The sequence below is a fragment of the Bufo bufo genome, chromosome 1 (assembly GCF_905171765.1).
Source record: "Bufo bufo chromosome 1, aBufBuf1.1, whole genome shotgun sequence".
NCBI lineage: Eukaryota > Metazoa > Chordata > Amphibia > Anura > Bufonidae > Bufo > Bufo bufo.
In genome coordinates, this window is record NC_053389.1 from 194458901 (window position 1) to 194603079 (window position 144179).

The window sequence follows — 144179 nt, forward strand, 5'->3', positions numbered from 1 at the left end:
TACAACAGAGGATTTCTAAAGATTTAGGCCCCTGTCAGCAATGCAGAGCAGGGGTTCATTCACGGCAAAAGGGGGTTCATGTCACCCAGCAATAGAACAGAGGATTTTGAGAGATTTAGGCCCCAGTCACCCAGGCATAGCAGGGGTTCATTCATGGCAAAAGGGGGCTCATGTCACCCAGCAATAGAACAGAGGATTTTGAGAGATTTAGGCCCGTATCAGCAATGCAGAGCAGGGGTTCATTCACGGCAAAAAGGGGGTTCATGTCACCCAGCAATAGAACAGAGTATTTTGAGAGATTTAGGCCCCTGTCAGCAATGCAGAGCAGCGGTTCATTCACAGCAAAAGGGGGTTCATGTCACCCAGCAATACAACAGAGGATTTTGAGAGATTTAGGCCCCTGTCAGCAATGCAGAGCAGGGGTTCATTTCACGGAAAAAGGGGGATCATGTCACCCAGCAATACAACAGAGGATTTTGAGAGATTTAGGCCCCTGTCAGCAATGCAGAGCAGGGGGTTCATTCACGGCAAAAAGGGGGATCATGTCACCCAGCAATACAACAGAGGATTTTGAGAGATTTAGGCCCTAGTCACCCAGGCACAGCAGGAGTTTCATTCACGGCAAAAGGGGGTTTCATGTCACCCAGCAATACAACAGAGGATTTGAGAGATTTAGGCCCCTGTCACTCAGGCACAGCAGGGGTTCATTCACGGCAAAAGGGGGTTCATGTCAACCAGCAATAGAACAGACGATTTTGAGAGATTTAGGCCCATGTCAACCAGGCACAGCAGGGGTTCATTCACAGCAAAAGGGGGTTCATGTCACCCAGCAATACAACAGAGGATTTTGAGAGATTTAGGCCCCTGTCACCCAGGCACAGCAGGGGTTCATTCACGGCAAAAGGGGGTTCATGTCACCCAGCAATACAACAGAGGATTTTGAGAGATTTAGGCCCCTGTCACCCAGGCACAGCAGGGGTTCATTCACGGCAAAAGGGGGTTCATGTCACCCAGCAATAGAACAGAGGATTTTGAGAGATTTAGGCCCCTGTCAGCAAAGCAGAGCAGGGGTTCATTCACGGCAAAAGGGGGTTCATGTCACCCAGCAATAGAACAGAGGATTTTGAGAGATTTAGGCCCCTGTCAGCAATGCAGAGCAGGGGTTCATTCACGGCAAAAGGGGGGATCATGTCACCCAGCAATACAACAGAGGATTTTGAGAGATTTAGGCCCCTGTCAGCAATGCAGAGCAGGGGTTCATTCACGGAAAAAGGGGGTTCATGTCACCCAGCAATAGAACAGAGGATTTTGAGAGATTTAGGCCCCAGTCAGCAATGCAGAGCAGCGGTTCATTCACGGCAAAAGGGGGTTCATGTCACCCAGCAATACAACAGAGGATTTTGAGAGATTTAGGCCCCTGTCAGCAATGCAGAGCAGGGGTTCATTCACGGCAAAAGGGGGGATCATGTCACCCAGCAATTCAACAGAGGATTTTGAGAGATTTAGGCCCCTGTCAGCAATGCAGAGCAGGGGTTCATTCACGGCAAAAGGGGGATCATGTCACCCAGCAATAGAACAGAGGATTTTGAGAGATTTAGGCCCCTGTCAGCAATGCAGAGCAGGGGTTCATTCACGGAAAAAGGGGGGTTCATGTCACCCAGCAATACAACAGAGGATTTTGAGAGATTTAGGCCCCTGTCACCCAGGCACAGCAGGGGTTCATTCACGGCAAAAGGGGGTTCATGTCACCCAGCAATAGAACAGAGGATTTTGAGAGATTTAGGGCCATGTCAGCAATGCAGAGCAGGGGTTCATTCACGGCAAAAGGGGCTTCATGTCACCCAGCAATAGAACAGAGGATTTTGAGAGATTTAGGCCCCTGTCAGCAATGTAGAGCAGGGGTTCATTCACGGCAAAAGGGGGTTCATGTCACCCAGCAATAGAACAGAGGATTTTGAGAGATTTAGGCCCCTGTCAGCAATGCAGAGCAGGGGTTCATTCACGGCAAAAGGGGGGATCATGTCACCCAGCAATACAACAGAGGATTTTGAGAGATTTAGGCCCTTGTCAGCAATGCAGAGCAGGGGTTCATTCACGGCAAAAGGGGGATCATGTCACCCAGCAATTAAACAGAGGATTTTGAGAGATTTAGGCCCCTGTCAGCAATGCAGAGCAGGGGTTCATTCACGGAAAAAGGGGGTTCATGTCACCCAGCAATAGAACAGAGGATTTTGAGAGATTTAGGCCCCAGTCAGCAATGCAGAGCAGCGGTTCCTTCACGGCAAAAGGGGGTTCATGTCACCCAGCAATACAACAGAGGATTTTGAGAGATTTAGGCCCCTGTCAGCAATGCAGAGCAGGGGTTCATTCACGGCAAAAGGGGGGATCATGTCACCCAGCAATTCAACAGAGGATTTTGAGAGATTTAGGCCCCTGTCAGCAATGCAGAGCAGGGGTTCATTCACGGCAAAAGGGGGATCATGTCACCCAGCAATTGAACAGAGGATTTTGAGAGATTTAGGCCCCTGTCAGCAATGCAGAGCAGGGGTTCATTCACGGAAAAAGGGGGTTCATGTCACCCAGCAATACAACAGAGGATTTTGAGAGATTTAGGCCCCTGTCACCCAGGCACAGCAGGAGTTTGTATACGCCAAAAATGGTAAAATGTCACCCGACAATTGAAAATAAGATTTTCTTCAATTTAGGGCACTAAAATTGGCATATTTTTTTTATTAAAATGGCTCTAAAATAGTCCTTGAAAAGGCTAGAGGGATATAAAAGGCAGTAAAATGTGCTTACGAGCATGGCAACTGCTCTGCAAACAAATGTGGATAGGGAAATAACTTAAAATGAAATAAAATAACTAAAAATTACAAATTATTAACCTGCAACCTCCAAAGAGAAGGAGTCGGAGGATGTAAATGTGGTGTTGTAGGTGGACGCAGCAATGGAGGAGGAACAGGTAGCCGCCAACAATGTTTTTTTTTGTTTTTTTTGGGGTAGGTAGCCCCCATATTGGAAAAAAAAAAAAAAAGAAAACAAAGAATCATTGCACTTGACTTGAGTACAAGAATGCATGTTTGATGGTGGTATAAATATCTATTCTGCACAAGGTACAGACAAGTCTTGTGGGATCCAAGCCTGGTTCATTTTAATGAACGTGAGCTTGTCCACGTTGGCTGTGGACAGGCGGCTGCGTCTGTCTGTAATGACGTCTCATGCCGTGCTAAATACACGTTCAGAGAGTACACTGGCTGCAGGGCAGGCCAGCACCTCAAAGGCATACAGGGCAAGCTCTGGCCATGTGGACAATTTGGAGACCCAGAAGTTGAATGGGGCAGAACCATCAGTCAGTACGTGTAGTCGTGTGAACAGGTACTTTTCCACCATGTTGTTCAAATGCTGCCTCCTGCTAACACGCTCCATATCAGCAGTTGGGGCCGGTTGTTGCGGCGAGGTGACAAAGCTTTTCCACATGTCGGCCATGCTAACCCTGCCTTCTGAGGTGCTGGCACTGACACAGCTGCGTTGGCAACCTCTTCCTCCTCCCCTGCCTTAGCCTTGTGCTTCCACTTGTCGCCCGACGTCAGTCGGGAATGCTCTCAGGAGCGCGTCTACCAGCGTGCGCCTGTAGTCGCGCATCTTCGGATCACGCTCCAGTGAGGGAATTAAGGATGGCACATTGTCTTTGTAACGGGGATCCAGCAGGGTGGCCACCCAGTAGTCAGCACATGTTAAAATGTGGGCAACTCTGCAGTCGTTGCGCAGGCACTGCAGCATGTAGTCGCTCATGTGTGCCAGGCTGCCCGGAGGTAAGGACAAGCTGTCCTCTGTGGGAGGCGTATCGTCTGCGTCCTCCGTATCCCCCCAGCCACGCACCAGTGATGGGCCCGAACTGCGTTGGATACCACCCCGCTGTGAACATGCTTCATCCCCATCCTCCTCCTCATCCTCCTCCTCCTCCAGTAGTGGGCCCTGGCTGGCCAAGTTTGTACCTGGCCTCTGCTGTTGCAAAAATCCTCTTTCTGAGCCACTTCTAAAAGACTGGCCTGAAAGTTTTAGAGATGACCCCTCTTCCTCCTCCTCGTCCTGGGCCACATCCTCTTCCATCATTGCCCTAAGCGTTTTCTCAAGGACACATAGAAGTGGTATTGTAAGGCTGATAACGGCGTCATCACCACTGGCCATGTTGGTGGAGTACTCTAAACAGTGCAACAGGGCACATAGGTCTCGCATGGAGGCCCAGTCATTGGAGGTGAAGTGGTGCTGTTCCGCAGTGCGACTCACCCGTGCGTGCTGCAGCTGAAACTCCACTATGGCCTGCTGCTGCTCGCACAGTCTCTCCAGCATGTGCAAGGTGGAGTTCCACCTGGTGGGCACGTCGCATATGAGGCGGTGAGCGGGAAGGCCGAAGTTACGCTGTAGAGCAGACAGCCGAGCGGCGGCAGGATAAGAACGCCGGAAGCGCGCACAGACAGCCCGCACTTTACGCAGCACTTTACTGCTGCATGACTTGAGGCTCAGACAGGTTCCCCAATATGCACGGGGGTGATGTGACAGACTGATGGGCATGGGTTTCAGGCGCCACCTGTGTGCTTTCTGCTGAAGACTGGGTGGGAGATAATGTGAACGTGCTGGATCCACTGTCGGCCACCCAATTGACTAGCGCCTGTACTTGCTCAGGCCTTACCATCCTTAGAACGGCATTAGGCCCGACCAAATATCGCTGTAGATTCTGGCGGCTACTGGGATCTGAGGTAGTAGGTTCAGTAGGACGTGTAGCTGTGGCAGAACGGCCACGTCCTCTCCCTGCACCAGAGGCTCCACCAACACCACCACTGCGACCATGACCGCGTCCCTTATTAGATGTTTGCCTCATAGTTAGCGTTCACAAAGCAAAGTAAAATGCACGTGTAATCAAAGATGACCAGTATATGAAAAAAAATATATAATTTTAAACGCAGTAACCTAATGGCCGTATTTGTGGCCTAAATGTGACAGTCACTTATGCACGTGTAATCAAAGATGACCAGTATATGAAAAAAAAATTTAAGCACAGTCATCAAAAAAGATGTATTTCTGGACTAGCAGACATGCAGATAGATAGTGCTGCACCAGCATGTCTGCATAAAATGGCTTCCGATTAGGTATTCATAGTGGCAAACTGAAGTAAAAAAAAAAAATCGTTTTCAACAGAAGTTGGCTCAGTGCAGGCTTAAAAAAACTGTGCACTGCACCCACAAAACACATTGGATTGAGATCGCTAAGTTATAAGGCAGTTCTTCTTAGTATTTATCCCTGATCTGTCCCTGACAGCAGCAGCATCCTCTCCCTACACTAAGAATAGCAGAGTGACAGTGCAGCGCTACGTGACTCAGCCTTATATAGAGGCTGGGTCACATGCTGCAGTTGGCCAATCACAGCCATGCCAATAGTAGGCATGGCTGTGATGGCTTCTAAGGGCACACAGTTAAACGCTTGTTGATTGGCTGCTTTGCAGCCTTTCAAAAAGCGCCATAAAAATCGCCGAACACCAAACACGAACCCGAACTTTTACATAAATGTTCGGGTTCGGGTTCGGGTCCAGGTCCAAAAAAAGCTAAAGTTCGGTACGAACCCGAACTTTACAGTTCGGGTTCGCTCAACTCTACTTATAACTTGTTTGGCCTCTCTCTGCCTAATCTTATAAATTTGCCTGTCACCCTCGTTTTTTTTTATTTTTTATAATTAATAAATGCTATCTTTTTGTTTTTTAAGATTTTGGCCACTTCTTCTGAGTACCACAGTGGTCTCTTCCTTTTTTTGCTTTTACTGACAAGCCTAATGAAATTATCCTTTGCCTTCAATAGTGCCATTTTTAAGTAGTCCCATTTCTCCTGGACTCCATTGAGTCCAATCTGATAGGGATTCGTATACCACTAATCTAATTTTTTCTAAAATCTAAAACTTTTGTTTTTGTGTGGTGTGACTCAGTCACTGTACTTATAGTAAACCACACTAACTGGTAATTACTAGATCCCAAGATTTCCCCTACAGTAATATCAGATACCAAATTCCCATTTATGAATACTAAATCTAAAATGGCTACCTTCCGGGTCGGCTCATCCACTACTTGCTGTAGAGATAATCCCAGTAGGGAATTTAGAATATCTGTACTCCTGGCAGAACTAGCTATTTTGGTTTTCCAGTTTACATCAGGAAGATTAAAGTCTCCCATAATGTTAACTTCCCCTTTCAATGTCATTTTAGCTATTTCCTCAACTAGTATATCCTCTAATTCTTTGACTTGCCTAGGTGGTCTATATATCACACCTACACGAGTTACCTTATGATTATCAAGCTGCAAGGTAACCCAAACTGACTCTAAATTGGTCTTGCTAACTTGTATTAAATTCGATTTTATGCTATCTTTCACATACAGGGCCACCCCTCCCCCTTTCTTGCCTTCTCTGTCTTTCCTATATCGAGAGAACCCTGGTATTGTTATATCCCAGTCATTACTCCCATTGAACCATGTCTCAGTAACAGCCACTAAATCTATATTCTCAGATGCCATTATAGACTCAAGTTCATTGATCTTATTCTCTAAACTGCGAGCATTTGTAGACAAGGCTCTGAGCTTGTCATTTCTTAACCTATGTGCTACTGGCATCTTCTGGCATTGTTCCGGGGGGCAGTCAGACTGCTGGATTATCACTCTTTTGCCCCCCTTTCCTAGTTTAAATGCTCCTTATCAAATACTTTGAACTGTTCAGTGAGGACATTCGTTCCCTTGAGAGAAAGATGCAAACCATCTTTCTTGTACAGTTCTTTTCTATTCCAACGAGAGCTAACATGAGACACAAAGCCAAACCCTTGGTTCAGACACCATTTACCAAGCCATACATTGAATTCCTTAATGCGCATCTTCCTGTCATGCTGAAGGTTATGCACAGGCAAGTAATGTGTGATCTTCATGAGTTAAGTTACAGCGCTGGAGCCTCATCTTTTTTTTTTTTATTAAATATATTTTATTTTGAAAGTAGTAGATCTACAGTATTCCATTTTGGTGTCACAAAACATTAATACATGTAATTATACAATAATACTGAGTGTCATCATATACCAGATCTTTTAACCCCCCCTTCCCTCCCTCCAACCCCCCCTTTTTTTCCGCGGAGCTACTGTCTTTACGCCTAGTTTGGTCATTTCAGGTTACCCCATATCCGCATCCAAGTTGCCTTTTTTCCTGCTGTTTGGGCAAGGATGCATTCATATTGCTTAACCCTGTTCATCCGTTCCATCCACTCCTGAAAATTAGGGTATTCCGAAGTGCCCCAATACTTTACAATTAATATTTTGGCCAACGCAATACCCCGGAGCCAGAGTGTCTGCTCAGTTTTATTTTGATCTATCTCTGGGAATACACCCAGGATAGCATAGTTAATGCAAGCCTCATATTTCATGGGGGAACTGTCCCGCAATTTCCAAAATATTTTAGTCCAGTACTCTTTTATCCCTGGGCATTCCCAAAGTACATGTATATAGTCTCCTCTATCTTTATTACATTTATAACAGTTCTGTTTCCTATCGTTGTAGATGGTGTGTAAAAAGGCTGGTGTATAATAGAGACGGAGTGTAATTTTCAAAAGGATCCATGCATGGGCCGCGGAGACCGTCGATCTTTTAATATTTCTATACACCGCGTTCCACGGGATAGGTTCCTCATTCTGCAGGTCCTTTTCCCATTTAGCCTCACTTCTAAATATAATTGTTTTAGTGTATTCATATTTTAATTTTGCATAAATGTGTGATATAGAAGTGTTAGAGGTCATATCATAACAGAAATCTAAAAAGGTGTTCCTTACAATATTTAAGTAATTCTTATTCTCCGTGTAGTGAATAGCGTGTCGTAATTGTTCATATCTGAATTTATCAATAAATCCTAATTTAATATCGGGTAGGATTTTATTTAAAGGCTTAAGCTGTCCTTTATGAAAAACTTGTGCAATAAAGCATATCCCATATTTTTCCCAATATTCAACATCACCCATTAACATAACTTGTGATAAATGTGCATTCCCCCACAGTGGGGTGTAATGAACTGCCTGGGTTACTCCAACCATATATCTAAGTTGTTGCCAAATGTACCCGAGCATCCTACCGAACGGGTTCATTATAATTTTCTTCTCCATGGTGCCCGTTTCGAGAATGTGAAAGAGATCCTCCCAGGGTCTACAATGCTCCCCATAAATAAGCCGAATGCATTTATTCTTTCGATTCCTCACACACCATCTCAATTGGGCGGCTATATAATATCCCTTTAGAAAAGGGACAGACATTCCACCATCTTCTTTGTATAGATAATGTATCTTAATTCTGACTCGTTTGCGCCCCCATATTAGTTCATTGAAGAGGGCCTCATCTTTAAACAACAGTGAGATTAACCTGGAAATCTCAGACTGCTTATCTAGCACAAGTAACCTGCTGTCCCTCCTGAGGAGCATCGAGGGCATGATGCACTGAGAATAGAGAATTCACCACTTCTGTGCATCTTTCATTTTAAAGTATAATGTGACATAAGACTAAATAAAAAGGAATAAAACCCGGGGGTGAGGAAGCTGTTCGTGCCATCTCATGTCACATGGGGGCAACTCATTTAGGGGATATTCATACACAAATCTGCTGCATGTGAATATAGCCGTCTGACTTGCTATCCCCAGACGACTGGTACACAAGTCATACTGCAATTCTTATTAGCGGGCAACACAATGGCCCAGATTTACTAACGTGACTGCGGCAAAAAATCTGTATAAAAAAAGGGGCACAAGTTGGCACATCTCGGGTATCTACACTTTTTTCCGACATGCCTGACAAGAAAAGGGGCTTAACGGAAAGCGGGTGGAGCTTCACCGGAACTAATATTCACCATTTTCCGCTGAATTTTGCAATTCTGCTGTAAAAATCTGTCTCAAAGTAAGCCAACCAATAGCTGGTATAAAAAGTCAGAAAACAGTGTCTATACCCACACATTTATTAACCCGGCCTGAGCCACTGTGATTAACCTTAGGAGGCCTAAGTTTACACCATGTTTGGATTAGTAAATCTGGGCCTAAAGGTCCTTGCTTGTTTGAAAAAGGCTGTTTAGCCAAAACGCGTCACATCTACCTGTATTTAGTTTATGGCAATAAAGATTTATCATCAAAAAGAGAGTGCTGATCCACTTCTGCTACACGTACAGATGATCTGGAAGATTATTGGGGAAGAAGACATTCCCGGTTGCCAGATCATCAGCAGAGATGAGGGCTGCATTTGCATGCAGCAATTACTTCTGCTGTATAGGAACAAGCAGTCGATATAACACAAAAATCATTCTCTCAGGGCAGCAGATCATTTATGCCTCATTCACACGTCAGTGTTCAGTCAGTGATTTCCATCAGAGATTTTGAGCCAAAACCAGAAGCAGGTCTAAACACAGAACAGGCGCAGATCTTTTCCTTATACCTTATGTCTGTGAAGGCTCCAATCCTGGTTTTGGCTCAGAATCACTGACCAAAACACTGACGTGTGAACAAGGCATTAGACAGCAGGACCTACTGCACAGGAATGATGATTTTTGGTGTCCGCAAAACAACACGATCACCCAATGTTTGTTATTTCTGCAATAATTTTCCTGATAATCAGTTCATGTAAAAGAACCTTCCAGAAATTACATATTCATGGCCTATGGGAGTTAAAGGGGTTTTCCAGTAAAGTAAATAAATTTTTGAAAAACTGCAAGCTGTGACCCAACCAGAACCCATACCCAGGGCTGGCGTTAGGGGACGACGACCCATGCCTACATAGGGCCCCCTGTTCACTCCACACAGCCACACAACTTTGCCAGTCAGCTGCAGCCCGGCATCAGCTATGGAAGAGAACACACGGGGCGCAGCTGAGCAGGACAAATTAACAGTCTACGAGTGTGGCAGTGGCAGAGTACGGAGCCTGTGCCTTGCTCAAGTCCTGGAAGTTCGCAGCTCAGCCTCAACGCTCTGTCAGAGAAGCAAGGAGGTGGAGCAGAGGCGATGCATGCAGGACTTGTGCACCAGGTCCCTGGCTCCGCCTCCACATCCTGTATGTAGGACTGAGCTGACAGTATAAGAGGTAGAGGCTAGTGCCAGCTAAGGCTACTTTCACACTAGCGTTGTTTTAATCTGGCGTTCAATTCCGACACCGGAACTGCCTGCCGGATCCGGAAAAACGCGTGAAAACGGATTACATTTGAATCCTGATCAGGATTTTGATCACAATGAAAAAATGCATTGGAAAAAACGGATCCGCCATTTATGGACTTTAACTTTTTTTTCACATTTTTCGGGTTTAACATGCAAAAGCCGGATCCGGTTTGACGGAACACACGGCGCCGGATCCGGCGTTAATGCAAGTCAATGGGAAAAAGACCGGATCCGGCGTTCAGTCAAAGTGTTCAGGATTTTTGGCCGGAGGTAAAAATACAGCATGCTACGTTTTTCTGAAAAGCCTGATCAGTCAAAAAGACTGAACTGAAGACATCCTGATGCATCCTGAACGGATTACTCTCCATTCAGAATGCATTAGGATAAAACTGATCAGTTCTTTTCCGGATTTGAGCCCCTAGGACGGAACTCAGCGCCGGAAAAGAAAAACGCTAGTGTGAAAGTACCCTAAACTACACACCTGACCAGACCTGCAGCTCCAGGTCAGGCACTGTCAGAAGTTGAGGACCACAAATAAGAAGCCAAGCAGCAGTGACCACTTATAACTTAGCGGTAAGAAGTGCAGCAATCTGGGACAGGGGCCAATTGTTTTTAAAATATATATATATATATAATCTCTATCACCGTTCACTAACTTTCACCCCAGTTGCTCTGGTCAATTGTGACCACAGCATCTAAGGGTACTTACACACTTGCGTTTTTCTTTTCCGGCATAGAGTTCCGTCACAGGGGCTCTATACCGGAAAAGAACTGATCAGTTTTATCCCCATGCATTCTGAATGGAGAGTAATCCGTTCAGGATGCATCAGGATGTCTTCAGTTCAGTCGTTTTGACTGATCAGGCAAAAGAGAAAACCGCAGCATGCTACGGTTTTATCTCCGGCGAAAAAAACGGAAGACTTGCCTGAATGCCGGATCCGGCATTTTTTCCCATAGGAATGTATTAGTGCCGGATCCGGCATTCAGAATACCGGAATGCCGGATCCGTCCTTCCGGTCTGCGCATTCGCAGATCGAAAAAAAGGTGAAAAAAATAAATGCCGGATCCGTTTTGCCGGAGGACACCGGAAAGACGGATCCGTCATTTCAATGCATTTTTTCGACTGATCAGTCTTACTAATGCCATCAGTTTGCATACATTTTGCCTGATCCGGCAGGCAGTTCCGGCGACGGAACTGCTTGCTGGATCTCTCTGCCGCAAGTGTGAAAGTAGCCTTAGCATCTAATTACCAGGAGCACTGCACTCCTGGTGACCAAATGGCTCCCTCACAACATGATCGCAGGAACCAATTGGTTGCTATGGCAACCTTACTCCTTCTGAAGAATACGAGGCTTTTCATATTGCAGCGTCCCACTACCCTCGGGGGTACTGCAAAATTGTTGTACTGTACTTTAAATGCCTTTTATATAGCCTGTTGTTAAGCTGCAATATGTCCTTAAAGAGGACCTTTCACTACAATAAAAAATCTAAACTAAGCATACAGACATGGAGAGCGGCACCCAGGGATCTCCCTGCACTTACTTTTATCCCTGGGCACCGCTCTGTTTTCCCGGTATAGGCTCCGGTATCTTAATATTTTCGGCTCAACTGGGTGGAGCCTGCCGGCGTCTCCTTCTCCCAGGCTGGAGTGCTGGCCAATCGCAGCGCTCAGCTCATAGCCTGAGAGGAAAAAAAACCTCTCAGGCTATGAGCTGAGCGCTGCGATTGGCCAGCGCTACAGCCTGGGAGAAGGAGATGCCGGCAGGCTCCACCCAGTTGAGCCGAAAATCTGAAGATACCGGAGCCTATACCGGGAGAACGGAGCGGCGCCCAGGGATAATAGTAAAAGCAGGGAGATCCCTGGGCGCCGCTTTCCATGTCTGTATGCTTAGTTTCGATTTTTTATTGTAGTGAAAGGTCCTCTTTAAAGGGCTTCTGTCACCCCACAAAAGTCTTTTTTTTTTTTTTTGGATAGTTACATTCCTTATAGCGCGATATAGGAGAATATAATCTTGTCACTTACTTTCATGCGGCCGTTTCTTTAGAAAACGAAGTTTTATAATATGTAAATCCGGTCTCTACCAGCAAGTAGGGCGTCTACTTGCTGGTAGCCGCAGCAGAAAACCGCCCCCTCGCCGTGTTGATTGACAGGGCCAGCCGTGATCCCCTCCTCCGGCCGGCCCTGTCAGTATTTCAAAAATTGCGCGCCTCTGTTCATTCGGCGCAGGCGCTCTGAGATGAGGAGGCTCGTCTCCTCAGAACTCCCTCAGTGCACCTGCGCCGATGACATCACCGAAAGAGAAGACGTCATCGGCGCAGGCGCACTGAGGGAGTTCTGAGGAGACGAGCCTCCTCATCTCAGAGCGCCTGCGCCGAATGAACAGAGGCGCACGATTTTTGAAATACTGACAGGGCTGGCCGGAGGAGGAGATCACGGCTGGCCCTGTCAATCAACACGGCGAGGGGGCGGATTTCTGCTGCGGCTACCAGCAAGTAGACGCCCTACTTGCTGGTAGAGACTGGATTTACATATTATAAAACTTCGTTTTCTAAAGAAACGGCCGCATTAAAGTAAGTGACAAGATTATATTCTCCTATATCGCGCTATAAGGAATGTAGCTATCCAAAAAAAAAAAAAAAAACTTTTGTGGGGTGACAGAAGCCCTTTAAGCATCATCCCTGCTAACAGGTGTATTAGCATGCATTTACACTGAGCTCACCACTAGGGGGAGATAACACCTCCCATATATATAGTTCAGCTCAGGCCTAGCCAGTTAGGTCTAGTTCTACTTCCTGTTGAGACTAGAGTGGCAGTTGAACACAGACTAGCAGTATATGCAGCCTGTTATCCTCATTTCTCAGCCATATCTCAGCCCTAAGCCGAAGTGCTTGATTCAATCAGAATACTACCGAAAGGAGACCCCCAAAGGGTTATTGGACACCTCTTCTGAGTGCCTCAGGACCTTTGGACTCCACCGTGAAGGATATCTTAGCCTTTGGCTACGTCACAAGCCTGAATAAGGAAAACCAGGACCATTCCTGAGCTCTACTAACAGTAAGGCTACCATCTCCTTATCTCATATCTAGAGAGGGACCTACACCTGTCAGCAGAGGACTAGCAGCAGGTTTATCTCTGTACTGACACTGTTAAATGCATTGGATGAACTGTTATCAAAAGTAATCTTCAGTAAAGTTCAACTTCGAGTTTCACCCTGCTTGCCTCAGACTCAGTTCCTCTATTAACACTATAGTAAATGGTTGTACCTCCATCCAAAAGGTACTGGCGTCACGATTACAAGGGACATTGCCACTGGCACATTAATACAGACCACCAAAGGCACCTCAAACCCACATCTGGCCAGTGTCCCTTGCACCAGAGTGTGCCCCAGAGAATCCTTGTGCCGTTCTCCTTTTCACTTATGCGAGCCTGCCCAGAGACGACGTAACCGTGAGTAACCAGAACTGTATTTACCTCGGCCCACCTATTGCTCACACCGTGACCTCACACATAATTCCCCTGCAAGGTCTGGCATACCGCACATATAATATCCCGCATAATTAAAATTGGCGTCACTACAAACAGGATCAATATCCTCTGTGCCTTTATAGAACAAGATTTCTGATCAATATCCTCTGTGCCTTTAATAACTGGACTTGTGCATTGTTGTATTGTTGTGCACTACAATAATTGAAATTGGCGCTGTGCGTGAACAGGACTTGCAAAACCCTGCTTTATTGTGGATTGCCGATTGTGAATAAGCCCCAACTGTTTATTGCTTCTATTGGGCCAAGGAACTGTTAAAACTGCTTAAATACCGCATTGTTAAAACTGCAAAATTGTGGATTTTTGAAAAGTCAGTAGCGCTGCTTGCTGTATTTGACTGGACTGTTTTGCATTCAAAATTGCTGCCTAACGGACTTGTAGAGCAGCTTGGTGGGAAAATTAAAATTGTACACCCTTTCAGTGCTGTGAACATTAGTGCACCGTCCCTTATACAAAGTGATTATACAAAGTGCCGCCTACCACTTCAGTAACGGTCCGGGAAGGCCGGGTTCTATGCAAATTGTGTTACCACCCCTCTGCTGTGTCATCGCGCTGAAGAGACGCCGCGCACGGGACTTGCGTGACGTACTCTCGCGCATCGCGAGATTTGGTGCGGTGAAGGGAAAAGGAGGATCGGAACTGCCAGCCAGCCTCCACGGAGAGACAAAAGCAAGTACAAACCCCAATTTAAGCCCGTAACTTACAAGAGCCTATTATTAGTCAAGAAAAGAAAAAAAGGGACATTTAACCACCGCTTTACTCCGCAATAATCTCTGGCCTGCACTGGTTGATTGCTTCTTAAAGGGCCATACACCCGCAACGGTTGCCCATAGCAACCCCATCTAAAAAGTGTACCAAGTTAAGTTTAGCCTGCAGCATTGAAATAAACTATCTTTACCATGTCTGTTCAGGAGGAAACCGCGCAGTTTGCCCTCAGCAGATCCCCTACAGCAGCCGCAGCTGTCCCCAGTTCACCACCAGCCGCTGCAGCAGCCAGCATGATGCCACTAACCATGCCCTACTACTTTGGGGCCCCTTGGTTCCCCCGATACTCTGGAGAAACTCACACCCTAAGAGACTTTAAAGAGAAAATGTGTGCCTTGTTCAGATTGTACCCTCTTTCCACAGAGCACAAAATGGAAATTCTTCTAGCCCAATTAGAAGGAGCCGCACTCCGGGAAGTGAAGTCCTGGCCTAGCTCTGAAAGAAGAACCCTGGGACAGATCTTTGAGAGACTCTACACCACCTTTGAACCCAAGACCGTGTCAGAAGTCAAAATGAGGTTCTTCAGCACAAAACAACAAACCGGGGAATCACTCAGAGACTTTGCATTGTCATTACAAGAAGCCCTTAGAGCTGAGGTTCAAGTAGACCCCCGTGAGGCAGAGAACCAAGACAAAACTTTAAGGCTCAGTTCACACCTGAGCGTTTTACAGCGCGTTCGAACGCGCTGTAAAACGCATAACCGATGCAAAACAATGCTTCCCTATGGGACTGGTTCACATTTTCGCGTTTTACAGCGCGTTTGAACGCATACACAAGTTCGGGAGCGTTTTTATGGGCGTTTGTCGCGCGTTTTGGCCCAATAGACTTCAATGGGAACGCGCAACGCTTGTATTTTGCGCGTTTTTTACACAGAAAAAAACGCGCGTTCGAACGCGCGTTTATGATTTTGCAACATGCTGGAAAAGGCACAACACCAGGTGCAAAGCACAGTTTTGGAGAGAAGCCAGCATGGAGGAGTCTGTATGTGACACTGAGACCCTGATCAGGCTGGTGCAAGCCAAACGCTGCCTATATGACACACAGGATGGCAACTATAAAATTAGGAGCAGCAGGCAGCAGGCCTGGGAGGATATTGGTAAAAGAATCTGGCCAGATTGGGCAACTTTCACAAAGACAGTGAAAAAGGGAAAAGGTATTTCCATGTGTGTTGTAATGTGAAAAGTAAACTCCTTGTGTGCAGTGGTGTACCAACTATATGTAATAGCCCTGGCCAGCTCTACCTGCAGCCCTCCAGCTGTTGTCAAACGCCACCTCCACAAATGCTGGGCTGTATTTTACTTACTGGAGCCTGTGCAGGCATGCATGGAGTGGGATTTTAGCAACAGCTAGAGGGACGCAGCATCACCATCCCTGTTCTTGTATATGGGCACTCAGTGACCTTAGTTTACAAAGAATGATGTGCACATTACATGTTGTATAGTGTCCCCTCAGCCCTTTAGTTTTTAGTACTGTCCTGGTTCACCCTCCCCACATTCTGGTACAATGCAATGGCCCAGTATGTTCAATTTGCAGTGGTTCCACTGTCTTGTGGCAGACTGCGCTCTTTCAATCCGCAAATGTAGTGGCATTTTGAAATGTAGGCCTAATTTTGGGTTGAGGGATTGGAATCCTAAGTTGTTATTGATATTGTGTACATTTTCAAAATCCACAGATTGTGGGCTATGGGTGGGCTGGCATATTTTAGGTGCTTCTGTTTATAACGTGGCAGTATTGGGCACCTTGATGGAATCCGTTCTTTCGCCCACATGGGCTTATATTCTACTGGCCGAGTATGGGGCACTTAAATAGGACACATGTTTTCGCCCACATTTTTTACCAGTGTTAACAGACGACTATTGATGGCCACTATAGGGGCATCCACAAGGGGCACTATATAGGTGAAAAAACACAAATGCACAAAAGTGCATTTCAAATTTGGTCATTTAGGCATAGTAATAAACCACCAAAATGCAAAATAAAATACAATTGAAACACTCTTTTCAGACGAAAAATATAAATTAACATAAACTTAGATGGCTTCCAATTGCCAGGGTAACGCCCCATGTGGTAATAAAAAATATTCGGTGAAGTGGTCCCGGACAGCCACACCGTGTCTGCTCCCACGCACACCGCTCGGAATAGGACTCTCCAAGGAATGGCTGAGGGAATCTTCAAAATTAAAGCCATCCCGTACACGTACAAAATTATGCAGAGCACACGCTGCCTTCACGGCCGAGATGGCGGTGTCCAATTTTAAATTAATCGGAGAATGGAGAAAGCGCCATTTGTTTGCTAAAATGCCGAAGGCGCACTCCACCACCCTGCGTGCCCTTGTCAGCCGGTAATTAAATACCCGCCTATCAATGGAGAGTCCCCGGCTGGAGTACGGCCTCATCACATGCTCCCCCAGCGCAAATGCCTCGTCCCCCACAAAAACAAAGGCATAGCCGGATAAGTGGTCCCAGGCAGTGTGGTGTTCCCCGGGAGGTCCATCTCATTATTATTGAGCATTTGGCCAAAGGCAGAATGCCCGAAAACAGCTGAGTCTGAGCTGCTGCCGTAGGACCCCACGTCAATGTACCTGAAGCAATAGTTTGCATCACACACCGCAAAAAGAACAAACGAGAAATATTTTTTTATAATTAAAAAATTGACTCCCGCTCCTGATGGGCTTCTGAACGCGGATGTGTTTGCCGTCTATTGCGCCGACACAGTTTGGGAAATTGCAGGATTCTAAAAAATTATCCGCAATTTGCAGCCAGTCCTCCTTCTGTGGTTGGGCCATCACAGCAGGATGAAGGACGTCCCAAATTGCCACGCAGGTTTCCCGGACGACCATACTGGCTGTGGACTTCCCGATGAGAAAGGCTAAGTGTAGACTGGTCAATGACTGTCCGGTAGCTAAATATCTGAAACAAATGTAAGAAAATAAAGAGACATTATTAATTTGTGTATTTTTTTTTCCTAAGTCACCACTATGAAAGGCAAATGGAAAAGCCTGAAAGACGCCTTTATCCGCCATAGGCGCAAACAAAGGGAGCAGAGGAGCGGATCGTCCCCAAGCGCACGCTCCAGTTACGTGCATGCCCAGCAGCTGTCTTTTTTGATTCCATGCACGGAAATGCGGAGGTGAGTCAAGGCCATACACATTGAGGAGAGGCTGTGGTATGACATGACATACATTCAATTTCATATGGGGAACATACTTACCTAGATTTTCAACTTCACAGCACCGATAGTAGCTGGGAACCCAGCCAGGCGCGAGTTGACGAAGAAGAGGACGAGGGCACAACAATGGACAGTGAGCCCGGACCATCTATGGGGCCAATGAGTCCTCCAGGCCCCCCACCCACTCCGAGTTTGGTGAGCCCCATGCAGCCTGTCCCAGCCGTCCCAGAAGCAAGTCAGCAGCCCAGACATAAAAGGAGGAGAACAGAGAGGCAACAGGACAGGCTAATAGGCTGCCTGGATGCCCTGGCACATCCTGTGCCAAAACTTTCTTCGGATGCCTATTTTCTCCTCAGTCTAGAGGAGAAAATGCTTCATGTGCCCAGAAATATGATCACAAAACTAAGGGATGAGTTGACGAAGACCATAGACAAATATTGCATCCCTTATGAGATCGCAACATCTAGCACTGCCCCACTGCAGGCCCCACTGCAGGCCCCACTGCAGGCCCCACTGCAGGCCCCACTGCAGGCCCCACTGCAGGCCCCACAGCAGGCCCCACAGCAGACAGCACTATATGGGCAACAATATGGGCCACAATATTGCCCCCAATATGGGCCACAATATGGGCCACTACATCCCCAACAAGCACAACAACACCCTCACACATACCCAGCACACACATACACACCAAGTAACATACAACACCCTCTTGACACATGGCAGACACAACACACATCATACCCATATCCCTCTTCAAGCACGGGCCCAAGCACCTCCACCACCACCACCACTGAAATGCCACCCGCCAATCAGTCTCGCGGAGCCAGAGAGACACGGCGGGATCCCGAGGCAGAGTTTTCTGGCCCGCAATATGAAACCCTGTGAAAATGAGAAGAGGGAAATTCTCGGCCTCAAGGGTTTGGGTGACAAAAACGGTCACATATGTAGAAAATGCTTTGTAATATGTTTATGTTGATACCAAAAAAATGCTCCTTTGTTTAATTTTGAAATGTATGATGTTAATACATTCCCTGACGAAAAAAAAATGGAAGGAAATGTTTGGAGTATTTTTGGAAAGTGAGGGGTAAAACATGGGCAAATGTGGATACATGATGCATGTATGGGATATGTATGCCACACGTTGTCAACATACACATCACATACCCCCCGCACAAACACTCATACATCCCAAACAACAAGAGAAACACGGCGAAACTCTGATCCTGGCACAACACACTGCAAATGGTTAAAATGGCCACAATAATAGGCGACTTACCGCAAAGTAATGACCAGTCTTTCCACTGGTGGGATGCAGTCCCGCATGAAGGTGTCCTGACGCTGCAAATGAGGGGATAACAGCACCAGGAGCTCGTCAAAGCTGGGAAACAATAAAATGTTCAGGGTTAACAATACAAAAAGCACAAAACACTTAGCTTAACCATTGAAAAAACATTGCAACAACATATACGTACTAACCTGGGGATGTACATCCTGGTGTAGTCAAAAAACTTGTCCTCATGGCCACGGAGTTTCGCATACAGTGCCCAGAACTGGCCCCTCTCCTGTCTATTGGCAATGACAGGATGGACCCAGAAGCGTCGCCCGCTGTCCCGCCTTCTCCTCAAGCGTTCCAGTTCGATAGCTGCAACAAGTGCCGCAACACGTCGCCGTCTAAAGCATTCCATGACTTCAAACCACACACTCTACCAACACACATGGAATTGCACACCTACAATGTCCTATGATTGGCCAAACTTCATATAGACAGGGATATTTGCTCATTGGACAACACTGCAGTCAATCACACAAACGCGCGTCAAACGCGCGTTTACTATTGCAAAAAACGCGCATAAAAACGCGCGTAAAACGCGCGACAAATATGCGCGTAAAACGCGCGTTTCAGAAACGCTCAAGTGTGAACTGAGCCTAAAGGAACAATTCATTGAAGGTGTTAGCACTGACAAAGCCAGTTGAGAATGTTAGCTGCACAACACCCAAGTGTCGCATTCATAGACTTTAAAGAGCTAGCCATTAGCATTCTAGGAAAGAGTCCGCAGACAGAGCCTACAGAAATTGCTGAAACTCTTGCCCACACACCTGCTACCCCTTCAAAATGTTGTCCGTTAGCCACTCAGGTAGCCCAATCTCCAGACCCTGATGCCGTAGCAGCCTTGACAGAACAAGTAAATAATAACAAGACCCTATCTGGGAAGGGTTTACTATAAACAAACAATTCAAGCCTGTTAAGGCTAATGACCTCTCTTATCCCAGATAATAAAACTTAACTTTTATTAAGTCTACTAAGATTCCTGAGTGAAATAAATGTGAGCACTACTAAGTTAAAACTTTCTGATGTCCTGTCAGTATTTCAGCAGTAATGTCCTAGCTAGCATGTGAGCCTGAGGTGCACATCCCATTCATTTACACACTATATTGCTGTATTCACAGACACATGTAGTATCGTACTATCTATTTTGCCATGGAAGATTCCACATGCAGACACTAAATGTGTTGAAGACTTTCTATAGCAATCTTACTGAAGGCTGACACTGACAAAGATCTCAGAACTTAAAACATGAGACTGTCCCCCAACATGTTTCGCCAGCTAATCTGGCTTCATCAGGGGTAACGGACAGAATTGAATAAAACGCTGTTTGAGGACCTTAAAAAGGCAGTCACATGATTGGAGGTGTGTTACCAAGACCAATCACTTTAGAGTGTACTGGTAGGTGAGTATCAGATAGATGCAAGTAGCCAATGAACGGCCTGTAAGTTGCCTCTAACGCTCCACTGGCATCATCCATGTGGGAGTGTTCAGATACGTCAGATGTGCACACGCCCCCTGCACCAAGCCTTACCTTACCAGACCATTATGTCTGGGCTCTGCAACTGCACTTAGTAGTGCTCACATTTATTTAATCTTAGTAGACTTAATAAAAGTTAAGTTTTATTATCTGGGATAAGAGAGGTCATTAGCCTTAACAGGCTTGAATTGTTTGTTTCTTGACAGAACAAGTTAACTTTTTGACAAAAAGCCTGGAAAAGGTGTGTCAGAATTTAGAACAGTGGGAGAAGCCTATATTATTGGAGGACAAGAGACCTGTACGAAAATAACTTTTCCCTCCTGACTACAAAGATATATATCCCAGAAGTCTTGGCGGGCGCCAAAATGACCGCTCCAACGCCCGCAGACGACCTATTTGCGCTTACTGTCATAAGATAGGACATACAGAACCAATGTGCTGACAGTTAAACGAGAAACCCTCGAGGCTGAGGACCACCCCTCGAGTGGTAAACCAATAGGTCCACAAGATCCCAATTGGATGCCCAGATATGTAGGATCCCGTCCAAAAGTAGCAATCCGAATTAACGGAATTCCCTTTGTCGCCCTACTGGACATCGGATCGCAGGTCACTACCATCCTACAGCCTGCATTTGATAAATACTGGGACCAGAACCAACTTACACAACCACCAGAATCCTGGTTGGAACTTACAGCCAGCAACGGGAAACCCCTACCCATACATGGTTATTGGGAACCCACTCTGCAAGTAGGAAAAACCACCCTACCTAGACAAGGTGGTATTGTTGTACAAGACTGAGACAAAGGTGGTTCTGCAGTGATCATAGGAATGAATGTCCTTAGGAATTGTAACAATGAAATACTTGAGGCATTACACCAATCTATGCCTAATGCTTCACCTGCTTCCAAAAGGAGCATACAACAAACCATCCTTGTGCTGAGAGCACAACAGAAGTTCGCCAATGGTAAAGGAGAAATCTGCTGTGTCCGCATACGAGGTAACCAGCCTGTGATCCTTAAGCCAAATACAGAGACACTCTTATGGTGCCATGCTTCCCAGGGAATTCAAGGTCAAGACTACCAAGCCATGGTAGAGCCCTTAGCGCTAGATGACCATCCTCTAGTCAGAGCCGCAAGGAGCTTAGTGACTGTTTCCCAAGGAAAAGCGCCCGTCCGTGTCATAAACCTGAATGATCACCATGTTACCCTCCATAAACATTATCCTGTTGCTCAGTTATTACAAGTCTCTTTTCAGGATATTATCAACGTGCCTACAACTAAAATAGGACAATCTGTGCAAAGCTCCAGTACTCCGGAACATCATGGTGGAAGACAACACTACGCCCAAAAACCAAATTGAAGGAGTTTTGAACATTGTGAAGGAACATCATCAAGCCTTCAGTAAGCACTCTACGGATTATGGGGAAGTCCGTGGGATCAAAGACACTATCCCTACCGGTTCTCACCCCCCAATAAAAGAAAGGTACCGGCCTATACCACCAACAATGTACCAATCTGTGAAACAAATGATCCGAGAGATTAAGGATTCCAATATTATCCAAGACAGCCATAGTCCATGGGCTGCACCCTTAGTTCTTGTCCGGAAATAGGATGGCAACATCAGATTCTGTGTGGACTACAGAAAACGTAATCAAATCACCCACAAGGATGCCTATCCTTTACCCAGAATTGAAGAATCCCTGACAGCACTGGGATCATCAGCCTATTTCTCCACTCTTGATCTGACCAGTGGATACTGGCAAGTACCCATGGCTCCTGAAGACCGAGAGAAAACAGCTTTTACCACCCCCATGGGCCTATTCAAATTTAATTCCATGCCCTTTGGACTTTGTAATGCACCAGGAACATTTCAACGTCTAATGGAACGCTGTTTAGGCCATATAAACTTTGAAACTGTCCTACTCTATCTGGACGATGTCATTATTTATTCCAAATCCTACGAAGACCACTTGAAACATCTTGCAGAAGTCTTCCAAGTCCTCATCAAACATGGACTTAAGATCAAACTATCTAGGTGCTACCTGCTGAAGCCAGAAGTCAAGTACCTGGGACATGTTGTCAGTGGAGAAGGTGTTAAACCAGATCCTGAAAAGTTAGCTGCAGTCCGGAATTGGCCTACCCCTACTACAGTAAAAGAGGTGAGAAGTTTCCTTAGTTTTGCAGGATACTACAGATGCTTCATCCCTCACTTCGCCCAGATTGCTGAGCCAATTCAGGAACTCCTAAGAGGACACCCAAAGAAGTATCAGAAGACGCAGATACCTGTGGAGTGGAATGAAGACAGGGAAATTGCCTTCCTGCTCTTGAAGAAGAAGAAGCTGACCGAACCACCTGTTTTGGGATATCCAGATTACCAACAGCCCTTCCATCTCTACACTGATGCCAGCCAGAAAGGCCTGGGAGCTGTCCTGTTTCAAGTGCAAGAAGGTAAAGAGAGAGTAATTGCTTATGCTAGCAGATCCCTGAAAGGAGCTGAAAGGAATGACCGGAACTACAGCTCTTTCAAGTTAAATTCCTTGCACTTGTGTGGGCTGTCACCGAAAAATTTAAGGATTACCTTGCAGCAACTCCCTTCATAGCTTTCACCGATAACAACCCACTAGCGCATCTCAATACAGCCAAGCTAGGTGCCTTAGAACAAAGATGGGCCTCACGCCTTGCTAACTACAACTTTACTGTAAAATGCAGAACGGGCAAATCCAACAAGAATGCAGATGCCTTATCTCGCCTGCCTACCAAAGAAGATCCTACTACACACGTAGATGACTGGGAAGAAGTGGAGATGCCTAATTTCTACAAAAACTTCGCCCAACAAGATATCGTCTCCATTAAAAACAAAAGATTCCTAAATCCCCATCTACAGAACAATCCAGAATCCCAAATTGAAAAGGAGAGATGGATCAAACGTGAGTCATAAAGTAGAGTAATCGGAGAACTACATGACTTCCTCACCAGTGGAAGAACACCTGAGAGAATCCGCAGAAGAAATGCAGACCCAGAACTGTTGAAGCTGTGAAGACACCGAAAACAACTTTCTGCAGTAGGGCCTACTATTGAGAAGAAGCCTGGATCCAGTTACCTATGACAGGGTATACCAAATCCTAATCCCCCATCGGGATGCAAGCATCATTCTTGAGATGTACCATGACAAATCGGGACACTTTGGCGTGCAGAAGACAGAAGCTACCGTCCGTAGATGATTAGAATGCGAGAAGACATTGAGAAGTGGTGTCGAGAGTGTTCCGCCTTTGCTATTGGACGAGGTGAAAAGCATGACCAAAAATCACCCTTCCATTCTATTGTAAGCCAAAAACCATTGGAGATCGTTGCAATTGTCCATGTGAAGCTGGAACCAAGTCGCTCAGGTTACACATACGCTATGACCATCATTGACCACTACACCAAATTTGTTGTAGCCGTACCTGTTAAGGACTTGACCGCCAAAACAACTCCAGATGCCTTCTGTAAACATTTCCTGTTACCATACGGATGTCCAGAGAAAATCCTTACAGATCAAGGACCCGCCTTTGAGTCGCAACTCTTCAAAGAACTGTGTTCACTTCACGATTGCTAGAAAATCAGAACAGCTTACCATCCCCAAGGTAATGGACTTTGTGAAAAAATGAACCAGACCCTAATAGGAATGCTTAGAGCTGTGCCACCTGCTACCAGAAATGATTGGCCTACTCTTCTACCTCAAGTGATGTATACCTATAATAATACCATTCACTGTTCCACGGGGTATACACCTTACTATCTCATGTTTGGACGACAAGGTAAACTACCTGCTGACCATACTTTGGACGTACAAGTGCCAGATGCCATCAATCCATTGCCAAAAACTGATTGGGTGAGCGAACACCAAAGACGTCTAGCTGATACACAAGAAATTGTTCACCATCGCATGGAACATGCTCACAAAAAGCAGCAAAAAGACTATGACCAATCTGCCAAAGCAGAGCCTCTTGAAATTGGTGATTATGTATGGCTAAAGAACAACCATCGCACCAGCAAATTGGATAGTAAGTGGGAAAGAGTTCCCTACATCGTTTCAGCTATCCCAAATCCAGCAACTGACACTTATGAGATCACCAGAGAAAACAAATCCCCTCAAATAGTTCATCGCAATCTCTTGAAATTGTGTAACAAGGAGAAAGATACTCCAGGAGGAATTCTTCCAGATGAGATTGTTAGAGAAGGACATCAACCTCCAATTCAAGTGCCTGAACTACCAGTTAAGTCTGTAAAGCCTATACAAACTGTTGAAAGACTAATGAAAGAAACAGATCCACTACAATGGTTCCTTACACCATGGTTGAACATTGCTGTGCCTACACCAGTCAGTACAGTGTCACATCAGCCAGAGGAACCACCTCAAGAAGAAGTTCCGGAAATACCAGAAACTCCAGATGTACCGTTCCCCTGAGCCAAGGTCAGAAGAAGAACCCCTACTTCGCAGATCCAGTCGGATTACTAAGGGACAACCACCTGCTCGTTTTTAATTTAGAATCAATTGAGAGACCTTCCAGACACACCAGTCTAATGTGGATTACAAATTTCACTTTTTGATGAGACTACAGAGCCTGAGTAAGAGACTTCTTGACTCTGATTATTTGCCTTGCTCAAAGGACTCTCTACAGCAGGGTTCTCAAACTCAATTTACCTGGGGGCCGCAGGAGGCAGAGTCTGGGTGAGGCTGGGCCGCATAAGGGATTTGACAAAAAAAAAGTCAATCGCTGGCTTGAGAACCGTATTTTTCGCCCTATAAGACGCAGGTTTTAGAGGAGAACAATAAGAAAAAAATATTTTCCATTACACCTCAGATCAGACCAGCAATCAGACCCCCAATGTTAATCAGACCTCAGATCAGACCCCCAATGCCTCAGATCAGACCCCATGTCAGCCATCAGCCCCCCCATGTCAGCCATCAGCCCCCCCATGTCAGCCACCAGCCCCCCATATCAGCCATCAGCCCCCCATGTCAGCCATCATGCCCCCATGTCAGCCATCAGCCCCCCATGTCAGCCATCAGCCTCCCATGTCAGCAATCATGCCCCATGTCACATTTCTCCCCCGCTGGCTCCCTCCATCCTCAATCTTGTCACATTTCTCCCCCCCATCCATGTTATCATATTTCTCCCCCTCCTTGCCATCCATGTTGTGTTGTCACTCACATCACACTCGCTACCCTAACATAAAACAACCTGACCTGTCCTGACTCTCCTGCCGGCTTCCTGCTACTCTTCAATTCAATCTTTTTCTGACCGCTGTGGCTGTCAGACTGCTCGCCTCTGACAGTCCCTCTGCTCTGGCTGCTTCCTGCCGCCGCGGCGCTGCTCACTCACCCTGTCACACCCCTGTGGCCTGCCCTGAGCCCATGTGACCGTGTCTTGCCATGACGGTACTCGCAGGCTGGGCGGGTGGCGCGGCGCTGCAGCAGTACTACAGTAAGTCAGATTATTTTTTTTTCATTCATTCATTCATTTTTGCGCAGGCTGGCCGTTGGTGCGGGCCACAAAATATTGTACTGAGGGCCGCAAGTTTGAGACCCCTGCTTTACAGTTTGTTTTGTTGATGCAACGTTCAAGACTGTGCCTGGAGATAGACTCTAACGCATCTGAGCCTCTGTGTTTTTCATCATCTTTACATCCCCTATGCTCAGGGAACGGACTCATGCCCTGTGAGCCTCCTGATTTTCGCCCATGTTCATCGTTTCCCCATTATGGATTATCCTGGTATTGTTGTTCCGCTGTGCCAGGTCAGCGCCCCTGCCCATCAGTCTTCAATGAGAAAAAGAAACAACGCCCCTTTTTCACTTGTTTATCAATTGTGCCTAACCATTTTGCTTTTCAGATCTCAAGAAAAAGTATTTATATGGGTTATGGTACTGTTCTTTATGCCTGCAGGATTGTTCTCTTTTGTATTTTTCAGGAGACCTACATCTTCGTGTCGAGGCCGACACAGGTTAAACAAGAGGGGTATGCAGCATCCCACTACCCTTGTGGGTACTGCAAAATTGTTGTACTGTACTTTAAATGCCTTTTATACAGCCTGCTAAGCTGCAATATGTCCTTAACCACCTCAGCCCCCAGTGCTTAAACACCCTGAAAGACCAGGCCACTTTTTACACTTCTGACCTACCCTACTTTCACCGTTTATTGCTCGGTCATGCAACTTACCACCCAAATGAATTTTACCTCCTTTTCTTCTCACTAATAGAGCTTTAATTTGGTGGTATTTCATTGCTGCTGACATTTTTACTTTTTTTGTTATTAATCGAAATTTAACGATTTTTTTGCAAAAAAATGACATTTTTCACTTTCAGTTGTAAAATTTTGCAAAAAAAAACGACATCCATATATAAATTTTGCTCTAAATTTATTGTTCTACATGTCTTTGATTAAAAAAAAATGTTTGGGTAAAAAAAAAATGGTTTGGGTAAAAGTTATAGCGTTTACAAACTATGGTACAAAAATGTGAATTTCCGCTTTTTGAAGCAGCTCTGACTTTCTGAGCACCTGTCATGTTTCCTGAGGTTCTACAATGGCCAGACAGTACAAACACCCCACAAATGACCCCATTTCGGAAAATACACACCCTAAGGTATTCGCTGATGGGCATAGTGAGTTCATAGAACTTTTTATTTTTTGTCACAAGTTAGCGGAAAATGATGATTTTTTTCTTTTTTTTTTTTTTTCTTACAAAGTCTCATATTCCACTAACTTGTGACAAAAAATAAAAACTTCCATGAACTCACTATGCCCATCACGAAATACCTTGGGGTCTCTTCTTTCCAAAATGGGGTCACTTGTGGGGTAGTTATACTGCCCTGGCATTCTAGGGGCCCAAATGTGTGGTAAGGAGTTTGAAATCAAATTCTGTAAAAAATGACGAGTGAAATCCGAAAGGTGCTCTTTGGAATGTGGGCCCCTTTGCCCACCTAGGCTGCAAAAAAGTGTCACACATCTGGTATCTCCGTATTCAGTAGAAGTTGGGGAATGTGTTTTGGGGTGTCTTTTTACATATACCCATGCTGGGTGAGATAAATATCTTGGTCAAATGCCAACTTTGTATAAAAAAATGGGAAAAGTTGTCTTTTGCCAAGATATTTCTCTCACCCAGCATGGGTATATGTAAAATGACACCCCAAAACACATTCTCCACCTTCTCCTGAGTACGGAGATACCAGATGTGTGACACTTTTTTGCAGCCTAGGTGGGCAAAGGGGCCCATATTCCAAAGAGCACCTTTCGGATTTCACTCGTCATTTTTTACAGAATTTGATTTCAAACTCCTTACCACACATTTGGGCACCTAGAATGCCAGGGCAGTATAACTACCCCACAAGTGACCCCATTTTGGAAAGAAGAGACCCCAAGGTATTCGCTGATGGGCATAGTGAGTTCATGGAAGTTTTTATTTTTTGTCACAAGTTAGTGGAATATGAGACTTTGTATGAAAAAAAAAAAAAAAAATCATCATTTTCCACTAACTTGTGACAAAAAATAAAAAATTCTAGGAACTCGCCATGCCCCTCACGGAATACCTTGGGGTGTCTTCTTTCCAAAATGGGGTCACTTGTGGGGTAGTTATACTGCCCTGGCATTTTCCAGGGGCCCTAATGTGTGGTAGGTAGGTAAATGACCTGTGAAATCCTAAAGGTGCTCTTTGGAATGTGGGCCCCTTTGCCCACCTAGGCTGCAAAAAAGTGTCACACATCTGGTATCGCCGTATTCAGGAGACGTTGGGGAATGTGTTTTGGGGTGTCATTTTACATATACCCATGCTGGGTGAGAGAAATATCTTGGCAAAAGACAACTTTTTCCATTTTTTTATACAAAGTTGGCATTTGACCAAGATATTTATCTCACCCAGCATGGGTATATGTAAAATGACACCCCAAAACACATTCCCCAACTTCTCCTGAGTACGGCGATACCAGATGTGTGACACTTTTTTGCAGCCTAGATGCGCAAAGGGGCCCAAATTCCTTTTAGGAGGGCATTTTTAGACATTTGGATACCAGACTTCTTCTCACGCTTTGGGGCCCCTAGAATGCCAGGGCAGTATAAATACCCCACATGTGACCCCATTTTGGAAAGAAGACACCCCAAGGTATTCAATGAGGGGCATGGCGAGTTCATAGAAATTTTTTTTTTTTGGCACAAGTTAGCGGAAATTGATATTTTTTATTTTTTTCTCACAAAGTCTCCCGTTCCGCTAACTTGGGACAAAAATTTCAATCTTTCATGGACTCAATATGCCCCTCACGGAATACCTGGGGGTGTCTTCTTTCCGAAATGGGGTCACATGTGGGGTATTTATACTGCCCTGGCATTCTAGGGGCCCTAAAGCATGAGAAGAAGTCTGGAATATAAATGTCTAAAAAATTTTACGCATTTGGATTCCGTGAGGGGTATGGTGAGTTCATGTGAGATTTTATTTTTTGTCACAAGTTAGTGGAATATGTGACTTTGTAAGAAAAAAAAAAAAATTCCGCTAACTTGGGCCAAAAAAAAGACTGAATGCAGCCTTACAGAGGGGGGGGGGGGGGGATCAATGACAGGGGGGTGATCAATGACAGGGGGGGTGATCAATGACAGGGGGGGGATCAGGGAGTCTATATGGGGTGATCACCCAACTGTCATTGATCACCCCCCTGTAAGGCTGCATTCAGACGTCCGTATGATTTTTACGGATCCGATCAGTCTATCAGTGGATCCGTAAAAATCATGCGGACATCTGAATGGAGCTTTACAGGGGGGTGATCAATGACAGAGGGGTAATCAATGACAGGGGGGTGATCAGGGAGTCTATATGGGGTGATCACCACAGTCATTGATCACTCCCCTGTAAGGCTGCATTCAGACGTCCGTATGATTTTTACGGATCCGATCAGTCTATCAGTGGATCCGTAAAAATCATGCGGACATCTGAATGGAGCTTTACAGGGGGGTGATCAATGACAGAGGGGTAATCAATGACAGGGGGGTGATCAGGGAGTCTATATGGGGTGATCACCACAGTCATTGATCACTCCCCTGTAAGGCTGCATTCAGACGTCCGTATGATTTTTACGGATCCGATCAGTCTATCAGTGGATCCGTAAAAATCATGCGGACATCTGAATGGAGCTTTACAGGGGGGTGATCAATGACAGAGGGGTAATCAATGACAGGGGGGTGATCAGGGAGTCTATATGGGGTGATCACCACAGTCATTGATCACTCCCCTGTAAGGCTGCATTCAGACGTCCGTATGATTTTTACGGATCCGATCAGTCTATCAGTGGATCCGTAAAAATCATGCGGACATCTGAATGGAGCTTTACAGGGGGGTGATCAATGACAGAGGGGTAATCAATGACAGGGGGGTGATCAGGGAGTCTATATGGGGTGATCACCACAGTCATTGATCACTCCCCTGTAAGGCTGCATTCAGACGTCCGTATGATTTTTACGGATCCGATCAGTCTATCAGTGGATCCGTAAAAATCATGCGGACATCTGAATGGAGCTTTACAGGGGGGTGATCAATGACAGGGGGGTGATCAGGGAGTCTATATGGGGTGATCACCTCCGTCATTTATCACTCCCCTGTAAGGCTGCATTCAGACGTCCGTATGATTTTTACGGATCTGATCAGTCTATCAGTGGATCCGTAAAAATCATGCGGACATCTGAATGGAGCTTTACAGGGGGTTGATCAATGACAGGGGGGTAATCAATGACAGGGGGGTGATCAGGGAGTCTATATGGGGTGATCAGGGGTGATCAAGGGCTAATAAGGGGTTAATAAGTGACGGGGGGGGGGGTGTAGTGTAGTGGTGCTTGGTGCAACATATTACTGAGCTGCCTGTGTCCTCTGGTGGTCGATCCAAACAAAGGGGACCACCAGAGGACCAGGTAGCAGGTATATTAGACGCTGTTATCAAAACAGCGTCTAATATACCTGTTAGGGGTTAAAAAAATCACATCTCCAGCCTGCCAGCGAACGATCGCCGCTGGCAGGCTGGAGATCCACTCGCTTACCTTCCGATCCTGTGAACGCGCGCGCCTGTGTGCGCGCGTTCACAGGAAATCTCGCGTCTCGCGAGAGGACGCACCGGCGCGTCCACCCAGAACAACAGGACCGCCGCAAAGACGCAATCCTGCGTACGGCGGTCCTGAGGTGGTTAAGCAACATCCCTGCTAACAGATGTATTAGCATGCATTTACACGGAGCTCACCACTAGGGGGAGATAACACCTCCCATATATATAGTTCAGCTCAGGCCTAGCCAGTTAGGTCTAGTTCTACTTCCTGTTGAGACTAGAGTGGCCGTTGAACACAGACTAGCAGTGTATGCAGCCTGTTATCCTCATTTCTCAGCCCTGAGCTGAAGTGCTTGATTCAATCAGAATACTACCGAAAGGAGACCCCCAAAGGGTTATTGGACACCTCTTCTGAGTGCCTCAGGACCTTTGGACTCCACCGTGAAGGATATCTTAGCCTTTGGCTACTTCACAAGCCTGAATAAGGAAAATCAGGACCATTCCTGAGCTCTACTAACAGTAAGGCTACCATTTCCTTATCTCATATCTAGAGAGGGACCTACACCTGTCAGCAGAGGACTAGCAGCAGGTTTATCTCTGTACTGACACTGTTAAATGCATTGGATGAACTGTTATCAAAAGTCATCTTCAGTAAAGTTTAACTTCGAGTTTCACCCTGCTTGCCTCAGACTCAGTTCCTCTATTAACACTATAGTAAATAGTTGTACCTCCATCCAAAAGGTACTGGCGTCATGATTACAAGGGACATTGCCACTGGCACATTAATACAGAACACCAAGGGCACCTCAAACCAACATCGGGCCAGTGTCCCTTACACCAGAGAATTGAGGATTTTACTAAGTTATGACGTAAAGTCATGATTTTATGAAAGACACGGAGGCGAGTATTTGCTTAACTCTTTCTTTACTGAACATATAGCAGCAAAGATAACTGAAGAAAAGACATCAGCGTAACCATGGCAATAACCCCACCCCCACAGCCCCTATATAAGGCGCATCACCACATGAACACTTCCTCTTTCTTTGTGGACTTCAACTGACGAGAACCTTGAACTTGGAACGGTCAACAAACAGCCCGAACTTCGACTGCGAACAACAACAGTGGGTTGCAGCAAGGAGAACATCTGGAAGCAGCTGACAGGAGGCGATCAACCTGAAGAAAATAAGACATCATGGTAATAAGGACACTAACTATCCGAGTGTGGCAAAACCATACCCGGAAACATTCCCTGCGAAAACAATAATGCATTCAATAAATAAATAAATAACATTTCAAAAAGATCATGAGACCCCACAGACCAGATGGGTGGGCATAAAACAAAGGGTGGGAAATACTCGCCTCCGTGTCTTTCATAAAATCATGACTTTACGTCATAACTTAGTAAAATCCTCAATTTTATATCAAGACACGGAGGCTCATATTTGCAAGTTTAAAGCTGAGCAATGACTGAGGTAAAAACATGCGGATCAGGTCTGAAATAGAATTCCCGAAAGGTAGAGACTCGGGACCAATCTGCCAGCTTCATGACATCTTCTAAACGGGCTCCGGCCACCGACATTGAGGTAGCCGCTGCCCCCCGTACCGAATGTGCGGTAAATATAGAAGTGTCAATCCCAGAGAGAGAAAGAATCCACTTGACCCACCGGGAAAGCGTAACGCTGGTTACCGGAGCAAAAGGGCGCCGAAAAGAAATAAACAATTGAGGGGAATCTCCAGAGCGAAAAGATAGGGTGCGAGACTCGTATTCCTTTAAGCATGCAACGGGGCACAGTTGTAGAGAAGAAGGAAAAGACGGAAAAGTAACCGACTTAATACCCGTTTTCGTGCGACGAGATATGTTGAACATAACGCCATGAGGAGTAAAATAACGCGCGTCAATGTCCAAAGCTCGGACATCCGAGACGCGCTTACAAGCCACCAAACAAAGAAGGGTCACTAACTTGGCTGACAGTTGTCGTAGAGACAGCAAAGAGTTGAGAGGCCAATCCTCCAAGAAACGGAGGACTGTAGCGACATCCCAAGTGGTAGAGAAACGAGGTCTAGGTGGACGCGACAGGCGAGACCCCCGTAACAATCTACAAACCAAAGGGTGTTGGCCGGCGGGGCAACCGTCAAACCCAGAGTGTCTGGAGGAAATAGCGGAGCGGTACACGTTTAACGTACGGTAGGCTTTACCCGCCTCAAAGAGAGAAGTGAGGAATTGAAGGATAGCGGCTACAGGGGCTTGTAGGGAATCCAAGTCCCGTGAAACGCACCAACGAACCCAGACGTCCCACGCAGACTGATAGGCTCGTCTAGTGCCTGGAGCCCAAGCTGACTCCAACAGCTGCCTGGTTGCAGCCGAAAATTGTGAGGAATCCCAGGAACTCCTGAAACTCGGCAAGCTAGAAGTTGTAAGGATCCGTCCAACAAGAGCGGATGGTGGCCACCGTAAGGGTCGAGAAGCAGTTGAGGAAAAAATGGCAGAAGTCGAGGTACCTCCGTGAGAAGACTCAGTAATTGTGGAAACCACGACTGTGTCTGCCAAAAGGGAACTAACAGTACTAACTGCGCTTGTTGGCGACGAACCTGAGCGAGTACACGAGGAATGAGAGCAAACGGGGGAAAAGCATAGTGGAGAGAGTCTCCCCAGTTCTGAAGGAAGGCATCTACGGCTTCCGCATGCGGATCCGGACGCCAACTGAAGTACCTGGGAAGCTGCGCGTTCAGGCGTGACGCAAACAAATCGATGCAAAACGGGCCCCAGAGAGATACAATATCTTGGAAGACCCTCGGATCCAACCTCCAGTCGCTGGAGTCCGAAATGTAACGAGAACTCCAGTCGGCTAAGGTGTTGTGGAGGCCTGGAATGTATTCCGCCACCACTGAAATTCTGTTGGAAAGACAAAATTCCCAAAAGTCTTTGGCCAGACAAGACAAAACTCTGGACCGAGTCCCTCCTAGGCAGTTCACGTATCGGACAGCAGAGACATTGTCCATACGTAGGCGAATACACGCCCGAACTGAACCCTGAGCGAAACTGCGGATCGCAAAGGAACCCGCTAAGAGCTCGAGAGCATTGATGTGAAGATGAGACTCCTCGGGAGACCATGCTCCACCCGTGGAGACTCCCTGACAGTGTGCTCCCCACCCCATCAGACTGGCGTCGGACTCGATAACCATATCTGGATGTGGGCCGAAAATAGCCCGGCCGTTCCATACTGACAGATTGTGAATCCACCAAATTAACTCGTCTCTGGTCTCCGAATCCAAGACCAGAGTATCTGAGTATGAGGCTCCCGCTCTCAGGTGAGCAATTTTCAGTCTCTGAAGAGCACGATAATGGAGGGGAGCCGGAAATATCGCCTGAATGGAAGAAGTGAGAAGACCGATCAGGCGAGCCAGGTGCCGGAGGGATAACTGAGGGAGCAATAACGCATGACGAATCTCTTTGCGGATAGATTTGACTTTGGCTAAAGGAAGACTGAGGGATAGATCCAAAGAGTTTATGGCAAAACCCAGGAACTCCACCGTGGTGGCTGGTATGAGGCATGACTTCTCCATATTGAGAATGAAACCTAGCCCTTGAAGAAGGGATTTGGCCATCTCCAAATGATCTAACAGAAGGGAAGGATTCTGGGCCATGATCAGGATGTCGTCCAAATAGATGATTAGACGCACCCCTCTGGCCCTGAGCCAAGCCACTACCGGTTTCAAGAGTTTCGTAAAACACCACGGAGCGGAGGATAGGCCAAACGGGAGGCAAGTAAACCTCCATGTCTGACCGCTCCATAAAAACTGAAGGAGATTTCGGGATGAAGGAGCTATAGGAACCGTAAGGTACGCATCCTTCAGATCCAACTTGACGAACCAGTCTCTTGGAAGAAGCATATCTCTTAGAAGATGGATGCCCTCCATCTTGAAATGTCTGTAGCGAACGAAGACATTCAAATGTTTGAGATTTATGACCGGTCGGAACTGGCCACCTTTCTTCTGCACCAAAAAGATGCTGCTCAGCACCCCCAAGTGAGGATCGGGGGACAACTCTATAGCCCCTTTGAATAGAAGGGACGAAAGTTCTGCATGTAGAAGCGTTTGGTCTGAGACTGGACCCCATAGAATAGCGGGAAGGTTCGTTGGGGGGGATACTAGTTCGATGGTAAAACCCCGGACCGTAGAGAGAACCCACTGGTCTGAGGTGATCTTTGACCACGCATGGAAAAAGAGACGGATTCTTCCCCCAACCTGTTGGGGAATCAGAGACGACACACAAGGACGACTTACCATAAGGGCGTCTAGACCCGGAAGCGCCTCGGAACCCTCTGAAGCGAGAAGAACCTCCGCGGGATGGGAAGAAGGTAGGTTGGTACTTGGAGTCCTGCAGCGATTGGCGGTAATTGAAGGAGCCACGGCCCGTACCTCTGGGCTGGAAGTTGGATCGGCCGGACAGTCGGCTCCTAGGATTGCCGGCCCTGGAGGAAAAACGCGTCTGGAAAACGCGGCGCATGGAGCTTTGCGCTTTATCAAGGGCCGTGAAAGCTCCAACATATTTTCCTAATTCTTTTATGAATGGGTCCCCAAAGAGGAGACCCTGGGCCTCCTTCCCAGATTCTGATAGGGATAAATTGGCCAATTTCGGCTCAATTTTCATTAATATGGCCTTTCTTCTTTCAATGGCAATTGAAGTATTTATATTGCCAGTCAGACAAATAGCCCTCTGGGCCCAACCACTGAGGGCCTCAGGGTCAACCTGTGTGCCCGCTGCTTTAGCACATTCAGCAAGATCAAAGATTTTTGCTAAAGGCCCGGTCAAATCAAGCAGCTTGTCTTGGCAAGCTTTCAATGCTGAGTCCAACCCCTTGCGTGGGTTGAACCCTGTTTTAGCAAGGAACTGAACCACTTTAGGGTCCACGCTGGGGGTCTCGCATATTTTGTGCGGAATCAGAGGTCGCGGACATTCTGCCCGTAATTTACTGCGAGCCTCTTTAGACAGGGGAGTACGGATCCTTGCTTCCAGATACTGAGCCACATGAGTGGCGGGAAGCCATTCAGAGGACCTTGGATGGTGCAATTGGTCGGGGTCGAATAGAGGGTCCCCCATGGGATCCAGGATAGCATCTTTGTCAGACACTATAGGGTCAATACCTGTCCCCGCTATATAAGACGGGTCATCCTCAATAGCAGGATCAACTGCCACATCAATCAAATCATCTTCCCCGGACTGGTGGGGGTAATCATCATAAGCCTCCTCAACAGACTCTGCGTCTGAGTCAGAAACCGGCTCCGGTTGAGACCGTGCGGTTTTCCAAGATCGCACCCTTTCTGCCGGGCGCGGGTTAGCTCTCTTGCGCGACTTGGACGCGCATTCATTAGATGGGACAGAGCCCACATTCACATTTGTTCTGGAGGCAGGAGGGGGCATATCAGTGATAGGTTGAGCCCTCAGGGCCTGGGAGATCGATTGGGATAAGGACACTGTCACTGAGCCCATAGCGGCTACAATAGCATCAGAGATAGACTGCTGGAGGTTAGCAGCCTGTGACTCCTGAGCAGAGGGTTCATTAACCCTATGGGGAGGGACTGGTGATACATGACCAGAATGTCTCACCTGAATAGAGCTGGCCGGGGACACAGGGACGTTAGACATGTTGGAAGGTACTATCTATAGGAGTAAGTCACCCCAATAGACAGAATAACGGCGCTGAAGGAAGAACAGGACAAGGATAACTGTACTGTAGAATCCGGAGCTGAGAACTGAGAGGGAGGGAGTCGCAGCGATGCAGAGCAGTGACGAGACTCCTCCCCTTCACCCGAAGCCAATGAGGTGAACGGAGACAAATGACTGCGGCCGAGAATCTCGCTCAGTATCGCGAGATCTCGGCACCTGAAGAGAGCTGCGTCGCAAAAGCCCGGGAAGACGGAGCGGGAACAAGGAAAGGTAATGAGGAAGGAGGGGGGGGGAAGAAGGGGGAGTAAAATGGCCGAGGCACCCCTGAGGGAACAACAGCTCAAAACGGGACGTCGGAAATGGGGAATACACCTAACAATGCGCCGACAGCGCAAATAGGCAGAGAAAACAGATAATAACAAAACGATTAACCCCCTGAAGGAAGGTGAAGAATATATATATATATATATATTGGATATGAGGAAAACGGAGGAAGACAAGTCTTCCAGAAAGGGACTAGGATAGAAATAGGGTGTAACTAAGGTACTAATAAAATATAAGTACAAGTGTAGACATATATATGAAAACAGTAAATGACACAGCAAATAAAATCATCCACTTATCTGAGCTGAAGCAGCAAAGAAAGAGGAAGTGTTCATGTGGTGATGCGCCTTATATAGGGGCTGTGGGGGTGGGGTTATTGCCATGGTTACGCTGATGTCTTTTCTTCAGTTATCTTTGCTGCTATATGTTCAGTAAAGAAAGAGTTAAGCAAATATGAGCCTCCGTGTCTTGATATAAAATCCTTGTGCCATTCTCCTTTTCACTTATGCGAGCCTGCCCGCCCATGGATGATGTAACCGTGAGTAACCAGAACTGTATTTACCTCGGCCCACCTATTGCTCACACCGTGACCTCACACATAATTCCCCTGCAAGGTCTGGCATACAGCAATATTGAGGTTCCTATCAAGCCCTGTGGCAGGGCTCCATAAGTACACAGGGGGTCATTTACTATCCAGAAATGTGCCTATATTAGGCATATTTCTGGCGCAGTTTGCAGAGGGTGTGGACAGGGAAGGGGACGGGCCGTCAGGCACTTCTCATTTATCCTTTTATATGCCTGTTTTAGGCGTAGAAAATGGTCTAAAACAGAAAATGGGGCCTCTACATAACTCTGGCGGATCCAATGCCAGCTGAAGGGGTTATTAAGACCAGCATCTAAAACACCGGTCTTAATAAATGACCGCCATTATCCCATAGGCTAAATGTAAAAAAAAAAAAAAAAAAGATTTTCAAAAATATAAGATATACATAAATTCAAATCACTCCCTTCCCTCAAAAAAAACAAACAAAAAAAAAGACCTGGCGTGAGCGTGGAAAAGTCGCAGATTGCGTCACAAAGGACCTTAGCGCCACAATCAACGCCAGAAATACACTTAATTTAGGTGTATTTCCGTTTAATAAATGACCCCCTATATTTGTTATTGAACCTGAAGCTATAGTGCTCCTTCACCTCTTCACATTTGTAGTGACTGTATGATTTAGTTATTTCTGTGCTCCATTTTATATTTTTCTGAATTGACTGAATATGACATTGGTGCAGTACTACAGAATTTTGGGGCCCCAATTTTAATTTTGCCCAGGGCCACATTTTGTATAAAAATCGACCCTGCCCATACCTATACATATAACCAGGGCTTCATTTTACCTTGCAGTCCATTTGTTTAGCTCCTGTGTGAGCCTGCAACACACAGAGTATCAGGGCGCCTGATCTTCCCTCACAAAACTACAATCCCCACAATCCCTAGCTTTCCTGCTGTGAGTTTGTGCTTGTTCATGAGTGTTGATGTTTATAGATTGGGTGCCTGATCACAGTGCAGTCACACCACCTCTACTCACCAGCACACTAACACACCCTTTGTTTCACAAGACATTTAGCTGGAGAACTGATAGCAACACACTGAGCATGCTCGACCTGACAAAGGCTCAGACCTACAGGTCGATGCCATGGTAATTTATGAGGAAACAGTGGGTAGCAGAGGAAGAAAACTACTTTTATAACTACTGAACAGTAAATATGTGAAATTTACATAATATTAGGAAATTATTGATGATGAGTTAGTCTAAAACATAAGTTATATTTATGGTACACTTCATTTTCAAGGAGTTTATTCTCTGTATTTTTTAGGTTCCTGTTTTTTTTTTTATTTCTAGCTTTAAACCAGATTTTGGTCTTTCTGGAGATTATATGAAGATATGTGGGGGTAAATTTAGGCCTAAGTGGTAGCTATGGACTCCGCACATGTTGAACGTTTATTTTTAAGGCTACTTTCACACCACTTTTGGCTTTCCGTTTGTGAGATCCGTTCAGGGCTCTCACAAGCGGTCCAAAATGGATCCGTTTTGACCTAATGTATTCTGAATGGATAAGGATCCGCTCAGAATGCATCAGTTTGCCTCCGTTCAGTCTCCATTCCGCCTTGGAGGCGGACACCAAAACGCTGCTTTCAGCGTTTTTGGTGTCCGTCTGACGAAACTGAGCCAAACGGATCCGTTCTGACATACAATGTAATAGAGTTGTTGCGATACCAAATTTTTGATTCGGTTTCGATACCATGAAAAAGTATTGCGATACTCGATACCATTCGATACCACGCGAAAAAAATAAACAAAAAAAGCCACGTGCATTCCTCATTTTTAAAAATGGCGAATCGCGCAGTTTTTATTTTATTTTTTCTGTTCCGGCATTCACCACCTAGATTTTTTTTTTATATTTTAATAGTTTGGACTTTTCTGACGTGGCGATGTAATATGTTTATTTATATATTTTATATGTGAAATTGGGAAAAGGGGGGTGATTTATACTTCATATTTTAGTGTTTTTTTTTTTTTTCACTTTTTATTTAATAACTATTTCCCCCCTTAGGGGCTAGAACCTGGGATCTTTCATCCCTTTTCCTATTCACCCTGATAGATCTCTATCAGGGTGAATAGGACTCCACACTGTCCCTGCTGCTCTGTGCTTTGTGCACACAGCATCAGGGATGTTACCATGGCAACCAGGGCTTCTGTAGCGTCCTGGCTGCCATGGTAACCGATCGGAGCCCCAGGCTTACACAGCTGGGGCTCCGATCAGAAGCTGCCACTGCACCACCAATGAGGGGGAGTGGAGAGGTCCCTGTGGCCACTGCCACCAATGATTTTAATACTGGAGGGTTGAGAGGGGCCGGCGCACTGTGCCACCAATGATTTTAATGGGATGGGGGGATTGAGGGGGGGGGGGGGCACACTGCACCACCAATGATTTTACCCCTTTATACAGGAGGCGGGTACTAGCAGATCAGCGGCAGTTAACTGCCGCTGATCGCAGCTCCCTGTCAGGGGCAGGGTGCCGGCAATGCGATTCTGCTGCCGGCACCCGCCTCCTGTATGAGTTAAAGACTGACTACTGTATATGAGTCCAGACTTTCACTATTAGGCCACACAGAGCGGCGCCCAGCGATGTCTCAGCACTCACCATTTAGTCCTGGGCGCCGCTCCGTTCGCCCGCAGTGCCCCATTACTGTCTCCTCTCCTGCTCCACATGCTGCTGATTACTATCGGAGCGATGGGAGGAGACATCAGCTTCACTAGTGGGCGTTCCTTCTCCCTGGCTGTAGCGCTGTCCAATCGCAGCGCAGGGAAAAGGAACGCCCACTAGTGAAGCTGATGTCTCCTCCCATCGCTCCGATAGTAATCCTATCATTGGTGGCGCAGTGCGCCCGCCCCTCTCTTCTCATTGCCGCCCCTCCTCCGCCCCTCTCTTCTCATTGCCGCCCCTCCTCCGCCCCTCTCTTCTCATTGGTGGCAGCGGCAGCAGCACAGGGGGAGGGAGGACAGCTTCCTTCTCCCCGTGCTGCTGAGTGAGAACATGAGCGCGCCGATAGCAGCGCGCTCATGTTCAGAGATACTAGACTGCGCAGAAGCGCAGCCCAGTATCGAAAAAACGGAAATCCCGGTATCGTATCGATACCGGGACAAAAGTATCGATTGGGTATCGAAATTTCGATACCCGCAACAACCCTACAATGTAAGTCAATGGGGACGGATCCGTTTTCTGTGACACAATCTGGCACAATAGAAAATGGATCCGTCCTCCATTGACTTTCAATGGTGTTCAAGACTGATCTGTCTTGGCTATGTTAAAGATAATACAAATGGATCAGTTCTTAACGGATGCAGAAAGGTTGTATTATCTGAACGGATCAGTCTGTGCAGATCCATGACGGATCCACATCAAACGCGACTGTGAAAGTAGCCTTAGATGTGTAATCCATATAACTTTCTGATTGGGTTAGGGTACTTTCACACTAGCTTTATTCTTTTCCGGCACAGAGTTCCGTCCTAGGGGGCTCAATACCGGAAAAAAAATGATCAGTTTTATCCTAATGCATTCTGAATGGAGAGTAATCCGTTCATGATGCATCAGGATGTCTTCAGTTCAGTCTTTTTGACTTTTCAGGACGGAGATAATACCGCAGCATGCTATGGTTTTATCTCCGTCCAAAATTCCGGAACACTTGTCGGAAGGCCGGATCCGTCATTTTTTCAGTTGAAATCCCGAGTGCATGCTCAGACCGCAAAAAATGTGAAAAAATAAATAAAATGCCGGATCCGTTTTTCCGGATGACACCAGAGAGACGGATCTGACATTTCAATGCATTTGTCATACGGATCAGGATCCTGATCAGTCTGACGAATGCCTTCAGTTTGCATGCGTTTTGACAGATCCGGCAGGCAGTTCCGGCGACGGAACCCTCTGCCACAAGTGTGATAGTACCCTTAGGCCTCTTTCATAAGACCATATGGCTTTTTCAGTATTTTGCGGTCCGTTTTTTGTTTCAGTTTCGGTTTTCCGTATGTCATATACAGTAATTACATAGAAGAAATTGGGCTGGGCATAAAATTTTTAATGGAGGATTCCACAAAAACTGAACGGATACGGAAGACATATGGAGTACATTCCGTATGTGTTCTCTTTTTTTTTTTTGCCCACCCATTGACTTGAATGGAGCCACGGAACGTGATTTGCGGGCAATAATAGGACATGTTCTATCTTTCAATGGAACGGAAAAACGGAAACGAAATGCTTACGGAGTACATTACGTTCATTGAAATGAACGGGCCGTATACGGAACCACAAAAAAACAACGGTCGTGTGAAAGAGGTCTTACACTTTTACTCACTAATCTTTTTTGCAATTTTGTATGAAAAATTACACTTTGATGCAAAGTTGCATGAAGGTGTGATTTATCAAGTGGTAAGCGACATTTGTAAAATATGCCAGGTGTCTACTTTAAGAAAATATATGGGTATTGGGGAAGGGGGTTAGTAGAATTTTATTTGTACATGTCAAAACTGCAAAAATCATCCTGGATATCAGAGGTGCAAAAGCATCCCTGGCAGTAAAAGGGTTAAAAATTATAATAATAATTAAAATAAAAAAAAGCGCAAATGGCTAAGTGCAAAGTATCATTACATTCAGCTGAGCTAGCCCTACAAGACATTGGGTAACATTTACTAATGGCTCATGCACACGAACGTATTTTCTTTCCATGTCCGTTCTGGGGTTTTTTTGAGGGCCATATGCAGAACCACTCATTTCAATGGGTCTGCTAAAAAATAAAATAAAACCAAGTTACTCCCGTGTGCATTCCGTTTCCGTATGTCCATTCAGCAAAGAAATGGAACATGTCTTATTATTGTCCGCATTACATACAAGAATAGTACCGTTCTATTAGGGGCCAGCTGTTCCGTTCCGCAAAATACGGAATCCACACGAAAGTCATCCGTGTTTTGCAAAATGCATACGGTCATGTGCATGAGCCCTAAGACTAAAGGTCTTTGTTTTTCTCATCCTGTACAACCACCAGAGGTATTCCAACCAAAAAGGACTAACAGCTATGGAGGGCTAAGAGGCGAATTCTGTGCTTCATAATTAGAGATTACATCTATTGCTGCATCCCCCAACTAATATGCATTCGTTTAAATGCACCTACACTTTCAGGTGACTTTTCAGAATAAGCAGTAGTCTACATAAGCAATAACACTATACCTGGCCATTATAATGTCCTGTATGTTTTCCCCTCTCCACATTCCTCTTGGTGTGAATAGACATGCAAATCATGTGTATGCAACCATTTGTATTTTCAGTTGTAAAATAAAGTAGGTCCCCTTCCCCCTCAATCAGAAGAAAAACTAAATTCAGCCCATATATAAGAAGCCTCTTCGTGTATCTTGGTAATTAAGTGTGTAATCCAAAGCACGCCAAAAGGAAGACACAAAGACAATATAAAAAGAAAACAGGCAGAGAGGCTTACAGGATGGCATTTTAATACAGCTATCAGGAAAAGGAGTATATAACAAGAACTTGCTACCCCGGAGATGAAACCGTGGAGATGTGTAAAATCATGCAAAATAATAATAATAGAGGGGCTAGAGGGGATGACAGTGTTCAGAATTAAAATCCGGTAGAGAATATGGATAATAAAGCTGCAAATCTGTGAAGCAAAAATATATTTACAAGAGACGACTATTTAAAACGAGACCGCACAGCAAACAAGTGGCCTGTGCAGGACCATCTAGAAGTTCCCAGCTCTGACAGGTCTGTGACCACAGTACAAGCAAACGGAGGGGACCTGTGAGGAGTCACATATATTTATTTCTAAAGATAGGCATCTCTAAAGTTCAACCAATATTTGCATAAAAGTTTTTTTTCCCATTTTTTTTTCTCTAATTTCTTTTTTTAATTAAATTGACATTATTTGCACAGGTATATTCCATAGTCCTCCTGGGCTCAAATTAATGGTAAAGGGGGTAGTGCTTTTTCCAGGGCCCCCTGATCCTTTCCACTACGGTAACTGCTGCTGCTTTCGTCGTCATCCATTTTCTTGCCGTGTTTCCGGAAGTACTTGTAACGCTGGACGTAGGCTTTCACCAAGTTGTTTACCTTAACAGGGTTAATTTCACCACTTTTGCTATGGCAGATCTGGATGGGGCAAGGGACAATAGGAATCAGTTAGTCACCACAACTTCTACCACACTGAATAATTTCAGTAGCACTCACAAATAGATTACCAGCAAGAAAAATCTCCAAGCAGTGTGGAATAAGCTTGGGTACTTTAGACAATAGGAGGAGGTTTAGGCTCATGCCACATATACAGTCATCATCTGCATAAAGCCTCATGCACACGTCCGTGGAACACGGACCGTGAGATACCGGCCTGGATTCCTGCAGAGTGCACGGCGTCATTGGTTGCTATAACGACGTGCGATCACTGCTGTACAGTAATACAATCGTATTATCTATATCTATATTACTGTACAGCAGCGGCAGCACGAAGCGCACAGCGTCATAGCAACCAATGACGCTGTGCGCTCCTGCACTCAGCAGGAATCCAGGCCAATATCTCACGGTCCGTGTTCCACGGACGTATACATGAGGCTTAATACCACACCCCGTGAAGGAATTTACTGTATTTTTCGCTTTATAAGAAGCACTTTTTTTTTGTTGCAAGAAACAATCGTGCTAAAAGGTGCCTGGCCAGACTCCCTGACTGCTTCTTTCATGGCCCAGCTGAGCGCACATACACTCCTCTCTCCCTGCCGACACCGATCTGAGTGATCCGCAGCAGAGCACATGGGGAGGAAAGTCCTACTGCTCTACTGAAGGGAAATGAGAACGCCAAGTAAAGCTTAAGGACCTTTGATAATGTCAATGGGAGGAGCCAGAGCAGAAAACCTATACAGCTGTCACTAGTGTCTGGAGATGCGAGTTTCTATTAACCCCTTCACACATTTGGACGTTACTGTATGTCCAAATTGCAAGTAATTTACTGCATTTGGACGTACAGTCGCATCCAAACTGCTTACCGGTGCTGTGACACTATAAAGTGTCACAGCCCAGGAGTCTCCGCTCTCCCAGAGAGCAGACACACCGGGGAAACCGACAAGGGACCAATTAGAGTAGTCTCTTGCCGGCAAGCACTCCAATTGGTTAGTCTCTACAGACTAACCAATCGGAGCGCTTTAGTGTAAAAAATGCAGTTTTCAGGCTGTGATCTCCACGCTGGAGATCACAGCCTGAAACCAGGCATGACTGCCACTGTGCCCCCATTGATATAGTGACCCCCAGTAATTTAATCGCCCCCCAGATGCCCCCATTGCCTCCTGCCAGCCGAGGCAGTGTGATGGCAGTGGCTCAGGAACAAAGCCGCTGCCATCAGCAGAGTGTGTTAGCTGTAACTTACAGCTGACACTCTGCTGCTATGGCCGAAATCGGTGCTGGCACCGATCTCAACCATTTAACCTCATAGATGCCATGAGGTTGAGAGGGAGGGAGCTCCCTCTGTCTTCCATTGGGCCGCTGCTGCTGCGATGGCAGTGGCCCGATGGTTGCCATGGTAATCGGACGCCTTACAAAGGTGTCCGGGCTGCCATGTACCTAAGGCTGATCATACCCTGAGGGTCTGATCAGCCTTAGTGTAACTGTAATACACACTATACAGTGCATTGCAATAGATGACTATTGCAATGCACTGTATAACCATTAGGCCCACTGGATCTTCAAGATCCAGATGGGTCTTGATAAATAAAAAAAAGTGTTAAAAAAAAGAAAAAAAAAAACGTTAATAAAAATAGTCTTTTCCCATATCTGTTCAAAAAATGAAAAAAACAAAACAAAAACACATAATTGGTATCGCCGCGTCCGTAACGATCTATAAAAGTATCATATTACTAATCCCGCGTGGTGAACGCCATAAAAAATAATGTAGAAAAAAAAAATGACGGAATTGTTGTTTTTGTCACCTCACGTCCACAAAAATACTGTTACCGGTAATACGTTTTCCATGAGCCCATGACAGCACCTGTGAGAGATCCTCCCCCTTCCGGACAGAAAATATAAACTTCCCAAATCTTTAAAAGGGTCCTCTATATTCCACTGCTCAGTTTGTGACAAGATTCCTAGGACTGCCAAAACACCTATATACAGTGAAACTTAGTACATCATACATAAAGATCTTAAATATATGCTCCTTCAGCATATCTCCTCTTTAAGATAACCTCTATGAAAAAAAAAAAAATATATATATATATATATATATATTATATATAAAAGAAACGTATGGCAGCACCAATTCACACCATAAGAGACGGGTGCTATGTCCAGGGGATTCACTGCTTACCCTTGCATACAGTCGGAAGAGGACAGCAACTCCTTTTCCGACTATATATATATATATATATATATATATATTTTTTTTTGGGGGGGGGGGGGAATAATGTAGGTGCTGTCATGGGCTCAATGTATTTCCATTACGCCCCATGACAGCACCTGTGACAGATTAGACGAGATAATTTTAGGGCGAGACTACCGCCTGTAGCACCTTTCTCCCAAAGGACAGGTCCTGAACGGACAATAAATCCAATCTGCAATGTTTGTAAAACGCGGATGGAGAGCTCCAAGTTGCAGCTCTACAAATTTGGTCAATAGTGGTGCACCCCTTCTCTGCCCAAGATGAAGCTACTGCTCTCGTAGAATGGGCCGAGAATCCCGTAGGAACCTGGAGACTTGCTAGAGAATAGGCTAAGCTTATTGTCTTCATGATCCAGCTAGCTAAAGTGCGGCTTGTGACTTTTAACCCTCTATTTGGACCCTGAAACTGAACAAAAAGTTGAGAGGCTTTCCTACATTCCCTCGTTGACTAAGTATCTACAGACACATCTACTGACATCAAGTGTATGAAACGTCTCCTCCCCTTCATTTTTTGGATTTTGACAAAAAGAGGGGAGAACCATTTCCTGGGATCTATGAAAATCCAAGACAACTTTTGGTAGAAAAGCAGGATCTGGTTTAAACACTATCCTATCTTCTAGTACCAAGGTGTAAGGTGGAGAGGCAGATAAGGCGGAAAGCTCCCCCACTCATCTAGCAGATGTAACCGCTACCAGAAATGCAGTTTTGTAAGACAACATATTCAAGGAAATAGAATCTAGGGGATCAAATTGACTTTTGGTTAACAGACAGTACTACATTAAGATCCCAGGAGGCCGCCTTGGCCTTAACAGAAGGGAATAACCTGGATGACCCCTTAAGAAATATTTTAACCCAGGGATGGGTAGCCAACCTGCAGTCAAATAGCGCAGGGAGGGCAGAGATCTGCACTTTTAGAGTGCTGGGTTTTAATTTATTGTTGAGACCATTCTGTAGAAAATCTAAAATTAATGGAATATTGGGCGAGCCCAGATCTAGGCCTAAACCTGCAAATTGAATAAAGGTCTTCCAAACCCTCAAATAAATGTTAGAGGTAACCTTCTTTCTACTAGCTAGTAGAATTTCTATCACTTGTTCAGATAGACCTCTGGCCTTAAAGAATTGCCTCTCAAAATCCAGGCCGTTAAGTGTAACTTCTTCACTTCTGGATGACGTAGAGGGTCCTGATATAGCAAGTCCTCACTTTCTGACAGTATCCAGGGATCCAAAAGAGATAGCCTCCTTAACAAAGCAAACCATACTCTTCTTGGCCATAATGGGGCTAATACGATCACCGTTGCCCTCTCCCTCCTGATCTTCTGAATTTACTATGGGTAACAGGCCGAGAGGGGGAAAAGCATAAACCAGATCCTTGCCCCAAGGTTGAGACAGAGCATCTATACCCAGGGACTGGGTCATTTCTTGTTTTCTCTGGATGCAAAAAGGTCCAGCGTTGGGGGCCCCACAGAGCTTCTATATGATGAAAGACTTCCTGGTTTAGACACCAGTTCCCTTGGCTGAATTTGTGCCTGCTCAGAAAGTCTGCTTGGCAGTACTCTGGGCCTTTTAGGTGTACTGCTGAGAGGGATAGAATCTTCCCCTCTATTAGTTGGAAAATTAAGGATGTTAGCCTCAATAGTTGAGGAGACCTTGCCTGTTGATATAGGCCACCACCGTCGCGCTGTCTGATAAGTAAGACTCTCCTTCAAGGCACACAGAACTGCCCTCAGTTTTCTGGAGTTTTGGGATTGTAGACTTAGATTCTGACCACTGACCTTGGAAAAACCCCAAAACTGAGCGGGCACCCCACCCCTTGGGGCTGGCGTCTGTCGTAATTATTAAAGGATCTTCTTTCACCCATTCTACTCCTTGATTCAAGTTCCTCTCCTTCATCCACCATATAAGGGAATTCCTCACTGATCTGGGGATTACACATTTGCTGTCTAGGGATGACATTCCCCTGTCCCAATGCAACAGAATGTATGACTGCAGTATTCTGGACCTGAACTAGGCCCACTTCACCACTGGTATACATGCCGTCATTAGACCTAAAATGGACATGGCCTCTCTCAGTGGAGATATTCTGGTTTTGCTGAACTTCCTCATCCTCTTTTGTAATGCCAGTCTCTTTTCTACTGGAAGAAATGATTTTTGGGCTAGTGAATCTAGTTGGATTCTTAGAAAAACACAGCGGTGAGTTGGTGTTAGACATGACTTCACAAATTTATGAGCCAACCTAGTTTTGTCAGAGTCCCCAACACTTCCTGTATTTGGATCGTCAAGACCTCTGGGGACTGCCCTACCATAAGGAGGTCGTCTAGATAAGGGATTATGATAATGTCCGAGCTCCTAACTTGTGCCATCACCTCTGCCATTAGCTTCGTGAATACTCTTGGCGCTTGTGATATTCCAAAAGAGAGTGCTCTGAATTGCAGATAAATTATCGATTCCCCTATTCTTACTGCCACCCTGAGAAATATTTGAGATGAAGGATAAATGAGTACATGGTAATAGGCGTCCTTTATGTCTATAGAGGCCATCACGCAGTTGGGGAACAGATGAAGTACTGTAGATGATATTGATTCCATTCTAAATTTTTCGTATGTTAAATAGGGTTAATTACTCTTACCGGTAATTGGATTTTCAAATAGCCTCCCCAACGGCACTGACAGGAGTGTGATTCCCGCCTCCAGGACAGGAAACAACACATTCTTCTGAGTATAACAAAGAGAGATTGCCTGCTTTATCCATCTTGCAATGGTGGCTTTACTGGCTGCATGACCCTTGTTAGGCTCCTGAAACTAAGGAGGAGGTGATCTGATTTTCTATCTTCCCCCCAGATCTTTAAGTAGCTGAGTACACATCTCACATCGAGTTTATGAAAGTGCCACTTCAGGTCTGTCGAAGGTGATGGACAGAATGATGCTAAATCGATCTCCTGATTACAGTGAAAACTGGATACTACCTTCGGGAGGAAGGAAGGACAATGTTTTAGGATTATCCTGGCGTCTAGGATCCTGAGATAGGGAGGACAGCACGAGAAGGCCAGGAGGAAGGTAATTTTTAAGGTCAGGAGTTTGAGGGAAATATCTTCAATCGGTTCAAATGGAGAACTCCTCAGTACCATAAGGACTCGATTCAAGTCCCAAGGTGGGATGGTGGAGTGTAACCTGGGGGAATCTCTGGTTGCTCCCTTAATGAATCGTCTGATCAAAGGATGGTCAGATAGGTTTGTCTCTAGAAAAACTGTTAATGCAGAGATTTGAACTTTAAGGGTGGATGGTTTTAGCCCCTTGTTCAAACCTGTCTGTAGAAAGTCCAGGATGACAGGGATGTTGACTGAGGAACTTTGCTGGATCTTGTCACCTGAAAACAAAAAGGAAAGCCTTCCACGTTCTGTAATAGATCTTGGAGGTTATAACGTTCCGACTTTTTAGCAGGGTGGAGATTACAGGGTCAGAGAGCCCTTTCTGCCTCAGATTCTGGTGTTCAATCTCCATGCTGTCAACTTTAACTGAGAGACCCCCAGATGGTGCACTGGTCCCTGTTGCAGAAGGCCTGGAAATATTGGAAGAGTCCAGGAAATCCCCTGCGATAGCCTGACCAAGAGGGGAAACCATGCCCTTTTGGGCCTTCCGCCACTTTCTTCAGAGTTCTCGGAATCAGACTGACCGGGGGAGTGCATATAAGAGACCAAGGGCGAAATAGGGCATCCACTATTTCTGGACCATCCAGGGGAGATAGGAGAGTAGAAAGATTTTGTTCTCTGATCATCCGATCTGCGAAGTTCAGATCTGGAACACCCCACATTTCGGTAACTTGAAGGAAGACATTGGGATGTAAAGTCCATTCTCCCTCTTTTAGAGTCTGACGGCTTAGGAAGTCGGCCACCATATTGCTGCTTCCTTTTAAGTGTACTGCCGTTAGAGAGGACAGGTGTTTCTCTGCAAAGAGAAAGATATCCCTCGATGTTGCTGCCAGTGATCTGCTCCGGCTGCCCCCCTGCCTGTTCAAATAAGCGTCTGTTGTCATATTGTCCAACAGGACCTTGACATGATCAAGAGTTTTTGAGTGAAGGGCCAGAAGAACCTTGTAGAATGCTCTGAGTTCTCTTAGGTTTGAGGATGCCTGTTGCATGGAATCCTCCCAGACTCCTTGAACCATAAGGTCTCCCGTATGACCTCCCCAACCTTGTCTGCTGGCAGCTGTAGACACTACTAGAAGATTTTCTTGATGCCAGAACACTCCTCTCTGAATATTTCTTCTTATCTTCCACCAAGTCAGGGAATGTTTCACAAACTGTGGAATTGATAATTTTCTTGTCCAGAGAGTTTCTGCTTCCATTCCAATATGCTAGAAGGAAAGCCTGCAGGATTCTGGTGTGGCTTTGCGCCCACCTGACAGCCGAGATTGAGGATGTTAGAAGTCCCAGGATTGTCATGATGTTTCTTATAGTAGTGGATCTTAGACTGTAAAACTGATTCACTTTTAATTGAAGGGACGATTGCTTTTCTTCTGGAAGAAAGGACATCAGCAAGCAAGAGTCTAGAAGGACCCCTAAAAAGACTTTGTTGAGCCGGGACGAGGTTGGATTTTTTGAAATTTATGATCCATCCCAGATCCGTGAAGTTCCTCGGAACAAGGTCTAGATGTACCAGAAGCCGACTTTCTGATTCTGCTGACAATAGAAAGTCGTCCAAGTACAGTATTATAAAAATGCCCCGTAGAGAAGGATGACTGGGTATTTCTGCCACTACTTTTGTGAAAATTCTGGGAGCTGAAAATAGGCCAAAGGGGAGTGCTTGAATTTGAAAGTGACAGAGGCGACCTCTCAAACACTGCGATCCTGAGAAATTTTTGATGATGTTTGAAGATGGGTATATGGCAATATGCGTCCTGTAAATCTATTGTCGCCATGTAACAATGTTGAGGAAGCATATTGTTGACTTTATGGTCTCCATCTTGAACTTTTTGTAAGATAGGCACTTGTTCAGACTTCTTAGGTTTACAGTAAGCCTGAAGGACCCCCCTGTTTTTTTTTTAATGAGAATAGAATAGAAAACTGGAGAATAGAATCCTTGCTGTTTCTTTGGAACTGGTAGTAGTACGTCGTTTTGAATTAAGTTTTTTATTTCTCTCTCTAGTGAGGACTGTTCCTCTTCTTTTGCCAACGGCTTGTCGACAAAAACGTGATCTTGAGGGTAGGTGCTGAATTCCAGCATGAAGCCTCTTTGAATGGAGGCTAGTATCCAAGGGGAGGTCCCTATCTCTCTCCATTGTGGAACAACATTTTTTAATCTTGCTCCTACCTGGCCCCTGGCGTAATTGAGCGGCTTTTGACTCGTCAGGATTGAAGAAGAATCTTTAGTTTCTTCCTCTTGATGATTGCCATCTTCCTGAGTATTCTCGCTTCTTTTGATAGGGTTTTGGTTTCCTTTAACTATGAAAGGAGCGTCTCTGATGAAAATATTTTGAGTCAGTGGGAAAACCTTTTTTCTTGTCGGAAGCTTGTTCTAATACATCATCCAACACCGACCCAAAAAGCCTGTCCCCCTCACAGGGGATGTAACATAACCGGCTCTTTGAACCCGCATCTCCCGACCAAGAGTGGAGCCATACGGCCCTGCGGGTGGCATTAGAAATAGTCGCTAATCTTGCTGACAGTCTGACTAAATCCACCGAGGCGTCGCTAGAAAATTTGAGGCCCGTTTAAGCATCGTTAATGAAGCAAAAATTTCTTCCCTTGGGGTTCCCGCTGCAAGATGATCCTCTAACTGATTGAGCCATACTGACAGGGATCTGGCGGGACAGGTTGATGCAATGCTTGGTCTAAACATAGCTGTATTTACTTCCCAAGCTTTTTTCAGTAGGTTCTCACACCTATTATCCATTGAATCACGGAGTAACCCCATGTCCTCAAATGGAAGGGAGGATTTTTTGGATATCCGTGCTACTGGAACATCAATCTTTGGAGACTTATCCCAAAGATTTGAGCCAGAGTCTGAAAATGGATAGTTTCTTTTGAAAGTGTTAGAAATTGGGGCTCTCTTTTCGGGATCCTTCCATTCCCTTGAGATTAGGGCCTTGACATCATTATGGATTGGGAAAACACGTCTTTTCCTTTCTCCTAGGCCTTGAAACATCGACTTTCTTTAGATTCCTCCAGGTGCATAGTAGCCCTTATAATTTTAAAGAGACTATGTCAGAAGCAATCTCCCCTTCATCTAAATCTAACCCGAATAACTGGGAGCTCTGGGATTTTTGCGACTTAGAGGCTTGCGGTGAGGAGTGGTGGGGGGGGAGGGGGGCCATAGACTCCACGGTTGCATTCACCTCTTCCCGAATCATACTCCGCATGGAGTCTAAGAAGGAAGGAGATTCTTGAGCCACCACTTTTTCAGCACATCTGGGGCAAAGTGATTTTATTGGAGTTTGACATAAATTACTTCTTGCAGATAGCGCATTTTTTGCGATTAGAATCAGACCCGGGTGCCTTGGAGGTGGAGGTGTCTCTACCCTACAAATTTAAGAAAAAAATAAGAATAGGGTTCAGAAGCTTTTTGGAAAGGGAATAGCACGAGTACTTCACACAGCTCCGCTCCCCATTTAAATTTTCCAGCTCTGAAGGACATTCGTGATGTCACGACGTCCGTACGCGACGCTGTAGCGCTATGACGTCACAACGCCTGTACCACCCGTGATTCAGAGCAACACTTCCATCCTCCGGGAGTCTCTGCCCCCAGCATGCCGCAAGATATCCTGCGCTCCCTACGGAGTCTGCAGGATAAGCTCGGGGCTGCATTGAACAGGACTTACGCCGAAGGTACAGCGAAGGGAGGCCAAGCTTCCCCGGAGCCCCTGTCCACTGCAACGGCTCTCCCGCAAACGGGGGGCAAAGACCAGGCCGTGTGGAATAATCTTCTGCGGACCTGCACACACAGGTAGGAGCTTCCACGCTGTCCGGGACAGGAAACACCACTGATTAGGTAAGGGGAGGAGGCTTCTGTGTTGTTTCCTATCCTGGAGGCGGGGATCACCCTCCTGTCAGTCCCTTTGGGGAGGCGCCGGGGAAAACTGATTGAGTTCTTTTAGATTTATTATCGTCCAATAAGTCCCGTTGGGTTTGGGAACCAGGAAGAGAGTGGAGTAAAATCCTTCTGCGGGAACCGGTACTAGAACAGACTTGTTTAGTAGATTTTTCACTTCTATCAATGCTGCTCATTTTGGTGAGCGTTGATTTAAAGTAGTGATTTTTAATCTTTTTGGTGGAAGCTTTTTGAAATCTAGGCGGTAACCCTCCTTTATAATATTTTTGACCCAGGCACTTGATGTAATATTTTGCCAGCCTTGAGAAAAAAAAGAAAGAGGACCGCCCACCTGAGGCCTGGCGTCATTGCTGAGACACATTTGGGGTCTGAGGCTTGGATTTGAACAATAGACTCTTTGATTTGTTACTTTTCCAATCGTTACCTTTCTTTTCATCCCCAAAGCCCTTTCTTTTCATCCCCAAAGCCCCTTCTTTTGTCTCCACCTTGAAATGGCTATCTTTGTTTGGGAAAGGCTGTTATCGGAAAACCCTTTTTCTTATCCGACGCCTTGTCAAGTAGGTCATCCAGAGCTGACCCGAACAAGAAATTTCCCTGACAAGGGAGGGCGCCCTTCCATCCTTTCAACCATAGGGATCTTCTTGCAGAGTTGGATAATGCGGCTGCTCTGGCAGACAACCTTAGTGCATCCACCGAGGAGTCAGAAACAAAATCTACAGCCTTTAGCATGGTATCGCCTTAAGTAACTGTTCTCTAGGGATTTTATTCGCTATATGTGATTCTAATTCTCCTAACCATACTTTAAGCGATCTGGCTACAGAGGTCGTTGCAATATTAGGCTTAAAGGATGGCAAGGATGGCGTGGATGCCTCCCAATTTTTCCTTAGATAGGTGTCCGCTCGCTTATCCATCGGATCTTTAAGGGACCCTAGATCTTCAAATGGAAGTGCAGATTTTTTATTTACTTTTGCCACTGGGGCGTCTATCCTAGGGACATCCTTCCAGGCAATTTTTTTTATCGGTAAATGGGTATTTTCTTTTAACCGCTCTAGGTATAAAGAACTTTTAATCTTTAATACAATCCTGAATGGGGAATACTCTTGCTTTTCTCGGCCTCAGACTATCAAACATAAGTTCTTGTCTGAATCTAGCCTCTTTCTCTTCCTCTACCTCCATTGTGGATCTTACTGCTTTTAGTAATAAATCTGTGTCCTCCACTTTGAACAGCGGCTTCCCCGTTAGATCTTCAGAGGAAGAATCTGAGCTTGTAACTGCCCCTTCTTCTTATGACTCAGACTCAGTAGTGTCACTTTCAATTACCTGAGCCTTTCTATGTCTGGATGAGCCTGGAAGTGACTTTTTAAAATGTTCCACAGAAGAACGAACATCCATTTTGACTAACTCCTGAATATTTTGGAATAAGAATGAGGATTCCACCGCTATCAATTTATCCAGACAGGGTTGGCAACAAGTTTTGGGGTAAGATGGGCTCAATTTTCTTTTGCAAATTCCACATTCTCTGACCTTAGTCTTGTGGGTAGCTTTTCTTGGGGCTTCCTTAACCTGCATTAACACATAGCCCAAAATTAGTTACCAAAAGGAGAAAAATAATCTCCTGAAAAGGAGATAGTGGGGATAACCCCTCTTACCCCCAGGAGTACCATGCTGGATTCGGAGTGTAGCTCCTGTCTTTCCATGCGCTGTTGCATCTCCCCTTCTTCTTGCATTTTGTATGACTTGAGGGGGTATGAAGGGAAGATCTGGCCATCTGGTCAAAATCTGTTGCTGCGCTGCTGCTCCCTCCATGTTGGCTGGCCGGCATTCCCTCTTGAATAGGCCAAGCACCGCCCCCGCCATGTTTCTTAGCCCCTCCCCTTCCTGTTCAGGTGGAACGTACGCGTCATTTCTGGCGAGTGCGCCCGGAACAGGCCTGCTGATAGCACGGGGAGAGGACGACTCCTCCCCCTGCCGAACTTTGCCGGCCATAGACCGAAGGGTACTTGGTGGCCACCAGGGATCCTCCCATGGCTTATGTGAAGAGTTAACGACCGGGCTTTACGGCGGCTCCTAGTGGAGACTTACGCCGACAGGTACCTCTAACAGGTTTTTAGGCAATTACTAGGAGGTCCTGCAGCCCCCTTATAGACCTGGGAAAGAACCATCCCCCTGTCCTACAGACAGGAAACAGGAAGAAACTGAGCAGTGGAATTCAGAGGACCCTTTTAAAGATCTGGGAAGTTCCTGTTTCCTGTCCGGAAGGGGGAGGATCTCTTACAGGTGCTGTCATGGGGCGTAATGGAAAATTAAATAACAAGTGATCAAAAAGACGTATGTACCCCAAAATAACAATAAAAACGACAGCCCGTCCCGCCAAAAAACAAGCCCCCACACAGCTACATTGGTAAAAAAAAAAAGGAGATTTTTTGTGAAACTCACCTGTAAAATCTTTTTCTCGTCTTTTCCATTGGGGGACACAGACCATGGGTATAGCTTAGGTTATTACTAGGAGGAGACACTATGCAAATAGTAAAAAACAGCTCCTCCTCCACTGGCTATACCCCTATGCTCCAACAGGAGGACCTCAGTGCGTGCAAAAGCAGTAGGAGAAGGAGATCAGAAACCAAATATTAACCAAGAAAAACAGACCCAAGGAACACCGCCTTAGGGCCGTTAACCCTAAGGTCCAACTAGAATAGAACCAACCCCTCCTGCAACAGACAAGAATGGGTGGGAGCTGTGTCCCCCAATGGAAAAGACGAGAAAAAGATTTTACAGGTGAGTTTCACAAAAAATCTCCTTTTCTCGCCCATTCCATTGGGGGACACAGACCAGGGGACGTCCTATGCAGTCCATGGGGTGGGAAGACCAGCCCCTCCAGAGGGAAAACGTCCAACGGTTAAACAGGAACCACAGCCTGCAATACCTTGCGCCCTAGGGCAGCATCAGCAGACTCCAAAGAGTGCATCTGGTAGAACCTTGTAAAAGGTATGTAAGGACACCAGGTGGCCGCCTTACAAAGTTGTGACGTAGAGGCTCGATTGCGCCTCGTCCAGGAGGCCCCCCGCCCTGGTGGAGTGCGCGGTAACCCCCGCTGGGGGAACCCTACCCCCTGGACCGATAGGCCATGGCAATAGTCGACCAAATCCACCGAGCCACAGTGACCTTGGAGGCCGCCAGACCCTTACGAGGCCCCTCCGGAACCACAAAAAGGGAGTCCGAGCGGCGAAATGGGGCAGTCACCGACAGGTACACCCTTAGAGCACGGACAACATCCAGAGAAGGGAGAGCGCGCTCCTTGGAGTTCGCCGGATCAGGGCAAAAGGATGGCAGGACAATGTCCTCATTAAGGTGGAAGGTAGAAACCACCTTGGGCAAAAAGGAAGGGACAGGGCGCAGTACCACCTTGTCCTTGTGGAAGACCAAAAAGGGCTCTTTTGAGGAAAGGGCGGCCAGCTCCGATACCCTCCTGATAGAGGTGATGGCCACCAAAAAGGCCACCTTCCAGGTGAGAAAACTCAGGGAAATGTCCCTCAGGGGCTCAAAAGGAACCGCCTGAAGAGAAGACAGAACCAGGTTCAGATCCCAGGGGGGCAGAGGAGGGACATACAGAGGGACCTAGCAGAACCAGAGAGCGCTGAAAGAAAATGGCCAGAGCGGAGACCTGACCCTTCAGAGAGCTCAGGGACATTCCCATCTCCAGACCCGACTAGAGAAAGGAGAGGACCACCGGAACTAAGAAATGAAGAGGAAAAACGTCTATCTTCTCACAAAAGGCAAGAAAGGCCTTCCAGGTACGATAGTATATCCGGGAGGAAGCTGGCTTCCTGGCTTTGATCATGGTCTTCGCCGTTAAACAAAGTGGTTGTTAATTCTGGTGGAAGAGAGGTCCTTGAGACAGCGGGTCCTCCCTGAGAGGAAGAGGCCACGGAACGTCCGCCAGCATCCGAGCGACCTCCGAGAACCAGGAGCGGCGAGGCCAATCTGGGGTGATGAGGATGGTCGGGATCCCTTCTGCCGCGACCCTGCGAAGAACCTTTGGGAGCAGAGGCAGTGGTGGGAAGACATAGAGGAGTGCGAAGTCTTGCCACGGAGACACCAGAGCGTCCACTCCGTACGCTTCTGGATCCCGATCTCGGGACAGGAACGTGGGAACCTTGTTGTTGAGCCGGGCGGCCCCAACGGCGACAGACGTCCTCGAATACGTCCGGATGCAGAGACCACTCTGTTGCGGCTGAGAAAGTCCGCCGTCCAGTTTTCGGCCCCTGGGATGTACACTGCAGACAATATCGGAACGTGAGTCTCCGCCCACTGGAGGATCCTCTTCACCTCCTGCATCACCGGCCGGATGCGGGTTCCGCCCTGATGATTGATGTAGGCCACGGCTGTGGCATTGTCAGACTGGATCCTTATCGGGAGCCCCGTTAGGAAGGGGGTCCAATGGGACAGAGAGAGGAAAATTGCTCTGAGCTCCAATATGTTGATCGGAAGGCGGGCTTCCACTTCTGACCACACCCCCTGAACAGTCCGAGCCCGGAGAACGCAGCCCCAACCCAGGAGACTGGCATCGGTGGGACCGATAGGCCATGGCAATAGTCGACCGAATCCACCAGGCCACAGTGACCTTGGAGGCCTCCAGAACCTTACGAGGCTCCTCGGGAACCACAAAAAGGGAGTCTGAGCGGCGAAATGGGGAAGTAACCGACAGGTACACCCTAAAGCACGGACAACATCCAGAGAATGGAGAGCGCGCTCCTTGGGGTTCGCCGGAGCGGGGCAAAAGGACCTCATTAAGGTGAAAGGCGGAAGGAGGGGGGTCCAATGAGACAGAGAGAGGAAAATTGCTCTGAGCTCCAATATGTTGATCGGAAGGCGGGCTTCCACTTCTGACCACACCCCCTGAACCGTCTGAGCCCGGAGAAAGCCGCCCCAACCCAGGAGACTGGTATCGGTGGTGACGACTGTCCAGGAGATTGGGAGGAAGAATTTCCCCGAAGTCAGATTCTGAGGGGACAGCCACCACGGGAGGTCCATGCGAACCCGAGGAGGAAGGCAGATCCGAGAGTCCAAACCCCTCGATGTCCTGTCCCAGAAGGACAAGATCACCTGCTGCAGAGGTCGAGTGTGAAACTGGGCAAAGGGGACTGCCTGGAAGGAGGCTACCATAAGCCCCAGAACCTGCATGTACTCCCGGATGGAGAGACACTGGGAATGCAGAAGGCCATAACCATCCCCAGGAAGGTCACCCTCTGGGAAGGTAGGAGAGAGGACTTCAGGAAGTTGATCAGCCAGCCGAACTGTTGCAGAGTCTGAACAGTGATCCTGACGCTGGCGTCGGCCTGGGAACGAGAGGGAGCCTTTATCAGAATGTCGTCCAGGTAAGGCAGCAGAGATATGACCCTGGTACGGAGAAGCGCCATGATTGGTGCCAAGATCTTCGTGAATACCCGCGGGGCCGTCGCTAGCCCAAAAGGGAAGGGCGACGAACTGATAATGGCGGTCGCCAATGGCGAAGCGCAGGAACCTGTGGTGAGATTCTGCGATAGGGACATGCAGATAGGCGTCCTGGACGTCCACTGATGCGAGAAACTCCCCTGGAAGAAGAGAAGCAATAACGGAGCGGAGGGATTCCATCCGGAACCTCCGCACCCGCAGGGACTTGTTTAACAGCTTCAGGTCTAAGACCGGACGTACTGATCACTCATTCTTTGGCACCACAAAGAGATTTGAGTAGAAACCTGCCCCCTGGTCCTCCAGAGGAACTGGGACAACTACTCCCCTGACCAGAAGGGAAGACACCGCTTGTAAAAGGGCTGAGGCTCGGGCTAGATCCCCCGGAACACGAGACGGAAAGAAACGTTCCGGAGGTCTGGAAACAAATTCTATCTTGTAACCAGAACTCACAATTTCCAGGGCCCATGCGTCGTGAACATGAGCTCTCCAGACATGCTGAAAGGAGAGCTGACGGCCCCCCCACCGCAAGCGGTGGGGGCGCCCCTTCAGGCGGAGGACTGCTTGGGAACGGGGCGGGCAGAACTCCCCTGGAACTGTGCTCGTGGGCGCCAGGAAGGTTGAGGCTTAAAGGAAGGCTTCTTGCGGGAGTCCGCAGACCTGGAGGAAGAGAAGCGCTGAAAAGACTGGTTTCTAGAGCCAGCGGGCGAGCTCTGAAGGCGCGCTTGGATCTAGATTGGGGCAGGTGTGTACTCTTGCCCCCCGTAGCGTCAGAGATAATCTCATCCAGCTTAGCACCAAAGTGCCTGGAGCCCGTAAAGGGGAGGTTGGTGAGGGAGCGCTTGGATGAAGCGTCGGCGTCCCAGATCTTCAACCAGACCTCCCCCTGCGCTGTGCGACCGAGAGGGCCGAAATCTGTGCAAAGAGGGTGCTGACGTCCAATGAGGCATCACAGAGGAATGTTGTCGCCTGGGACATCTGGAGGATGAAGCTTAGGGTGTCCGAAGAGGCATCCTGCTTCGCGAGGTCCTGATAATGGCGCTGCAACCACACCGAAAGCGCTCTGGCTACCCAGGCAGAGGCGAACGCGGGCCGCAGACCTGTGCCCGTCAGAGTAAAGATGGCTTTGGAAAGAGAGTCCAAACGCCTGTCAACTGAGTCCTGTAGGGAGGACCCATCCAGGACTGGTATTGCCGTATTCTTAGCCAATCTGGCCACCGGTGGGTCGACCTTAGGAGGAGAAGACCACTGCTGCACTTTATCTGCCGGGAAAGGATAAAAAGTATCCATACGCCTCGCAGCAGAAAAACGGTGATTAGGGCGTTCCCAAGCCTTAAAAAGGACCTTGGCGAACTCACCATGAATGGGAAATGTGACTGCCTCGTGTTTTCTGGAGTGGAAGAGGGGGAATTCCTGGTTACTAGTAGGAGGTTCCCCTGTATGTCAAAGGTGTCACGTACCGCCGTGACCAAGTCTGCCACCATGGTGAGGGTTCCGGCTCTGTGTCCTCATCAGAGCCGGATCTTTCCCCTTCAGACCTGCAATCCCTGCGAGAGGGAGAGGCTGAACACGCCTCCAGGCTAGGGGGGGAGGCAGAGTCATCCGAGGAAGGATGCTGCTGCGTACGCTGCCTCTTAACGGTCGAGCGTCCTCTGTGGGGGACACCGGGAGGTGGAGCGGTGCTAACCACAGGCACTGCGGGCGGCAGATCAGTGGCCGCCATGCGTTCCATAAAGGCCATGGCCGCGCGCGAGACTTGAGCCAAGTCCACGGCCGGTCTAGCTATGGCAGAGGCCCAGGAGGGCTCCGCGAGCTCCGAAGGGGCGGAGGAGGGACTGGGCTGGTTTGGTGGAGGAGGAGGAGGAAGATCCTGTCCAGAGGCAAGGCAAGGGTCACAGGAGCCTGTAACCGACAGTGGCAAGCAGCAGACCTTACAGGATCCCAGTGGGACCAGAGGTGCCGCTTTTGATTTTTGTGGGGCCCCAGGTCGTGGCATGATGGCAGCAATCCTGGAGTCAGGGTCTCCTACAGTTTGCAAACACTATCTGTCCTACCGTGACCAGAGAGGAGCTGGAGCAGAGCCAAGCGTGGAGAAGCGCTGAAGGCAAAGCGGAAGCGCCGGAGATGATGCGATAGGCTCCGCCCCTCGGTCACGTCACAGAAGGTGCAAAAAAATTGCGGGAAAAATCCTGCGAAAATATTGCACAAAAAAAATCGCGGGGAAATCGTGCGAAAAAAACGCGCGAAAGAAATCGCACAAATTAATCACATGAAAATTTGCACACGGGAGACCCCAGCTCCGAAAATTGCGCCCACAGCCAGGATGCAGGGGACAAGAAGGACACCCTCCACTCTCTCAACCAGCCCCTCCAGATTCACAGGTAAGCCCTTAAAGAACCGTGTCACAGTGTGAGCACGGGGGGAGGGGGAGTTTGCAGGAGAACCGATGTTACTTATCTGAATCCTGCAGTCTTCACCCTCCGTTCCGGACCAGCAGGGGTTCACTTCTTCAGTCGTCTGGCACAAGGAGTGGCAGTGCACTGGATAGAGGGCAGGAGTAGGTGACCCCGGATCTGGTAGGCCACTGGCGCTGCAGGTCGAGCCCGGTTCCACTTGTCTTCTGGGGGGAAAGGGAGGTAGCCGGGGACGGCCATTCGACCCCGGCGCTCGCTCCACTGAGAGACCAGGGACGCACCATGCGACCCTGCGTCCTCTATTGAGAAAAAAACAAACAGGAGAAGAGAAAAATTACAGGGACAACCCTGCAGGAGCAGGAGTGTCACCTCCTTATCCGACACTAAGCTAAAACTGAGGTCCTCCTGTTGGAGCATGGGGGTATAGCCAGTGGAGGAGGAGCTGTTTTTTACTATTTGCATAGTGTCTCCTCCTAGTAATAACCTAAGCTATACCCATGGTCTGTGTCCCCCAATGGAATGGGCGAGAAAATAAAAAAAGTTATGGACTTTCGTATATGGTGATACAAAATACACTGCTCAAAAAAATAAAGGGAACACAAAAATAACACATCCTAGATCTGAATTAATTAAATATTCTTCTGAAATACTTTGTTCTTTACATAGTTGAATGTGCTGACAACAAAATCACACAAAAATTTAAAAATGGAAATCTAATTTTTCAACCCATGGAGGTCTGGATTTGGAGTCACACTGAAAATTAAAGTGGAAAGTGACACTACAGCCTGATCCAACTTTGATGTAATGTCCTTAAAACAAGTCAAAATGAGGCTCAGTAGTGTGTGGCCTCCACATGCCTGTATGACCTCCCTACAACGCCTGTGCATTCTCCTAATGAGGTGGCGGACGGTCTCCTGAGGGATCTCCTCCCAGACCTGGACTAAAGCTGCCAACTCCTGGACAGTCTGTGGTTGGTGGATAGAGCGAGACATGATGTCCCAGATGTGCTCAATTGGATTGTCCATAGCGGGCCAGTCCATAGCATCAATGCCTTAGGCTGGGTTCAGACCTAAGCGTATTTGATATGCGCGTTTAACGCTGGTTTTTGTGCGCGTTTTTTGCAGTAGTAAACGCGCGTTTGTGTAATTGACTGCAGTGTCCTATGGCCACAAACGCGCGTCAAAACGCCCCAAAGAAGCTCAAGAACTTGTTTGAGCGTAGGGCGTTTTTCAGCGCGTTCAAACGCGCTGTAAAACGCTCAAGTGAGAGCCAGGGCCATAGGGAAGCATTGGTTTTCATGTGTTGAGCGTTTTACAGCGCGTTTGAACGCGCTGTAAAACGCTCAAGTGTGAACCCAGCCTAAGTCTTGCAGGAACTGCTGACACACTTCAGCCACATGAGGTCTAGCATTGTCTTGCATTAGGAGGAACCCAGGGCCAACCGCTGTGCGGCCCTCCAAAGAAATGCCACCCCACACCATTACTGACCTAATGCCAAACCGGTCATGCTGGAGGATATTGCAGGCAGCAGAACGTTCTCCACGGCGTCTCCAGACTCTGTCACGTCTGTCACATGTGCTTAGTGTGAACCTGCTTTCATCTGTGAAGAGCACAGGGGGCCAGTGGCGAATTTGCCAATCTTGGTGTTCTCTGGCAAATGCCAAACGTACTGCACGGTGTTGGGCTGTAAGCACAACCCCCACCTGTGGACGTCGGGCTCTCATATCACCCTCATGGAGTCTGTTTCTGACCGTTTGAGCAGACACATGCACATTTGTGGCCTGCTGGAGGTCATTTTGCAGGGCTCTGGCAGTGCTCCTGCTGTTCCTCCTTGCACAAAGGCGGAGGTAGCGGTCCTGCTGCTGGGTTGTTGCCCTCCTACGGCCTCCTCCACGTCTCCTGATGTACTGGCCTGTCTCCTGGTAGCGCCTCCATGCTCTGGACACTACGCTGACAGACACAGCAAACCTTCTTGCCACAGCTCGCATTGATGTGCCATCCTGGATAAGCTGCACTACCTGAGCCACTTGTGTGGGTTGTAGACTCCGTCTCATGCTACCACTAGAGTGAAAGCACCGCCAGCATTCAATAGTGACCAAAACATCAGCCAGAAAGCATAGGAACTGAGAAGTGGTCTGTGGTTACCACCTGCAGAACCACTCCTTTATTGGGGGTGTCTTGCTAATTGCCTATAATTTCCACCTGTTGTCTATTCCATTTGCACAACAGCATGTGAAATTGATTGTCACTCAGTGTTGCTTCCTAAGTGGACAGTTTGATTTCACAGAAGTGGGATTGACTTGGAGTTACATTGTGTTGTTTAAGTGTTCCCTTTATTTTTTTGAGCAGTGTATAATTTATTAACACAAAAGTGATTTTATTGCCGAAAAAGTAGTATAGAGAAATAAAAACAAAAAATACATAAAGTTGGTATCGCCATAACCGTATCAACCCACAGAATAAAATAATCATATAATATTTACCACAAGAGGAGCCCCATAAAAATAAAAAAAAACACACTGGCAAAATTGGCATTTTTGCCCACTTCATCTCCACAAAAAATGGTATAAAAAGTGATCAAAAAGACATATGTACCCCAAAATTAAACCAATAAAAACAACAGCCCGATCCCTCAAAAAACATGTCCCCACACAGCTACATTGGTGAATAAATACAAATTTTATGGGCCCTAAACTAATTCCGGCAAATTACATGTTAGAAAATCCCAATGCCGCTGTAACGTTATACTTCCCTACTTCGTGAGATTTCCCTAAACTCGTCACTTCCGGTCGCACCGGACATGACGTGAGGAGGTATGCAGCGCCGCGCAGGAGCACAACGACGGGTTAGGGAAATTTCTGAAATTTCACAGCAGAGTGCGCATGCGCCGGGAGCCTCACCAGCGGTTAGGGAAGGGAAAAATTACATACGTGCCAGTGCTTTTTTCCTACCCTAACCGCTGGTGAGGCTCCCAGCGTATGCGCAGTGTCAGCCGGTGTCCAGCTGAGAACATACATCCGATCACCACGCCCGCGCACTGGCCCATAATTTTTCCATACCCTAACCGCCGGCGAGGCTCCCGGCGCATGTGCACTCTGCTGTGGAATTTCCCTAACCCGTCGGTGTGCGCCTGCGTGGCGCTGCATACCTCCTCACGTCATGTCCGGTGCGACCGGAAGTGACTAGGGTAGGGAAATCTCACGAAGTAGGGAAGTATAACGTTACACCGCTCCTTCCCTTCTGAATGCTGCCGTTCCGCCAAACAGTGGTTTATGACCACGTATGAGGTGTTGCTGTATTCAGGAAAAAATGCATAAATTGTGGGGTGCATTGTCTCCTGTTACCCCTTGAGAAAATGAAAAATTTGGGGCTAGAGCAACTTTATATTGGAAATAAAAGTTAATTTTTCATTTTCACAGCCATCTGTTTCTAAATTCTATGAAACGCTTGTTGGGTCAAAGCATTCACTTCACCACTAAATTTATTCCTTGAGGGGGGTAGTTTCCAAAATGGGGTCACTTTTTGGGGTTTTCTTTTTAGGGGTACCTCAGGGTCTCTTGAAATTTGACATGGCACCCGAAAACCATTCCAGCAAAATCTGCCCTCCATTAATAATATGGTGCTCCTTTCCTTCTCAGCCCTGCCGTGTGCCCATACAGCAGTTTCTGACCACATATGGGGGGTTTCTGTAGACTGCAGAATCAGGGTAATAAATATTGAGGTTTATTTGGCTGTTAACCCTTGATATGTTCCAGGAAAATTGGATTTAAATGGATAATCTGCCCCAATATATGAAGTTTTAAAATTTCCCCTTCATTTTGCTTTAATTCTTGTGGAATACCTAAAGGGTTAATAAAGTTTGTAAAAATCAGTTTTAAAAAACTTGAGGGGTGTAGTTTCTGAAATGTGGTCATTTATGGGTGGTTTCTACTTTGTAAGCCCCACAAAGTGACTTCATAACTGTGAAGTGACACGTCAGATTTGAAAAATGGGGCTCTGGCATTTGGTCCAAACAGGCTGTCGCTTGAAGGGGTTAAAGATAGGTGTGTGTGTACGTGTGTAGCAGAGCTAGAGAACTAGGTACATTCTATGAGGTGACCGCCATTGCTGGCTGTTACAGTGGTCTGCAGATGACACAGTAAGGGTAGCAGGAGCTGACCCAACTATCCCCCACACCCTAAGGTTACTGACGTTGACCCTTCCACTTCAGTAAAACACCATTAAACCACATCCCCTTCTAATTTTCTGTTGTATAAACCTGGGGTGTCTTATAGTCCGTTGAGTCTTCTAAAGCAAAAAATACAGTATACAGGAGTCATGGCCACACAATAGAATTTAAAGATTAGTTCAGTTGAAGATGACCAGCCCTCGTCTTGATATAATTAGATTAAGGGTTTGTACTAAATGAAGGATAAAATCGAGCAGATGAATGGATAAACCCACCTTATGTACAGCCTTCCTCAGAATGTCTTTATAATCATCCTTTGTGATCTCTTTCCTCTGATAATATGGCTTAATGGCCAGTTTCACCTCCTCCACGGCTCTTTCCTGTGTATGCAGCTTCTTCAAGTACTGATTTCAAGGGGGGGGAAACAAAACAAAAAAAAAAACAGAAAAAGTCACCTAAAAGGAACTATGTTCCAACTGATGACGCTCGCTGGTTAGCACTGGGCTTAAATCTGACTGGATGCAACCTCTATGTGGAATCTGTATGTTCTTTCCACACTCCACAACTATAAGGATGGACTAATTGGCCAATCACAACCACCAAGATAGAATATGCTGGTGAAGAAATTCTGATAATGTATAAAATACTGATAAATGGTTGTCTATAAGTTACCTTGTCAGTGTCTCCTCTGCCTTCAGAGCTTGTGCTGCCTTCCCGCTTTCCCCGCTCAGAGATAGCTGTAGTGTTGAAGAATGAGCTGGATGTAGAGCCAGACAATGACTGGGTGTTGAGGCCTGAAATTCCAGTGGGGGTAGGAGGGCTGGAGCTACAACTTAGGGGTAGACTACCAAGAAGATATGGAGGAGCTGAATGACCCAAGGCTGGTAGAGGTGGAGGCTGGTTACCCAATGAGGTAGAAGGCTTGCTGTGACTGAGGATCTGTGGGGGAGGAAAATAAAGAATGCTGTGAGTCATGTAAAGGTGGCCATATACCATTGAAGTTTGTTGATGGTTGAACAGCAGTAGAAGAAACAAACATATGGTGAACGTTCGTTTCACAGACACGGGCATACACCCTTTGTCAATGTTAGGCTGGGTTCACACGGGAGCCACGTTTTGGCTCCGGATGCGTCCCGTGTGCACTGCGGCAAACCCACGCAAGTAGGTACGCAATTTCAGCCAGTTTTGACTGCGATTGCATTCCGTTGTTCAGTTTTTATCACGCGGGTGCAATGCGTTTTGCACACGCGTGATAAAAAACTGAATGTGGTACCCAGACCCGAACTTCCTCACTGAAGTTCAGGTTTGGGTTCAAGGTTGTGTAGATGTAATTATTTTCCCTTATAACATGGTTAGAAGGGAAAATAATAGCAATTCTTTAATACGGAATGCTTAGTAGAAGGTCAATTGAGGGTTAAAAAAATAGAAATTAACTCACCTCCTGCAATTGATCGCGTAGCTGCCGATCTCCTGTTCTTTCTTCAGGGCCTGTCAAAGGACCTGTGGTGACGTCACTGAGCTCATCACATGGTCCATTGACAGGTCCTGAAGAAAGAACAGGAGACCGGCAGCTACGCGATCAATTGGAGGAGGCGAGTTAATTTTTTATTTATTTTTTTTAACCCTCAATTGACCTTCTACTAAGCATTCGGTATTAAAGAAAGCTATTATTTTACCTTATAACCATGTTATAAGGGAAAATAATACAGTGAATAGACTTTCATCTTAGCAACCATGCGTGAAAATCGCACCGCATCCGCACTTGCTTGCGATTTTTTTACGCAGCCCTATTTACTTCTATAGGGCCTGCGTTGCGTGAAAAACGCACAATATAGAGCATGCTGCGATTTTCACACAACGCACAAGTGATGCGTGAAAATCCCCACTCATGTGCACAGCCCCATAGAAATGAATGGGTCCGGATTCAGTGAGGGTGCAATGTGTTCACCTCGCGCATTGCACCCGCGCGGAAATCTCGCCCGTGTGAACCCAGCCTTAGCCGTTGCTCAAACTGCAAATAAAAGTTCAATGAAATTGGGTGATTAAAAAACTTTCCCAGAAAGATCTTTTGTCAAAGAAAGATCTTTTGTCAAAGAAAGATCTTTTGTCTGATCATCAGACAAAAATATAAAAAAACACGGCAAACTTATTTTCAAAACTATAATGCTCCGTCTTTTGTAGGCTAAAATAATCATTCGTTATTAAATTTCAAAAAGATTTTTTGTGAAACTCACCTGTAAAATCTTTTTCTCGTCTTTTCCATTGGGGGACACAGACCATAGGTATAGCCTAGGCCATTACTAGGAGGAGACACTATGCAAATAATAAAAAACAGCTCCTCCTCAACTGGCTATACCCCTATGCTCCAACAGGAGGACCTCAGTGCGTGCAAAAGCAGTAGGAGAAGGAGATCAGAATCCAAATATTAACAAAGAAAAGCAGAACCAAGGAACACCGCCATCGGGCCGTTAACCATAAGGTCCCACTAGAATAGAACCAACCCCTCCTGCAACAGACAAGAATGGGTGGGAGCTGTGTCCCCCAATGGACAAGACGAGAAAAAGATTTTACAGGTGAGTTTCACAAAAAATCTCCTTTTCTCGCCCATTCCATTGGGGGACACAGACCATGGGACGTTCTTGAGCAGTCCATGGGGTGGAAAGACCAGCACCTCCAGAGGGAAAACGTCCAACGGTTAAACAGGAACCACAGCCTGCAATACCTTGCGCCCTAGGGCAGCATCAGCCGACGCCAAAGAGTGCAGCTGGTAGAACTTTGTAAAGGTATGTAAGGACGACCAGCTGGGGGAACCCTACCCCGGGACCGATAGGCCATGGCAATAGTCGACCGAATCCACCGGGCCACAGTGACCTTGGAGGCCTCCAGAACCTTACGAGGCTCCTCGGGAACCACAAAAAGGGAGTCTGAGCGGCGAAATGGGGAAGTAACCGACAGGTACACCCTAAAGCACGGACAACATCCAGAGAATGGAGAGCGCGCTCCTTGGGGTTCGCCGGAGCGGGGCAAAAGGACCTCATTAAGGTGAAAGGCAGAAGGAGGGGGGTCCAATGAGACAGAGAGAGGAAAATTGCTCTGAGCTCCAATATGTTGATCGGAAGGCGGGCTTCCACTTCTGACCACACCCCCTGAACCGTCCGAGCCCGGAGAAAGCCGCCCCAACCCAGGAGACTGGTATCGGTGGTGACGACTGTCCAGGAGATTGGGAGGAAGAATTTCCCCGAAGTCAGATTCTGAGGGGACAGCCACCACGGGAGGTTCATGCGAACCCGAGGAGGAAGGCGGATCCGAGAGTCCAGACCCTTTGATGTCCTGTCCCAGAAAGACAGGATCGTCTGCTGCAGAGGCAGAGTGTGAAACTGGGCAAAGGGGACTGCCTCGAAGGAGGCCACCATAAGCCCCAGAACCTGCATGCACTCCCGGATGGAGAGACACGGGGAATGCAGAAGGCGAGACACCGACTCCCGTATCCGTGAGAACTTGCAATCCGGGAGGCATAATCATCCCCAGGAAGGTCACCCTCTGGGAAGGTTGGAGAGAGGACTTCGGGAAGTTGATCAGCCAGCCGAACTGTTGCAGAGTCTGAACTGTGATCCTGACGCTATCTTCGGCCTGGGGACGAGAGGGAGCCTTTATCAGAATGTCGTCCAGGTAGGGCAGCAGAGATATGCCCCTGGTACAGAGAAGCGCCATGATCGGCGCCAAGATCTTTGTGAATACCCGCGGGGCTGTCGCCAGCCCAAAGGGAAGGGCGACGAACTGATAATGACGGTCGCCAATGGCGAAGCGCAGGAACCTGTGGTGAGATTCTGCGATAGGGACATGCAGATAGGCGTCCCGGATGTCCACCGACGCGAGGAACTCCCCTGGAAGAAGAGAAGCAATAACTGAGCGGAGGGATTCCATCCGGAACCTCCGCACCCGCAGGGACTTGTTTAACAGCTTCAGGTCCAGGACCGGACGCACTGATCCCTCCTTCTTTGAGGAAAGAAACGTTCCGGAGGTCTGGAAACGAATTCTATCTTGTAACCGGGAGTTACATTTTCCAGGGCCCAGGCGTCTTGAACGTGAGCCCTCCAGACATGCTGATAGGAGAGCAGACGGCCCCCCACCGCAAGCGGTGGGGGTGCCCCTTCAGGCGGAGGACTGCTTGGGAACCGCGGGGCGGGCAGAACTCCCCTGGAACTGTGCCCGCGGGCGCCAGGAAGGTTGAGGCTTAAAGGAAGACTTCTTGCGGGAGTCCTGAGAGCCGCCGGTGGAGGGGGCTGTCGCAGACCTGGAGGAGGAGAAGCGCCGAAAGGACTGGTTTCTAGAGCCAGAGGGGCGAGCTCTGAAGGCGCGCTTGGACCTAGATTGGGGCAGGTGTGTACTCTTGCCCCCCGTAGCGTCAGAGATAATCTCATCCAGCTTAGCACCGAAGAGCCTGGAGCCCGCAAAGGGGAGGTTAGTGAGGGAGCGCTTGGAGGAAGCGTCGGCGTCCCAGACCTCCCTGCGCTGCGTGACCGAGAGGGCCGAAATCCGCGCAAAGAGAGTGCTGACGTCCAATGAGGCCTCACAGGGGAATGTTGTCGCCTGAGACATCTGGAGGACGAAGTTCAAGGTGTCCGCAGAGGCATCCTGCTCCGCGAGGTCCTGATGATGGCGCTGCAACCACACCGAAAGCGCTCTGGCTACCCAGGCAGAGGCGAACGTGGGCTGCAGACCTGTGCCCGCCAGAGAGAATCTGGCTTTGGAAAGAGAGTCCAAACGCCTGTCAACGGAGTCCTGTAGGGAGGACCCATCCAGGACTGGTATTGCCGTATTCTTAGCCAATCTGGCCACCGGCGGGTCGACCTTAGGAGGAGAAGACCACTGCTGCACTTTATCTGCCGGGAAAGGATAAAAAGTATCCATACGCCTCGCAGCAGAAAAACGGTGATTAGGGCGTTCCCAAGCCTTAGAAAGGACCTTGGCGAACTCGCCATGAATGGGGAATGTGACTGCCTCCGGTTTTCTGGAATGGAAGAGGGGGAATTCCTGGCTACTAGTAGAAGGAGGTTCCCCCTGGATGTCAAAGGTGTCACGTACCGCCGTGACCAAGTCTGCCACCATGGTGGAGAGCTTAGGTGAGGGTTCCGGCTCTGTGTCCTCGTCCGAGCCGGACCTTTCCCCTTCAGACCTGTAATCCCTGCAAGAGGGAGAGGCTGAACACGCCTCCAGGCGAGGGGGGGAAGCAGAGTCATCCGAGGAGGGATGCTGCTGCATACGCTGCCTCTTAACGGTCGAGGGTCCTCTGTGGGGGGCACCGGGACGTGGAGCGGTGCGAACTACAGGCACCACAGGCGGTGGATCAGTGGACGCCATGCGTTCCATAAAGGCCATGGCCACGCGCGAGACTATAAAGGCCGCGGCCGCCCTAGCTATGGCAGAGGCCCAGGAGGGCTCCGCGGGCTGGTTTGGTGGAGGGGGAGGAGGATCCTGTACCAAGGCAAGGCAAGAGTCACAGGAGCCTGTAACCGATAGTGGCAAGCAGCAGACCTTACAGGATCCCAGTGGGACCTGAGGTGTCGCTTTAGATTTGTGGGGGGCCCCAGGTCTTGGCATGATGGCGGAAATCCCGGAGTCAGGGTCTCCTACAGCTTTGCGGAACACTATCTGTCCTACCGTGACCTGTGAGGAGCTGGAGTAGCATTCAAGCGTAGAGAGGCGCTGAGGCAAAGCGGAAGCTCCGCCCCCCAGTCACGTCACAGAAAAAAATTGCGGTAAAAATGACAAAAGGCAGACCCCGGCTCCGAAAATGGCGCCCACCGCCAGAATGCAGGGAACAAGAAGGAATCCCTCCTCCCTCTCAATCAGCCGGCCCTCCCAGATCCACAGGTAAGCCCTAAAGAACCGTGTCACAGTGTTAGTACAGGGGGGAGGGGGAGCTTGCAGGAGAGCCGATGTACTTATCTGAGTCCTGCAGTCTTCACCCTCTGTACCGGACCAGCAGGGGGGGGTCACCTCTTCAGTCATCTGGCACAAGGAGTGGCAGTGCACTGGATAGAGGGCAGGACTAGGTGACTCCGGATCTGGTAGGCCACCGGAGCTGCAGGTCGAGCCCGGTTCCACTTATCTTCTGGGGGGAAAGGGAGGTAGCCGGGGACGGCCATTCGACCCCGGCGCTCGCTCCACTGAGAGACCAGGGAGGGACGCACCATGCGACCCTGCGTCCTCTGTTTAGAAAAAAACTAACAGGAGAAGAAAAAACTACAGGGACAACCCTGCAGGAGCAGGAGTGTCACCTCCTTATCCGACACTAAGCTAAAACTGAGGTCCTCCTGTTGGAGCATGGGGGTATAGCCAGTGGAGGAGGAGCTGTTTTTTATTGTTTGCATAGTGTCTCCTCCTAGTAATGGCCTAAGCTATACCCATGGTCTGTGTCCCCCAATGGAATGGGCGAGAAATAACTTTTGGTAGAAATCGTGCGTTTTGATCAACTTTAGACTAATGTGCTTTTCAACATGCAACACCTTTCAAGTGCAACTCTTTAAGTGCACATAATGAATTATACCAAAATGTAATATTATGGATATGGAATTCACTTTGTCATCACTGCCTACTGACCATCACCCAATTCTCTCCTCTCCAGGTATGTCTGCATTGAACCTAACTGCTGCACCCAACTTTTCTTTAAGTGCACATACTGAATTTACCAGAATTGACCCAGAAAGGGACAAAATGTAATTACAGACATGGTTAATGCAAACAATGTTTCTATCTTTCGTCTTACTTTTCAAAAACCTCCTGAAACACCCCCACATCCATTCACCCAGCAAGGAACTATTCATCTCTCCCTCCATCTCACCTGGCCGCTTGCACAAACCTTTTTGGTAATGTAAAACACTTCCTTCCCAAACAAACACAGATACCTCCTGCCCTCTCTTATTCTCACCTATTAACACTTTCTCCGCTTCTCCTTATTGCTAGTATATCTCTCCAAATCCAGGCCCCCCTCAGCAAATTCCCACTATTACCTCTACCTCCTACTATAAATCTCCTTCTACAAATTTCTGCAACCCCTTAAACCTAATAACTATTCCTCTGACCCCTGATCATTTGGTTCCTCTTGCAGGAGCATTATGGAACAAACTGTCCTACATTCATGACCTCTTCATCTCTCAAAAACTTTCCTTTCTGGGTCTCACAGAAACAAGACCAACAACTCTTCCCTTGCTGCACTCTCTTATCGCGGTTTCATTTCACTCACTCACCACCACCACCCCATCCGCAAACATGGTAGAGGAGTTGGTCTTCTCCTAAAGCCCAACTGCACTGCCACCCTCCATTATGCTCACTTCATTTGAAGTACACTCTGTTCGCATCTACTCTCCCTCCAACCTCCAAGTAGCTGTCATTTACCGCCCCCCAGACCCAGCCACCATGTTTCTTGACCACTTCAACACTTAGCTCCTACACTTTCTTTCTGGCGACATCCCCACTATCATCATGGGTTACTTCAACATTCATATTGACACCTGCCACTAAGCCGCCTCTAAACTCCCATCACTCTCATCCTCCTTTGGCCTCCGCTCCCACCCACAGAGATGGTCACACTCTGGATCTTATCTTTACCCGCTTCTGCTCCCTATCTAACATTTCTAATTCGCCTCTCCCCCTATTCCCCCTATTCGACCACAACCTACTCACCTTCTCTTCATTGGTCTCTTCTGCTGCTCCCCCGGTCCACACATTAGCACCCCCCCCGCCCCCGCAGGAACCTTAAACATCTTGACTTTCACTTGCTTTCTGACTCTCTTCACCCACACTCTGCCATTTGTTCCCTCCAAGACTCAGATACTGCCACCACCCTGTATTGCCCCCCTCACACACAATAAAACCCGAAAAATCAACAGACAACCCTGGCACACCAACCTGACCAAAAAACTCAGACAAGCTTCCCATTCTAAGGGTCACTTCACCGCATACAACAAATCCCTCCTCATTTTCAAATCCTCACCTGCTGATGCAAAACAGGCCTACTTCTCATCTCTCATATCTTCCCTGTTCCACAACCCTTAACAACTTTTTAACACTTAACTCCCTTCTCCGTTCCCCAGTGCCACCACCCTCTCCTCTCAGCTGAGGACTTTGCCACATACTTCAAACAAAAGATAGTCAACATTAGAGAAAGATTCAGTGCACAGTCCCCCACAGACCCTCTACACAACTGCTCAGTCTTCTTCTCCCAAAACCCGCTTCTCCACCATTACAGAAGAAAAACTCTCCACTCTACTTTCCTCGTCACACATCTCACCACCTGTGCACTTGACCCAATCCGATCCCACCTCATCCCTAACCTCACCACAGTGTTTATCCCAGCCCTAACTCATCTCTTCAGCCTATCACTAACCTCTGGTGTCTTCCCCTCTGCTCTTAAACATGCTACCCATCCTCAAAAAAAAACTTCACTTGACCCATCCGCTTTGTCCAGCTATCGCCCCCATATCACCTCAAAAGCTACTTGAGCAACATGTTCATTCTGTCCTCTCACCTCTCCTGTGCCCTCTTTGATCGCCTACAATCTGGCTTCCGACCCCACCACTCAACTGAGACTGCCCTTACCAAAGTCACCAATGACCTACTAACAGCCAAAACCAGAAAACTTTACTCTGTCCTCCTTCTCCTTGACCTGTCCTCTGCCTTTGACACTGTCGACCACTCCCTTCTGTTACAAACTCTCATCTCTTGGTATCACTGATCTGGCCCTCTCCTGGATCATATCATACCTCACAGAACGGACATTTTGCGTCTCCCACTCTCACACCACCTTCTCGTCTCATTCCCTCTCTGTTGGTGTCCCGCAAGGCTCTGCCTCTGCTCTTCTCCATCTACACTTTTGGCCTGGGACAGCTCATAGAGTCCCATGGCTTTCGGTATCACTTTTATGCTGACAACACACAAATCGACCTCTCTGACCCAGACATCACCACCCTACTATCCAGAATCCCACAATGCCTATCTTCCATATCCTCAGTCTCCTCTTGCTTTCTAAAACTTAACATGGATAAAACCGAATTCATCATCTTTCCCCCCATCTTGCTCAACCCCCCCCCCTCCCCCCCAACAGACCTATCTATCACGATCAATGACTGCAAACTCTCCCCGGTCAACTAAGTCTGCTGCCTTGGAGCGGCCTTGGATTCTGCCCTCTCCTTCTGACCACACATCCAAGCCCTAACCACCACCTGCCGCCTCCCACTCAAAAACATCTCCAGCATCCGCGCTTTCCTCAACTTTGAGTCTGCGAAACGAATTGTACATGCCCTCATCATCTCCCGCCTAGACTACTGAAACATTCTCCTCTGTGGCCTTCCATCTAGCACTCTCGCACCCCTCCAATCTATCCTCAACTCTGCTGCACTACAGATTCACCTCTCACCCTGTTACTCCTCTGCCTCTCCCCTCTGCCAATCCCTTCACTGGCTCCCCATTTCCCAACAAATTCAGTTCAAAATACTTAAATACATACAAGGCCGTCCACAACCTGTCCCCTCCCTACATCTCTGAGCTACTTTTCCAAAACATCCCCACGTGCAATCTCCAAGCCTCACAAGACCTCCTTCTCTCCTCTTATGAACTCTTCCCACAATCTCCTCCAAGATTTCTCCCGTGCATCCCCCACACTCTGGAACTCTCTGCCCCCAACATATTAGACTCTCACCTACAGTGGAATCCTTCAAAAGAAACCTGAAAACCCACCTCTTCAGACAAGCCTACAACCAGTGACCCTGCTGCCTCTATACCGCCATGACCAACTTCACCCTCACCTACTGTATCCTTCTCCTATACCATGTAGATTGTAAGCCCTCATGGGCAGGGCCCTCTCTCCTTCTGTACCAGTTTGTAACTCGTCTTGTTTAAGCTTAGTGCAATTGTCTGTATTATGTATGTATACCCCTTTTCATATGTATAGCGGTATGGAATTATAAATAATAATAATGTGTATGGCCACCTTAAAGAGGGGGGTGTATAACCAGCCCTGAGGAAACCTATATGAAAAAGCTTGCCTCCTCTCCAGAGGTCTAGTGTCAGGGACTTTACGATTCTCGCAGCACAAGTGCACAGGATCTATCTGACCCTGGTTTTCTTACATACCATGGGTTCTCTTCCCATTTCTCATAGCTCTATATCTAAAACAGGCAGGAACATCATTCTCTCTTTATGATGCAGGGATACCCAAATATTCTCTCTTTTTGAATACGTCAATACATTCACTATCCACACATTGTGCCTTGTGGGGGGTTGATTATCTTAGTAGGTTTGGTTGAAGAGGCCCATACACAGTGTGAATTATTGCCCCAATAAATAAAAAAAATGAAGCAACTTTGCAACAGATCTTGCTTCCTAAAATGCTTCCTACTATTTTGAAAAGGAAAATGACTAAAGGATCAGTCTACACAGTTGTTGTTGATCGGTAGTTTATCTGTAGTAACAAAACAGTAGGGAATTTTTAACCAAGAACTACTGCAAAATTGACAGGTCCATGAGTCGATACATAAACTGCTTTAATGTCTGCCTGTCTATCTGCGCACATCTTCAGTTTGTGCCCGTTACAATAATGGTATATGACTTACGTAGATCATAAGTCACATAACGTTTCATAACCTGTGTAGCTGCACCAAACCTTCCACACGCAGCGACCCTCAGTATAAGCCTTCACAGTATCTGTACCTGATTGGTAGCTTGGATTAGCTCCTGCGCCTTGGCTCTGCTCGCCATGTTAGCTTCTTCCATCTTGAACAGCAAAGCAGTCACTGAAAAGAAAATCAAATACAACAATGTTAAATATTTCATATACAAGTTACAACAACCCCTATCATTCACATTTTAATGTATATGAGCATCTCTGACTATCCTTTCAAGGGATATGTTTAGCATTTTTTTTACTCAAAATAAAACCCAGTAAATACAGTCTATAACTTGTTTTACGGGTCCGGATATCGTCTTTATTATATTCCAAGGCTGGATCACAATCTATTTCACTCCTTGTCAACTGAACCTCTGTATAGTTTGCACTCGAGAATTCTGAGAAGTGTCTTCTTTGCACCGGGCATTCTTTTTTAACTCAACATTCATAGAAAATAATTTTTTCTTAGAATTTTTGGCTGTTTGCTTTTTTAATAATAGTATGACTACTCTATTGTTCTCTTGGTAGGCCCGGATAAAGATGTTCACAGAAGAGCATTGCACTAACCAATATAATGTGTGATGCTCTAATAGAGTTAAATTAGCCTATATGCCGTGCTAAAAGTCCAAACAAAGAGGACAGGAAGTAGAATACATGGATAGACCTTATAAATGTATATCCCAAAAAAATAAAAACACTCTCTTTGTAAAAAATAAACATATAGATTAATCACATTGGTTATTAATACATGATAAATTTGATGGAAGTGTCCCTTTAAGAAACATTAATATTAGGATTGCGTATGTGAGGGTTTATTAGCTTTTTGACGGTTTGCAATGAAAACTAGCCTACATCACAAAATCCACTACAGTGCTTCTGATAAAGAGAACTCGGGCTGACCCTTTGGTGCAAATTAAAATTTTTGGGAGGTATACCCCAGGCAAAATAACTAAAAAAACTGTAAATACTATTGCCCAGATTTACTAATGTGCCTGTGTCTACAATGTGTATAAACAGTGGCACAAATTGGTGCAACACTGTGTCTACACTTTCTCTTCCCCCCCCCCCCAAGTTGTTAAAAGTGAGGTGGGGCTGAGCTTCATGGAAAATGTGGTGTGGCCTAAGATGCAAATTTCAACGCCAAAATTGCACCCCAATTCTGCCTCCAAGTAAATCAACCAGTGGTATATAGTAGTAGAGGAGAGTTAGACAAGTGTTTATCCCTGCACCAGATTCCTTATCCAGCCTGATTCACTGTGATAAATCTGATGGTGGTCTAGACAGCCGGTCTGAGCTTACACCATCTATAGGATTAGTAAATCTGTGCTGCAGTGTGTCGTTTCTAGTGCAGGACCTGAGGGGTGGTGTCCTTCAGGTCCTGTACTGGATACACCACAGAATCAGTTACTCCCTATATTGTTCCTTTAAAGGAACACTAAACCTATTAAATTTGCAAAAATGTATTCCTCCCTTAATCTCCTGCTTTCAATTTGATTTATCTCATATTAGAGTTAAAACTTAGAAATATTTAAAGAAATCTGCGTCCAAAGAGACTTCACTATTCTGTACCTCGCTCTGGCTGCAGCAGGAGCCTCCCCCGTGCCCTGTTTGGACAAAAAGACTGTGACACCAAACTCCTATCCTAAGTCCACTCCTCAGCCATTCACCGCCAAACAGGAACTGATCTGGAGGAGAATAGCTTACATTCTCTGCAAGGTTTCTATAAGAGGCAAGATTATCTCCTATTTATGTACATCATTTATTTTGAGAATGGGCCAGAGAGAAAAATAAAGTGCAGTCATTCCTGAGGCCAATTGCCTTGAAATAGCTCATTAGAAGAAGAAGAAGAAAAAAAAATAGCGGTTTTGTAATACTAAAGGGCAGCTTTACAAAGCCTGTGTGCCATACTGTGCGTTTGGCGGTTAAAAGTGATATAAGGCTTCATGCAGACAAGCATATGTTTTCATCCATGTGCGGTCTGCATTTTTTCTGGATAGCACACGGACCCATTAATTTCTATGGGGCCATGTGGATACGTGTGGTCATTCCACAAATTGTAGAATATGCATTGCAGACAAGAATAGCCCCTTCTATTGATTAGAGAGCGGAAAATACATAACGCACACGGAAGATATCCGTATTTTGGTGAAACTTTCTTTGTAGCCCAATATACAGACCGTGTGCATGAAGCCTAACAAGCAAAAGATGACACGTCAGTTTAAAGAAGCACTCCCACAAAAATCTTTACATCATTTACCTGTCTAACAGGTCAGAGAATTAAAAAAAATTGTGGGAGTGCTTCTTTAAGACTGCATATTGTCTTGTGTGTATGAAGCGGCAGATACAGGTGAATGAACCTATAAATACAATATAATGTATAAACTGATAGCCCAGCTACTTCCTAGTTACCCGATTCTGCCAAAACGGCATATATTACAGTTTCCACAGGAGGTTATTACCGGCCTTACCGAGAGCCATGGATGGCAAAGATATGCAGCGATAAAAGATAAAGCGGGCTGGAAAACCCGGCAGAATCAGGAGACTAGGAAAAGCAACCAAAAACCCCCATGGGAAGAGTTAGGCCCCTTTCACACGGGCGAGTATTCCACGCGGATGCGATGCGTGAGTTGAACGCATTGCACCCGCACTGAATCCTGACCCATTCATTTCTATGGGGCTGTGCACACGAGCGGTGATTTTCACGCATCACTTGTCCGTTGCGTGAAAATCGCAGCATGCTCCTCTTTGTGCATTTTTCACGTAACGCAGGCCCCATAGAAGTGAATGGGGTTGCGCGAAAAATCGCAAGCATCCGCAAGCAAGTGCGGATGCGGTGCGATTTTCACGCACGGTTGCTAGGTGATGATCGGGATGGGGACCCGATCATTATTATTTCCCCTCATAACATGGTTATAAGGGAAAATAATAGCATTCTGAATACAGAATGCATAGTACAATAGGGCTGGAGGGGCTAAAAAAAAAAATTTAACTCCCCTTAATCCACTTGTTCGCGCAGCCGGCATCTCTTCTGTCTTCATCTGTGAGCAATAGGACCTTTGATGGTGTCACTGCATTCATCACATGATCCATCACCATGGTGATGGATCATGTGATGGACCATGTAATGAACGCAGTGACGTCCTCAAAGGTCCTATTGCTCACAGATGAAGACAGAAGAGATGCCGGCTGCGCGAACAAGTGGATTAAGGCGAGTTAAATATTTTTTTTTTAACCCCTTAACCATGTTATAAGGGGAAATAATACAATCTACACTACAACTAACCCAAACTTAAACTTCTGTAAAGAAGTTCGGGTCTGGGTACCACAGTCGGTTTTTTATCACGCGCGTGCAAAACACATTGCACCCGCGCGATAAAAACTGAACATCGGAACGCAATCGCAATTGCGTTCCTACTCGTGCGGATTTGTCGCAATGACCTAATCCGGACAGGCCCGTGTGAAAGAGGCCTTATGGAATCAATACTGATATGTGTGTGTGTGTGTGTGTGTGTGTGTGTGTGTGTGTATATATATATACACATACATACACACACATCTAATACGCATAGCTTTGTGTGTGTGTGTGTGTGTGTGTGTATACACATACATACACACACATCTAATACGCATAGCTTTGTGTGAATAAGCCCTAAAATAGTATGGCCTGCAAACAATAAACCAGCAGTAGAAGGTATCTTATAGCAGCCAAAGTAGAACCTGTGCTATCCAGTAGTAATTTACAGGGGAAATCCACCCAGAATTTATTTTCTATTATCATGAAAGAAGAGATCCTCCTTACAGTCAGATCATCACATATTTCCAGAATGAAGGGGCTGTATTGCTCCTTGGGAGCCATGAAACTGATTCAGCCAGTCAATTATGTCTACGATACGTCTTTATGGCAATTTCTTTTTTGTGTGTTCACCTTTAAAAGACAAAGGACATTAAAGGGGTATTCCCATCTTAGACAATGGGGGCATATCGCTAGGATATGCCCCCATTGTCTGATAGGTGGGACGGACCCACACCTATATCGAGAACGGAGCGGGGAGCGCTGTGGCTGGAGGACCCCCGATTTGCCGGGGTCCGCCCACCACCAAGCGCTAATCCCCACCTCTCCCATAGAAGTGAATTGGGAGCGTGCTGCGCATGCGCGGCCCATGCTCCCATTCATTTCTATAGGGCAGACGGCAATAGCCAGCACTCGGCTATTTTCGGCGGCCCCATAAAAATGAATGGAGAGTGGCTGCGCATGCGCAGTGCGCTCTCCTTCACTTTCGGGGCTCCGTCCTCGAAATAGGTGCGGGTCCCCGCGGTGGGACCCGCACCTATAAGACAATGATATGTCTCCATTGTCTAAGATGAGAAAACCCCTTTAAACATGGTTTTTGAGCTGTAGGCAGCTTGTTCTAGAGCAGGAGGAGCTGAGTAGATTGATATATAGTTAGATATATAGATATAGATATATAAAGTCAAGGAGGCGGTCCTATCAGTGACTGACAGCTATCTGAGTATACCCAGTCAGAGAGAGCAGGCTGTCAATCACTGATAGGACCGCCTCCTGGACTTCAAAGCCCAGAAGGAGCAGGATTAGTAAATGAAATATAAGTTTAACAGAATCTTTAATCACAAAACTATATATCGTTCTGCTCAGCTGCTCCTGCTCTATTATATGTTGCCTGCAGATTATACTGCACTTTCAAGGTGACAGGTTCCCTTTAAACAATGTAAATGTTGCCTACAGCAACCCAGTTTTCACAGTTCCAACGGTTTCGGAAGTGACCTTATTGGCTGTCACTGACAACAATCCCTCATTATAAGGGTTCATGCACACGACCGAAGGCTGTTTTGCAGTCTGCAAATTACGGATCCACAAAACAGATACCGACCTTGTGCATTCCGCACCATAATGCGGACAAAAATAGAACCTATAATTTTGCAGGTGGCACAAAACCACTGTCCGCATCTTCTGGGGCACCATTAAAGTAAATTAGTCTGTATCCGACCAACAAAAAATGTGTACTGAATGCGGACCCAAACCACAGTCATGTGCAACAGCCCTAAAGGTTCAAGTGTAATTATCATCCATCAGCTGAAACACAGAAGCAAATGGCTTGTGCATGAAATTTGGCCATAAGAGCATAACGAATACATAAAATGCATTGGCTATGCAACTCTTTTGCCAACACCAACAATGAACTTTGCCGTACTAGCAATCCTCTAGAAATAAATCATTTACACAAGTCTGATGGATGGGTGGTGAATTAACAGACAAATATACTCACATGCCAGAACACCACTCGTGGCACAATCTACTCCTGACTGCAGGTTCCAAGACATTGGCGCAGGAGGTGGCGGAGGAGGATGGGCTGGACGGGGACCCTCTTCTTTAGGTTCTGAAATACTATCAACCTCCAAGTCAATACTTCTCTCTGGGTCTGGAGGGAGTTCCTCTGGCATAAATGACACATCTGGAGTCTTACAGCTACTGTCTACAGTTTGTGAATCAGGAGTGAGCTCCTGCTCATTGGCTGGCTTGGGCGGACTTGGTGGTTTCACTTTAATCTCAGACTTCTCCGTATCTGACCAAATTGGTTCATCTTTGGTTTCAATTGGGCTTAGGACCTCCTGACTACAGCTATCTGCCTTAGACTTTTTGAGTGAGGCCTTTGTCTTTAGCTTCTTTTTCTTCTTCTCTAGAGTTCCCTTGGTTTTAACAAGAACCCCTCCACCTCCTGCACTCTTTACCTTCTTAACACCAGTCTTCGTTTTTAAGCCTTTTAATTTTTTAGGCCTTAAAAGAGGCTCTTTTATATCTTCAGTTTCAGGTTTGGGCCGACCACCCTTTATATCTGCCATCTTTTCTTCCGATTTAAGGAATGGAGAACGGCTCTCTCTATCACGACTAAATTTAACCCCAATGGAACCCGCTTCTTTCACAGAGGTTGTGCTGCTTACTCCTTCACGAATCAAAACAGCCACTTTAGACTGAAGTTTTACCTTTCTGGTTGAACTTCCTTTGCCGTCTTTATGACTCGTTTTAATTTTTTTTGGAGTCTTATCCTTTTCCACACGAACCTTTTCTCTGTCTAACTTCAAAGGCTCTGGTTCAGGAACATCTTTGAACCGCTTCTTGTATCGTTCACGGCTATCATCTGTGTAGGATCTATCACGCTTTCTATCTCGCTCTTTAGAGATTTTCTGCCTACTCTCTCTGTCTTCTTCAACCCGCTTTGTGTCAAATTCCATGGGTAGCCTTCTCTTGCCAGAATCAGATTTCCCTGAACGCCTGTCAAAAGGTCGATTACATTTGCCATCCCTATCATCAAGAGTTTCACGGTCAGAATAGGTTTCAAAGCTTAGTCCTTCAGAATCATAGAGAACTTCTCTTTTTCCAGACAGCTCAGGACTGCGCAGCAACTCCTCCCTATCTAATTTCTCTTCTGGATTGATAGTAATAGTTCGCTTAATAGTAAAAAGATCAGCATTATTGAGATCCTGAATGGAAGGTGGCACTACTGACCGACTGTCACGCCGTCTCCTTTCTAACAGTGGAGGATTTTCAGCCTTGGGTTCATCCAACAAGTGCCTTGATCTGGGTTTATCTTTATCCTTCCTTTCATTGGAGTGGCGGGAAGACCGTCTGTCACGGTCTCTTTCTCTGGATTTAGAACGTGATCTTTTCTTTTTTTTCTTTGCATCTGAACGATGTTTCTCTTTGTGTTTATCTTTTCGATCTCGGTCAGTACTACCAGAATTAGACCACCGATGTCTTTTCTCCTTTGATTTTGATCTACGACTTTTCCTCCTTTCAGCTGATGTACGAGAGGACTCTACAGCAGATAAGCTGGTGCTAATGGAAGGTGACCAAGAACGCGATCGCCTTCGGTCTCTGGACAGAGATCGAGAAATCTTATTGTAAGAGCGTGACCTAGAACGCTTACGGTCTTTACTCTCCTTCGCCAGCTTTTTTGCACTAGACCATGACCCAGATGGTCTTGGTTCTTTTGACCTTCTTCGTTCCCTTGATCTCTTTCTCTCTCGTTTGGGCTTTTTACGACTATGCGAGCTAGAAGGAGAACGAGATTTTGACTGCTTTTTAGGTCTTGTGGGTGACATTGACTTTTTACGATACCTCTCTCTGCGCTGATTTGTGATCTTTCGCCTCAGGTCTAGCCCTTTCCATCGGTTTTCCATTTGGTTTTCACCAAAATCAATCTGCAAAGCTCCTTCCTCATCTGAATCTGCATGCAAAGACAGAAAGTCATCTCCTTCAACCATTCTAAGTGGTCTCTCAATTACACGGCATCGGCTGCGGAACAAGGGCATTGGACTAAAACAATCTTCATCTGGTTGGACAATTTCTCCCTCTTCAATTTCGGAATCATATTTCCGATCAGAGTCATCATCCCGATCCCTCCTTTCAGAGGAATGTCTCCTTTTGTGGCGTGATCTTGACTCACTTCCTAGTTTGGCAATTTTTTCTAACCGTAAGTAGGATTTCATGTCCGGCTTTGCTAAAGACTCTAGCGATACTTTAATTTCAACCTTAGATTTAGATTCCGCTTCAGATGTAAAGTCTGTTTTACGACTAAAGTCTTGACCAACATCTACAGTGAATACTCTCCTTATAGGCTCTACTGAAGTATCTGATGGACTGATTTCATCCAAGGTTGAATCAGCAGCTGGTGGCTCATTTACATTTTTTTCCTCAGATACTTTTGAAGTTTCTTGTAGCTCCATTTCATCTGTTGTGTCCAGGTCTATGCTGGAGCTAGGACTGTAAGGTTCAAAATCCAGTTTTGAAACGTTTTTGGAGGCAGAGTCTGAGGGATCTTTGGGAAGTCTTTGTTCTTTGTTACTGTCAACTTCATTACCACCCTCATGCTCGTCAATCCCCTGAAATTTATCACATTCATCAGAGTTTGAACCTTCCCTGTTTTTGTCTATGCCAGCATATTCTTGGCTTAAACTATTTTCATCATAGATACCAGCCAAGGCCTCAGATATTCTACCTTCGGGGTGAGATTCACTATCAATATCATCATCGTCATCGTCCTCATATGGTGAAGGGCTGTGCTCTGAGGAACTTGGATTAGAACCAGTAGGATCGAAGGGATCATATTTTTGATCCTCCTGTTCATCCATTTCCTTCCCTGGGGAGTCCTCATAAATATAATCTCCATTCCCATTTTCCTCATCTGTTGGGTGAAAAGGGTCATAAATATCTAGGTCCTGTGACATTGTTGACTGTGTGCCACTGCCGCCTGCAGACCGTGCAGGATTCTGTGAAGAGGATGATGAATAGGAGGAACTTGAATCTGTCTTCTCCAAAGAACCATCAGGCTGTGTATGTTGGCTGTTTGAGGTGGACCCTTCTCCACTAAGTGGTCTTTGCTGTCCGCCCGTTACCCCAGTGCCATTTCCTAGAGCAAGTCCTACGGACACTAACGCATGCGGCTGATTTTTAACAAACTGAGTATTGCTATTAATCAGTGTAGTCCTGTTTGAGCAAAATTTATTTTGTACCCTAGAAATGGAGAAGGCATCCATTGGACTGTTCTCAGGCCACAGAAGTCCTGGTACTACAATTGCTTTAGAAGGACTCTTCTGCTGTAAAGTCCTGTTCAGATCTTTGTAGTGAAAATCCTTTGAGTTCTGTATTACATCACATTTTGTGCTTAAGCTAGTTCTGTGCAATGTCCTGGGCATACAAGGATTAATATTTAGAGGGTATTTAAGGTGTTCCAGTGAATCCTCTGTTCTGGAAGGCCTAGATGCTGTCTCTTCAATTGCTGATTGTCCTTCAGTGAGTTGCAGCCCTGAGGTACTTAGGCACACTGCAAGAACAGGAAAACAAAGAATAAGCAAACACATAAGCAGGATATAAAAGATAACAGAATTTAGTAAAACATCTAAAACACAACCAAAGGACGGTTTACAAGGGGCGAGGATCGGGTGAACGCCCTTTCGAACACTTGTTCCCAATACTGCCTCATGTAAACATGCCCTTTGATCAGCTGACATGCAAGCTAGCAGGCACAAAAATCATTAGTTGTCTGCAGCAAATCGCCATGTGTAAACAGGGATGTGCTGCCGACAAAGATGACACTAAGTGCCCAAATGATCACACTTACAATTGTTCACCACAATAGCAATGACAGCTCCATGTAAATAGACTTAAAAGGCGTTTTCTGATATTTTTTTAACTGATGACCTATCCTCAGGATAGGTCATCAGTATCTGATCTATGGGAGTCCGACACTCAGGACCCCCACCAATCAGGTGCTTGCCGTAGCACTGCGGCCTTCTTGCAGTTTTGCCTAGGCCATGTGATATCATGGTCACCAGTCACATTGCCTAGGGGTAGCTCAGCCCAATTGAAAGGGGCAGAGCTGTGATACCAAGCACAGCCAATATACAATGTATGGCGCTGTGTTTGATGAGATGAGAGAAGGCCATGGTGCTACTGCGAATGCTGGTGACTTCTCAAACAGCTGAAAATCTCGGAAAACCCCTTTAAAACGAACAACAATTGTTATACTGGCATGCTTAATACAGGCAGAAAATCTGACAGTGTAAATGTCAGATTTACACTGTAAGTAGTAATAGTAAAGGGCCACATACCTGATTTCTGGAATCTCCAGTGTCTGTCTCTGAAAATTCCCGACCGTGTACTTGAATAAGCTTCAACATCGCCAAGTCTAATTTCTGCCATAAATTCAACTTCATCCAGTTCCTCCAAGGAACTTAGGGGAAAAAGAATAAAAACATGAACATTTTAAAATTAGTAATTAGAGGGGTCAATTAATGTAGAAAACAAGTCCAGATGAAGTGTCCGAGAATCTTTGGTCATGATCCATAAGAATAGAGTGCCTAATTGGACAAATAGATTGTTGATTCTGCTGCTGGAAAGCCCACAATCAGCAAATATCATGTGGTATCCACTGAACAAAATAGAGCGTATGGACATCCTCTTCCAATGGAGTGAGAAAGATACAGAAAAAAATAAATGGGCACCAATTTCATGTCAAAGAATACACACTATTGTCCATTCAGTCAAATTTCCTTATTAAGTTGCAATCAATGTCAAGCACTGATACTCACTATAAATCTTCATACTGTAAGTTCTCTTCTAAAGGAGACTGGAGACGAGACCCTGGTGTGATTGTACTAGAAGTCTTTTCAAAGTACTCCAATGCATTAGCCAGACTAGACAACAGATCAGTTGTGGGCTCAGGAAGCTGAAAAGAAAAAAATGTCAATACATATAGTTACAAGGACTGTCCTATCAGCAAAGACTGTAAAATTCTTGTAATCCACCAAATCTGTGGCATGTTCGTAACATAATCAGCAGCATGTGAATAACATTTCGAAACCCCAGCCACAAGTGTTCTGCTGCAAGTTGCTGTGGTTTTGTGGCATCAAGTGCACCATGTCTGGACATGGCCCAACAGTGGCTACATTGCTTGTTAGTGACAAATAAAGGATGCCTACTCCTAGTATTTTTTCCATACTACTTACAGAATTTTCATTCTCCGCATGGAGACAATTTGTCTCTTCAGGATCCACTGGCCTCATCAATGGTTTCTTCTTGCAAGTCTTTTTTGATTTTGAACACTTTGATTTTAGGTCTACAAAATAAAAGAAATAATGATTACGCAAAAAGAAATGACAAAATAGATCTCTTTATGGTAGGGCATCTACAGGGCATTCTAAACAGTGCACAATTCCTGGATGAAGCCGGTGTGCAGCCCTAAGCCAAACCACCAGAGGCATGCACAATTTGCCATCAGTTGCCCCCCATGTTGGTCGGTGTTATTAGGGTTGGGCGATATCAAAAATATTCCCATGATAACGATATTAAGAAATTTATCGCAATAACGATATATATCGCAATAAATACCCATTTAGCAGAAAAAAACACTTGGGGCCAAAAGGAGACGTTGCACTGTATGGGGGCAGCCACAAGGAGACGTTGCACTGTATGGGGGCAGCCACAAGGAGACGTTGCACTGTATGGGGGCAGCCACAAGGAGACGTTGCACTGTATGGGGGCAGCCACAAGGAGACGTTGCACTGTATGGGGGCAGCCACAAGGAGACGTTGCACTGTATGGGGGCAGCCACAAGGAGACGTTGCACTGTATGGGGGCAGCCACAAGGAGACGTTTAAATGTATGGGGCGGTGGGCCACAAGAATACGTTAAACTGTATGGGGCGGTGTGTGGTAGTGTAGGGACGCCTCTTACGATCCATCTAACTGGGGTAAAATCCTATTAGGATAATTTGTGGAGGAAGTCTTCTTTGGGAGATTTAAAAGAAGAGGACAGGGCTCCATATGGGCTAGAAGTGACATTGGGGGGGGGGGGGGGGGGGGGGGTTATTCTGTGGTGATGTCACTCTCCACCCCCAAAATAGCACTACATGAGGAAGCCGACTTCAAATATGAAGTTCTCCTACCCCTATAAATCACCCCCATGGACAGTGACAGCAGTCATTACCTGAATGAGTAGTGAAATAGCCAGGGGTTATGTTAGCAGTCAGTAGTGGGCTGTCGGTCAAAGGGCGACGCAGATGAAAACACAGAAAACACCTTCAATGTAAACCCATCAGTCTACCGGAGCCCAGTACACACGATATATACAGATATACATGTCATGTATGTACACAGTGACGTCTCTATTTATATGCGTATCACATCACAGGTGGACACTGGAGTGAAGACACATGCGTTGGTGACACATATTAAAGAGGACCTTTCATGGGTCCAAAGAATATGAACTTAGTAGCAGCCTACATAGAGCGGCACGCAGGGATCTAAGTGCACTTACTAATATTCCTGGGTGCCGCTCCATTCGCCCGCTGTGGCCCGCGGTAAGGAGACGCCAATGTCTTTCCTTCTCCCTGACAGCAGCGCTGTCCAATCACAGCGCAGAGCTCAGAGCCAGGGAGGTTTTTTTTCTCCCTGGCTCTGAGCTCTGCGCTGTGATTGGACAGCGCTGCTGTCAGGGAGAAGGAGAGACACTGGCGTCTCCTCCTACTTACACCGAATGTTGAGAAATTACCGGGGGCCACAGCTGGCGAACGGAGCGGCGCCCAGGAATAATAGTAAGTGCACTTAGATCCCTGGGCGCCGCTCTATGTAGGCTGCTACTAAGTTCATATTCTTTGGACCCATGAAAGGTCCTCTTTAATGTTTGTAGAAAGTCTTGGTAAAGTTGCCATCACAGGTTTATATAAAGTGAAGAAAAGAAAAAAAAAAGCCTGCTCGTCCCTGCAGCCAGGTTCAGCCCTCCGTGTGCTAGTAGTAATGCAGGAGGCAGAGGCCAGTGACCGGGGAACATAAGTAGGTGGAATTGGACATTTTAGAAGTAGGTCAGCACACATGCGACCACTCCTATGACGTCATTAAATACCGCGGTTTTTCGGAAACTGTGATATCGCCATATCACCGTGTTTTAATATCTCGGTATATCGTGGATACCAGTATATCGCTCAACCCTAGGTGTTATTTTACCTGGCAGTGTTTAGGGAAAGACCCTATTATGAGGCGAATGTGCGTAGTCTGTGGTTAAAGAAACAAGCAAAACTAAATATCCTACACAGGTAAAGCTTCATTAATATTTCAGCAATGTGTTGACCCAACATACCTGGAATCCTGTGGAGAGTCTTCTTGCTTTCACTGACAACTTGCTGCAAAGCTTTCTACAATGAAATTAAATATAAAATTCTTTAAGTATATGACAAAGGGGAAATAGTTCACAAACTTGAAAGTAAAGTGCCTGTACAGATCACTGTATTAAGGTGACAACACCTGCCACGAGTCCTATTAAGGCATATAGACTTGACGCCGAGTCAAGAGTTGCAAAGAAATCAGGGCCAGGAGTAAGGACTATGCAGGAACCTGGCGAAGAGGGAGGGAATGGCAGAGGAAAATTGGCTTCTACCTCATGATGGTTTGTAGCCTTCTTCTGGATCAACTTTGCAGGATACCAGGCTAAGCTGGATGGACATCTTTTTTCATTCTTACAAACTATGCTACTACACAGGAGGAGCAGAGGTGCACAGAGTGAAATGGGGCTGCTCACAATGCACTTAACTTCTCATTTGCATTTAAGTACGCTTTCTCCAGAATGAAGGAATGGATTACTGAAAGTCCTTTTACCTGGACCGAAGATCTGTCAGAATGAGCTTGATAATCTGGTAATTTGATAATCTGGCAGTGGAAAAAGCTTTCTGTTGACAGCAAAAATCATTTGAGGTCATTTATCAAACTGGTGTATAGTACAACTGGCTTAGTTGCTTATAGCAACCAATCCGATTCCACCTTTCATTTTTCACAGCTATAAGCAACTAAGCCAGTTCTACTTTACACCAGTTTGATTAATGCGGATACAGATCACTGTATTGATCGCATGCTCCCATTCAGTGAAGGCGATTGCCGCGTGTAAATGCAGTTCTCATCTCCACTGACATTCAGCCAATTATCGGTTCCCGTTTATCTACCTGATCATCGGTCCCAGGTGAAAGGTATCATTACGCTGAGCTGAGCTAGCCCTACAAGACAGTATACCTGGTTTAGCAGTGAATTTCCTGGTGACAGACTCCCTTTAAAGCTGAGAAGAAAAGTAAAGGAAGGACTTTTATGTTCCCTGACCAATGCATGTGACTTGTGGAGCACTGATTACCAGAATGATGTGTCCAGGGCAGAGCACTTCAGAAAGATCATGTTCGGCGGCGTTGGCGGGGAGCTCATGTTCATCCTCTGATAACGATGGTTCTGATGTCAGTGTTGATTCTTCTGTTACTTCCTTTTCAGCATCTTCCTTGGTTTGTTTCTGTTCCTGGCGGTCTTCTGCCATTACTGCAGCCTCCAATAGACACCTAGTATAAAAATAAAAAAAAATGTAAAAAGTTAAAAAAAAGATGTTAAGAACACAGACGCAGTGCATAGCGCAGTCATCTCCAATAATAGGCTGGCGAGAGCAAGGTGACGTTTTAATCTCCTAACAAATAGACATAACTGCCCTCCAGCGTAAAGGAGAAGACCTTGCTTCCAATCTTAGGGGCAAGGGTACAAGAAATGTGAAAATAACAAATTAATCAATTGCTCCTAGGTATAATATATTGTAGCAAACCAAGGAGTCCACAGCTGACACAAGGGGTTTTTTGAGACCTTTAGGCTAAATGCACACGATCGTGCCATTTTTTGCGGTCCGCAAAAATCGTAAGCCGCCCGTGTGCCTTCCGCAATTTGCGGAACGGAAGGCCTATTGTAGAAATGCCTATTCTTGTCCGCAAATCGGACAAGAATAAGACATGCTATTTTTTTTTTTTGTGGGGCCACGGAACGGTGCAACAGATGCGGACAGCACACGGAGTGCTGTCCGCATCTTTTGCGGCCCCATTGAAGTGAATGGGTCCGCATCCGAGCCGCAAAAACGGCAGCTCGGATGCGGACCAAAACAACGGTCGTGTGCATGAGGCCTTAAACTGATGACCTATTTTCTGGGTAGGTCATCAAATATCTGATCAGTGGAGGTCCGAAACCTGAGACCTCCGCGAGCAGCTGTTTCAGAAGGCACCAGTGCTCACGTATCGCTGCGGCCTTCTCTCATTGCACCAAGCACAGCGTCGTCAATTGTATAGAGGCTGCGCTTGGTATCGCAGCTGAGCCCCATTCACTACAATGGGGCTGAGCTGGGCCTAGGCCAAGTGACCAATAAATGTGATATCACATGGCCTAGGTAAGGCTGCAAGAAGACCGTGGCAGTGCCTTCTCAAACAGATGATAAGTGGTGAGGGTCCCCGACCCCCACCAATCAGATACTGGTGACCTATCTAGAGGACAGGTCTTCAGAAAGAAAAAAAGGTGCCCGAGCCAATACCTGGGACCCTCACCTAGTATGAATAAAAAGGGTAAAGTGCTATGGCTTTTGCAAAACAAAAAAAAAATTGAGACACGGTCTGTTGCACAGTGCTAGGTCGAAAGTGGCACAATTTTGAAAAACACTAAAAAGGTGCCACTCCATTTCATTGAGCACTAGTGCCTCTTCAATACAACAGAAGTTCAGATTGAAAGGGATAAAAAATTGGAACAGTTACTGTCCATAGAAATTTGTATAATGGACAACTTGTGACTTTCCATCGGCCCACAGGCGCTCTTACTGGACAGCAGTAATAATGAAGTAAAGGCTGACATCCTGCGGTCTACCACAATGTATGCTGCAGTGAATGGCTTCTCCAATGCAGATGTGAACAGTGCCTTTGACAGGTCTCCCCCCGATTCGTGAAAGCTTGTTCAAACAACAGCACTGTGTATGGTTGGGGTCAGCAAAGTGAATGACAAGCCACCCTAGGGCTTGACAAGCCACCCTTCATTTGACAAATCATGTACACATTGCTTTTTTTCTGTGAGGATTTAGAAATCCACAGCATGTCAACTGTTCAGATATAACACATTGCAATGCAAAGGGTGAGATCAGGACAAGTAACATGTATGGATTTTGGTGCAGATCTGATGAGGAAAAGCAGAAAAATCTGCACGGAATTTCTGCTTTGAACCTGCTGCTCCCAGTGGGATAAGCCAACCATCTAATATCCATGAGTGGGCTCCCACCCAATGGAAGATATTGGAGGAAAGGAGGATCTGAAATGGCAGCGTCTTACACCTCTATATGCACCGAGAACACGTGCACCAAGCTGAGCATGTATGTATAGAGGAGGCCGAAGGATTCTTCTGCTGGCAGCTATCTAAGGTGCTGTTCAAGGGTTTTATATTGATGACCTATCCTGAGGTCCGACACCTGCGCCGATCAGCTGTTTGAAGAGGAGGCAGTGCTGTATGCGTGCGCTGCTTACTCTTCTTTATACTACGCCACGTCTCCCTTGCAGTGGCGGCAGGGTAATGAAGAGGAAGCAGCGCTCGCATGGAGAACCATCTCCTCTTCAAACAGCTGATCAGCAGGGTGCTGGGTGTTCGATCCCCGGCGATCAGATATTGATGACCGGAGAATAAATAATCAATATATATTGTTGCACAATCCCTTTAAGAGCAAATTGACAGCAGATCTGATGCAGAAAGTTCTATATACCTCTATTGGACAGTCTGCTGCAAATAGAATACACGTACACTATACCATGACACACTTAAAGATCTCAAGACTATCACAAAAGCTAAACATGGCAGCCATTTCCAGAAGACCACACACATAGGTGGGCCATTAACCCCTTAAGGACTCGGCCCTATTTCACCTTCTGGACTTGGCCATTTTTTGCAAATCTGACCAGTGTCACTTTAAGTGCTGATAACTTTAAAACGCTTTGACTTATCCAGGCCATTCTGAGATAGTTTTTTCGTCACATATTGTACCTCTTGACACTGGTAAAATAAAGTAAAAAAAAAAAATTTTATTCATTAAAAAAATACCAAATTTGTAAAAAATTGCAAATTTCCAAGTTTCAATTTCTCTACTTCTATAATACATTGTAATACCTCCAAAAATAGTTATTACTTTACATTCCCCATATGTCTACTTCATGTTTGGATCATTTTGGGAATGATATTTTATTTTTTGGGGATGTTACAAGGCTTAGAAGTTTAGAAGCAAATCTTTAAATTTTTCAGAAATTTTCAAAAACCCAATTTTTAGGGACCAGTTCAGGTCTGAAGTCACTTTGCGAGGCTTACATAAAAGAAACCACCCAAAAATGACCCCATTCTATAAACTACACCCCTCAAGGTATTCAAAACTGATTTTACAAACTTTGTTAACCCTTTAGGTATTCCACAAGAATTAATGGAAAATAGAGATACAATAAAACAAAGCAAGGGTTAACAGCCAAACCAAACTCAATATTTATGGCCCTGATTCTGTAGTTTACAGAAACACCCCATAAGTGGTCGTAAACTACTGTGCGGGCACACGGCAGGGCGCAGAAGGAAAGGAATGCCATACGGTTTTTGGAAGGCAGATTTTGCTGGACTGGTTTTTTTGACACCATGTCCCATTTGAAGCCCCCCTGATACACCCCTAGAGTAGAAATTTTCAAAAAAGTGGCCCCATTTTAGAAACTACGGGATAGGGTGGCAGTATTGTTGGTACTAGTTTAGGGTACATATGATTTTTGGTTGCTCTATATTACACTTTTTGTGAGGCAAGATAACAAGAAATAGCTGTTTTGGCACCATTTAAATTTTTTGTTATTTACAACATTCATCTGACAGGTTAGATCATGTGAAATATTTTTAGACCAGGTTGTCACGGATGCGGCGATACCTAATATGTATACTTTTTTTTTTATTTATGTAAGTTTTACACAAGGATTTCATTTTTGAAGAAAAAAAAAATCATGAGAGCCATAATTTTTTCAGTTTTTGGGCGATTACCTTGGGTAGGGTATGATTTTTGCGGGATGAGATGACGGTTTTATTGGCACTATTTTGGGGTGCGTGTGACTTTTCGATCGCTTGCTATTACACTTTTTGTGACGTAAGGTGACAAAAAATGGTTTATTTAGCACAGTTTTTTTTTTACGATGTTCATCTATTTTTATACCATTTTTTTTTTAACTTTATTTGGGGAAAATGACGTTTTTGTTTATTTTTACATGAAACTTAATTTTTTTTGGGGGGGGGGGAAACTTTATTTTTTCAACTTTTCTTTTTCACTTTATTTTTTGTCCCACTTTGGGACTTGAACTTTTGGGGGTCTAATCCTTTACAATGCATTCCAATACTTCAATGCATTACTCATACAGCTTCCGGCCTGTGAGATCCAGGGGGCTGGATCTCACAGTCTCGTCACCGGAAGGCAGCGCAGATGCCTCAGGAAGGCATCGCGCTGCCTTCAATGCCATCGGGTCCCCCCCACAGCCCCATGGGGACCCGATGGCACCACCGCCGCACCAGGTAAAAGCCGCAAACTGCAGGTCTGACCCCCCCCGCGCATTTAGCCGAGGTGCCTGCTCAATGATTTGATCAGGCACCTTGTTTCGATCCCCACCCGCCGGGCGGTGGTGATCGGAACAACACATGACGTACCGATACGTCATGGGTCCTTAAGGACTCGGGAACCATGTCGTACTAATACATCATGGGTCCCTAAGGGGTTTTCCCAAGACTTAAATGGGTTGTCCGGGTTCAGAGCTGAACCCGGACATACCCATAATTTCACCCAGGCAGTCCCCTTGATATTAGCATCAGAGTATTCCCTTACGTCCTACCAGCAGCACAGATGGGGTTAACCACCCCCCGTGGACTGCTAGGACCGGCGGAATGTTTATTGAGCCCAAGCATAATAACTCAATTTAAACAATTAAGTATCCCCTTAAAAGGAGGGAGTCAACCCCCAGCCCACTGTGTTTTTTTTTCTGTCCTCCCGGACAGGTGGACTAAGCGGTTGATCCCCCCCCTTTCTCTGAAAGTGTGGGGATCCTTATTTCTTTGGGTAACGCGGTTGCCCCCCTTTTGCTTATGTACCTCTTTAGTTGCCGACAGCTTATCTGCAGCCAGGCCCCGCGCTGTTGCGCCTGGCTGAGGTAGCTTGGCGGCGTCCTCGTTCCAGTTTTTCGGTCCCTGGGCGCCATCTTCCGGAAGTGACGCTGGATTTCTCTGTCGTGTTACTTCCGGGTATTTTGTTTTCAATGCGATTTTTTTCGCGCTTTTCTCGTGTTTTGCTCCCTTTACAGGGAGGACAACCCCCTGGCAGTAGACGCTTTGTCAATATCCTGGAGGTTCAGGCTGGCTTCCATCTTCCCTCCGTTTTCCACGATTCCGAGAGTATTGATGAAAATCCGTCAGGATCAGGCCTCGGTGATAGCCTTCATACTGTTTTGGCCGAAAAGATCCTGGTTTACCCAGCTCACTCAGATGAGTCGAGGACAATATTGGAGGCTCCCCCCGCAGCAGACCTTGGTGTCGTGGGACACTCACCTCTGTTTAGATTCAACCTGACAGCCTGGAGGTTGATTAGTCCCTTCCCGGAGTAGAAGGGCTTTCAGAGTCAGTCCTGAGAACGCTGTGTCATTCTAGAGCGGACTCTACCAAGAGAGCCTACTCTCGTATTATGAGGATATTTTCATCCTGGTGTACCTCAAAGGAGGTGGCGTCTGCAGATCCGCCCCTCTCTGCTATCCTTCAGTTCCTGCAAGACGGCCTTGATAGGGGCCTTGCCCCTTCTACTCTAAGGGTTCAAGTTTCAGCCATCTCAGCTTGCCTCAACAGGCCTTTTTCTCAGGACCTGCTCATCAAACGGTTCCTTAAAGCTGAAAGATTAAAGCCTACAGTACTGAGACCCATTCCTCAAAGGGATTTATCAGTAGTTCTCGGGGGGTTAGCATCTCCCCCCTTTGAACCGTTAAAGGAGGTGGATTTCAAGTTTGTCACTTGGAAGCTTGTGTTTCTCCTTGCAGTGACTTTGGCCAAGAGGGTCTCTGACCTTCAAGCTCTCTCAGCACATGAGCCCTATACGATATTTTTACACAAACGGGTCCTTCTTAGATTCCTCCCGTATTTTAGGCCTAAAGTTTCTTCCTTCTAGAACATCAACCAGGTGATATCCCTCCCGGTTATGTCAACATCTTTCACCTCCTCCGAGAAACCTATTAGACATCCGCTGGACGTCTTGAGATGTCTCCGAAACTATATGGATAGATCAAAGGAATTTAGGAAAGATGAAAATCTTCTAATCCTGTTTGCCGGTAAGTTTAGAGGCTGTAAGGCATCCAAACCTTCCCTCAGTCCGTGGATTAAGGAGGCTATTAGGGAAGCCTTTGTTTCCCAATCTCTGGATCCTCCGGAGTTTGTAAAAGGTCCACTCTACTAGAGCTGTGGCTACTTCTTCTGCCGAGAGGAGTCTTCTGCCTCTCGACATGATTTGTAAAGCTGCCTCCTGGAGCTCTGAATCGACATTCATCTCCCATTATAGACTAGATGCCAGACTAGCTGAGTTTTCGGCCTTTGGGCAGACTATTCTTAGTTCTGCCAGGCAGGAAGGCCCTCCCTAGGGGTTTCTTCTTGCTATCTCCCCATCTGTGCTGCTGGTAGGACGTAAGGGAATCGTTAATTTCTAACGATAATTTGTTTTCCCTTAGTCCTAACAGCAGCACACAAATATCCCACCCTAGTAAGTCTAGTTTTTTTCTTGCTATAAACACAGTGGGCTGGGGGTTGACTCCCTCCTTTTAAGGGGATACTTAATTGTTTAAATTGAGTTATTATGCTTGGGCTAATTAAACATTCCGCCGGTCCTACCAGTCCACGGGGGGTGGTTAACCCCATCTGTGCTACTGTTAGGACTAAGGGAAAACAAATTATCGTTAGAAATTAATGATTTCATGCTCTGATGCGTTCCCTTGCCCTGCGCTGGATCGTGCAGGGCAAGGGCTCTTTAATTTACAATAACACACTGCCAGTGTGTTTGGTGACGTCACCGGCTCTGATGGGCAGGCTTTAGCAGATTTACAGGCTAGGGCAACGCTAAAACCTGCCCATCAGTGCCGGTGACATCACCAGGCTCACTGCTGGACGGAAGCTGACCTGATTTAACGCAGGGCAAAGGAGAGCATCGGAGGATGGAATGCTCAAGTCAGGGGGGGCTGCCTGGGTGAAAATGGGGATATGTCCGGGTTCAGCTCTAAACCCGGACAACCCCTTTAAATACTGATGAACCATCCTCTGGATAAGTCATCATCAGTATCAAATCATTGGCAGTCCGAGACCCCACCAGTCAGCTGTTTGAGAAGGTATCAGTCTTCCTGTGAGCGCCGTGGCCTTTTCCAACTTTATAAATTGATTAGCAGGCACTCACCATCTGATGGTAAGTGCCTGCTAATTAATTTATATTAGTATATTATGAAGGGATTAGGTGAATCACTCATAGCAGAGCACCATTGCCACAGTGATAAGAGAGGTGAGCCACTATATACCAAAGTTTACTTTTCCAACTTTCCCTAGGCTGAGTGACGACACATTAATCAGTCATGTGGCCTAGGTGCAGCTCAACCCCATAGAAGTGAATGGGGCTGAGCACAATACCAATTACAGCTGCTATACAATGTCCAGCATGGTGCTTGGTCAGCGCAGCGATGGCTGCGGCGCTCATAGGAGCACCACTGCATTCTCAAACATCTGATCGGTTCTGGGCCCGGGTGTCGGACCCCCATCCATCAGATACTGATGACCTATCCAGAGGACAGGACATCAGTATTTAAATCTCGTAAAATCCTTTTAAAGGGTTTCTATCACTTTGTTTCACCTATTTAGCTTTCAGACACTAGCGATCCGCTAGTGTCTGCTTTATCTAACCATCCTAATATAAGAGCTTATTGTCCTGCCGTTTAGCTAAAAAAATAACTTATATAGATATGCAAATGAGCCTCTAGGTGCTATGGGGGCGTGATTAGCACCTAGAGGCTCCGTCTACCTTAACAAACTGCCGCCGCCCAGCGCGTCCCTCCAGCCCGCCCATCTCCAGCTGAAGCGATCCTCTCCGTGCGCGTCTCTGTTCTGCGCATGCGCAGTGAATGTCTGATCGCTTCCCTGCTCAGACATCTCCACTGCGCCTGTTCCTCGGAGCACTATGACGTCATCGGCGCAGGCGCAGTGGAGATGTCTGAGCAGGGAAGCGATCAGACATTCACTGCGCATGCGCCGAATACGAGGAGCATCGCATTCCGGAGGAGATGGGCGGGCTGGAGGGACGCGCTGGGCGGCGGCAGTTTGTTAAGGTAGACGGAGCCTCTAGGTGCTAATCACGCCCCCATAGCACCTAGAGGCTCATTTGCATATCTATATAAGTTATTTTTTTAGCTAAACGGCAGGACAATAAGCTCTTATATTAGGGTGGTTAGATAAAGCAGACACTAGCGGATCGCTAGTGTCTGAAAGCTAAATAGGTGAAACGAAGTGATAGAAACCCTTTAACTGTCAAGTTAGGGTACTTTAACACTAGCGTTTTTCTTTTCCAGCATAGAGTTCTATCCTAGGGGCTCAATACCGGAAAAGAACTGATCAGTTTTATCCTAATGCATTCTGAATGGAGAGTAAGGCTGGGTCCACAAGGGCATTACGTTTTGGCTCAGGATGCGTCCCGGGTGCATTGCGTTTTGCACGCGCGTGATAAAAAACTGAATGTGGTACCCAGACCCGAACTTCTTCACTGAAGTTCAGGTTTGGGTTCAAGGTTGTGTAGATGTAATTATTTTCCCTTATAACATGGTTATAAGGGAAAAGAATAGCATTCTTTAATACAGAATGCTTAGTAGAAGGTCCATTGAGGGTTAAAAAAATAAATTAACTCACCTCCTCCAATTAATTGCGTAGCTGCCGGTCTCCTGTTCTTTCTTCAGGACCTGTCAAAGGACCTGTGGTGATGTCACTCAGCTCATCACATGGTCCATCACCATGGTGATGTATCATGTGATGTGCACAGTGATGTCACCACAGGTCCTTTGACAGATCCTGAAGAAAGAACAGGAGACCGGCAGCTACGCGATCAATTGGAGGTGAGTTTTTTTATTTTTCACCCTCAATTGACCTTCTACTAAGCATTCTGTATTAAAGAAAGCTATTATTTTCCCTTATAACCATGTTATAAGGGAAAATAATACAGTGAATAGACTTTCATCTTAGCAACCACGTACCGATTTTCACGCAGCCCCATTCACTTCTATGGGGCCTGCGTTGCATAAAAAACGCACAATATAGAGCATGCTGCGATTTTCACGCAACGCACAAGTGATGCGTGAAAATCACCGCTCATGTGCACAGCCCCATAGAAATTAATGGGTCCGGATTCAGTGCGGGTGCAATGCGTTAGGTGAAATCTCGCCCGTGTGAACCCAGCCTAATCCGTTCAGGATGCATCAGGATCTCTTCAGTTCAGTCTTTTTTACTTTTCAGGACGTAGATAATACTGCAGCATGCTGAGGTTTTATCTCTGGTCCAAAAAAACTGAACACTTGCCTGAATGCCGGATCCAGCATTTTTTTTCAATAGGAATGTATTAGTGCCGGCATTAAAATTGTCGCATTGACTGATCCGGGATTCCGCTCTGCGCAGACCTTTAAAAATGTGAAAAAAAATTAATACCGGATCCGTTTTGCCTGATGACACCAGAAAAACGGATCCGGTATTGCAATGCATTTTTCTGACTGATCAGGATCCTGATCAGTCTGAAAAATGCCTGATCAGTCAGAAAAAAAGGACATGCGTTTGCATACAGTTTGCCTGATTAGGCAGGCAGTTCAGGCAACGGAACAGCCTGCCGGAATCAAACAACGCAAGTGTAAAAGTACCATGACCTCTAGCCACCATTGATATCCAGAATGATCGGCCCTCTAGTCATCAGACCACCTTTGGCACTACTGAGAGATTTCAGTTATTGGAAACCAGGCAACATTTTCAAGAAACAGCCCAGTGGCGTGCCTAGAGGGGGGCGGTCCGTCCCAGGTGTCAGCTATAAAGGGGGGTGCTGCCTGAGCAGCAGCACCCGGCCGAATGTCTCTGCAAGGAAGGAGAGCTGTGATTCTCATAGGAGAAAGGACCTTTGATGACATCAACACCATGTGACCAGTAACATATCGATATTACTGGTCACATGGCTATGAGGTAATTAAAAGGTCCTCTCTCTCTACCAGGAGTGTTGCTGCAGAAGTTTGCCGTAATTGTGGAGCTTTTTTATGTGAAGATTACATCAGGAAAAGGTGACAGGGGATGTTATGCTAATATACTGTAAAAGCTACTGTATAGTTTAGAGTGCTATACTGCTCTACTGTATACTGTGGGGTGCTGTATATCGTGGGGTGTTATACTGCTCTACTGTATACTGTGGAGTGCTATACTGCTCTACTGTATATTGTGGGGTGCTGTATACTGCTCTACTGTATACTGTGGGGTGCTGTATACTGCTCTACTGTATACTGTGGGGTGTTATACTATGTATTGCATATTGTGGAGTGCTGTATACTGTGGGGTGCTATACTATATATTGCATACTGTGGGATGCTGTATACTATAGGGTTCTATACTGCATACTGTGGGGTGCTGTATACTGCATACTATGGGGTACTGTACACTGGGCAGTGTTATATACTGTGGGGTGCTGTATACTGCTCTACTGTATACTGTGGGGTGTTATACTATGTATTGCATATTGTGGAGTGCTGTATACTGTGGGGTTCTATACTGCATACTGTGGGGTGCTGTATACTGCATACTATGGGGTACTGTATACTGGGCAGTGTTATATACTGTGGGGTATTACACTGTATACTGCAGAGTGTTGTACGCTATACACTATGAGGGGCTGGGGGTACAATAGATGTCAAATCAACAAATCTGACCTAGATAAATGAAGGGTATTAGGTTTTCCTAAATAAAAACTGCCTCCCCCCCTCCCCATGGCTGAGAGCCCCCAATTTACATTTTTTCTATAATCTGTAATAATAATTCCACTCTATTTAATTAAAAGTCCTCCGACCACTAAACACCGGCAAGCTATCGTATCTGTGTTCACTCCTACACCAGTGATGTGGTTCTGTGCACTGTCACCACTCGTCCCTCTATTGCTTCCTTTTCACTGATTAATTGCATTGAATATATGGTTTAGGGTCAGCACTGACGATAGCCGTCCTCTAAAATCGCTTCATACGTTGTCCCCAAAATGTTTGCCAGATCCCTGGGATCCTCAGGGGTAATGAGCAACGACACTATATATGTGGCATAGTTTTCTTTAATATTTGCCAGAGAGAGGAAAAAAAACAAAAAAAACATGGGGCACAACGCGAAAGAGGGGATGGTCAGGGCAAATTGACAGAGGAGGCCCAAGATGGGTAAACAGCCCCCGGCCTATGATATACTTAATACGCTTGTATCCGTTCATAATTGATCCGTTTGGATTATTCATAAAAAATTTTTAAAAAAGTCTAAGTCAAAACGGATCCGTCCTGACTTAAACTGAAAGTCAATGGGGGACGGATCCGTTTTAAATTGCAGTTTGGCTCTGCATAGTCAGACGGTCACCAAAACGCTGCAAGCTGCGTTTTAGTGACCGTCTAAAAAACGCAAGGGAGACCAAACGCAGCCAAATTGATGCATTCTGAACGGGTCCTTATCCATTCAGAATCCATTGGGGCTGAACTGATCCGTTTTGGGCCGCTTGTGAGAGCCCTGAAACGGATCTCACAGGCGGACCCAGAAACGGCAGTGTGAAAGTAGCCTAACTCACTTGTATGCTCGCCGCAGCTCATCTTCCATGTGGGAAAACCTCCCATCTTCCTTGTAGCAGCTGTGCGGCCTGTGCCTTCTAGTGAAGTGACCACCTCACCAGTGTTGTGTGTGTGTCAGTGTGCATCCGCAGATACACTGCCGCCGAGCTGAGCCTGCAAAAAGCACTGTGGCGTGTGGCAGTTAGGAGTGGTGCAGACAGTCACAGTGGCACTGTGGTGTGTGGCAGTTAGGAGTGGTGCAGACAGTCACAGTGGACACTGTGGTGTGTGGCAGTTAGGAGTGGTGCAGACAGTCACAGTGGACACTGTGGTGTGTGGCAGTTAGGAGTGGTGCAGACAGTCACTGTGGTGTGTGGCAGTTAGGAGTGGTGCAGACAGTCACAGTGGACACTGTGGTGTGTGGCAGTTAGGAGTGGTGCAGACAGTCACAGTGGACACTGTGGTGTGTGGCAGTTAGGAGTGGTGCAGACAGTCACAGTGGTGTGTGGCAGTTAGGAGTGGTGCAGACAGTCACAGTGGTGTGTGGCAGTTAGGAGTGGTGCAGACAGTCACTGTGGTGTGTGGCAGTTAGGAGTGGTGCAGACAGTCACTGTGGTGTGTGGCAGTTAGGAGTGGTGCAGACAGTCACTGTGGTGTGTGGCAGTTAGGAGTGGTGCAGACAGTCACTGTGGTGTGTGGCAGTTAGGAGTGGTGCAGACAGTCACTGTGGTGTGTGGCAGTTAGGAGTGGTGCAGACAGTCACTGTGGTGTGTGGCAGTTAGGAGTGGTGCAGACAGTCACTGTGGTGTGTGGCAGTTAGGAGTGGTGCAGACAGTCACAGTGGACACTGTGGTGTGTGGCAGTTAGGAGTGGTGCAGACAGTCACAGTGGTGTGTGGCAGTTAGGAGTGGTGCAGACAGTCACTGTGGTGTGTGGCAGTTAGGAGTGGTGCAGACAGTCACTGTGGTGTGTGGCAGTTAGGAGTGGTGCAGACAGTCACTGTGGTGTGTGGCAGTTAGGAGTGGTGCAGACAGTCACTGTGGTGTGTGGCAGTTAGGAGTGGTGCAGACAGTCACTGTGGTGTGTGGCAGTTAGGAGTGGTGCAGACAGTCACTGTGGTGTGTGGCAGTTAGGAGTGGTGCAGACAGTCACTGTGGTGTGTGGCAGTTAGGAGTGGTGCAGACAGTCACTGTGGTGTGTGGCAGTTAGGAGTGGTGCAGACAGTCACTGTGGTGTGTGGCAGTTAGGAGTGGTGCAGACAGTCACAGTGGACACTGTGGTGTGTGGCAGTTAGGAGTGGTGCAGACAGTCACAGTGGTGTGTGGCAGTTAGGAGTGGTGCAGACAGTCACAGTGGTGTGTGGCAGTTAGGAGTGGTGCAGACAGTCACTGTGGTGTGTGGCAGTTAGGAGTGGTGCAGACAGTCACTGTGGTGTGTGGCAGTTAGGAGTGGTGCAGACAGTCACTGTGGTGTGTGGCAGTTAGGAGTGGTGCAGACAGTCACTGTGGTGTGTGGCAGTTAGGAGTGGTGCAGACAGTCACTGTGGTGTGTGGCAGTTAGGAGTGGTGCAGACAGTCACTGTGGTGTGTGGCAGTTAGGAGTGGTGCAGACAGTCACTGTGGTGTGTGGCAGTTAGGAGTGGTGCAGACAGTCACTGTGGTGTGTGGCAGTTAGGAGTGGTGCAGACAGTCACTGTGGTGTGTGGCAGTTAGGAGTGGTGCAGACAGTCACTGTGGTGTGTGGCAGTTAGGAGTGGTGCAGACAGTCACTGTGGTGTGTGGCAGTTAGGAGTGGTGCAGACAGTCACTGTGGTGTGTGGCAGTTAGGAGTGGTGCAGACAGTCACTGTGGTGTGTGGCAGTTAGGAGTGGTGCAGACAGTCACTGTGGTGTGTGGCAGTTAGGAGTGGTGCAGACAGTCACTGTGGTGTGTGGCAGTTAGGAGTGGTGCAGACAGTCACTGTGGTGTGTGGCAGTTAGGAGTGGTGCAGACAGTCACTGTGGTGTGTGGCAGTTAGGAGTGGTGCAGACAGTCACTGTGGTGTGTGGCAGTTAGGAGTGGTGCAGACAGTCACTGTGGTGTGTGGCAGTTAGGAGTGGTGCAGACAGTCACTGTGGTGTGTGGCAGTTAGGAGTGGTGCAGACAGTCACAGTGGACACTGTGGTGTGTGGCAGTTAGGAGTGGTGCAGACAGTCACAGTGGTGTGTGGCAGTTAGGAGTGGTGCAGACAGTCACAGTGGTGTGTGGCAGTTAGGAGTGGTGCAGACAGTCACAGTGGTGTGTGGCAGTTAGGAGTGGTGCAGACAGTCACAGTGGTGTGTGGCAGTTAGGAGTGGTGCAGACAGTCACAGTGGTGTGTGGCAGTTAGGAGTGGTGCAGACAGTCACTGTGGTGTGTGGCAGTTAGGAGTGGTGCAGACAGTCACTGTGGTGTGTGGCAGTTAGGAGTGGTGCAGACAGTCACTGTGGTGTGTGGCAGTTAGGAGTGGTGCAGACAGTCACTGTGGTGTGTGGCAGTTAGGAGTGGTGCAGACAGTCACTGTGGTGTGTGGCAGTTAGGAGTGGTGCAGACAGTCACTGTGGTGTGTGGCAGTTAGGAGTGGTGCAGACAGTCACTGTGGTGTGTGGCAGTTAGGAGTGGTGCAGACAGTCACTGTGGTGTGTGGCAGTTAGGAGTGGTGCAGACAGTCACTGTGGTGTGTGGCAGTTAGGAGTGGTGCAGACAGTCACAGTGGTGTGTGACAGTTAGGAGTGGTGCAGACAGTCACTGTGGTGTGTGGCAGTTAGGAGTGGTGCAGACAGTCACAGTGGTGTGTGGCAGTTAGGAGTGGTGCAGACAGTCACTGTGGTGTGTGGCAGTTAGGAGTGGTGCAGACAGTCACTGTGGTGTGTGGCAGTTAGGAGTGGTGCAGACAGTCACTGTGGTGTGTGGCAGTTAGGAGTGGTGCAGACAGTCACAGTGGACACTGTGGTGTGTGGCAGTTAGGAGTGGTGCAGACAGTCACAGTGGTGTGTGGCAGTTAGGAGTGGTGCAGACAGTCACTGTGGTGTGTGGCAGTTAGGAGTGGTGCAGACAGTCACTGTGGTGTGGGGCAGTTAGGAGTGGTGCAGACAGTCACTGTGGTGTGTGGCAGTTAGGAGTGGTGCAGACAGTCACTGTGGACACTGTGGTGTGTGGCAGTTAGGAGTGGTGCAGACAGTCACTGTGGTGTGTGGCAGTTAGGAGTGGTGCAGACAGTCACTGTGGTGTGTGGCAGTTAGGAGTGGTGCAGACAGTCACTGTGGTGTGGGGCAGTTAGGAGTGGTGCAGACAGTCACTGTGGTGTGTGGCAGTTAGGAGTGGTGCAGACAGTCACTGTGGTGTGTGGCAGTTAGGAGTGGTGCAGACAGTCACAGTGGACACTGTGGTGTGGGGCAGTTAGGAGTGGTGCAGACAGTCACTGTGGTGTGTGGCAGTTAGGAGTGGTGCAGACAGTCACTGTGGTGTGTGGCAGTTAGGAGTGGTGCAGACAGTCACTGTGGTGTGTGGCAGTTAGGAGTGGTGCAGACAGTCACTGTGGTGTGTGGCAGTTAGGAGTGGTGCAGACAGTCACTGTGGTGTGTGGCAGTTAGGAGTGGTGCAGACAGTCACAGTGGACACTGTGGTGTGTGGCAGTTAGGAGTGGTGCAGACAGTCACTGTGGTGTGTGGCAGTTAGGAGTGGTGCAGACAGTCACTGTGGTGTGTGGCAGTTAGGAGTGGTGCAGACAGTCACTGTGGTGTGTGGCAGTTAGGAGTGGTGCAGACAGTCACAGTGGACACTGTGGTGTGTGGCAGTTAGGAGTGGTGCAGACAGTCACAGTGGTGTGTGGCAGTTAGGAGTGGTGCAGACAGTCACAGTGGTGTGTGGCAGTTAGGAGTGGTGCAGACAGTCACAGTGGTGTGTGGCAGTTAGGAGTGGTGCAGACAGTCACAGTGGTGTGTGGCAGTTAGGAGTGGTGCAGACAGTCACAGTGGTGTGTGGCAGTTAGGAGTGGTGCAGACAGTCACTGTGGTGTGTGGCAGTTAGGAGTGGTGCAGACAGTCACTGTGGTGTGTGGCAGTTAGGAGTGGTGCAGACAGTCACTGTGGTGTGTGGCAGTTAGGAGTGGTGCAGACAGTCACTGTGGTGTGTGGCAGTTAGGAGTGGTGCAGACAGTCACTGTGGTGTGTGGCAGTTAGGAGTGGTGCAGACAGTCACTGTGGTGTGTGGCAGTTAGGAGTGGTGCAGACAGTCACTGTGGTGTGTGGCAGTTAGGAGTGGTGCAGACAGTCACTGTGGTGTGTGGCAGTTAGGAGTGGTGCAGACAGTCACAGTGGTGTGTGGCAGTTAGGAGTGGTGCAGACAGTCACTGTGGTGTGTGGCAGTTAGGAGTGGTGCAGACAGTCACAGTGGTGTGTGGCAGTTAGGAGTGGTGCAGACAGTCACTGTGGTGTGTGGCAGTTAGGAGTGGTGCAGACAGTCACTGTGGTGTGTGGCAGTTAGGAGTGGTGCAGACAGTCACTGTGGTGTGTGGCAGTTAGGAGTGGTGCAGACAGTCACAGTGGACACTGTGGTGTGTGGCAGTTAGGAGTGGTGCAGACAGTCACAGTGGTGTGTGGCAGTTAGGAGTGGTGCAGACAGTCACAGTGGTGTGTGGCAGTTAGGAGTGGTGCAGACAGTCACAGTGGTGTGTGGCAGTTAGGAGTGGTGCAGACAGTCACAGTGGTGTGTGGCAGTTAGGAGTGGTGCAGACAGTCACTGTGGTGTGTGGCAGTTAGGAGTGGTGCAGACAGTCACTGTGGTGTGTGGCAGTTAGGAGTGGTGCAGACAGTCACTGTGGTGTGTGGCAGTTAGGAGTGGTGCAGACAGTCACTGTGGTGTGTGGCAGTTAGGAGTGGTGCAGACAGTCACTGTGGTGTGTGGCAGTTAGGAGTGGTGCAGACAGTCACTGTGGTGTGTGGCAGTTAGGAGTGGTGCAGACAGTCACAGTGGTGTGTGGCAGTTAGGAGTGGTGCAGACAGTCACAGTGGTGTGTGGCAGTTAGGAGTGGTGCAGACAGTCACTGTGGTGTGTGGCAGTTAGGAGTGGTGCAGACAGTCACTGTGGTGTGTGGCAGTTAGGAGTGGTGCAGACAGTCACTGTGGTGTGTGGCAGTTAGGAGTGGTGCAGACAGTCACAGTGGTGTGTGGCAGTTAGGAGTGGTGCAGACAGTCACAGTGGTGTGTGGCAGTTAGGAGTGGTGCAGACAGTCACAGTGGTGTGTGGCAGTTAGGAGTGGTGCAGACAGTCACTGTGGTGTGTGGCAGTTAGGAGTGGTGCAGACAGTCACTGTGGTGTGTGGCAGTTAGGAGTGGTGCAGACAGTCACTGTGGTGTGTGGCAGTTAGGAGTGGTGCAGACAGTCACAGTGGTGTGTGGCAGTTAGGAGTGGTGCAGACAGTCACAGTGGTGTGTGGCAGTTAGGAGTGGTGCAGACAGTCACTGTGGTGTGTGGCAGTTAGGAGTGGTGCAGACAGTCACTGTGGTGTGGGGCAGTTAGGAGTGGTGCAGACAGTCACTGTGGTGTGTGGCAGTTAGGAGTGGTGCAGACAGTCACTGTGGTGTGTGGCAGTTAGGAGTGGTGCAGACAGTCACAGTGGACACTGTGGTGTGGGGCAGTTAGGAGTGGTGCAGACAGTCACTGTGGTGTGTGGCAGTTAGGAGTGGTGCAGACAGTCACTGTGGTGTGTGGCAGTTAGGAGTGGTGCAGACAGTCACTGTGGTGTGTGGCAGTTAGGAGTGGTGCAGACAGTCACTGTGGTGTGTGGCAGTTAGGAGTGGTGCAGACAGTCACTGTGGTGTGTGGCAGTTAGGAGTGGTGCAGACAGTCACAGTGGACACTGTGGTGTGTGGCAGTTAGGAGTGGTGCAGACAGTCACAGAACAGTGTGCAGGCAAGAGGTAGCAGACTAGAGAGGTATTATTTCAGTTAAAGGGCTTCTGTCACCCCCAAAACACATTTGGGCTTGTTAAAATCCTTATTTAACTACTATTCCCTATATAGGGATCTTACCTTTGTCTGTGGCTTCTTTTCCTTAAAAAACAATCTTTTAAAATATGCAAATCACTTCACTACCAGCAAGTGGGGGTCTTCTTGCTGGTAGCTGCCGCAAAAAACCGCCCCCTCCTCCTGTTGATTGACAGGGCCAGCGAGCGCTCTCCTCCTCCGGCTGGCCCTGTCAGCATTTCAAATCGCGCGCCTGTCTTCATTCGGCGCAGGCGCTCTGAGAGAAGGACGCTCGCCTCCTCAGCACTCCCTCAGTGCGCCTGCGCCGATGACGTCACCGAAAGAGAAGTGAAGTGATTTGCATATTTTAAAAGATCGTTTTTTAAGGAAAAGAAGCCACAGACAAAGGTAAGATCCCTATATAGGGAATAGTCGTTAAATAAGGATTTTAATAAGCCAAAAAATATATAAAAATGTGTTTTGGGGTGACAGAAGCCCTTTAAGGGCCTTGCTGCCTTGAATTTTCAATGGAGGGGGGGGGGGGGGGTGTTGAGGAGTCACAAGGCTTCTGCCAGCCAGTGCAGAAATTTACAAGGGGCCCAAATATGGATGGGAAAGGACCAGGCTTATTAACCTGTAGGATACCAGGTACGGCGCTGCAGGATCTGAGTCCCAGCGCTGTACAGGTATGGCGGGATGATCGGGCAGGTGCAGGAGCTGTGCCCGTCCGATCAGTGGCACGGGTCTGGCTGTCACTGTCAGCTGAGCCCCTACCATCAGGGCAGGGTGCACAGGCATCAGTGAAAACTCCAGCCCGCTCTATAAAAATATAACATGATCCATCCCGTCAGGTGAACCTGTAAAACAAATATATATAAAAACAGCCGTTTTTTTCTTCACCTTCCTTCACAAAATGTGTAATACCAAGCTTACATTGTATTTTCATGGTGACAGATTCCTTTTAAATTTTCATTTACAAGCAATTTTCTGTTTACTAGCGATAAAAAAACAAAAAGTTATTTCAAACAAAATAAATATTTCAGTATATTTAAATGTAAAAATAAAGTTTCTTATGGTTTCGGCGGGGGGAAGAGGGGTGCCAGAGAAAGTACCCGCCCCAGGTGCCAAATACCCTAGGCACTCCACTGAAACAGCCATATTTGAAGGAATCTTTACTCGGAAGACAAGCATGAAGGAAGCTGGTAGCTCAGCTTAAGAGGATCCAAGAATAATACATATACCACAATCAGGCCTCAACCTATTTACCTTCAACACGTCATTTTATCAGGATCTGGATGTATGGCTATAAGCTCATGCAACCAGATGTACCCATGTCAGAAAGTAACAAAAACTGACAGACAAGACGGAAACCTGCCAAAATTAGTGGCGGTTTATAATTACTATCCAAGTATGAGGACCATTTCCTGCACTGGATTAATGCCGAAAAACTGGCCATATTTATACCTGTGCCACATGGTCCATATCAGGGATACCAAACCTGCAGCCCTCCAACTGTTGCAAAACTACAACTCCCAGCATGCTCAGAGAGCCTACAGCTATCAGGGGATTTTAAGAGGTATAGTTTTGCAACAGCTGGAGGGCCGCAGGTTGGGCACCCCTGGTCTATATATACCAAAATAAGATCCTAACGATATAGCGTATGGAGAGGATGAATGAGATTCATGGTATTTGAGTAACTTTTGTGGATACAATTTTGATACCTAAAATCACTTGCAATTGTGTTTGTAAAACAGTAAAAGTCAAACACAAAGATACACAATATGATGGAAAACATTGTAAGGCTAGGTTCACACCAAGTATTTGATCCACATCAGGTTTTTTTTCCCTGATGCTTTTTTAATATGATTTTGAAGATTTCCATTCCTGGTCATTTTCAACAGAAATTCTGGGCTCGGATTCTGCATCAAGAACAGTCATGATACTTCTTTTTCCCCGCTGTGGTTTAACATGCAAATTCCCCATTGAAATCAGTTGGGAAGCTCTGCATGCTTTTTTTGGTGCAGATTTTTGACGCGGAATCCGCGGGCAAAATACTGCGTGTGAACCTATCACTGTGATGGCTAACCTCCGGTGTTCCGTTATATGGTCATACCTCGTGAGATTTCTCTACCCTCGTCACTTCCGGCCGCACCGGACATGAAGTGAGGAGGTGTGGCGCGCCGCGCAGCTGCACAACGACAGGGTAGGGAAATTTCATAGCAGAGTTAGCTGGACATCGGCCAACACAGCGCATGCGCCGGGAGCCTCACCAGCGGTTAGGGTAGGGAAAAATTACGGGCCAGTGCGCAGGCGCGGTGATCAGATGGATGTTCTCAGCTGGACACCGGCCAACACTGCGCATGCGCTGGGAGCCAGCCGGAAGTGACGAGGGTAGGGAAATCTCACGTTACACCGGCACTCCAGCTGAGGTAAAACTACGACTCCCAAGATGCACACTTGCTTGGCTGTTCTCAGAACTCCACAGAAATTAATGGAGCACGCTGGGAGTCGTAGTTTGAGCACAGCTGGAGCGCCGGAGGTTAGCCATCACTGTCCTAGACTAAACATATCACTGAGAATGGACCCCTGTCTAATGCACAGCAGATGTGGATGCAATTGTGCCTTTTTCCACATCTAGAATCAGACCATGTATGACAGCTATGGGATCTGCAGATCAGGATGGATATCCCCTCTTCCAGCTATACACAGCATACACCATATGAGGGAATAGAAATCAGTGCAATCGAATACATTCTGCAAAGAACACATGGATGTGCAATAACCATGCATATTGTGCACAGGCTCAGATCCATCTGGTGTGCGCTGCAGCCCGCAGGCCCCGTTCACATTACACAGGCCTGCAGTAATGCATCATGAAGGATGATGCGATTACAAATACGACACATCCGATCTTCCCGATGGCTCCTCATCCCGCAGCCCCGGCAAGAAGACCCCTCCCAGCCCCCGGCCTACTCCGACCCACCGACTCACACAGGCGCCTGCCGCTTACAATCCGCCTCTGCCGGGACGGGCCGCACTGGCGAAGGACGATTTGGGTGGATTTCTCCGCTTTAAAACAAAGGAAGCTTCCCCATCCTTCCAGCGGCCGCCATCTTACCCCGCTGCTTCAGCGGGTGCTAGCAGTTGCGCGGCATGCTGGGCGTTGTAGTTCTGTGGCGCAGATGGTCACTACGTAGGTCGGGAAGCCACACTGTCACATACTACAGCTACCAATGCGCACCGCGGTCTACGTGCGCAGCCGCTGTTCTGCCAGATTCCTATACCTCGGCAGAATGCTATACCGGAAGTGACGCGCCCGCACAGGAATCAGCTTGAGGACGGTGTGTGAGCTGTGTGGTGCCCCCGATAGCCTGCACTCAGCTCTGCTATGGATTCGTAAAAATAATTGGACCGCCAGAAGCACCTACTTCATTTGCCTGCGCGAAACCGTACACCGCGCGTGCGCACTCAGGGGTAGGTCGATTTTTAAGTGCAGAATGTTCCATCAGATCTCAGTCCCTACCCCTGAGTGCGCACATAGCAGAGCGGAGTGCAGGATATCGGGGACACCACATAGCACACATCCTCTCCTCAAGCTGATTCCTGTGCGGCGCGTCACTTCCGGTATAGCATTCTGCCAAGGTGTAGGAATCTGGCAGAACACTTGACGATGGGCAGGACGGGAAGTGTAGTTTTTTGTAGGTACGGTATTGGCAGAGGGCCGAGAGGACACAGAGAAGGGCTCAACTCTGTCACCCAGAATGCAAAGCGCTACAGCGGAAGTCAGAACAAAGCGCGCGTGGAATGTTGGGAGTTGTAGTGTGCATAAAGCCCTGCAGGTATTGGAGCTAATTATTGTCATATAGTCAGGTTTCCAGACAGAACTCTCTATGGAAGAAGCTGCTGTCGTGTTGCTTGAAAGTCTGTAGAAATGACGACTTTCTTCCAGCACAATTTCAGAGCGCCATAATAGGGTCACCACCTTTCCCAACCAAAAATCCCTGCCAAGTTTAGGCTACTTTCACACCTTGCGTTTAACTTTTCCGGTATTGAGATCCAGCAGAGGATTTAAATACCGGAAAAAAATGCTTCTGTTTTGTCCCCATTCATTGCCAATGGGGACAGAACAGAATGCAACAAAACGCATTCCGTTCCGCTTGGTTGCGTTCCCATACTGGAGAGCATACCCCTGCAAGCTTCGGTTTTCTGTGCAGCATGGGATACGTAGAAAAACAGTTCCGCCATGACACACAATGCAAGTCAGTGGTGCCAGATCCATTTTCCTGGACACAATAGAAAACTGATCTGACTTTCAATGGTATTCATGCCGGATCCGTCATGGCAAGATAATACAACAGGATCCATTCATAACAGATGCAGATGGTTGTAGTATCAGAAACGGAAGCGTTTTTGCTGAGCCCTGCTGGATCAGGCAAAAACGCAAGTGTGAAAGTAGCCTTATGCTGGTAAAGGGCATGGCTTAATACAGGTGTTATTTCACACCAATGGTTTGAACATATTTTTAAAGGGACTCTGTCACCACTTTCTAACCCCCCCTTTTAAAAGTATTGTTCTCTCCATGGCGCCCTTGTGATTACAAAGGTGTTGTTATAACATAAATTCGCCGTCTCGTTTTGATAAAAATACCTTTTATCTAACCTGTCAATCTTGTGGATAAGGTGCCCAGGGCGTTTCTGAAGGTCTGAAGCTGCCGCCCGCCGCCGTTGGTGCCCAGCTCCTCCCCTGATCCTTTCAGCGCCGCCTGAATGTAAAGAAATCCGCCTCCGGCTCTCGCTCAGTGCCCCCTCCTCCTTTTCAAAGATCCCGCGCGTGCGCACAGGCCTGTGCCTGATGCGCCCGTGCGGACATTTAGAATCAGCCTCATTGAGCGAAGTGCGCATGCGCACACTTCGCTCAACCTACTCATAAGACGAGCACTGCAGCCAGCCACTCAGAGCCTGCGGCTCCATACAGCGCTTGGCAGGCTCTGAGTGGCTGGCTGCAGTGCTCGTCTTATGAGGAGGTTGAGCGAAGTGCGCGCATGCGCACTTCGCTCAATGAGGCTGATTCTAAATGTCCGCACGGGCGCATCAGGCACAGGCCTGTGCGCACGCGCGGGATCTTTGAAAAGGAGGAGGGGGCACTGAGCGAGAGCCGGAGGCGGATTTCTTTACATTCAGGCGGCGCTGAAAGGATCAGGGGAGGAGCTGGGCACCAACGGCGGCGGCGGGCGGCAGCTTCAGACCTTCAGAAACGCCCTGGGCACCTTATCCACAAGATTGACAGGTTAGATAAAAGGTATTTTTATCAAAACGAGACGGCGAATTTATGTTATAACAACACCTTTGTAATCACAAGGGCGCCATGGAGAGAACAATACTTTTAAAAGGGGGGGTTAGAAAGTGGTGACAGAGTCCCTTTAATTTTGTGTCTTTTTTTTTTTTTAAATAAAACTTTTTTTTTTCTGTCATTTATAATATATAGTGCAGACAAAATGGTGTTCCAGTGTAACTAATCTGGAATCTGAACGCCGGTAAATGCCTGTCCTTGTGGCACCAATATAATGGCCTGATTCAGTGAAGAGCCTTATGTTTAATAAAATAAATAAATCACTTACCTCTCCTGCTCCTGGACGCGGCCGCTCCTCATTGCCCGCGCTCTGTCTTCCTCCTGTCGGCTGTGCTGTGAACCGGCGCGCACAGCATGAGGTCACAGAGTGCCCTCACATTGTGCGCAGCCACTGCACAGCCGAGGACCAGGATGCAGTGAGTACAGAGCCTTCACTGTTTCCTGGTCCTTCAGTACTAATGAGCGCTTCCATAAGAAGCGCTCATTAGTATTCGCCCCATAAGAAGCAGAATACTATTGAGTCAGAGAAACTCCTCTTATTAAAGGGTTTCTGCCACCTGAAAAATGAGTATTAAAGGGGTTATCCAAGTTATGGAAAAAAATAAAAAATTATCAGAACATACATACACATTACCGTAGTTAAAGAGGACCTTTCACCGATCCTGACATTGTGAACTAAGTATCATGACATATACAGCGGCGCCTGGTGATCTCACTGCACTTACTATTATCCCTGGGCGCCGCTCCGTTCTCCCGTTATGTCCTCCGGTATGTTCGGGGACTTGGTTATAGTAGGAGGAGGCTGCCCTTGTTCTGCTGGGCGTCTCCTTCTCCTAGGCTGTAGCGCTGGCCAATCGCAGAGCAGAGCTCACAGCCTGGGAGGTTTTTTTCTCCCAGGCTGTGAGCTCTGCACTGCGATTGGCCAGCGCTACAGCCTAGGAGAAGGAGACGCCCGCAGAACAAGGGCAGACTCCGCCTACTATAACCAAGTCCCCGAACATACCGGAGGGGAGAACGGAGCGGCGCCCAGGGATAATAGTAAGCGCAGTGAGATCCCTAGGCGCCGCTGTATATGTCATGGTACTTAGTTCACAATGTCATGATCGGTGAAAGGTCCTCTTTAAGCTTGATTTCTTAAAGGGATTCTGTCACCAGGTTTCACCCCTGTCAGCTAAACATATGCTGATGTTCAGGGCCTCATCAGGATTCCTAATGTGGGCTTCTAAATGTGATCCGTAGCCTTATTTTGCTAAAGAAAAACAGGTTTTACTAACCTGTCACTCAAATAAATAAGGTGCCCAAGGGGATGTGAAGGGATGCAAGGTGCCGGCCGCACCCGATGCGGTTCGTGCCCAGCGCCGCCTTTCCAGACTTCTGCACCGCCTCCTAATCCTCTGTGCCGCCTCTCGCTCTCCCTCCCTCCCCCTCCTCCTGCTGTAAGATCTCGCGCATGCGCACAGGGCTCTGAGAGGCTGGCGCCAGAGTGCAGGTCATACCTGGGTTGAGCGAAGTGCCGGCGCATGCGCACTTCGCTTTAAGAAGCCAAATCGAGAAGTCCGTACGGGCGCATCAGGCAGAGCCCTGTGCGCACGCGCGAGATCTTACAGCAGGAGGAGGGGGGAGGGAGGGAGAGCGAGAGGCGGCACAGAGGATTAGGAGGCGGTGCAGAAGTCTGGAAAGGCGGTGCTGGGCACGAACGGCGGTGGGTGCGGCCGGCACCTTGCATCATTTCACATCCCCTTGGGCACCTTATTTATTTGAGTGACAGGTTAGTAAAACCTGTTTTTTAGCAAAATAAGTCTACGGATCACATTTAGAAGCCCACATTAGGAATCCTGATGAGGCCCTGAACATCAGCATATGTTTAGCTGACAGGGGTGAAACCTGGTGACAGAATCCCTTTAAGAGAAAAACCCATACTTACACCTTTGTTCTGTTATTTTTGCTTTGTTTACATGCTGCAGCAAAGCTGTGGGGGCGTGTAACAACAATGACTGAGCTCTCCCTCATGAATATTTGTGGGTGTGAATAATCTGACCTTCCCCTCCCCCTGCTCTGCACATCCTAACTTTGCATCTCTTAGCTCACACAGGCAGAATATCTTCATGTCACATTGCAGATACTCTCTCTCTCTCTCTCTCTATATATATATATATATATATATGTATATAGAGATAATCGATCGGAAAATATATATCACCATATATATATATATATATATATATATAGATTGTGTTTGTGTATATATATTAGATATATCGAAAGAATAATCGAATCGCGATAATCACCAAATGCGATATGGCGATTTGGCCGACCCGAAAATGCCGCGATTATATATGAAGGGGCCCCTATTGATAAAATGGCCTCTCTCCTATTGATAAAATGGCCAGCCTCTGTACTCACTTTCACGATGAATGCACTGCAGCGAGCGAGCCGGCCGGCACGTGACTGACGTCACTTAGTCACGCTCCTGCTTCCTGAATTAAGTGGGAGGAGCGTTACTAAGTGACGTCAGTCACGCGCCGGCCGGCTCGCTCGCTACCGTGCATTCATAGTGAAAGTGAGTACAGAGGCTGGATATTTTATCAATAGGAGAGTTATGTGCGCAGTTTAGTACACATGAGGGGACACATAGGGCCATGAGGGGGACCAGCATAAGATGCTATATGTGTGTCTTATGCTGGCCCCCCTCATGGCCCTATGTGTCATAGCACAGATCCACCCCATAACAGCGTCATCCACAGGTCCCCCATAAGTGTCCTCCACAGATCCCCCATAACAGTGTCCTCCACAGATCCCCCATAACAGTGTCCTCCACAGATCCCCCATAACAGCGTCATCCACAGGTCCCCATAAGTGTCCTCCACAGATCCCCCATAACAGTGTCCCGCACAGATCCCCCACATAACAGCGTCATCCACAGATCCCCCACATAACAGCGTCATCCACAAATCCCCCACATAACAGCGTCATCCACAGATCCCCCACATAACAGCGTCATCCACAGATCCCCCACATAACAGCGTCATCCACAGATCCCCCACATAACAGCGTCATCCACAGATCCCCCACATAACAGCGTCATCCACAGATCCCCCACATAACAGCGTCATCCACAGATCCCCCACATAACAGCGTCATCCACAGATCCCCCACATAACAGCGTCATCCACAGATCCCCCACATAACAGCGCCATCCACAGATCCCCCACATAACAGCGTCATCCACAGATCCCCCACATAACAGCGTCATCCACAGATCCCCCACATAACAGCGCCATCCACAGATCCCCCACATAACAGCGTCATCCACAGATCCCCCACATAACAGCGTCATCCACAGATCCCCCACATAACAGCGCCATCCACAGATCCTCCGCATAACAGCGCCATCCACAGATCCCCCGCATAACAGCGCCATCCACAGATCCCCCATAACTATGTCATACCCAACCACGTCAGCGTCTCATATGGGAAAATCCAAGCAAATAGACCTCTAGCACAATTCCCTTAAAATATCGCATCGCATATCTTTATCGCAATTTTTAGGGCCCTAATCGCAATCGCACAAAATTCCCATATCGTGCAGCCCTTATATATATATATATATATATATATATATATATATATATATACTAGAAGAAGGACCCGGCTTCGCACGGGTATATTTCATCTATTTCATTTTATGTTTCTGTGTCGTAAAAAGATATCGGCAGTTTCCCCCATAACAGTGACCTCTACAGTACCCGCCCCTTTAACAATGACCTCCACAGTACCCGCCCCATCAACAGTGACCTCCACAGTGCCCGCCCCTTTAACAGTGATCTCCACAATGCCTGCACCTTTAACAGTGACCTCCATAGTGGTTGCCCCTTTAACATTGCCCTCCACAGTGCCCGCCCCTTTAAAAGTGACCTCCACAGTGCCCGCCCCATCAACAGTGATCTCCACAGTGCCTGCACCTTTAACATTGACCTCCACAGTGGCCGCCCCTTTAACATTGACCTCCACAGTGCCCGCCCCTTTAACAATGACCTCCACAGTACCCGCCCCATCAACAGTGATCTCCACAGTGCCTGCACCTTTAACAGTGACCTCCACAGTGCCCGCCCCATCAACAGTGATCTCCACAGTGCCTGCACCTTTAACATTGACCTCCACAGTGGCCGCCCCTTTAACATTGACCTCCACAGTACCCGCCCATTTAACAATGACCTCCACAGTGCCAACCCATTTAACAGGGATCTCCACAGTGCCTGCCCCTTTAACAGTGACCTCAATAGTGGCCACCCCTTTAACATTGACCTCCACAGTACCCGCCCATTTAACAATGACCTCCACAGTACCCGCCCATTTAACAATGACCTCCACAGTGCCAACCCATTTAACAGGGATCTCCACAGTGCCTGCCCCTTTAACAGTGACCTCAATAGTGGCCACCCCTTTAACATTGACCTCCACAGTACCCGCCCATTTAACAATGACCTCCACAGTACCCGCCCATTTAACAATGACCTCCACAGTGCCCACCCCTTTAACAGGGATCTCCACAGTGCCTGCCCCTTTAACAGTGACCTCAATAGTGGCCACCCCTTTAACATTGACCTCCACAGTGCCCGCCCCTTTAACAGTGACCTCCACACTGCCTGCCCCTTTAACAGTGACCTCCACATTGCCCGTCCCTTTAGTAGTTACCACCCCTTTAACAGTGACCTCCACAGTGCCCACCGCTTTAACATTGACCTCCACAGTACCCGCCCATTTAACAATGACCTCCACAGTGCCCACCCTTTTAACAGGGATCTCCACAGTGCCTGCCCCTTTAACAGTGACCTCAATAGAGGCCACCCCTTTAATATTGACCTCCACAGTGCCCGCACCTTTAACAGTGACCTCCACAGTGCCCGCCCCTTTAACAGTGACCTCCGCACTGCCTGCCCCTTTAACAGTGACCTCCACATTGTCCGTCCCTTTAGTAGTTACCACCCCTTTAACAGTGAACTCCACAGTGTCTGCCCCTTTAACAGTGACCTCCACAGTGCCCGCCCCTTTAACAATGACCTCCACAGTGCCCGCCCCTTTAACATTGACCTTTACAGTGCCCGTCCCTTTAACAGTGACTTCCACAGTGCCTGCCCCTTTAACAGTGACCTCCACATTGCCCGTCCCTTTGGTAGTTACCACCCCTTTAACAGTGACCTCCACAGTGCCCGCCCCTTTAACAATGCCCTCCACAGTGCCCGCCCCTTTAACATTGACCTTCACAGTGCCCACCTCTTAAACAGTGACTTCCACAGTGCCTGCCCCTTTAACAGTGACCTCCACAGGGCCTGCCCCTTTAACAGTGACTTCCACAGTACCCGCCCCTTTAACAGTGATTTCCGCAGTGTCTGCCCCTTTAACAGTGACCTCTACAGTGCCCGCCCCTTTAACAGTGAACTCCACAGCGCCCGTCCGATTGATAGTGGCCCCTGCCCCCATGCATGTAGCAGTGTAGTTGTGCCGTCATACGTCATATGACTGAATATTTAAGGACCTGCGAACTGCTAAAACCTGTGATCAGTTGTAATGGCAATCTGGAGTAGGACCTGTGAGCTTCTATTTGCTAATAAGGGACATGTGACCATATAAATGGCAGTTCGGATTTAAGTGAAAGGCTTGTTGGCTTCTATTGGCTAATGCAGGTCATTTGTTGGGAATATCTCAGGAACTGTAAGTCCTAGAGAGCTGAGATCCGATCTAAAACCTTGCCGGACACCTGATGTACCTGTGTGCCAAATTTGGTGAAGATCGGTCCCGTTTGGTCGCGCATAAAGAACGTCTAGATAGACAGACAAACGTCTAGACAGATAGAAACTCATTTATATACAGTACAGATCAAAAGTTTGGACACACCTTCTCATTCAAAGAGTTTTCTTTATTTTCATGACTATGAAAATTGTAGATTCACACTGAAGGCATCAAAACTATGAATTAACACATGTGGAATTATATACATAACAACCAAGTGTGAAACAATTGAAAATATGTCATATTCTAGGTTCTTCAAAGTAGCCACCTTTTGCTTTGATTACTGCATTGCACACTCTTGGCATTCTCTTGATGAGCTTCAAGAGGTAGTCCCCTGAAATGGTTTTCACTTCACAGGTGTGCCCTGTCAGGTTTAATAAGTGGGATTTCTTGCCTTATAAATGGGGTTGGGACCATCAGTGGCGTTGAGGAGAAGTCAGGTGGATACACAGCTGATAGTCCTACTGAATTGACTGTTAGAATTTGTATTATGGCAAGAAAAAAGCAGCTAAGTAAAGAAAAACGAGTGGCCATCATTACTTTAAGAAATGAAGGTCAGTCAGTCAGCCGAAAAATTGGGAAAACTTTGAAAGTAAGGGCTATTTGACCATGAAGGAGAGTGATGGGGTGCTGCGCCAGATGACCTGCCCTCCACAGTCACCGAACCTGAACCCAATCGAGATGGTTTGGGTTGAGCTGGACCGCAGAGTGAAGGCAAAAGGGCCAACAAGTGCTAAGCATCTCTGGGAACTCCTTCAAGACTGTTGGAAGACCATTTCAGGGGACTACCTCTTGAAGCTCATCAAGAGAATGCCAAGAGTGTGCAAAGCAGTAATCAAAGCAAAAGGTGGCTACTTTGAAGAACCTAGAATATGACATATTTTCAGTTGTTTCACACTTGTTTGTTATGTATATAATTCCACATGTGTTAATTCATAGTTTTGATGCCTTTATAGTCATGAAAATAAAGAAAACTCTTTGAATGAGAAGGTGTGTCCAAACTTTTGGTCTGTACTGTATATATATATAAGATATATATATATATATATATACAGTGGATATAAATAGTCTACACCCCTGTTAAAATGTCAGGTTTCTGTGATGTAAAAAAATGTTTTAGATAGAGGGAAGAAAAAATATAAAAATAAAATAATATGGTTTTGGTTGCATAAGTGTCCACACCCTTCAACTAATACTTTGTTGAAGCACCTTTTCATTTTATTGCAGCACTCAGTTTTTGGGTATGAGTCTATCAGCATGGCACATTTTGACTTGGCAAGATTTGCCCACTCTCCTTTGCAAAAACACTCTAAATCTGTCAGATTGCGTGGACAATCGGATTTAGGTCTGGGCTCTGGCTGGGCCATTCCAAAACTTTAATCTTCTTCTGGTGAAGCCATTCCTTTGTTGATTTGGATGTATGCTTTGGGTAGTTGTCATGCTGAAAGATGAAGTTCCTCTTCATGTTCAGCTTTCTAGCAGAAGCCTGAAGGTTTTGTGCCAATATTGACTGGTATTTGGAACTGTTCATAATTCCCTTTAGCTTAACTAAGGCCCCAGTTCCAGCTGAAGAAAAACAGCCCTAAAGCATGATGCTGCCACCACCATGCTTCACTGTGGGTAGGGTGTTCTTTTGGTGATGTGCAGTGTTGTTTTTGGGCCAAACATATCTTTTGGAATTATGGCCAAAAAGTTCAACTTTGGTTTCTTTAGACCATAACACCTTTTCCCTTCCCACTTGCTTTTGGGTGACTTCAGATGTGTTTTTTTAAAATGTAGCCTGGCTTGGATGTTTTTCTTCATAAGAAAAGGCTTTCGTCTTGCCACTCTACCCCATAGCCCAGACATATGAAGAATACGGGAGATTGTTGTCACTTGTACCACACAGCCAGTACTTGCCAGATATTCCTGCAGCTCCTTTAATGTTGCTGTAGGCCTCTTGGTAGCCTCCCAGACCAGTTTTCTTCTCGTCTTTTCATCAATTTTGGAGGGACGTCCAGTTCTTGGTAATGTCACTGTTGAGCAATATTTTCTCCACTTGATGATGACTGTCTTCACTGTGTTCCATGGTATATCTAATGCCTTGGAAATTCTTTTGTTGTTCAATTATTTTATTTAGGCATAAAAAAAAATGTAACAACATGAATCAGTACAATGCGAGAAACACATCATATTTAAAATGACATCAGTAGGTTACAGAACTTAAGCAAGTAAACCTTGCATCTGTAGGATTCACAACAAAGAGTGTTTCCAAAAGCCTATGCATAAACATGAAACGAGACAAACGGGGGAGACAAACACAGACAACACAGATAGACACAAAAGGAAAAAGACAAACTACTAGGTATCTTCCATAAAAGCAAGCATCTACAGTCTTATACAACCGGAGACACACTGTACCGATTCATCCATTCAGAAAATCCCTGAGACCCTTTAAACAAAATCCATGGCATCCACACTTTCAAGTATTTCTGGTCTAGTCCCGCATCCTCTGCTATCAATTCCTCCATTCTACGTAAGTTCTCAAACGTCTCTAGCCATTCTGACATCTTCGGCGCGTCCTGTGACTTCCAATGTCTAGGCAACACCAAACGAGCCGCCTGCATGAAAAATCTCAGGAGGCCTTTTTTGACTACCAGAGTGGGACTGGCAAACATTGATAACAAAGCTTCCTCCGGGGTCCAAACAGATGTCGTACCCACCACACTGTTGTACAATTCATTCAGGGCCGACCAAAAGGGAACAATTTTCTTATACCGCCACCAGATATGGGACATTGTACCCACCTCCTCCAAACATCTCCAACACAGGTCAGAGCACTCCGGGAAAAAGGAATGCAAAATAGCAGGGGTCCTATACCATCTAGAAAGTATTTTAAAATTCTTTTCTTGCACCCCACAGCATATGGAGGACTTGTGAGATAATACAAATGATTTCTCCCATTGTTCCTTAGAGAACACTTTTCCCATTTCCTTCTCCCAAGCCCGAACATAAGGCAAGGAAGAGGCCGGCCCAGCATTCTCCTGTAGCAGCCCGTACACCAGAGACACCAAATGCGCAGGAGGAGATGACTGAGAACACACTGCTTCAAAGGGGGTCAGATCCCTAGCCAGGGCTTCCGTCGGACCTAAGGATAGTATGTAGTTTCTCAGTCCTCTATATAAAATCCACGCCCCTCTATTCCTACACCCCGGCAAGTCATCTAAAGTACGGATAGAGGTTCCCGAGATCAATTGTCGAACCCTAAGTCCATCCTCTCTACGATAACCCAGTATTTCTCTCCTACCCTTACACAGCGGAAAAGCTGGATTATCAAATATCGATGTCATAGGGCTCGGGAAAGATGAGCAACCGAGTGCAGCCGCACATCTGTCCCACACCTGTAGTACCCCAGCTGTAATGGTCGGGATTACCCTGCCACGCAAACTTTTTGGTATCCACAAAAGATTTTGCGGGGGGACTTCCATCTCGCTCCTCTCAAATCCAACCCATCTTTTGCTGGAGCTGTTGTGAAACCAGTCTAATATGTATGCCAGAACTGCCGCTCTATGGGATAATTTAATATCAGGGACCCCAACTCCGCCCCTATCCTTAGTCCTAAAGAGGAACTTGATCCCCAACCTAGGAGTAGAACCGGCCCAAATAAAGTTTATAAACAGGGATCTTATGGTCCTGAAGAACACGCCTGGCAACGGGATGGGAATAGTCCTGAGAACATAAAGAATCCTAGGGAGTACATTCATTTTTAACGCGTGTATTCTGCCAAACCATGACAGGGGTAATCCCTTCCAGACCGCCAGATCCTTCCTAATCTCCTCTATTAACGTAGAGAAATTTAGCTGATATAAGTCCTCTAAACGGGTAGGGATGGACACCTCCAGGTATGAAATGTGATCTGTCTTCCATTGAAATGGAAAGGCTTGTTTCAAAGCCTCCATTGTGGTGTGTGGAACCGTGACATTCAATATCTCAGATTTGTGGAAGTTCACCTTAAAATTACTCAAGTCTCCAAATATAGAGAATTCTTTAGTAATATTTGGTAAGCTAACAACTGGATCTGTACAGTATATCAGTAAGTCGTCTGCATATATTGCGATTTTAGATTCTAGTGCACCAAAACACAGACCTCTAATTGAAGCATTAGCTCTCAGTGCCCTTGCCAGAAACTCCATGACCAGAATATATAGTAATGGCGATAGCGGACACCCCTGGCGAGTCCCATTGTGTATCTCAAAAGAGGAAGACAATGCGCCATTTACTCTCACCTGAGCTCGTGGTTTATTGTAGAGCGCCATTATTCTGAGCAACATATTAGGGCCCAGCCCAAACGCCAACAAGGTCTCCTTGAGGAAATCCCAGTCGACGCGGTCAAATGCTTTTTCCGCGTCGACTGAGAGAAGGCACAAAGGCGATCTGTCAGCTCTAGCCTTTGCGATATGAGCCAAGGATCTGATGGTATTGTCCCTAGCTTCCCTGCCGGGCACAAACCCCACTTGATCTGCTGAAACCAGGGAAGGAATATGCCCCCTTAGCCTATTTGCCAGTATTTTCGCGTAGATTTTCACATCCACGTTGATTAAAGAAATCGGCCGGTAATTACAACAGGCCAGGGGGTCCCTCCCCGGCTTAGGGATGAAACATATGTGTGCCGTAACTGCCTGCGCCGGAAACGCATCCCCCTGATCTAGGGAATTGCACATATCCTTCAGAGTCCCCAATATCTCCGTCAAAAACTTTTTATAAAAACGAGGTGTGAACCCGTCAGGGCCTGGGCACTTGCCTACCTCCAATGACTTCACCACCCCCTTTATCTCCTGATCCGTCACCTCCCTCTCTAAGTCCAAACTATCTATAGATGAGAGTTTAGGTCCCTTTAGCTCATTCAGGTACTGTCTTATTTTTTGGGCTTTAAGTTCAGAGGCTAAATCAGCATATTTCCCTTTTAAGCTATAAAGCTCCTCATAATAGGCCCGAAACTCCCTCAGAATGTCCTCCGTAGCATGGACCTTCCCCCCTACTCTACAGTTGAGAGAGGGAATATACCCAGAAGCCGTGCGTGGTCTCAACGCCCTCGCCAGGAGTCTACCACTCTTATCACCTAAGCTGTAGAACAAACTCTTCAATTTGTCCCTGGCCCCCAAATATTTCTGGTCAATGAGTTTCCGCAACGCACTTCTAGTGTCGCAGAGCTCCTGAAACACTCCAAGATCCAGACTGCTCTTATGGGACTTCTCCAGATCCGCTACCTTCCTCAAAAGATCAATAATCTTAGCGGCCCTCATTTTCTTGAGTCGGGACGCGTGGGAAATCAGACGACCTCTGATCACACACTTAAGCGCCTCCCATTTAATAGTGGACCTGGAGGAGTCCTCCTTGTGAACCTCCACAAATTCCTCAATTACTTTTTTAATGTCAGCCACACACACACTGTCTTTCAATACGTTATCATTCAATTTCCAAGAGCTCCTTGAACGAGTGGGATCCCCTAGGTCTAAAGCTACCCAGGTCATTGAATGGTCAGAGAAGAGGATAGGTTCTATCGCCGCAGTCGGATGTAGATCTAATAGTTCATGTGAAATGAACACGTAGTCCAGGCGGTGATATGAGTTATGTGTCACAGAAAAAAATGTGAAGTCCTTCCCTGACGGGTGCAGTATTCTCCACACATCAACTAAACGCAGTGCATGTAAGTGTCTCTGGAAACCACGGGCTGCCCCAGGAGAAGTAGAGGACTCACCTGAGGACGTATCCAATTTAGCCTCAAGAGGGAGATTAATGTCACCACCTAGGATAATCTTTACACCATCCGCAAAGTCCTCCAATGCGGCAAAGGCCAAATTGGCGAAGCCACTCTGACCTGTGTTGGGACAATATATATTAGCAATAATCAATACTCTAGAGCAGGGGTACTCAACTGGCGGACCGCGGTCCAAATACGGACCGCGGCCGCCAGTTGTCCGGACCCCGGCCATCCTTCAGAGCGCTCCTCCAATCGATTCAGTTCAGAGTGATCCGATCCGTTTGAACCGGCTCAGCTCAGTCACAGCACACAGCAATGCTGACAGAGACGCTCAGCTCACCTCACGCTGGCAGCAGGAGCCTGAGGGAGGGACTCGGGAGCAGCGTAATATGATCTTAGAGTGGAAGCTGGCTTCTGCCAGCCCCACCCCTCCCTGCCCACCAACCAATCACCGACCAGAGCTGAGGGGGCGAGGCAAGCACAGCACACTAGCAGCTCTGACTCAGTCCTCGGAGTAGTGCAGGGTCAGGGAGTCTAAATGAATGGAATGAGTCAAAAGAACCTAAAGATCCGACTCAGTCAGTGACTCATTCGATTCATTGAGTTAAAAGAGCCGTGAGTCGTCAGACTGTAGAACAGGTTACACTGAGGCTGTCAGACTGTAGAACAGGTTACACTGAGGCTGTCGGCTCTTGTTGCAGCAGTGATAAGGAGCAGAGAGATAAGAGAAGGGACAGATGACACAGTTCAGCACATAGTTTTCCCTGTGCATTCACATTTCACTTCACTTGGTTCGTTGTACTACTGTCAGTGTCAGACTGTTGTCACTGTGGGGAACAATGCACAACAGACAACAATTCACATTGCACACCACAGTGACAGCTTCCTCCTGTCCGCCTGTCCAACGTCAGCCTCAGCTTCCCTTTACTATAAAAAAATCACTCTTCCTGACTCACTCAATACTAATCAGAGACGAGTTCAACTTCAGAGAGCTGAAGAGCCGACTCACTGCAGTGTCACTGACTGAGTCAGCAGCTGCGCATGCGCACCGGCACCTAGAGTCTTAAGTTCACTTGCGAGTCAGCTCAGCAGTCTGACTCGCCAAGTGAACCGAAGATCCGATTCTGATCCGAATGAGCTGATTCAAATGAACCGATTCACCTAAAAGATCCGAACTTCCCATCACTATCTCCTGCACACTGTGCCGTGCAGGAGGAGGAGCTTACCGGCGCACTTCCTCCTGTCCCAGAGCGCAGTGAGACAGGCCGGCTCCCTCCACATATAGCGCTCCTCCTCCTGCACACTCTGGTACGTGCAAGAGGCGGAGCTTACCGGCGCACTTCCTCCTTCCCAGGGGCGCAGTGAGAGACGGCTCCCTCCACATGCAGGCACCAGAGCTTTCTCCCTCAGTGCGCTCACAGGTCCCTCCTCCCCTGCAGCAGCGGCAGCACATAAGGGAGCTTCAAGCTCCAAAGGACACTTACGTGCTGCTGGAGAGGGGAGGGACATCACCACTGCCACCAATGAAATAAATGTCACATTTGGAAAGTAAGGGGTGCGTGGAGAGGGCTACAGAGAGGCGGGAACACGTCACTGACTCCAGTGTCATGTTCCCATCTCCCCTGGGCCATCTTCTTTAGGTAACCTGATTAAATAAAGTGATTAAGCCCCATCAAACCATGATAGTTTTGTTCCGCATCCAATTCCCATTATTGGGGCATTGGATGCGGACCCCTTAGTTTCAATGGAGCGGAAAAAGATGCAGACAGCACACAGTGTGCTGTCTGCATCTCTTGTGGCCCCATTGTAATTAAGGGGTCCGCATCCAATCCCCCAATAATGGGAATTGGATGCGGAACAAAACTATCATATGTCTGTTCTGTGGCTTGGGTTGCAACCCGGCCAGTAGTTCACCAGCAAGGCTGGTATTTTAGTTCCCTTGCCGGTGCCAGAATTTTCCTGTAAGGACTGTTAAGTTACTTTCACACTTGCGGCAGGACGGATCCGACAGGCTGTTCACCCTGTCAGATCCGTCCTGCCGCTATTTCGCCGGACTGCCACTCCCCATTGACTATAGCGGGAGTGGAGCTACGGTGCAGCATGGCAGTGCACGGCGTGAGGCCGCCAGACGAAAAAGTCGGACATGTAGTACTTTTAGTCTGGCGGCCTCTCACCGTGCTGCGCCGTAGCTCTGCCCCCATCCCCATTATAGTCGATGGGCACAGAGCAGCGGCACGGCGAAGTAGTGGCAAAATGGATCTGTCAGGGTGAGCAGCCTGTCGGATCCGTCCTTCTGCAAGTGTGAAAGTACCCTTACTAATGAGCGCTTCCATCATGGAACGCCCATTAGTACAGCCGTTACCTCTACCGCAACTTGTGCTAGTAAAAAAATTAATAAAATTACGGTACCTCCACCTCCATTTGCTCACGCTGTGGAGAGCACTCCCTGCTGACTAGAAGCTCAAGACAGGACCTACAAGACGTCATCACGTTGGAGCACCGGTCCTGAGCTTGCAGTCAGCAGCGAATGTTCACCGCAGCCAGGTGAATGCTAATTTTATTTTATTTTTTTGCAAAAGCAGAGAAGGGGGGCACTAATGGGGGCATTACTCTTACTGGGGGCACTAATGGGGACATTATTCTTACTGGGGGCATTATTCTTACTGGGGCACTAATGTGGCCATTACTAATTCTGGGATTTACCCGAGGCGCTCCACTATAACGTCAGAGCGCCCCACGCGCATGGATCACATGATCGCATGGCATCTTTACTGTTGGCGTTCAGCTCGGACCTTCACCTGACTGCAGACCCAGGTATGTGGACCTTTAATAAAACTAGTTGAGTACCCCTGCTCTAGAGGCAATATTAACTTTCAGGAACAAGTAACGACCTTGATCGTCTCGACGGGTATCCAGCACAGTGCATGGTACACTTTTATGTATAGCTATGGCAACCCCCCTTGATTTAGATTCAGCATATGTACTATGAGCCCATGTGGTGAAGTACCTGTTTTTACATGAGGGGATGTGACCTTCTTTAAAATGGGTCTCTTGCAGGAGGGCTATACCCACTTTCTGTTTATGTAGACTATATAGTACTTGGTTTCTCTTGACCGGTTCGTTTAGCCCGTTGACATTATAGGAGCATGGAAATTCTTTTGTACCCTTCTCCTGACTGATACCTTTTAACAATGAGATCTCTCTGATGCTTTGGAAGCTCTCTGTGGACCATGGCTTTTGCTGTGGGATGCGACTAAGAAAATTTCAGGAAAGACCAACTAGAGCAGCTGAACTTTATTTGGGGTTAATCAGAGGCGCTTAAAATGATGGCAGGTGTATGCTGACTCCTATTTAAAGGGCTTCTACCACCAGAAATACTGTTATGTAGCTGACTGACATTAGCGATGCGCTAATGTCAGCACTACATAACAGTATGTTTCTAACATTTGTCCCTGCAGCCGTTTTTGTAAAAAAAGCACTTTTATTATATGCTAATGAGCCTCTATGTGCTATGCGGGCGTAAAATCAGCACCTAGAGGCTCCGTCTACTCACGCTTTATCCCGCCCAGGTCCCCTGTTCTGCCCGCCCAGCTCCTCTTTGATGCCACGGTCCACCGCATCGTTGACGAAATCCCGCACCTGCGCCGTTCACTTCTGTCTTAGGTGCAGTGAGTGAATGATGCGCTCCTGGTGCCGGATTCCTCACTGCGCCTGCGCCGACTACGTCACAGTGAGGAAGCCGGCATCAGGAGAGCGACCTTCACTCACTGCGCCGAAGACAGAAGTGAATGGCGCAGGCGCGGGATTTCGTCAACGATGCGGTGGACCGTGGCATCAATCAAGAGGAATGGGGCAGGCAGAACAGGGGACCTGGGGAGTGGACGGAGACTCTAGGTGCTGATTTTACGCCCACATAGCACCTAGAGGCTCATTAGCATATAATAAAAGTGCTTTTTTTACAAAAACGGCTGCAGGGACAAATGTTTGAAACATACTGTTATGTAGTGCTGACATTAGCGCATTGCTTAATTCTGAACACAGCTACATCCCCAGTTATAAGAGGGTGTGCACACTTATGCAACCACATTATTTATTTATTTTTTCTACCCTCCACCTAAAAGATTTCAGTTTGTTTTTCAATTGAGTGGTACAGTTTATAGGTCACATTAAAGGTGGAAAAAGTTCTGAAATGATTTATCTTTGTCTCATTTTTTTACAGCATTGAAACCTAACGTTTTAACAGGGGTGTGTAGACTTTTTATATCCACTGTATATTTACTAAGCTATATCTCTATATACACTGCTCAAAAAAATAAAGGGAACACAAAAATAACACATCCTAGATCTGAGTTAATTAAATATTCTTATGAAATACTTTTTTCTTTACATAGTTGAATGTCCTGACAACAAAATCACACAAAAATTTAAAAATGGAAATCTAATTTTTCAACCCATGGAGGTCTGGATTTGGAGTCACACTCAAAATTAAAGTGGAAAAACACACTACAGGCTGATCCAACTTTGATGTAATGTCCTTAAAACAAGTCAAAATGAGGCTCAGTAGTGTGTGTGGCCTCCACGTGCCTGTATGACCTCCCTACAACGCCTGTGCATGCTCCTGATGAGGTGGCGGACGGTCTCCTGAGGGATCTCCTCCCAGACCTGGACTAAAGCATCTGCCAACTCCTGGACAGTCTGTGGTGCAACGTGACGGTGGATAGAGCGAGACATGATGTCCCAGATGTGCTCAATTGGATTTAGGTCTGGGGAACGGGCGGGCCAGTCCATAGCATCAATGCCTTCGTCTTGCAGGAACTGCTGACACACTCCAGCCACATGAGGTCTAGCATTGTCTTGCATTAGGAGGAACCCAGGGCCAACCGCACCAGCATATGGTCTCACAAGGGGTCTGAGGATCTCGTCTCGGTACCTAATGGCAGTCAGGCTACCTCTGGCGAGCACATGGAGGGCTGTGCGGCCCTCCAAAGAAATGCCACCCCACACCATTACTGACCCAATGCCAAACCGGTCATGCTGGAGGATGTTGCAGGCAGCAGAACGTTCTCCACGGCGTCTCCAGACTCTGTCACGTCTGTCACATGTGCTCAGTGTGAACCTGCTTTCATCTGTGAAGAGCACAGGGCGCCAGTGGCAAATTTGCCAATCTTGGTGTTCTCTGGCAAATGCCAAACGTCCTGCACGGTGTTGGGCTGTAAGCACAACCCCTACCTGTGGACATCGGGCCCTCATATCACCCTCATGGAGTCTGTTTCTGACCGTTTGAGCAGACACATGCACATTTGTGGCCTGCTGGAGGTCATTTTGCAGGGCTCTGGCAGTGCTCCTCCTGTTCCTCCTTGCACAAAGGCGGAGGTAGCGGTCCTGCTGCTGGGTTGTTGCCCTCCTACGGCCTCCTCCACGTCTCCTGATGTACTGGCCTGTCTCCTGGTAGCGCCTCCATGCTCTGGACACTACGCTGACAGACACAGCAAACCTTCTTGCCACAGCTCGCATTGATGTGCCATCCTGGATAAGCTGCACTACCTGAGCCACTTGTGTGGGTTGTAGACTCCGTCTCATGCTACCACTAGAGTGAAAGCACCGCCAGCATTCAAAAGTGACCAAAACATCAGCCAGGAAGCATAGGAACTGAGAAGTGGTCTGTGGTCACTACCTGCAGGACCACTCCTTTATTGGGGGTGTCTTGCTAATTGCCTATAATTTCCACCTGTTGTCTATCCCATTTGCACAACAGCATGTGAAATTGATTGTCACTCAGTGTTGCTTCCTAAGTGGACAGTTTGATTTCACAGAAGTGTGATTGACTTGGAGTTACATTGTGTTGTTTAAGTGTTCCCTTTATTTTTTTGAGCAGTGTACATATATTGATGAAGTATATAGATATATATGGATCTCTATATACAAATCTATATATATATACAGTCAGGTCCATAAATATTGGGACATCGACACAATTCTAACATTTTTGGCTCTATACACCACCACAATGGATTTAAAATGAAACGAACAAGATGTGCTTTAACTGCAGACTGTCAGCTTTAATTTGAGGGTAATTACATACAAATCTGGTGAACGGTGTAGGAATTACAACTATTTGCATATGTGCCTCCCACTTGTTAAGGGACCAAAAGTAATGGTACAGAATAATAATCATAAGGCCTCTTGCACACGACAGTGTTTTTTCACTGTCAGTGATTTGGCTTCAGTGGTCTGTGTCCGCTTTTGCTTCAGTTGTGTTTCCTTGTGTCTTCCTTTTTTTTGTCTGACAGGGGAAAAAAAAGGAAGGTTAATGAAAAGTGTAATTTTATTGCACCAAGGTCTTGTAGAAAAAAACGGATGCGGACACGGATGACATATCAGTTGTGCATCAGTTTTTTTTGACAGACCCATTGACTTTAATGGGTCCGTCCTCCGTTTTCCACTGACAAGAATAGGACAGGTTATATTTTTTGGACGGACTGGAATCACGGACGCGGAGAAAAAACGGAGGACTATCAGTTTTTTTTTCACAGCTCCATAGAAATTAATGGGACCTCCGCTAAACTGTGAAAAATTACGGAACGGACGCGGATGCACACAACGGTCGTGTGCATGAGGCCTAAATCAAACTTTCACTTTTTGATACTTGGTTGCAAATCCTTTGCAGTCAATTACAGCCTGAAGTCTGAAACGCATAGACATCACCAGACGCTGGGTTTTATCCCTGGTGATGCTCTGCCAGGCCTCTACTGCAACTGTCTTCGGTTCCTGCTTGTTCTTGGGGCATTTTCCCTTTAGTTTTGTCTTCAGCAAGTGAAATGCATGCTCAATTGGATTCAGGACCGGTGATTGACTTGGCCAATGCATAACATTCCACTTCTTTCTCTTAAAAAAACTCTTTGGTTGCTTTTGCAGTATGCTTTGGGTCATTGTCCATCTGCAGTGTGAAGCGCCGTCCAATGAGTTCTGAAGCATTTGGCTGAATATGAGCAGATAATATTGCCCGAAACACTTTAGAATTCATCCTGCTGCTTTTGTCAGCAGTCACATCATCAATACATACAAGAGAACCAGTTCCATTGGCAGCCATACATTCCCACGCCATGACACTACCACCACTAAGCTTCACTGATGAGGTGGTATGCTTAGGATCATGAGCAGTTCCTTTCCTTCTCCATTCTCTTCTCTTCCCATCACTCTGGTACAAGTTGATCTTGGTCTTATCTGTCCATAGGATGTTGTTCCAGAACTTTGAAGGCTTTTTTAGATGTTCTTTGGCAAACTAATCTGGCCTTCCTATTTTTGAGGCTCACCAATGGTTTACATCTTGTGGTGAACCCTCTGTATTCACTCTGGTGAAGTCTTCTCTTGATTGTTGACTTTGACACACATACACCTACCTCCTGGAGAGTGTTCTTGATCTGGCCAACTGTTGTGAAGGGTGTTTTCTTCACCAGGGAAAGAATCCTTCAGTCATCCACCAAAGTTGTTTTCCATGGTCTTCCGGGTCTTTTGGTGTTGCTGAGCTCACCGCTGCGTTCCTTCTGTTATGTTCCAAACAGTTGTTTTGGCCACGCCTAATGTTTTTGCTATCTCTCTGATGGGTTTGGTTTGTTTTTTCAGCCTAATGATGACTAGCTTCACTGATAATGATAGCTCTTTGGATCTCATCTTGAGAGTTATCAGAAACAGATTCCAAATGCAAATAGCAGACTTGAAATGAACTCTGGACCTTTTATCTGCTCATTTTAATTGGGATAATGAGGACATAACACACACCTGGCCATGGAACAGCGGAGAAGCCAATTGTCCACTTACTTTTGGTCCCTTAACAAGTGGGAGGCACATATGCAAACTGTTGTAATTCCTACACCGTTCACCTGATTTGGATGTAAATACCCTCAAATTAAAGCTGACAGTCTGCAGTTAAAGCACATCTTGTTCGTTTCATTTCAAATCCATTGTGGTGGTGTATAGAGCCAAAAATGTTACAATTGTGTCAATGTCCCAATATTTATGGACCTGGCTGTATATCTAAGCTTTATGACAGCTATATGACATCTATATCTAAGGCTACTTTCACACTGGCGTTTTAGCTTTCTGTTTGTAAGATCTGTTCAGGGCTCTCACAAGCAGTTCAAAACGGATCAGTTTTACCCTAATGCATTCTGAATGGAAAAGGATCCGCTCAGAATCCATCAGTTTGCCTCCGTTCCGTCTCCATTCCGCTTTGGAGGCGGACACCAAAACGCTGCTTGCAGCTTATTGGTGTCCATCTGATGGAATTGAGCCAAACAGCTGTCATATAGCTAAGATACATATAGCTGTCATAAAGCTTAGGCTACTTTCACACTCGCGTTTGGTACGGGTCAGTCATGGGTCTGCACAGACGGATCAGCTCAGATAATACAACCGTTTGCATCCGTTCAGAACAGATCCGTTTGTATTATCTTTCTATTGTGCCATATTGTGTAATAGAAAAAAGATCCGTCCCTATTGACTTACATTGTGTGCCAGGACGGATCTTTTTTCTATTACACAATATGGCACAATAGAAAGATAATACAAACGGATCTGTTCTGAACGGATGCAGATGGTTGTATTATCTGAGCTGATCCGTCTGTGCAGATCCATGACTGATCCGCACCAAACGCGAGTGTGAAAGTAGCCGAAGCTTTATGACAGCTATATGTATCTTAGCTATATGACAGCTGTATGTATCTAAGCTATATGACAGCTGTATGTATCTAAGCTATATGACAGCTGTATGTATCTAGCTGTATGTATCTAGCTGTCATATAGCTTAGATATAGCTTAGATAGGATCACAGGGAGGGAGCAGGCATACTGTTGAATCTTTCTGCACGGCTGCCGGCACTGGTAAGGATCGCGCACGCGCGATCCCTAACAGGAGCCGCGGCAGCCAGAGGAGAGAGAGGGGGGCAGGCACAGAAGGCTCTGACGTTTCGTGTACAGAGCCCGACGTCACCACCGGAGCCTGGTGGATGATATCAGGGGTCAAGTGACCCACATCGGACGTTCAGAAACACTGCAGAATAAATAATGTGAGTAAATGACAAAATGTATTTTTAATAATGTTATAAGCCACCGTAACATATATAGATATAACTTGGACAACCCCTTTAAGCTGGCTGACATTAGCGATGTGCTAATGTCAGCTGAACATAACTATATTAGTGCCATCTCACTGCCTGCTGCCGTTATTGATAAAAATGAACTTTTATAATATGCTAATTAGCCTCTAGGAGCAGGGGCCCCTGCTCCTAGAGGCTCTGTTCTCCCACCTCTGGCCACGCCCTGCTACACTAGATTGACAGGGGCCGGCATCGTTGGTCTCCTACCTCCGGCCCTATCTGCAGTGTAAATCTCGCGCCGTTCAGTATTCAACGCAGGCGCAGTGCAATGGTGCAGAACCCCAAACAACCAGACAGAGTTTAAACAATCATGGATTTATTAAATGATGCCAGTAAAGTCCAGACCAGAAATCATATGCAGGTAATAAATCCAAATAATAACTTGTGCAGGAAAACTCACAAGGGACAGCCAGACAAGGCCAAAGTTCATATGCACAGAAATAGTCAGTGTAACGTAGTACCTAGGGACGAGACATTTCCAGGATCCGATGTCCAACACGAGACAAACTGTTCCGCATAGAAGTTTCCCACAGGCAGTCTCTAGAGATGGATTGAGGAAGTCATAGGTCATGCACAGATAGTCTGGAAGAATGTGAACAGCAACATACACCCGCGTTGTCAAAACAGTGGGCATTGACCAGCCAGGGAGATCACCTCTTAAACACCTGCTAGCCAATCACAGAGTGCCATGTGTCTATTCCTCATAGGCCATATGATTATCCTAATCCCTGACACTTGTGCGGCCTTGGCTGGGGATTGATCACTTAACACATGCCTGCCCTCTGGTCTACTAGAGTTTATGTACAGGTATATTCCCCGTCAGCGGCCGGCGTAGTGAATAAGATGCGCGTAATTTCAGCTGCGTAACCCTTTGCGACCCTCCTCTCAAGCGGCCCAGCATGGATACGCGAACGCATCGGCCCGGACGCCTGAACCGTGTCCGCCCGCAAAGGAGTCGGAACCGAAGATTCTGCAGGCACATGCATGACCTGTCCCGCTACTCCAATGGGGTCCCATGCAGGCCGAGCCCGCTACTCCTGGGGGCCCCAGTGGACTGCGAAACAGGATAGTGTCTTATATTACCCCCCCTCCCTCGAGGAGGCGGCTCAGAAGACTCCAAATGGGCTTTCCCCGGATTCTCACGGTGGAAAGCTGCCACTAATTCATCCGCATGAACCTGGCGGGCAGGTACCCAACATCTCTCCTCTGGACCAAATCCTTTCCAGTCCACTAAATACTGGAGGGACCTCTGGACAAAACGGGAGTCCAAAATCTATTTAACCTCGAATTCAGGCTCCCCTTGAACCTCTACCGGAGATGGAGTTTGAATGAAGGGAGAACATGAAAGGTGTTCACTCCTCGAATCGATGGAGGAAGAGCAACCTTGTAAGTCACCCGATTGATCTTCTGTGTCACTGGGTATGGACCAATGAATCTAGGCCCAGTTTGGCAGATGGTTGGCGCAAGGGAATGTTCCGGGTGGAGACCCACACTGGATCTCCTACCTTAAACTCTTGCTCCGCAGTGCTATGACGAACAGAAAATGTTTCTGTTGTGCCACCGCACTACAAAGATTCCGCCGTGCCAACAACCAAATGGGTTGCCTATCCTGGAACCATTGGTCCGCCACCGGTGAGTCAGTGGAGGTCCCTACCAGAGAGGAGAGTCTTGGATTTAAGCCACCTCCGCAAAGTGGAGGTGAGCTGCCCATTACTCCTGGCAGTCTGACACAAAACACCGGAGATATTGTTCCAGAATCTGGTTCATTTTCTCTGTCTGCCCGTTGGTCTCTGGGTGAAAACCAGATGAAAATGACAGCCTAATCCCAACCGAGAGCAGAAAGAATGGCAAAACCGTGATATAAACTGGACTCCTCTATCTGAAACAATATCCTCCGGCGCCCCATGTAATCGGAAGACATGTTTGACAAACAGATCTGCCAGCTCTCCAGCTGATGGCAATCTGGGGAGTGGTATAAAATGGGCCATCTTACTAAAACGGTTCACCACTACCCAAATTACCATACAACCGGAAGACCTAGGCAGATCTGTTATGAAGTCCATGGACACGTGGGTCCATGGGGCTGAAGGAATAGGCAGCGGAAGCAAAGTACCAGAGGAAGCGGACCGAACCGATTTACATCGAGCACAAATACTACATGCCTTAATGTAGGTTTTGATATAAAAAAAACATCTTAGGTCACATGACGTTTACAAAAGGACATGGTCTTTTTTATCCCCAGATGCCCATCCGACTTAGAATCATGTAACTGTTTTATGACTCTGAGCCTGAAGTTTACAGGCACAAACAGCCGACCTTCAGGTTTGTTAGGAAGGCTCTCTGCCTGCAAAGGCAGAAGAGAAGACAAATCCTCCATTATATCTGGGGTGTTCAAAGCGGCTACAAAGCACCTCGCAGGAATAATGGGCTCAGGCTCAGAGTCACTTGCCGAAATGACCTCTGGGAAACAACGGGAGAGGGCATCTGCTTTGACATTTTTGGGTCCATGTTTGTAAGTTAACCAGAAATTAAAACGAGTGAAAAATAATGCCCAACGAGCTTGACGAGAATTTAACCTCTTGGCACCTTCAATGTATTCAAGGTTTTTGTGGTCGGTGTAAACCGCAATGGGATGTTCCGCACCCTCTAGCCAATGTCTCCATTCTTGAAAGGCCAACTTAACTCCCAGAAGCTCTCTATTGCTGATGTCATAATTGCATTTGGCTAGTGAGAGTTTCCGGGAGAAAAAGTCACAAGGATGAAGCCTCTCAGGATTTCCAGAATACTGGAAGAGAACCGCCCCCACACCAACCTCAGAGGCGTCAACCTCGAGGAAAAAATGTCGAGAAGTGTCTGGAGGAATGAGGATTGGAGCGGAGCAAAAGGCCTGCTTCAGCGTCTCAAAGGCTTCGCCAGCCTCTCTCGTCCACTTAGATGGGTTTGCCCCCTTCTTAGTGAGGTTCGTGAGGGGCACTACCACCGCAGAAAAGTTCTTAATAAATTTGCGGTAGAAGTTGGCGAAACCTAAGAAACGCTGTAATCCCTTCAGGTCCTTAGGCGAAGGCCAATCCAGAACATCTGAGAGCTTGGATGGATCCATCGCCAAACCTCGTTCAGAGACAATATACCCTAGGAAGGGCAATTCCCTCACCTCAAACAGGCACTTCTCGAGTTTGGTGTATAGGCAATTCTCCTTCAGCTTCTGGAAAACCTGACATACATGATCCTGGTGAGTCTGCGGGTCCGATGAGTAGATTAGTATATCGTCTAAATAGACGACCACGAATCTACCCAAGAAATTAACTCCTGGAAGACCGCAGTGGCATTACAGAGATAGAAAGGCATTACGAGATACTCGTAATGCCCGTCCCTGGTGTTAAATGCGGTCTTCCATTCGTCACCCTTAGGAATGCATACCAAATTATATGCACCCCGCAAATCGAGTTTGATGAAGACTTGGGCCCCCGCCACCTAGAGATTAAGTCCGCAATAAGTGGAAGATAGTACCGATTCTTCACCGTAATTCAATTGAGGCCACGGAAATCGATACAGGGTCTCAATCCGCCATCTTTCTTCCCCACGAAGAAGAATCCCTCTCCTGCGGGAGAAGTAGATGAAACCCTTATCGAGGTTCTCTTTCATATAATCCCGCTGGGCCTGAATCTTAGGCCCGGTGAGATTATACAGATGTCCTCTGGGTGGCATGGTACCTGGCAACAAATCAATAGGACAATCATATGGCCTATGAGGAGGTAACACATCAGCCCCCTGTGGGCTGAACACTTCCTGGAAGTGATGATAATGTTTAGGTAACACACTCAGAACTTCCATGGATGCCAGTGGCAACTCCGGACAAATGCACCTAGTGAGGCAATCAGAACTCCACTGGCAAATTTGTCCGGAGCACCAGTCCACTACTGGATTATGAAGTCTCAACCAGTGGAGACCTAAAATCACAGGAGTGGATGGCATGTCCAGAGTTAAAAGGTTTAAGACCTCCCGGTGACCAGCCCCCACCGTTACCTGCAACCCGGGTGTCATCCACAATGATCGGCCTACTTGAAGGGGAGACCCGTCCACAGCGGTGACCAAAATGGCTGCTTCCAGCTTAACGACTGGAATCTGTAACTGTCGAACCAAGGAAGAGTTGATAAAATTTCCGGCAGCTCCCGAGTCAAGTAAGGCGGAAAAAGGATGGTCCTTCCCTTGTCATTCAATAGAAATGGGTATGAGAAGCCGACTTCTTTTAACAGGAGGCAGCAGAGCACCTAGTGGGTTCTCCTCGATTCCCACTAGGCTTTGTCATTTCCCGGCAGGAGTAATGGGCATCTCTTTAGCTGGTGACCAACTCCTCCACAATATAGGCAAAGAACCTCATTTTGGCGACAAGCCCTCTCAGTAGGGGTAAGATGAGAAGACCCCAGTTCCATGGGTTCCTCAGCCGGTTTACTGGATTTTGGAAATGGACTGGATGAGGCTGGGCGAGAAGCCCGCTCTAGACAACGTTCCCGAATTCGACCATCAGTGTCAATTGCCTGCTGGATTGCAACATCTAGTGATGGGGGGGATGGTAGAGATAATAACAAGTCTCTGACAGGGTCAGATAGTCCGAACTGGTGTCGGAGAGCCGCATCTCCCCAGTTGGTAAAAGTGGCCCAGCGACGGAACTCGTCGTCCTTGTTAGAGATGTTCCAGCTGGGTCTCAGCAGTACGAGTGCGGTCCGGCTCATCATATAATACACTCATGGCATGAAAGAACGTCTCTACTGAGCCAAAAGCAGGATCTCCCACCGGGGAATTAAAGACCCAACGTTGCGGATCCTTCCTCAATAGGGACATAACAATGCCGATTTTCTGTTTGGTATTCCCCGAAGATGCAGGACGTAATTCAAAATATAAATAGCAGGAATCACAGAAGTTGAGAAACTCCTACCTATTTCCTGAAAAAACCTCAGGTAGCGGTATCTTGGGTTCCACTCGGGGTTCTGCTGGAGTCGGGTCAGGCAGCCCTGAACTCCCTGAAGGAGGAGTTTAAGCGCGTCCCCGACTGTTGCCAGTTGTGCATGGAGATTTACAGCAGAGATGTTCATCCTCTGTTTACCAAGAGATTGACTGCTCCGGTCAATTCCACTGCTGGATGCGATCCATGATAACTGGAGGTTGGGGCCCACTGTTCTGTAATGGTGCAGGACCCCAAACAACCAGAGTTAAACAATGGTGGATTTATTAAATGACGGCAGTAAAGTCCAGACCAGAAATCATATGCAGGTAATCAATCCAAATAATAACTTGTGCAAGAAAACTCACAAGGGACAGCCAGACAAGGCCAAAGTTCATATGCACAGAAATAGTCAGTGTAACGTAGTACTTAGGGATGAGACATTTCCAGGATCCGATCCGAGGTCCAACACAAGACAAACTGTTCCGCATAGAAGTTTCCCACAGGCAGTCTCTAGAGATGGATTGAGGAAGTCATAAGTCATGCACAGATAGTCTGGAAGAATGTGAACAGCAACATACACCTAGGTTGTCAAAATAACAGTGGGCACTGACCAGCCAGGGAGATCACCTCTTAAACACCTGCTAGCCAATCATAGAGTGACATGTGTCTATTCCTCATAGGCCATATCATTATTCTAATCCCTGCCACTTGTGCGGCCTTGGCTGGTCATTGATCACTTAACCCATGCCTGCCCTCTAATCTACTAGAGTTTATGTACAGGTATATTCCCCGTCCAGGGCTGGTGCAAGGATTTTTGCCGCCCTAAGCAAGATAAAAATTGTCGTCGTCCCCCCTTATCAGATGATCTGCCCATATCATGACATCACATATGTCCACCCGTTTCTCAGCATTTAAATTAAAAGAGAGTTAGATGTTGTAATAAAGCCCCCTATTAAGAATGGTGGAGAATAACTACCATAACTTAAGCCATAGCTAAAGAAACAAGCCTGGGGCGAAAAACAATAAGGCCCCCCCCCCCCCCCCATGACACTTGATGACTTTTACAGAAGAAACTGTATATTGTGGGGCACGGTGTATGCTATATGTGTATAACAAACATATTTCACATGAAAACTTACAGTTACTTGGTTTGACCCTTGGGGATCTCGGACGCGACTTCCACACTTTGGCCGGGGGCTCGGCGGAGCTGATGTTGTGTTTTATCCTAATGAGAAAGATTTCATAATAAGGATTTGGAGAATGGGCAGAGGGATAGCAGTGCAGGGAGAGGCTGGTGCTGCTACTAGGGGGTTATACCATGGGGGAGTAATAAAGCCCACCATAATACCCCCCCCAGTAGAAATAATTCTCCTTATAATGTGACAGTGCAAAAAATCCCCCCTTGTAATGCCCCAGTTGAGCTAATGTCCCCATAATGTGCCAGTATAAAATACCCCTATATAGTGCCCCCATAGTGCTCCTCTCCCCCCTCCCTCCTAGTGCCCCCCATAATGTACCAGTATAAAATGCCCCATATATAGTGCCCCAGTAGATGCCCTCAATGTCCCCCATAATTTGTAAGTATAAAATACCCCTTCTCAGTGCCCCCGTAGATGACCCCATAGTACTCCTCTCCCACCTTCCCCATAGTACCCACCATAATGTGTCCCAGTATAAAATGCCCCTATACAGAGCCCCCATATAAAATAGCTGTTCTTTGTGGCCTCAGTAGATGCCCCTATAGTGCCCCCAATGTGCCAGTAATAATTGCCCCCATAGATGTCCCCAAATAATGTGCCAGTAAAATGTGCCCTCATAGATGCCCCCCAATCATGTGTCAGTAACAAGAGCCCCCCATATCATGTGCCAGTAGCCAGAGCCCCCCCATATCATGTGCCAGTAGCCAGAGCCCCCCTATATCATGTGCCAGTAGCCAGAGACCCCCTATATCATGTGCCAGTAGCCAGAGCCCCCCCTATATCATGTGCCAGTAGCCAGAGCCCCTCCTATATCATGTGCCAGTAGCCAGAGCCCCCCTATCTCATGTGCCAGTAGCCAGAGCCACCCCTATCATGTGCCAGTAGCCAGAGCCCCCCCTCTCATGTGCCAGTAGCCTGAGCCCCCCTATCATGTGCCAGTAGCCATAGGGCCCCCCTATCATGTGCCAGTAGCCATAGGGCCCCCCTATCATGTGCCAGTAGCCATAGGGCCCCCCTATCATGTGCCAGTAGCCATAGGGCCCCCCTATCATGTGCCAGTAGCCATAGGGCCCCCCTATCATGTGCCAGTAGCCATAGGGCCCCCCCTATCATGTGCCAGTAGCCATAGGGCCCCCCTATCATGTGCCAGTAGCCATAGGGCCCCCCCTATCATGTCCCAGTAGCCATAGGGCCCCCCTATCCCTATCATGTCCCAGTAGCCATAGGCCCCCCCCGATCATGTGCCAGTAGCCAGAGCCCCCATCATGTGCCAGCCCAGTAGCCACCAGTATTGATAACAACAACAAAAAAAAACTTATACTTACCTCCATGTCAGGAATGCGATGCAGGCCTCTTCCGGCCTGTGTCCCGCGCTGTACAGCTCAGGGCTCAGGCGGCGCGATGACGTCATTGCGCCGCCTGCGCCGGCCTCTGATAGGCTGCAGGCACTAGGCCGGCAGCCTATCAGAGAAAGGGGAAGGGACACACCTCTCCCTCCCCTGCTGCACAGCCATCTGTATCGCTGTCCTGAGGACGGCGATACAGATGACTGGAGATGAGCGCTTCCACAATGGAAGCGCTCATCTCTGTGTCCACAGTCCTGACTCCTGCCTATACTTAGTCGCGGGCCCCTAAGGACTCTATGGAAGCGCCGGCCCTGCTTACTAGAGTGGCGGTGCAGCATGAGGGGCGCCGATGGCCACTTAATCAACGTTTTTGGTGTTTTTTTTACCGCACGGTACCGGCGCCCCCTGCTAAATTGCGCCCTAAGCGGCTGCCTAAGTCGCCTTACAGGGGGGGCGCCGGCCCTGTCCGCGTCAGCGGCCGGCGTAGTGAATAAGATGCGCGTACGTTCGGCCGCATAACCCTTTGCGAACCTCCTCTCAAGCGTGCACGCGGATGCTCGCAAAGAAGTCGGAACTGAAGATTCTGCAGGCACATGCGTGACCTGTCCTGCTACTCCAATGGGGTCCCCCGCAGGCTGAGCCCTACAAGAATTCCTGGGACCGCGAAACAGGAGAGTGTCTTACACGCAGCGCGAGATTTACACTGCAGACAGGACTGGGGGTAGGAGACTAATGATGCCTGCCCCTGTCAATCTAGTGTAGCAGAGCGTGGCCAGAGGTGGGAGAACGGAGCCTCTAGGAGCAGGGGCAAGACCCCCCTACTTCTAGAGGCTAATTAGCATATTATAAAAGTTTGTTTTTCTTAATAACAGCAGCAGGCAGTGAGATGGCACTAATATAGTTATGTTCAGCTGACATTAGCACATCGCTAATGTCAGCCAGCTTAATACCCATTTTTCAGGTGACAGAAACTCTTTAACCTCTTCAGGACACATGACGTACTGGTACGTCATGTGTTGTTCCGATCACTGCCGCTCTGCCGGCGGTGATCGGAACAAGTTGCCTGCTCAAATCATTGAGCAGGCACCTCGGCTAAATGCGCGGGGGGGTCCCGTGACCCCCCCATGTCGGTGATCGCAACAAACCGCAGGTCAATTCAGACTTGCGGTTTGCTGCGCTTTCAGCAGTTTCTGATCCCAGCGGTCCCTGACCGCGGGGATCAGAAACTTTATATGCCTAAAATATAGTTTTTTCAACGGTGGTGGTGCGGCAGGCGGGATTGCGATCCCCCGCCCGCCTCCTCTTGAATAATCATTGGTGGCCAGTGATTATACCAGAGTGTCAGCACATTGCTGACACTCTGGTATAAACGGCTGACATCTGTGATGCGATATCAGCTGTACGGACCGCGGTATGGAATAGCAGAGGTAAACAGTCGGGAGCTCCCTCCCTCTCCCATCGGGAGGGGCTGCTGTGCCTTTGCAGCCCCCCCGACAGGATGGGGTGACAGAGGGAGGGAGCCCCCCTCCTTACCCTTCCCCGTCTGCGCAGTTGTGGCCACAACTGAGCAGACAGGGAAGGTTCCCATGGCAACAGGACATCAGGCATCCTGCTGTCCATGGTGCTGAACAGATCTGTGCTAAAGGCATAGATCTGTTCAGACAAAGTGTAAGTAAAATACAGTACAGTACACTATATATTGTACTGTATTATACAGAAATCAGACCCACTGGATCTTCAAGAACCAAGTGGGTCTGGGTCCAAAAAAAGTGAAAAAAAAGTAAAAATCAAAAAACACATTTATCACTGATTAAAAATGAAAAAAAAAAAAATTCCCTACACATGTTTGATATCACCGCGTCCGTAACGACCTGATCTATAAAACGTTGATGTTACTTTACCCGAACGGTGAACGCCATAAAAAAAAAAAACTATGATGAAATTGAAATTTTGCCCACCTTACTTCCCAAAAAAGGGAATAAAAGTGATCAAAAAAGTTGCATGTACGCCAAAATAGTACCAATCAAACCGTCATCTCATCCCGCAAAAATCATACCCTACCCAAGATAATCGCCAAAAACTGAAAAAACTATGGCTCTTAGACTCTGGAAACACTAAAACATGATTTTTTTTTGTTTCAAAAATGAAATCATTGTGTAAAACTTACATAAATAAAAAAAAAGTATACATATTAGGTATCGCCGCGTCTGTATCGACCGGCTCTATAAAAATATCACATGACCTAACCCCCCAGGTGACCACCGTAAAAAAATAAAAATAAAAACGGTGTAAAAAAAGCCATTTTTTATCATCTTACGTCACAAAAAGTGTAATAGCAAGCGATCAAAAAGTCATATGCACCCCAAAATAGTGCCAATCAAACCGTCATCTCATCCCACAAAAAATAAGACCCTACTTAAGATAATCGCCCAAAAACTGAAAAAACTATGGCTCTTAGACTATGGAGACACTAAAACATTTTTTTTGTTTAAAAAATGAAATCATTGTGTACAACTTACATAAATAAGATAAAAAATAAAAAAAATTGTATACATATTAGGTATCGCCGCATCCGTGACAACCTGCTCTATAAAATTACCACATGATCTAACCTGTCAGATGAATGTTGTAAATAACCCAAAAAAAAACGGTGCTATTTCTTGTTACCTTGCCGCACAAAAAGTGTAAGATAGAGCAACCAAAAATCATATGTACCCTAAACTAGTACCAACAAAACTGCCACCCTATCCCGTAGTTTCTAAAATGGGGTCACTTTTTTGGAGTTTCTACTCTAGGGGTGCTTCAAATGGGACATGGTGTCAAAAAAAACAGTCCAGCAAAATCTGCCTTCCAAAAACCGTATGGCATTCCTTTCCTTCTGCGCCCTGCCGTGTGCTCGTACAGCAGTTTACAACCACATATGGGGTGTTTCTGTAAACTACAGAATCAGTGCCATAAATATAGCATTTTGTTTGGCTGTTAACCCTTGCTTTGTTACTGGAAAAAATGGATTAAAATGGAAAATCTGCCAAAAAAGTGAAATTTTGAAATTGTATCTCTATTTTCCATTAAGTCTTGTGCAACAGCTAAAGGGTTAACAAAGTTTGTAAAATCAGTTTTGAATACCTTGAGGGTGTAGTTTCTTAGATGGGGTCACTTTTATGGAGTTTCTACTCTAGGGGTGCATCAGGGGGGCTTCAAATGGGACATGGTGTCAAAAAACCAGTCCAGCAAAATCTGGCTTCCAAAAACCATACGGCGCACCTTTCCCTCTACGCCCTACTGTGTGCCCGTACAGTAGTTTACGGCCACATATGGGGTGTTTCTGCAAACTACAGAATCGGGGCAATAAATATAGCATTTTGTTTGGCTGTTAACCCTTGCTTTGTTACTGGAAAAAATGGATTAAAATGGAAAATTTGCCAAAAAATCTAAATTATGAAATGTTATCACCATTTGCCATTAACTCCTGTGGAACACCTAAAGGGTTAACGACGTTTGTAAAATCAGTTTTGAATACCTTGAGGGGTGTTGTTTCTAGAATGGGGTCATTTTTGGGTGGTTTCTATTATGTGAGCTTCACAAAGTGACTTCAGACCTGAACTGGTCCCTAAAAAGTGGGTTTTTGAAAATTTCTGAAAAGTTTCAAGATTTGCTTGACTTCTAAGCCTTGTAACATCCCCCAAAATTAAAATATCATTCCCAAATTGATCCAAACATGAAGTACACATATGGGGAATGTAAAGTAATAACTATTTTTGTAGGTATTACCATGTAATATAGAAGTAGAGAAATTGAAACTTGGAAATTTGCAATTTTTTATTTATTTTTTGCTAAATTTGGTATTTTTTTATAAATAAAAATGATTTTTTTTAAATTTAATTTTACCAGTGTCATGAAGTACAATATGTGACGAAAAAACAATCTCAGAATGGCCTGGATAAGTCAAAGTGTTTTAAAGTTATCACCACTTAAAGTGACACTGGTCAGATTTGCAAAAAATTGCCTGGTCCTTAAGGTGAAATAAGGCTGTGTCCCTAAGGGGTTAATAACATTGGGCTCTGTGGCTCACTGCTTAGAATGGCTGTCTCCAAGAATACTGTTCAAGTGACAATATTAAAAGAAGAGACAGAATAAAAGTTAAATACAAAAAATTGAATGAGGATACCTCCCAAACACAGGACAGTGTAATAGTTCTGACTTCAAAGGATAAAAGGAGTCAGAGCAGG

At 47.0% G+C, this 144179-nt stretch overlaps 1 protein-coding gene across 3 annotated transcripts; it reads right to left on the bottom strand.

The window, feature by feature from the left end:
- Window positions 1-42557: 42557 nt before the first annotated feature.
- On the bottom strand, window positions 42558-109936 carry SCAF1 (SR-related CTD associated factor 1). Of its 3 annotated transcripts, none has more exons than XM_040433955.1 (11): window positions 109441-109936; window positions 88927-89122; window positions 87889-87943; window positions 85761-85870; window positions 85344-85480; window positions 84864-84985; window positions 80522-84076; window positions 75281-75363; window positions 65243-65509; window positions 64846-64974; window positions 42558-43230 (listed from the first exon to the last, which is right to left on the bottom strand). In XM_040433955.1, the coding sequence occupies exons 2-11, from the start codon at window positions 89098-89100 to the stop codon at window positions 43039-43041; spliced, it is 4824 nt and encodes a 1607-aa protein (XP_040289889.1). In that variant the 5' UTR covers window positions 89101-89122; window positions 109441-109936; the 3' UTR covers window positions 42558-43038. The 3 variants fall into 3 exon arrangements, with proteins under 3 accessions (XP_040289889.1, XP_040289884.1, XP_040289885.1); XM_040433950.1 differs by having other exon boundaries at window positions 109422-109935; XM_040433951.1 differs by having other exon boundaries at window positions 109414-109935.
- Window positions 109937-144179: the final 34243 nt, after the last annotated feature.

Bases quoted from the DNA above. Each gene is read 5' to 3' on its own strand.
- SCAF1 (XM_040433955.1), bottom strand. From the start codon at position 89,100: ATGGCAGAAGACCGCCAGGAACAGAAACAAACCAAGGAAGATGCTGAA. The intron at 85,871-87,888 runs GTATGTTGGGTC...TTTATTTTGTAG, and splicing joins GACTCTCCACAGGATTCCAG to ACCTAAAATCAAAGTGTTCA. The intron at 64,975-65,242 runs GTAACTTATAGA...CCTTGAAATCAG, and splicing joins GCAGAGGAGACACTGACAAG to TACTTGAAGAAGCTGCATAC.